At 41.0% G+C, this 107,001-nt stretch overlaps 1 protein-coding gene across 2 annotated transcripts; it reads left to right on the top strand.

Annotated features, from left to right (window-relative positions):
• Nucleotides 1-13,024: 13,024 nt before the first annotated feature.
• CSTF3 (cleavage stimulation factor subunit 3) lies at nt 13,025-102,929 on the top strand. Of its 2 annotated transcripts, none has more exons than XM_089327694.1 (21): nt 13,025-13,255; nt 40,896-40,997; nt 41,120-41,215; nt 76,504-76,536; nt 77,442-77,539; nt 78,680-78,746; nt 78,826-78,860; nt 78,945-79,071; nt 82,114-82,191; nt 82,940-83,102; nt 86,049-86,158; nt 86,899-87,015; nt 88,200-88,274; nt 89,647-89,790; nt 90,381-90,483; nt 96,541-96,610; nt 97,402-97,597; nt 99,873-100,026; nt 100,964-101,058; nt 101,203-101,263; nt 102,216-102,929. In XM_089327694.1, the coding sequence occupies exons 1-21, from the start codon at nt 13,229-13,231 to the stop codon at nt 102,416-102,418; spliced, it is 2,154 nt and encodes a 717-aa protein (XP_089183820.1). In that variant the 5' UTR covers nt 13,025-13,228; the 3' UTR covers nt 102,419-102,929. The 2 variants fall into 2 exon arrangements, 1 of the variants encoding a protein (XP_089183820.1); XR_016230384.1 differs by lacking the exon at nt 99,873-100,026 and adding an exon at nt 99,781-99,828 and having other exon boundaries at nt 13,031-13,255.
• The last annotated feature ends 4,072 nt before the right edge of the window (nt 102,930-107,001 follow it).

Raw genomic sequence — 107,001 nt, forward strand, 5'->3', positions numbered from 1 at the left:
ATGTTTGAACATGTGTAGGACACTACATTCTTAAATTCAGCAGGGCACTAATTACATTAATCCAGTGCCTTTTGTTTTGTCTCATCTTCCACTGTCATATTCCTTATGACTTTCTTCTATTTTTCTCTGGAGGAATACTGAGCACAATGAGATTGTTTTCAATGTTGTAGTTATAAGCGAGAGCCCTCTTATTACAGTTTTAGTTTCGGAAAGCAAATGAACTAATAAATTATCCTTTTCCTGCTGTGAGTATTATAGCTCTTTCTATCCAACTGGATTTCATATATTCACACTGAACCGAGACCACGGGAGTTGCTCAGAGAAGATTTTGTTGCCTTTTATAAGACACGTGAGAATGTAATTGTCACTGATCTATTCAAACATGTTTACAGAGAAAATCAACATACTTGATTATTATTGTTTATTAACATTTATTTATTTATTTGTGAGGCAGGGAGACAAAGAAAGAGAGTGGTTGCATCTGCTGGTTCACTCCCCAAATGCCCATGGCTGAAGCTGAGAGTCAAAAACTCAATCCACATCTCTCACATGGGTGCAGGCACCCAACCACTTGAGCCATCACCTGTTGCCTGTTAGGGTGCACACTAGTACAAAGCTAGAATGTAGAGAAGAGCCAGGACACAGACCCAGCAACTCCAATGTAGGGAGCGAGGATCTTAACTGGCATCTTAATTATTAGGCCAAATGATCTCTGTAGGTAATTTCTTTTATCATCCAAGTGAGATAACTTTAAAAAAAAAGATTTATTTATTTATTATCTGAAAGGCAGAGTTACAGAGGGGCAGAGAGAGAGATAAAGAGAGAGGTCTACCATCCGCTGGTTCACTCCCCAAATGGTCTCAACAGCCAGAGCTGGGCTGATCCGAAGCCAGTAGCCAGGAGCTTCTTCCAGGTCTCCCATGCAGGTGCAGGGCTCCAAGGATTTGGGTCACCTTCTACTGCTTTCCCAGGACATAGCAGAGAGCTGGATCAGAAGTAAGCAGCTGGGACTCACACTGGCACCCATATGGGATGCCAGCACTGCAGGACGGGGCTTTAACCTGCTGCACCACAGTGCCAGCCCGAGATAACTTTTCTTATCAAGTTAAGTTGAGAAACCAAACAATCAAAGACCAGTATCATATACTCAGCAATCAACATATGACTTTGTAATAAGATTTTGCTCTGGGCAGGCATTGTGGTGCGATGAATTAAGTTGCTGCTTGGGATGCCTGCATCCCATATTGCAGCACCATTTCAAGTTCTGGCTGCTCCACTTCCAATCCAGCTTCCTGCTAATGTGTCTGGGAAGCAGTAGATGATGGCTCAAGCATTTTGGTCTCTGACACCCACATGGGAGACCCAAATGGAGCTTCCAGCTTCGACCTGGTCCAGCCCTGGCTGTTATGAACATTAGTGGTGTGAATCAGTGGATAGAAGATATTTCCTCTCTGTCTCTCCCTTCCAAATAAAATACAAATAAATAATCTCTCTCTCAAATAAAATAAAAATTGAATAAAAATAGAGAGAAAGACACAGGAGACACATCACATCACTTTGCTTTATTATGGATGTTAACTTTGTCCTAAGGTTCTCCTAGATTTCTCTAACATACATTTTTTTTCCCTTTGCAATTAAGAAGCATTCTTTGAGGCAATACTTTTTTAAAAAAATATTTATTTTATTTTACTTGAAAGTCACAGTTACACAGAGAGGAGAGGCAGAGAGAGAGAGAAAGAGAAGTTTTTTGTCCGATGGTTCACTCCCCAGATGGCTGCAATGGCTGGAGCTGTGCCAATCCGAAGCCAGGAGCCAGGAGCTTCTTCTGGGACTCCCACGTGGGTGCAGGGTCCCAAGCACTTGGGCCATCTTCCACTGCTTTCCCAGGCCATAACAGAGAGCTGGATCAGAAGTGGAGCAGCAGGGTCTCAAACCGGCGCCAATATGGGATGCCGGCACCACAGGTGACAGCTTTACCTGTTATGCCACAGTGCCGGCCCCGAGGCAGTACTTTTTGAGATTGTGTATCTTGCTTCTAAAAATCTTTCACTTGGGTTTTTTAAATTGACACAAAATTTGTACATGTTTATGGGGTGCAATGTGATATTTTGATACACATAGACATTGTCTAATGTTCAAATCAAGATAAACATATCTATCTCCTTAAAAATTTCTCTTTTCCTTGTAGTGAAAGCACTCAAAATATGTTATTCTAGCTTCTTCTTAAAAGATTTATTTTACTTATTTGAAAGGCAGAGTTAAAAAGAAGGAGAGAGAGAGACAGAGAGAGGTCTTCCATCCGCTGCTTCACTCCCCAAATGGTCACAGTGTCCAGGGCTGGGCTAGGCCAAAGCCAGGAGTGAAGAACCAGGAATTCTTCTGGGTCTCCCACATGGGTGCAGAGGCCCCAGCACTTGGGCCATCCTCTGCTGCTTTCCCAGGTGCATTAGCAGAGAGTTGGATTGAAAGTAGAGCAACTGGGACTCGAACAGATGCCCCTATGGGATGCTGCTGCTACAGGCAGCAGGTTGATGTGCTATGCAGCAGCACTAGCCCCTCTTCTAGCTTTTTTGAAAAACACAGCACACTATCACTATCTGTAGTACAATAGGACACCAGAACTGATTTCTCCTGTGTAACTGTCACTGAGTAGCAGCTGACCAGCCTTTTCCTAAGCCCCCTTCGCTTGGACTCTCCCCAGCCTCTGGTAACCACATTCTACTCTCAACTTCCATAAGCTCAACTCCTTTAGATTCCACATAGAAGTGAAGTTTTAGTATTTACTGATGATTGTTGTATGAATCAAACATGATTCTGAGGGTTATAAAAAGATGATCTTTGGGGGGCAGCACTATGGCATAGTGTGGATAAAGCAGCTGCCTTTGAAGGTAGATGGCGGTTTGAGTCCCCACTGCTCCACTTCTGACCCACCCCCCTGCTAACGTGCCTGGGAAAATATTGGAGGATGGCCCAAGTGCTTGGGCCCCTGCACCCATGTTGGAGACCAGGAAGAAGTTCTTGGCTTCAGATCAGCTCAGCTCCAGTCACTGAGGCCATTTGGGAAGTGAACCAGTGGATGGAAGGTATCTCTCTCTGCCTCTGCCTCTCTGTATCTCTGCCTTTCAAATAAATAAATTAACAAATCTTTTTTTTAAAGGTGATTTTTTTTTTTTTTTGGCAGGCAGAGTGGACAGTGAGAGAGAGAGACAGAGAGAAAGGTCTTCCTTTGCCGTTGGTTCACCCTCCAGTGGCCGCTGCGCTGATCCGAAGGCAGGAGCCAGGTGCTTCCTCCTGGTCTCCCATGGGGTGCCGGGCCCAAGCACTTGGGCCATCCTCCACTGCACTCCCTGGCCACAGCAGAGAGCTGGCCTGGAAGAGGGGCAACCGGGACAGAATCCGGCGCCCCGACTGGGACTAGAACCCGGTGTGCCAGTGCCGCAGGCGGAGGATTAGCCTAGTGAGCCTAGTGAGCCGCGGCGCCGGCCTAAAGGTGATATTTTTATAACAGACTCATAGATTTTTGTGATTGCTGTTCCTGTTATTAATTTTTATAGAGATTTATTTATTTATTTGAAAGGTAGAATGACAGAGAAGGAGAAAGAGAATGGGTCTGGCACTGTGGTGTAACGGGTAAAGCCACAATGGCGAAAGCTAAGCTGATCTGAAGCCAAGTTCCATGAACTTCTTGCAGGTCTCCAGAGTGGGTGCAGGGGCCCAAGAACTTAGGTCATCCTCTGTTGCTTCCCAGGTCATAGCAGAGAGCAGGATCGGAAGAGGAGCAGCCAGGACTCGAACCAGCACCCATATGGGATGCTGGCATCGCAGGCGGAGGGTTAACTTTACTGCGCGATAGCACTGGCCCTTATTTTTTTTTTTTTTTTATTTATTTATTTTTTGACAGGCAGAGTGGACAGAGAGAGAGAGAGAGAGAGAGAGAAAGGTCTTCCTTTTCCGTTGGTTCACTCCCTCCACAATGGCTGCTGCGGCTGGCACACTGCAGCTGGTGCACAGTGCTGATCTGAAGCCAGGAGCCAGGTGCCTCTCCTGGTCTCCCATGCGGGTGCAGGGCCCAAGCACTTGGGCCATCCTCCACTGCACTCCCGGGCCACAGCAGAGAGCTGGACTGGAAGAGGAGCAACTGGGACAGAATCCGGCGCCCCGACTGGGACTAGAATCCAGTGTGCCAGTGCCGCAGGCGGAGGATTAGCCTAGTGAGCGGCGGTGCCAGTCTATTTTTATTTATCTTGAAAAAAATACTTCTGGGGTCAGTGCAGTGGCATAGTAGGTGAAGCCGACACCTGCAGTGCTGTCATCCCACGTGGGCATTGGTTCAAATCTCGGCTGCTCCACTTCTAATACTGCTCTATGCTGTGGCTTGGAAAAGCAGTGTAGGATGGCCCAAGTCCTAGGGCCCAAGCACTTGGGCCATCCTCCACTGCACTCCGGGGCCACAGCGGAGAGCTGGACTGGAAGAGAAGCAACCGGGACAGAACCGGCACCCCAACCGGTACTAGAACTGGGAGTGCCGGCGCCATAGGTGAAGGATTAGCCTAGTGAGCCCCGCAGGCCAATATAAATAATTTTTTAAAAAAAGAAAAAATACTTATAAGTGAGATTTCTGGGTCATATGGTAAGCATACGTTTAATTTTATAAGAGACCACCAAATTGTTTTCCAAAGTGGCTGAACTATTTTGCTTTCTCACCAGCAGTGTTTTAAATAAGAGCTGAGCTGCTCTGTATCCTCACCAGTACTTGGTGTTTCAAAGTGTTTTTGCTATGTTTTTTACAAATTTGTTTTGTTACTTGAGAGACAGGCATCTTCCATCCACTGGGTCACTCCCCAATGCCTGCAAGAGCTGAGGCTGAGCCAGGCTGAAGCCAGGAGCCCAGAACTCCATCCCAGTGTCCCACATACCTGAGCCACTATTTGCTGCTTCCTGGGTGCAAATCAGAAGCAGAGTAGCCTGGACTCAAACTGGCATTCTGACATGAGCTGCAGGAATCCCACGTGCAGATTAACCTACTGTACTATAGCTAGCACCTACCCCAGGTGTTTTGTTTTTGCCAATGTAAAAAGTGTATAGTATCTTACTGTAGTTTTTTTTTTTAGATTTATTTATTTACTTGAAAGTCAGAGTTACACACAGAGAGGAGAGTCAAAGAGAAATCTTCCATCCACTGGTTCACTCCCCAATAGGCCTCATCCGCCGGAGTTTCTTCCAGGTCTCCCACACGGGTGCAGGGGCCTAAGGACTTGGGTCATCTTCTACTGCTTTCCCAGGCCATAGCAGAGAGCTGGAGCAGAAGTAGAGCAGCCGGGACTCAAACCGGCACTCAGACGGGAGGCCGGCACTGCAGATGGCGGCTTTACAAGCTACGCCACAGTACCAGCCCCTTATTGTAGTTTTAATTTGATGTTCTATAAAGATTAATAATACTGAGCATGTTTTCTTGTGCTTACTTGCTTTCTGTTTATGTTCTGTGATGTGTCTGTTCAAAGTGTTTGCCCATTATTAAACTGTGCTGTTTGTTTTCCTATCAATAAGTTTGAGCGTTCTTTATAATGTTCTGTTTATGACTCCTTTGACAGATTTTTCTTTTCATTCTCTTAAGGGATATCTGCTGAAAAATAACAAGGTTTTAGTTTTGACGAAGTGTAATGTGTCAAAATTTTCCTTTATGGATTAAATGTTATTTTTGGCATCACATGTAAGAACTCTTCACCTAATCCGAGGTAGAAAAATATCTGGGGGTTCGGGCATTTGGTGTAGCTGTTAAACTACCTTCTTGCCATACTGGAGTTCCTCAGTACAGGTCCCAGTTGTGCTCCCAATCCACCTTCTCACTAATGCAGACTCAGGGAGGCAGCAGATGATGGCCTAAGAGCTTGGGGCCCTGCCACTCCACTGGAAGACCCAGTTGGAGTTCCTGGGTCCTAGCCTTGGCCTGGGCCAGCCATGGCTGTTGTGGGCATTTGAAGAGTGAATCAGCAGATGGAAGATTTTCTCTCTCTTTCCTCTCTGTATTTCTCTGTTTTACTCTGTCTTTCAAGCAGATGAAAATAAATAATCATTAGGTGCTTGGGGATATGTCATGTACTTTCTGATACAGAGATGGCACCAAATTATTTTACTGATAATTGTATGACCAAGGTAGCCAAGAAAATAAAATCATCATATTTTTCTCCGCTACTATTTGATTTGATGTACTTCAAACAAATGTGTTTTCCTTTAAATGAGTTATTTTGATGTGATACTAGAGTGCTCAGGTTTTTTTTTTTTTTAAATAGTTTAACTTATTAGGTGTCAATTATCTTCCAAATCTAAAGAATACATTGGCCATACCCACATACTTAGAAAAATAATAAAGGAGAATGATAATCACTAAATTCATGATTACTCTGGGGAAGAAATACTAGAACAGCTCTGGGAGTGATGAGAATGCAGGTATTATGGGTTGAATTGTGTCTTCTGCTGAATTCACACGTTGGAGTCCTAGCTCTCAGTACTTCAGAAGTGACCTTTATAAGAAAGAGGCATGATCCTATAATGATATTGTCCCTTTGGCCAGTGGAAACATCTTCAATGGATCTCCAATTAGAATGACAGCTCATTTCTCATCAGGAATTCTAAAAGAGATCCCAGGGAAGTTAGGGGAGCAGATGGGAAGTCTGGTGGCAGCAGGGAGTTCAGGGGAAGGGCCATGGAGCAGGTTTTTAATTTACTTAACCTTTTGGGTCCTTTATTTTAATAAGGCTGCATTTGTATATTGACACATCATGAGATACATTTGAGGAATCCCACCATCATTTAGATGGATTAATTCATTATTCATCTAGAATTATTTAGAATTTTGTCTATTTATATATGTAGGCAGTATATATGTGTGTGTGTGTGTGTATTTGTTGTTGTTGTTGTTGTTGTTGTTCTGGCAGTATCTTTGCTCTGGGACCACTAACTGGAGTTTAGATGGAAATGATAATCCTATAAATTCATTGTTAGTTGGACTAATGTTTTAAAATTATTTTTTAAATTTTTTGCAGATTATTTCATTCTCTTTTTAGGCCTCCTTTTGTTCAAGAAAAAACATTTGTCAAGCACTTGGCTGGGGCGAGGAGTGCATGCTGTGATTAAAGAAGACAGTAGAGATAAATGAGCCACATTGGGATCAAAACTATGACCTCACCGGCATAGAGTTCCAAGTAACCAGCACACAGATAATAAATACATGCTTCCTGGAACTTCCTTTCTCTCTTTTCCACAAGTGTTTCTCTTTAGTCACTGAAGTATGAAGATATTTCATTCTCTCTAGACTTCCAGCAGAACTCTTGGTGCCAGGGATAGCACGCCCCATCCTCTGTGTGCCATTAGTAGTAAACAATGAAATGACCGTCACAGAGAGTATTTCTTGCCTCATGAAAGGAATTTAGAAGACTCTTTGGATGAAAGTCACCACACAGAATATAGTGGTAGTATTGTACTATTGTGCAGAATATTATTACTCCAAAGATTAAAAGGCACACATGCTTTATTGAGGGCCCTGTGTGGGTCAAATTCATATGCCAGAAACAGACATGGCATTTTAAATGATGTAAAATTATGGAGATTGTAGATTTTTCTTCTAGAAATTGAATACATCCTTTATGTAATTCCCAGGATAAGGGATAGTAATGAAACTCGTGGAAGCAAAGTTCTAAAATATGAGTATTCATAATTTTTAAACAACACCAACTTTGTTTTCCGAGTTGGTGAAATTTGTCTTTAAAAAGTACTTCTTTTTCCAATGAAGCATTACATGAATAGGATCACCTAAAAAGTAAGAGAGCACAGAAAAAGAGGAGGGAAGAGGACACGAACTGATTATCAAAATGTGATTGTGTCATACTCTAGGCTGCAAAGAACAAAAGTTCTTTCAGTCTTAAGGAAAAAGGGAGTTTGGTGTAGGGACATGCATGGTTTAAAACTGTTAAGCTATTTCCTAACCAAGGCGATTCTGGGACGGATTACACCAGCATCCACATGGTCTCTGTTTTTTGAATGCAACCTTTCAAGAAGGGAACATGTGAATGAATTATTTACTTCATCAGTGTGAAGTGCATCTATTGGGCATCCTTTCAGCTTCCCTTAGGAGGCAATAGGAGGCAGTAGTAAAGTCTGCTTTGTACTAGATACTATAGGCATCACACATTTTAAAACTAAAAATAAGGTGACAGCATTGTGGCCCAGAAGTTTAAGCCACTGCCTGCGATGCTGGTAGATGCGAATCTGAGCACTGGTTCAAGTCCTGGTTGCTCCACTTCTGATCCAGCTCCTTGCTAATGCACCTGGAAGGCAGTGGAAGATGGCCCAAGTACTTGAACTCCTGCCACTCTCATAGACGTCCCAGATGGAGTTCCTGGATCCTGCTTTCAGCCTGGCTTAGCCCTGGCCATTGTGGCCATTTGGAGAATGATCCAGAGGGTGAAAAAATCTCTCTCTGTCTCTCCCCCATCTCATTCTCTCTCTTTGTAACTGCCTTTCGAATAAATAAAATCTTTAAAAACAAAGGAAAAACCTAAGAAGATTCCTCTACAATAAATCAAAATTGTATATGCCCAACGTCTACAATGGTGAGAGGGAAGTATGCATCTGATTGAATAAAAAAAGGATTATGTGAAATAAAAATAGTTTATCCAAAGTGTTGAGATTTTTGGCTTTTTTTCCTCTGTTTTCTTCAATACTGTCGTTCTAGTGCTTTGACTAATTTAAGAAAGCTTAAAAATATTTTCAACAGTAAATATAATTTAACAGTGCCTAAATACTTTTAAACTGATTACCTCTTGTTATTTTCATTTCTTTTTTTCTAAAAAAAAATTTATTTATTTATTTGAAAGTCAGAGTTACACAGAGAGGAGAGGCAGAGAGGTCTTCCATCTGCTGGTTCACTCCCGAATTGGCCACATGGCTGAAGCTATGCTGATCTGAAGCCAGGAGCAGGAGCTTCCTCCAGGTCTCCCACATGGGTGCAGGGGCCCAAGCACTTGGGCCATCTTCTACTGCTTTCCCAGGCCATAGCTGAGAGCTGGATGGGAAGTGGAGCAGCCGGGTCTCGAACCGGCACCCATATGGGATGCTGGCACTTTAGGCCAGGGCATTAACCCACTGCTCTGGCCCCTGTTATTTTCATTTCAAATCAGTTAAAACTCCAGCAGTAGATTATACTTAGGAATTATGTAAGTGATGTAGTGTTTATTCAACATTTTACTTCAAATATTCAAGAATCATCAAGTTAGTTTCCACAAGTACACAGAGCATTCATTATTTGGAGTGCTATACCAAATAAAATCTCGGGAGCTGACACTGTAGTGTAGCAGGCTAAGCCTCCACCTATGGGTGCTGGTTTGTGTCCTGGCTGCTCCTCTTCTGATCCAGCTCTCTGCTAGTGGCCTGGGAATGCACCCGCATGGGACACCTGGAAGAAGCTCCTGACTCCTGGCTTCGGATTGGTGCAGCTCCAGCCATTGTGGCCATCTGGAGAGTAAACCAGCGGATGGAAGACCTCTCTCTCTGTCTCTACCTCTCTCTGTAACTCTGACTTAAAAATAAATAAAATAAATCTTTAAAAATTCAATCATGTCGTTAACAGCCTTTTGCTTTATGGGGGATGCTGAAATGATTTTGTTCAGATTTCACACATAGGACCAAAACTAGCTTTCATAGCCAGGACACACATAGCTAATTGCCTAGGATGATGGAGCTTATGGAAATTACATTTTTAGAGTGACTAATTATAAGTAATTGGTTATGCGACTTAACAATTGCCATTTACTTTTCTAATAAAATTTTCATATATATTATTAGTTCCTTACCATATGGTAAATATACTTGGACAATACGATTCTGATTACTATTTCCATTTGATTTGTGATGGGGAAGCAATGTTCTTATCAAGTTTGTTTAACCATTAGGCAGAAAGTGTATTTGTCTGCCACCTGGGGGATTCATGGAAACATTGCAAGTGGCAAAATTCATGGTAACAAAAATATTGCAGTAAATGTATTAAGGTATGATATTTGTTTTATAAGTGACATTGGCTCTCTCTTTCTCTCTCTCTCTCTCTCTCTCACACACACACACACACACATAATTGTGGCCAGTGAAGTAATGGCAAAACTGAGGAATAAACGTATCAGGTTATTCATACATTTCTGCTATAATGCAATATATTCTTTGCTAAAATAACATTACCTTGTGCAAAACTGCTTGCTTGAAAATACAAGGTCACTGGGGCTGGCGCTGTGGCATAGTGGGTAAAGCCACCACCTGCAGTGCCGGCATCCCATATAGGCGCCGGTTCGAATCCCGGGTGCTCCATTTCCAATACAGCTCCCTACTAATGGCCTGGGAAAGCAGTGGAAGATGGCCCAAGTGCTTGGGCCCCTGTACTCACATGGGAGACCCAGAAGAAGCTCCTGGTTCCTACTTTTGGATCAGCATAGCTCCAGCCATTGCAGCCAACTGGGGAGTGAATCAACTGATGGAAGTCTTCTCTCTCTCTCTGCCTCTCCTCTCTCTGTGTAACTCTTTCAAATAAATAAATATGTCTTTAAAAAAAAAAGAAAGAAAATACAAGGACATATTTTTAAAAAGTAGGGTCAAGGACAGCTCATGAAAAACTTTGACAGTGGCTCCCAGCTTTGCTCTAGCCCAGTTCAGCTCAAGGTGTTATAGGGATACGGGGAGTGGACCAACAGATGGGATCCTCTTTTTATTTCTCTCTCTCAAATTAACAAAGCAAAATTTTAAAAATTTTTCACCAAAATAAGTTTTTCCTTTAATTCCATTTTCCATGGACTCCTTGAAGTTCCCTTGTTACAGGGATGATGAAGGCCATCACAATTCTTGTCTCACAGAGAATATCCATGCAGACAGGGACAGTGAGCAAAGCAAGATTTATTGAAACAGACAAAACCCTTCAGTGGGTTGGCACTACAATCCTGTCTAGACTGCTCCTTAGAAAACAGAAAACCTATCAGAAGGGTGGGATTGGCAATTTTGTTTTACTATTCTCATGATAAAACTAGAAACTCATCAGATGGGTGGGATCAGTACTTTTGTCTTGCCAAAGGCAAGAGAAGTAAGCATTTTGTCACCTCTAGAGACACTAAGCCCCACCCTCACCTCCAACTCCCCCCCACCTTTTAAGGCAGAGTTAGAGAGGGAAAGACACAGAGGGAGATCTTCTATTCTCTGGTTCACTCTCCACATGGCTGCAACAGCAGGAGCTGGGCCAGTCCAAAGCTAAGAGCAAGGAGTTTCCAGGTGTTCCACATAGGGGCAGAGGCCCAAGCTCTTGGGTCATCCTCTGCTGCTTTCCCAGGCACATTAGCAGGCCAGAACTCGAACTGGTGTCCATGTGGGATGCTGGCACCACATGTGGTAGCTTCACCAGCTATCCCACAGCACAGGCCCCAGTCTGCCTACTAGCCCATCTAATTCCTCACACCCTCACATTTAAACATAAAATTACATCTAAAACAAGCACATATTACCAGAGGGGCCAGGCTGTGGTACGGCAGGTTAAGCGGCTGCCTGCAATGCCAGCATCTCATATCAGAGCACTGGTTCAAATCCTGGCTGGTCCACTTCTGACCCAGCTGCCTGCTAATGCTCTTGGGAAAGCAGCAGCAGGTGACCCAAGTGTTCAGGTTCCTGCACCCACGTGGGAGACCCAAGTGGAGTTCTTGGCTCCTGGCTTCAGCCTGGCCCCGTCCCAACTGTCATAACCATTTGGATAAATGATCTCTTTCTGTCACTCTGCCTTTCAGCAGAGAGGTTGCCAGAATAGCAAAGAGGTTGTCTTCTTAAAGAATAGCAAATAGTGAGCAGATGTCCCACATGGGTGGGGACCTGCTTCATTAGCAAGGAGCTGGATTGTTAGTGGAGTAGCCGGGACAGGAACAGGCACTCCTATGTGATGCCAACTTCACAGGGAACAGCTTACCTGCTGAGCCTCAGCCCTGGCCCTGAATTATATTTAAAGGCAGAAGAATACTCAAGGTTTTTCCGGGAAGGTGGAGATTTCTGGGACTCTAGCTACCGTTCCTTTTTGCTGCTTATATGGTCTGATGTTTCCCCCCAAGGCAGCTGGTAGGTGTGTCATTTAGCATGCCAGTGTATTATATGCACATAAGGAATTGTAGATCAGTCTAGGTTAGCTTTGGCTCCCTAAACTGGTATGAGCCTGGTTCAAATCCTGTAGGTAGATGGTTCAACTGCTTCTTCTCCCTGTCTCTGCAGCAGTCTGGGGTATAGAACACAATAGGCAGCCAAGGGTAGAAAAACACGATGATCCTTAATGGAAAAGGAGGAGTTTAAGAGAACCTAGATTTCATTTGATCGTGAACTATGCCAAGTACTGTTTCAAACTTTTTTTTAATTGTATCAATTTATTTTAATTGCAGGTGCTATTGTTAGTTCCATCTTTAGGCAAGGAAACAGGCACTGAGAAATTAAATTGCCCAAATTCCTCTCATGGAAATGTACCCACGCAATCAGGATCCAGCCTGTAGCCTCACTATGCAGACAACGGCCCACGGTGAGACGGTGAGAGAGAAACTCCGGCCTCAGAAACAGAAAGCTTTCTATACAATAGTAAATAGCGAAAATCATTACTGGCTTGGTCCGTTCCTCCCAGCGCAGGAGGTGAAACCCGAAAAAGACGTCGGCGGAGTCTTTATCCTCGAAACATGGGGGGCATTTATCACTTGGCGTTGTTCCCTAAGATGCTTGGTTTTCCGGAACTGAGTGACTGGCAGAGTTCAATGGAGGAAGCGAGCTTGGCTATTAAATTCCAACAACCGCTCCAGCTTCCAAGAGTTTCCCGCCTCCCAGCCGGTTTCAACCAGTTCAGCAACAGTTTTTCCCACCCCACCGCCCTGACGTCAGCGCAGGCAGTGGGCCCGCCCCTGGGATCTCTCTGCCCCTGCGCGCCCAGAATAACCGGCGCGTTGCCATGTTAGCCCCACCCTCTGCCCCGGAAGTTAATGCGGAAGCCACACCCCCTCCTCGGCCGGCTGGGGTGCAGCCATTTTAATTCATATCTGAGTGGGCGGTGGCGATTCCTGTTGGCGGTCTGGCTCTTCGGGGCAGGGGGTAACTTTACTGGTTTGGGGGTGGTTTTTAGTTTAATTTTTTCTTTGTAGCTTCCAGTCGCCGGCCGGTTCTCACGTTCTAATCAGCTGAGGCCATGTCTGGAGACGCAGCCACGGAGCAGGTGAGGAAGGAGAGTGGTGGGGCCTCGTGGCGACCTCTTCTCTCCACGTCTCTGTTCTTCCGAGTACTCCAGCTCTGCTCGCCTGAGGGAGGAAAGCGGGGTGGGGGGTCTCGTGACCCGGGGTACGGGGTACTGGAGAAAAGTGGGAATGGGGAGCAAGATCTGAGATTTAAAATATTTTTGATTCTGTCTTAAAGCGTTCAATACGAACATTTAATTTAGACAATAGCCGTGACAGTGCTTCGTCCTACTTAGATTTATGGGGACACTCCAGCTGGGGTGCCTTCCTTTGATAGCATTCTTTACTCGGTTGGTTAGGAACTGATTATTCTAACGTGTTCTTGTCGTCGTTTTCGAAAAACTTGGCGTTCCTTCCGCCCCACCCCCACACTGTATTCAGATAGAGAGGTTACTAGTTTGAGAAGTAATTTGAGATGAAATTAATCTGGAGAAATAGACTCTTTCGAGAGCGAATGAAGAAGCTTAGAAATACAGCATGGTTATGCTGAGGTTTGGGGAATTTTGTGGCTTTCGCTTCATTCCTTGTCTCCCTTCTAACCACATTTCATTTTCGTTTTTCCGTATACACGTAGATTGCAGAATAAGTGGAAAATAAGACGTCTGTTTTTGTTAGGGTTAACGAAAGTGTCTTTTAATAGTACATATGAGTGGCATTTAAATATGTTATAATTCAGGCTTTTAGACGAAGCGATGTTTCTTTTGCTCCTACTATTCTGAATTTTGTAGGATAGTATATACCTTTTTGGTGCGAAAAACATTTTATGGAAGAAGTCATTACATTTGATTTTCGATGTAAGTCCTCGTATGTTTAGATAAATACACTTTAAAAAATGGAGGCTAGCTCGCCTGCAGTCTCGATTTCCTGAAATTTCCTATTGCCATAGCAACAATACACTTAGATTTTTGTTTTTCAAGTCATAACGTGGAGGCTGTTACTAGAGGTTAACAGAGATGAGGCAGAATAGGAGCATTCCTAGCAAATAATTTGTGTGTGACTGTAAGTTTCATTATGTAGCAAAATTTGGCTTAGTTTTGTGTTAGCTTGAGGACTGATCTCAGTTATGAAATCTCATACTGTTTGCATTTTACAAGAATGCAAAGACTTATATCAAAACTGTTTTTGTACTCAACCTTTTTTTGGACTAGATTTTGTCATCTCAAAGTGAAGGAGCAATAGTATCCTTGGGTTCATTGAAAGTGTACAAATTCATTAATTCTTAAATTTATCTAAAATTGTAAAGCTAGAGGTGTTGCCATGATCTTGAACATTTTAGAACTGTAGTGTTTTATTATTTTTTAAAGGTTTATTTATTTATTTGAAAGAGTGACGCAGAGAGAGAGAGAGAGAGGTCTTCATCCATCCGATGGTTCATTCCCCAGATGGCCACAAAACCAGGGCCAGGTCAGGTAGAAGCCAGGAGCATCAACCAAGTCTCCTACATGGGTGGCAGGGGCCCAAACACTTGGGCCATCATCCAGTGCTTTCCCAGGCCATTAGCAGGGAGCTGGATCAGAATGGAGCAACCTGGACTTGGACTGGGACCTATATGGGATGCCAACATAGCAGGCTGTGGTTTTATCCACTACACCATAGTGTTGGCCCTGCGTTAATTTTCTCTCTATTCAGATTTATTCAAAATAAGTTGATAGATCATATTTCAGTCACAAGTATTCCTAAATGTAGTCCATATTCAAATTTCTCCAGTTGTCCCAGAATGTGATTATAGAGGTTTGTGTTTTTTTTTTTTTTTTTTTTTTTTCCCTAAAGACGTATTTATTTAAAAGGCAGAGTGACAGAGAGGGAGAGACAGAGAGAGGTCTTCCATCTGCTGGTTCACTCCCTAAATGACCACAATGGCCAGGGCTGGGCCAGGCTGAAACCAGGAGCTAGAAGTTTCTTCTAGGTCTCTCACATGGGTGCAGGGGCCCAAGGACTTGTGCCATCTTTCATTACTTTCCCAGGTGCATTAGCAGGGAGTTGGATGAGAAGTAAAGCGGTAGGGACATGAACTGGCATCCATATGGGATTCCAGTGTTGCAGGTGGAAGTTTAACCTGCTTTGTTTGCCACAGCACTGCCCGCCCCCTTCTGTAATCAAAATAAAATCTAGGTTCACATATTGAATCATTTTGTTGTGACTTCTTTTAAGATTTATTTGAAGGCAGAGCTACAGAGAGAGGTTAACAGAGATGAGGCAGAATAGGAGAAGAGAGAGAGAGATCTTTCATCTGCTAGTTCATTCCCTAGATGGCCCCAACGGCGATAGCTGGGCCAATCTGAAGCCAGGAGCTTCTTCCATGTCTCCTACAAGGGTACAGGGGCCCAAGGACTTGAGCCATCTTGTACTGCTTTCCCAGGCCATAGCAGAGAGCTGGATTGGAAGTGGAGCAGCCAGGACTTGAAACAGCACCCATATGGGATGCCGGCACTGCAGGCAGTGCCTTTACCTGCTACAACACAGTACTGGCCCCATGTTGTTGACTCTTAAGATCTCCTCTTCCCTCTCTTTTTCCTGGGATTTTATCTATTTAGAGATCCTTATAGAATTTAGTACTTGTCTGGATTTCTTTTGTTTTTGTTTGCTTTTGTTTTGTTTTTGTTGGTGGTGTTGTCATTTAACTTTTCATATTCTATATTTCTGAAAATTTCATACTTAGGTGTATCCTCAGAGCCGTGGTAATATTCAGACTATTTAATATTTTTGGATTGAATACTTCGCATCATTACATCAAAAGGGACTTCTTGCTGGGTAGTTCTATTAGTAATGGTTGGTTTTATTCGCTTGATGAGAGTGATGACTGCTGGATCGCTTCATTTTATATATATATCTTTCCCTTTTGTGGTTAGTAATCTGTTAATTGATAGTTTGTTCCTCTACAACCTTTCACCTAGTTACCTTACTATCAATTGATCAACCTTTACTAAGTTGTTGATTACATTAGAGCTGGCAAATGGTGTTTTTAAAAAAATTCTGTTCTGTGTCTTACCTGCTGGCTTATAATTTTCTAGACATAAAGGTCATTTTTTCTTCTTTTTAAAGACTGGGTATCACTGTATTCATTGGGTTTCTCTTTAGTAGTAGCCATTTTTCTTTTAGGTGCTCAGCTTATCTAACCTTTGTGATGGTGCCTATATCTTTTTTTCTCTTCAGTCTAAAGATGTTTAAAAAAAATGATTGACGGTTTTTCTTAAAATTTTTAATGGATAGCTTAAAAAAATTATTTGAATCACAGAATCACAGAGAGAGTGTGATACAGAGAGAGAGGACTTCCAACCCCTGGTTCGCTCCCCAAATGACCACATTGGCTGGGGATGGGCTAGGCCGAAGCCAGGAGCTAGGAGCTTCATCCGGGTCTTCCACATGAGAGGCAGAGGCAAAAGCAGCTGGGCCATCTTTCACTGCCTTTCCAGACACATTAGCAAGGAACTGGATTGGAAGTGAAGCAGCCAGGACTCGAACAAGTGCCTGAATGGCATGCCAGCATTGCAGGTGATGGCTTAAACTACTAAGCCACACTGCTGGCCTCTGTAATTTTAAATTTTATTTTATTTAAGTTACTGTTTTTTTAAAGATTTATTTGAAAGGCAGAGTCACAGAGAAAGGGAGGGGTAGAGTGATCTTCCATCCACTGGTTCACTACCCTTGGCCAGGCTGAAACCAGGAGCCTGGAACTGCATCAGTGTCTTATCACTCAGGTGGCAAGGACCCAAGCACATGGACCATCTACCCCTACCTACCTAGGCACATCAGTGGGAAGGTAGATCAGAACAGATTTGACTTAAACCCTTGCATCCAACATGGGATGTGCCATTGCAGGCTACAGCTTAACTTGCTGTGCTGCTAAACTAGCCCCTAAAAGGTATCTTTTGATATCTTATTACCAACAAGGAGTCATCTTCATAAATTTTTAATGATGCATTTTTTTTATATATAGTTATTTGAAAGGCAGAGGCAGAGAGAGATAAGTCTTACATCCACTGGTTCACTCCCCAAATGGCCGCAATGGCCGGAGGTGGGCCTCTCCAGAGCCAGGAGCCAGGAGCTTCTAAATGATCTCCCATGCAGATACAGTGGCTCAAGGATTTGGGCTTTTTTCTGCTGCCTTCCTAGCCCATAGTAGAGAGCTGGATTGTAAGTGGAGCAGCCGGGACTCCAGCACTAAACACGGCAGCTCTATCCACTATGCCACAGAGCCGGCCCCATGATGTATTGCTAACATACAAGGAAAAGAGAAGAATATTAAGTATAGTGTGATTATCATTGAACTTCAGTTTATGGCCAATCTTGTTTTTCCCAGGACTTCACTTATATCATTACTCTGAAGCAGATTCCGAATGTTGTGTTATTCAACTTTTAACTGAAGTAGTAATTAAATAATACCTTGAAGAGTGATATTTAAAATGTGAATGCTTACCTTGCTTGATGTATAAAACAAGCCTGAAAAAGATGACTTGAAGTGATGGGTAAGAAAAACTGAAAGATAATAAAAAAATGAAAACCACCCTGAATCAGGATTTACTTTGAAATGATGGCCAGAGGCTGGATTAGACAGAATCCTACAGGATACAGAGAGTAGCATTTTAGTAACATTAAAGCTCACATAGGTAGGATAAACTTGATAGTTTATTAAATTTGTTACCAAAAAGTATGGATGGTCATTTCTCTCTTGGTTCTAAGATTTGTGCCCTTTGAAGGAAGGAAATGATTGTAGACAAGAAAAATCACTGCTAAAGCTTATCGTAACTCTTTTCCCCCAAACTTGTAAAGAAGTTCAATTTTGCATTTAGAAATTATTTAAAGTACTTCATAGCCTTCAAGGAGTGCTTCTGAAGCTCCCTGTTTACTGTTTATGTGAGTTTAATGATTGGCAACCACAGCAAACACATTTGGTTTTTGTGTGGAATTATGGCTGTGTTTTTATTTTGTGTATGTATTTTTGCTTCTTGGTTTGGCCTTTGATCTCGTGCTTTATTAGTTAAATGAACGAATAAAAAGTCCGTTTTATTTAGCTTTACATCTTAGAAACCTAGGCAGTAATATTTTGATACTTAACGGTGTTTGGTAAATGAATGGATTAATTTGTTGTGTAGACTGCATGCATGACAAGTTACCACTGGGAAGGCAGGTATGTAATTAGTTAACACAGTCTTAATATTTTGCATGTAAAAGTTGAGGGTTTTTAGCTTGGTAGGATACAGAGTGGAGAGAAATGTGTTGGGTCACATTATTTTATATTATATGCACACACACACACAGAAACACCCACCCACACACCTTTAAGCCCCTGAAATTTTGGTTTATATACCATTTAGGAATGTTTTTTATATAAATATGTGTGTATACACACACACACACACACACTATATATATATATATATATATATATATATATAGCTTAAAAATTGGGAATGCCTAAATTAGCAAGAAAATTATCTTCATTTTAAAAAAAAAAAAAGTAACTAAGAAGAGCAATTAAATGTCAGTAATTCCTAGCAACCTGGGAAATTCAGGGCTGTGGATCTATTTTTCTTTAAGTGAAAAACAAGGTTTTGAAAGATATAGAGGGGCCGGCGCCTGCAGGGCCAGCATTCCATGTGGACACCGGTTTGAGTCCCAGCTGCCCCACTTTTTTTTTTTTTGACAGAGTTAGAGAAAGGTCTTCCTTCCATTGGTTCACCCCCTAAATGGCTGCTACTGTTCTCCCATGCGGGTGCAGGGGCCCAAGCACCTGGGCAATCCTTCACAGCCTTCCCGGGCCACAGCACAGAGCTGGACTGCAAGAGGAGCAACCAGGACTAGAACCCAACGCCCATATGGGATGCTGGTGCCACAGGCAGAGAATTAACCAAGTGAGCCACAGCGCAGGCCCTGCTCCACTTCTGATCCAGCTCCCTGCTATGACCTGGGAAAGCAGTAGAAGATGACCCAAGTCCTTGGGACCCTGTACCTGCGTGGGAGACCTAGAGGAACCTCCTAGCTTCTGGCTTCGGATTGGCGCAGCTTCATCCATTGCAGCCAATTGGGGAGTGAATCAGCAGATGGAAGCTCATGTTCTCGCTCACTCATTCGCACTCTCTCTCTCTCTCTCTGCCTCTCCTTCTCTCTTGGTGTAACTCAAATAAATAAATCTTTTTTTTTTGGGACAGGCAGAGTGGACAGTGAGAGAGACAGAGAGAAAGTTCTTCCTTTTTGCCGTTGGTTCACTCTCCAATGGCCGCCGTGGCCGGCGCACCGCGCTGATCCGAAGCCAGGAGCCAGGTGCTTCTCCTGGTCTCCCATGCGGGTGCAGGGCCCAAGGACTTGGGCCATCCTCCACTGCACTCCCGGGCCATAGCAGAGAGCTGGCCTGGAAGAGGGGCAACCGGGACAGAATCCGGTGCCCCGACCGGGACTAGAACCCGGTGTGCCGGCGCCGCAAGGCGGAGGATTAGCCTAGTGAGCTGCGGCGCCGGCTCAAATAAATAAATCTTGAAGAAAAAAGATTTAGAAAATATGAAAAATATGTGTTCCATACACTGGTTATTGAGGAAATGAAATATATACAGGGCCAGCACCGCGGCTCACTAGGCTTATCCTCCACTTAGCGGCACCGGCACACCGGGTTCTAGTCCCGGTCGGGGCGCCAGATTCTGTCCCGGTTGCCCCTCTTCCAGGCCAGCCCTCTGCTGTGGCCAGGGAGTGCAGTGGAGGATGGCCCCAGTCCTTGGGCCCTGCACCTGCATGGGAGACCAGGAGAAGCACCTGGCTCCTGCCTACGGATGAGCGTGGTGGGCCGGCCGCAGCGTGCCAGCCATGGCGGCCATTGGAGGGTGAACCAATGGCAAAGGAAGACCTTTCTCTCTGTCTCTCTCTCTCACTGTCCACTCTGTCAAAAAAAGAAAAAAAAAAAAGAAATACATACAGTTGTGTTTTTTTTGCCTGGTGTCTCAGGCTGCCCAGGGGCCAAAGCTGGAAGGGACCACCAGTGTTGAAACCTGGTTTATTTTATTGGGTAGCCATTAGTACTTATAAGCTATTCAAAGGTAACAATATTGCCACACAACTTTAAAATCAAGATGGACCTGAATGGGACTTAGGAGAAGGGAGTGAAAGGGCCTCCTATATAGTATGTAGATTAGACAATATATTCTTTGGTCCTGATTACTTTATCTGTTAATTTTTCTTTCTTCTTTTTTTTTTTTAAGATTTACTTATTTGAAAGAGTTACACACAGAGAGAAGGAGAGGCAGAGAGAGAGAGAGAGAGAGTCAGTCTTCCATTCACAGGTTCACTCCCCAATTGGCCGCAACGGTTAGAGCTGCGCCAATCCGAGCCAGGAGCCAGAAGTCTTCCAGGTCTCCCGTGTGGGTGCTGAGGCCCAAGTACTTGGGTCATCTTCTACTGCTTTCCCAGGCCATCCTCTGCTGCCTTCCCAGGCCATAACAGAGAGCTGGATTGGAAGTGGAACAACCAGGACTCATTCTGGTGCCCTTTTGGGAGGCTGGCACTGCAGGCAGTGGTGGCTTTAGCCGCTACACCGCAGCAGTGGCCCCTCCGTCTGTTTTTAAGAAAATATTTGTAATAGCTGTACCTCCCCTCCTCCATTTTACTTATTTATTATTTAAAAAAAGATTTATTTGGAAGAATTACAGAGAGAGGAGAGAGACACAGAGAGGAAGAGAGAAAGATCTTCCATCCCCTAGTTCACTCCCCAAATGGCTGCAATGGCCAGAGCTGGGCCAGGCTGAAGCCAGGAGCCAGGAGCTTCTTCCAGGTCTCCCACATGGGTATAGGGGCCCAAGGAGTTAGACCATCTTCCACTGCTTTCCCAGATATATTTAGCAGGGAGCTGAATTGGCAGTGGAACAGCTGGAGCTCAAACCTGTGCCCATATAGGATGGCTGCACTTCTGACGGCGGCTTAACCCACTACACCACAATGCCGGCCCCTATTTATTCTTAAATATTTATCAATTTTGTTTTATTTGGAAAAGAAAGAGATATTGTGAATCTGTTGGTTCACTTAAGTGCCTGCAATAACTAGGGCTGTGCCAGGTCCAAGCCAGAACTCAATCTGGGGTTCCTGTGTAGGTGGTAAGGGCCCAACTAGTTGAGCCATCATGCCTTGCCTCCAAACATGGTACATTAGTAGGAAGCTGGAGTGGAGATCAAAGCCAAGACTTTAACTGGGGACTTCCAATAAGGAATGTTTTAACTGATGTACCAAATGCCTACTTCCCCTACCTCCATTTTTTAAAAAAGATTCATCTATTTGAGAGGCTGGTGCTGTGGTGTAGTGGGTTAAGCAGTTGCCTGCAAAAGTCGGCGTCCCATTTGAGTTCTGGTTCAAGTCCCAGCTATTCCACTTCTGATCCTGTTCCCTGCTAATGCTCCTGGAAAAGCTGTGGAAGATGGCACAAGTGCTGGGTCTCTGCACCCACGCTGGAGACCTGGAGGGAAACCCGGAAGAAGCTCCTGGCTTTGGCCTGCCCCAGCCTGGCTCTTGTTGCCATTTGGAGAGTGAACCAGCAGGTGGAAGACTTTTCTCCACCTCTGCATCTCTCCCTCTCTGTAACTCCAACTTTCATATAAATCAGTAAATCTTTAAAAAACTTACCTGTTTGAAAGGCAAACTGACAGATCTTCCGTCTGCTGGATTAGTCCCCAAATGGCTGCTAAGACTCAAAACAGTGAGCTACTGGTATTGTTGTTGCAAGTGATGGCCTAACTAGCTACACCACAGCATCGCGCCCCTATCTCCCCGACACTTTAACTTATATTTAGAAAGATGGTTTTGGTAGGCAAATTGGTTTGATCTTTATTGTTAGTATTTTTAGGAAAACTGGACTTTATGGAATACTCTAAGGCAATAATTGTTCCTAAGAGCAACTTGCTATTTAGTATTGCTTTTTTTTTTTTTTTTGGACAGAGTGGACAGTGAGAGAGAGAGAGAAAGGTCTTCTTTTGCCGTTGGTTCACCCTCCAATGGCTACCGCGCTGTAGCCGGCGCACCGCACCTATCCGAAGGCAGGAGCCAGGTGCTTCTCCTGGTCTACCATGGGGTGCAGGGCCCAAGCACTGGGCCATCCTCCACTGCACTCCCTGGCCACAGCAGAGAGCTGGCCTGGAAGAGGGGCAACCGGGACAGAATCCGGCGCCCCGACCGGGACTAGAACCCAGTGTGCTGGCGCCGCAAGGTGGAGGAATAGCCTACTGAGCCGCGGCGCCGGCCTAGTATTGCATTTTCTTAGAACCGAAAGGTACAGTTGTGGGAGAGATTGCATTACTTTGGGTTAGGTGGTTTGAGGGAATAAAAGAATTTATATTCTAGGTGGATCTTCAGAGGGACAGAATCTGCATTCAGTTGTTTGTACCTATTAACTGAACAGTTGTGAAAAATTATTCATAGTTTTAAGCTTTTCTGCCATGTCTTTAAATCTACATTTCTCTTTAAATAAGACCAAGTTGTGAGTTCTAGTTGTGTAGTGTTTTGTTGGACAGTGATAATGCTGTGAGAATGGAAATTAAAAAAGAGATTTGAACCAGCAGTTATTTTTTTTTTTTTAAGATTTTTAAAAATTTGAGGGGCTGGTGCCGTGGCTCACTTGGTTAATCCTCCGCCTGTGGTGCCGGCATCCCATGTGGGCACCGGGTTCTAGTCCCGGTTGCTCCTCTTCCAGTCCAGCTTTCTGCTGTGGCCTGGGAAGGCAGTGGAGGATGGCCCAGGTGCTTGGGCGCCTGCATCCGTGTGGGAGATGGGGGATGGGGAGGCACCAGGCTCCTGGCTTCGGATTGGCACAGGACCCCGGCCATTGGGGCCATTTGGGGGGTGAACCAAAGGAAGGAAGACCTTTCTCTCTCTTTCCCTCATTAACTCTGTCAAATAAATAAATAAATAGTAATAATAAATTTATTTGAAAGTCAGAGCCACAGAGAGGCGGGAGGGGGAGGGGTCTTCCATTTGCTGGTTCATTCCCCATGTGGCTGCAGAGGCCAGAGCTGGGCTGATCCTAGGCAGGAGCCAGGAGCTTCCTTTGGGTCTCCCACGTGGTGCAGGGGCCCAAGGACTTGGGCCATCTTCTACTGCTTTCCAAGGCCATAGCAGAGAACTGAATCAGAAGTGAAGTAGCTAGGACTCGAACCAGCTCCCACATAGGATGCTGGCACTGCAGGCAGGGGCTTTACTCGCTATTGTCACAGCACTGGCCCCCCAGCAGTTATTTTTTAAAAATGATTTACTTCATTTGTTTGAAAGGCAGAATGACAGAGAGGGAGAACAGAGATAGAGATCTTCCATCTGATGTTTCACTCCCCAAATGGCTGTGGAAGTTGGAAGTAGGCCAGGTGGAAGCCAGGAGCCAGGAACTCCAGTGTGGGTGGTGGGGTTGCAAGGACTTGGGCTGTTTTCTGATGTCATTCTGCCTTTCAAACAGTTACTTAAACTAATAATTAATTTACATCTTAATTTACAGAATAAATATTGAGTGAAGTCAGAAGGGCAAACTGTCTCCTAATTGATGCATTTTTGATGTTCAGTTGTGTGTGTGTGGGTTTTTTTTTTTGTTTTTTTTTTTTTGTTTTTTTGACAGGCAGAGTGGACAGAGAGAGAGAGACAGAGAGAAAGGTCTTCCTTTGCTGTTGGTTCCCCCTCCAATGGCCGCCGCGGCCGGCGCACCACGCTGATCCGATGGCAGGAGCCAGGTACTTCTCCTGGTCTCCCATGCAGGTGCAGGGCCCAAGCACTTGGGCCATCCTCCACTGCACTCCAGGGCCACAGCAGAGAGCTGGCCTGGAAGAGGGGCAACCGGGACAGAATCCAGTGCCCCGACCGGGACTAGAACCTGGTGTGCCGGCGCCGCAAGGCGGAGGATTAGCCTAGTGAGCCGCGGCGCTGGCCAATAGACAAGTTTAATAAAAAAAATTTGTACCAATAATTTAAGCCTACATACTTTAGAAAAAAAAAAACTTTTTGCCATTTGTTTAGATTTTTAGAATGCAAAGATTGAGGGGATTAATGCCTTGCATTGCAGGATATGTGTTCAGGTTGGTTGTGTTGTGTTTTGTTTTTTTTTTTTTTTTTTTTTTTTTTTTTTTTTTTTTTTGTCTCTTACATTTATTTTATTTGAAAGGCAGAATGAAAGAGAGAGACAGTAAGAAAGATCTTTTATCTGTTGGTTCACTCCTCAGATGCCTGCAACAGCCAGGGTTGGATCAGAGAAGGAATTATCTACGTAGGTCTCCCATGTTGGGGGGTGGGCAGTGACTGACGTGCTTGAGCCATCGTCTGCTGCTTCCCAGATGCATTAGTAGAAAACGGATTGGAAGCAGCAGTACAGCATGGGCTGGGCCTTCCAAACGGTGGCTTACATACTGTGTACACTCTGGTATGACCAGTTTTGTTTCACAAAACGACATCTAATATAGTTTGCTTGCATCGGTAAAGGAACATTAGAGCTAAACTTGCCATTTGGTCTTAACGTTAAACCTGTCATGTAAAATACCGTATTCCCTAGGCATTTTGGTTTACTCTGTAACTATTGTGAAGTGGGGTAGAGTGCTCTTCTGGTTTTTATTTTTATTTTATTTTTTGGAAGATTTATTTATTTGAAAAGGGGAAAGAAACAGATCTTCCATCCACTGGTTCACTCCCCCATATGGCTGCAAGGGCTGGGGCTGCTGGGTCAGAAGTGGAGCAGTCGGGACTCAAACTGGTGTCCATATAGGATGCTGGCATCACAGGTGCTGACTTTATCTGATGTGCCACAACACCAACCCTTCTAGTCTACTTTTATTTAATCGTGAAAAAAGTTAATTACAGAGAGACTTTAAGAGTTCAAATATAGGGCTGGCGCTGTGGCACAGCAGGTTAACGCCCTGGCCTGAAGCACCGGCATCCCATGTGGGCATTGCTTCGAGACCCAGCTGCTCCTTTTCCGATCCTGCTCTCTACTATGGACTGAGAAAGCAGCAGAAGATGGCCCAAGTGCTTGGGCCCCTGCACCCACGTGGGAGACCTGGAAGAAACTCCTGGTTTCGGATCCGTGCAGCTCCGGCCATTGTGGCCAATTGGGGAGTGAAACATTGGATGGAAGACCTCTCTTTCTTTTTATTTATTTTTTATTTTTATTATTTATTTATTTATTTATTGACAGGCAGAGTGGACAGTGAGAGAGAGAGAGAGAAAGGTCTTCTTTTGCCGTTGGTTCACCCTCCAATGGCCGCCGTGGCTGGTGTGCTGCGGCTGGCGCACCGCGCTGATCCGATGGCAGGAGCCAGGTACTTATCCTGGTCTCCCATGCAGGTGCAGGGCCCAAGGACTTGGGCCATCCTCCACTGCACTCCCTGGCCACAGCAGAGAGCTGGCCTGGAAGAGGGGCAACCGGGACAGAATCCGGCGCCCCGACCGGGACTAGAACCCGGTGTGCCGGCGCCGCAAGGCAGAGGATTAGCCTAGTGAGCCACAGCGCCGGCCAGACCTCTCTTTCTCTGCTTCTCCTCTCTGTGTAACTCTGACTTTCAAATAAATAAATAAATAAATAATAAAATATCTTTTTTTAAAGAGTTCAAATATAGCGACCAGTGTGTGGCTAGTGGGATGCCTGCAGGGCCAGCATCCCTTATGGGTGCTGGTTTGAGTCCTGACTGCTCTACTTCCAATCTGGCTCCCTGCTTTTGGCCTGATAAAGCAGTGGAAATTTTGCCCGGGTACCTGGGTCCCTGTTCTCATGTGGGAGACGGATGAAGCTCCTGGCTCCTAGCTTTGACCTGGCCCAGCCTTAGCTATTGCAATCATTTAGGGAATAAACCAGTAGATGGAAGATTCTCTCTCTCTCTCTCTCTCTCTTACCTTGCCATTTAAATACATGAATCTTTAAAGAAGAAAGTCCAAATACATAGTATATACAGTTAAAAATATTTTAGCAGAAATTCAATGGAATGACTTATGATATTTGGAAAACCTGTATTTGTAGAACAGATCAGGTAATACGGGTTATGAGATCCCCTCACAAATTCATGGAAAATTGAATTGAATATAATGCAGGAGTTGATGTTTGATATAGCAATTTAGATGCCACTTGGGACTCGCACATCTCATAATAGGGATGGCCTGGGCTCATGTTCTGACTCTGCTTCTGATTCCTACGTCTTACATGTAAACCCTTGGAGGCAGTAGGTGATTGCTCAAGTAGTTGGATCCCTGCCACCCACCTGGCAGATCCAGATTGAATTGTGGGCTCCTGGCTTGGGACTGACACACCCCTGGCTGATGATACGTCTCTGGAAAGAGAGCCCAACAAATGATCTTCGTTTCTCTGAGTTTGCAATAAATGAAATTCTCCAGGTTTTCCATAAGCTTTTTGAGGCTCCTTGCTTTGTCACATAAAGATGGTCACTAGCCTTTTTTGTCATTGCATGAACATCATGAAGCATAATTAAAAAACCTGGATAATATGACTTACTACAAACCTAGGTTGTAAAGACACATATACATGTGTACTTCAAAATATTTGTGGCAGGTGAAATTGAAAGATAAGTTTGGGGGACAGCATTGCGATGCAGCTGGATAAGCCTCTGCTTGCAACACCAGCATTCCATATTGGAGTACCTGTTTGAGTACTGGCTGTTCTGCTTCTGAACCAGCTGCTAATGCACCTGGGAAAGCAGAGGAGGATGTCTAAAGTGCCCACATGGGAGAACCTGTTTGAGTTGTCTCCTGGCTTCAGCCTGGCCCAGAATGGCTGTTGAAACTGTATGGAGAGTAAGCCAGTGCGTCAAAGATATTCTCTGTGTGTGTGTCTGTGTCTCCCTCTTCCTGATAGTCTACCTTTCAAATAATCTTTTAAAAAATTTTTAAAGATTATTTATTTGAGAGGCACAGTTATGGGGGGGGGGTGTCTTCCCTCCTCTGGTTCGCTCCCCAAATGGCTGCAACGGATGGAGCTAGGCTGATCCAATCCAAAGCCAGGAGCCAGGTGCTTCTTCTGGGTCTCCCAAGTGGGTGCAAGGGTCCAAGCAATTAGGCCATCTTCCGCTGCTTTCGCAGGCCATTAACAGGGAGCTAGATCGGAAGTGGAGCTGCGCAGACTCAAACAGGTTTCATATGGGATGCCAGTGCTACAGGCAGAGGCTTAACCAGCTACACCACAGCGCTGGCCCCAAAGCGGCATCCCATATGGGTGCTGGTTCGGGTCTCGGCTGTGACCTGGGAAAGCAGTGGAAGATGGCCCAAGTCCTTGGGCCCCTGTACCTGCATGGAAGACCCAGAAGAAGCTGCTGGCCCCTGGCTTTGGATCGGCCCAGCTCTGGCCATTGTGGCCATTTGGGGAGTGAACCAGCAGATGGAAGACTCTCTCTCTCTCTCTCTCTCCCCCCCCCCCCCGCCCCCTCCCCTCCCTCCGGCTCTGGCTCTGGCTCTGGCTCTGCCTTTAGGAAAAAAAAAGGCACAGTAAGCATGAGGTGTATTAAGCTGCTGCCAGCCTAAGAAGGCATACTCTTATATAGAAAAATTCTTTGGTAAGTAGGCATTTACTCTAAGATAACTTATAGTAGTTACATTCCATGATAAAAAGTATAATACATACATGAATCAACAGTTATTATCGAGTATTATGTACTATACATAGTTGTTTGTGCTGTATTTTTATAAGAGCAGGTTTGTTTATACCAGCATCACCATAAACACATGAGTAATGCATTGTGTTATGATATGAACCTTTCCAAAGACATCACTGGGATATAATGGAATTTTTCAAGTCCATTGTTTTATTATGAGACCCTTTTAATATAGGTCTGGTATGTGACTGACCCTGTTTCTCAAAATGAAGTTCATGATTTGTGTCAGACATTTCAATGCATTTACAAAGTGTAGATGCCTAGACTCTAATTTCAGACCTTCTATATCAGATTCTGTAAATGGAGCTGGAAGTCTTCATTTCAAACAAGTACCACAGATGATTTCTATGTAAATGAAAGCATAGAGGCCATCCTTCTGGTGTAGTGGGTAAAACTGCTGCCTGCATCCTATATGGATGCTGTTTCAAGTCCCAGCTGCTTTGCTTCCAATCCAGCTCCCTGCTAATGGCCTGGGAGAGCAGCAGAAGATGGCCCAAGTGTTCAGGCCCCTTTCACCTATGTGGGAGACCTGGATGAAGCTCCTAGTTCTGCCCAGCCCCAGCTGTTGTGGGTGTCTGGAGAGTGAACTAGGGGATTTATTTCGTGTGTGTGTGTGTTTCTCAGTAATGCTGACTTTCAAATAAATAAATCTTTGCAAAAAAAAGGTAAGTGAAAGCGTGCAAACCACTGCGTTAGGGGAAGAGGAGGATGCCTTGAAAGCTGTTTGTGGGCCAGCACCGAGGCTCAATAGGCTAATCCTCCACCTAGCGGCCACGGCACACCGGCCTCTAGTCCTAGTTGCCCCTCTTCCAGGCCAGCTCTCTGCTATGGCCCGGGAGTGCAGTGGAGGATGGCCCAAGTGCTTGGGCCCTGCACCTGCATGGGAGACCAGGCGAATCACCTGGCTCCTGGCTTCGGGTCAGCGCGGTGCGCCGCACAGCGGGCCAGCTGCGGCAGCCTTGGAGGGTGAGCCAATGGCAAAGGAAGACCTTTCTCTGTCTCTCTCTTTCTCACTGTCCACTCTGCCTGTTAAAAAAAAAAAAAAAGCTGTTTATTTTTCTGAAAGTAGTGAAAACAATTGCAGATTGAGAATATTTTACTGATTTCTTTCCCATTCCACCATGATATTTAGACAGTAATTATGTTTAATAGTGGAAAATCTTCATTACAGAACCATCTGAGATTGTTCTGTTGGTCATGGTCAAGAATTTAAATGCTTAAATCCTTTAACCTATCAAGTTTATTCCCCCTCATAATTTGATGTGTATCATTTGGATCAAGCTGATCTTTAATTTGATTATGTCCCCTAGAATAGCACTCTTCCAGTTTACCATGAAAATACCCCTTTGGTGAAGGAGCTACCTTTTATTCCTCCTGTCATTTTTAACTGCCTACTGGGATTGGGAAGAAATTAGACTGTATATGTTTTTAAGATTGATTTATTTCAGATAACTGTAACAACCAGGACAAGGCCAGGTTGGAGCCAGGAATGCATCCTGGTCTCCCAGATGGGTTGCATGGGCCAAAATATGTGGGCGTTTTTTGCTTTCCCAGCCACTGGATCAGAGGCAGTGTATGGGACTCGCTGGGACTGGAACTTGCACTCCTGTGTAGAATGGTGTCCCAGGCAGCGGCATGATCTTCTGCACCACAACACTGGCCTCTAGACTGTTTTATTATTTTAATCATTACACGTGTGGAGCCAGCTTTCTCTCCCTCTACCTTGCAAATAAATAAATCTTAAAAAAAAAAAAGTCTAAGCTCTTCACACCCTGTATTCCTAATTTTTTTTTTTTTTTTTTTTTTTTGACAGAGTGGACAGTGAGAGAGAGAGACAGAGAGAAAGGTCTTCCTTTGCCATTGGTTCACCCTCCAATGGCCGCCACGGCTGGTGCGCTGTGGCCGGCACACTGCGCTGATCCGATGGCAGGAGCCAGGTGCTTCTCCTGGTCTCCCATGGGGTGCAGGGCCCAAGCACTTGGGCCATCCTCCACTGCACTCCCGGGCCATAGCAGAGAGCTGGCCTGGAAGAGGGGCAACCATGACAGAATCCGGCGCCCCTCCCTGTATTCCTATTAAGAGCACCCTAAAAAAAGCCCATATAGAAAGTAGATTGGAGACTACATGATATATCCACAGTTAGGTGAAAGAGCTATGAAAAATGTTTCTTCCCTTTTCCAACTACCTGTGTGAGGCTGAATTTTCTTCATATACTTCAAACAATATATTGTATTAGATTGAGAGCAATAATAAATAATTTCTATCCAGCAGTATATTAAAAAGGTTACGAAAAATGTAAAACTGTGTCATTCAGGCATTGTTTTGTGTAGACATTTAAGGAGTTTATTTTTTCTTTTTTAACATTTTATTTCAGAACAGCTTTAATTTATAAAACAAAAGTGGTTAGGGAGGCTGTTGCTGTGGTATAGCAGGTAAAGCTGTCACTTGCAGTGCTGGCATCCCATATAGGTGCCAGTTCGAGTCCTGGCTGCTCTACTTCCAATCCAGCTCTCTACCTATGGCCTGTGAAACCGGTGGAAGATGCCCCAAATGTTTGGGCCTTTGTACCCACGTGGGAGACCCAGAAGAAACTACTAGCTCCTGACTTCAGATTGGCCCAGCTCTGACTGTTGTGGCCATTTGGGAAGTGAACCAGCAGATGGAAGAACCCTCTCTCTGCCTCTCTGTAACGCTCTGCCTTTCAAATAAATAAATACTTAAATTTTTTGAAAAAGAGAAAGTGGTGAGGTAGTAATACAAAGAACTCCCATCTATCCCTCACTGTACATCCACTGTTATTCATATTTTGTGTTAGTATATTTAGGAGTTTTTTTAAAGTGAGTTATATACCTTAATTTTTTCAGTTTTAATTTCTAGTATATATATAATTATAACCCATATATTTTGAATAAATCCCTTTGATTGCCTCGGTTTTTTTTTTTTTTAACACTTGATCTTAGCCAAAAGGCTGAGAAGCGATCTTATTTTTTTCTTTTTAATATTTGGTTATTTATTTGAAAGGCAGAGTTACAGAGAAGCAGAGAGAAGAGATGTCTTCCATCCACTGGTTCACTCCCCAGATGGCTGCTACAGCTGGAGCTGGGCTGATCTGAAGCCAGGAGCTAAGAGCTTTTTTTGGGTCTTCCACTAGGTTCAGGTGTTCGAGCACTTGGGGGCCATCTTCCACTGCTTTCCCAGGAACATTAACAGGGAGTTGGATTGGAATTGGTGCAGCCAGGACTCGAACCAGTGCTTTGGTATGTGCTTATTCTGCCATACCAAAGTGCTAACCCCTGTTTATTTCTTAAGTGAAATGTGTTAGAACACTAATGTGAGACAGCTGTTCTTTTGCAATATCTAAGCAGAATTATAGTGTCAGGCCATTGCAGGTAGCCACTGTATATTTGCTCAAACTATTTTTAGATAAAATTTTTTGAGGGACCAGTGTCATGGCTTTGTGGTTTAAGCCTGTGATGCTGGCAAACCGTGGGTGCCAGCCAATTCAAGTGCTGGCTGCCCCACTTCCAATCCGGTTTCTTGCTAATGTGCCTCGAAAGCAGTGAAAGATGGGCTAGTGCTTGGGCCACTGCCACTCACTTGGGAGACCCAGATACAGTATCAGGTTCCTGGCTTCTGCCTGGCCCTACCTTCCCTATTGTGGCCATCTGGGGAGTGAACCAGCGGATGGCAGATGTGTCTGTCTGCTTGTCTCTCTTTTTTCTCTCTCCCTCTCTCTGTAACTCTGCCTTTAAAATAAATAAATCATTAAAACATCTCTTAAAAATGTGTTTGGAGAGAGATTTCCTTCTGCCTTCAAAAGCAAGGGTTGGGCCAGGTTGGAACAAGGAACCCAGAACTCCGTCTGGGTGTCCCACATGGGTAGCGGGAACCCAAGTGCTTAGACCATACCTGGTGTTTTCCAGGGTGCACATTAGCAGGAATCTGGATCAGAAACAGAGAAACTTGAAGTTGAACGAGACATCCCAATAAAGGATTTGGGTGTCCTGAGCAGTGGCATCACTGCTGTGCTGAATTACCCACTGTACAAAGTTTCTTTGTTTTTCTTAAAGATGTATTCATTTATTTATTTTAAGATTTATTTTATTTATTTTAAAGGCAGAGCTACAGAGAAAGAGAGAGATGTCTTCCATCCACTAGTTCACTCCCCAAATGGCTGCAATGGCCAGAGCTTGGCCATTCCGAAGCCAGGAGCCAGGAGCTTCTTCAGGGTCTCCCACGTGGTTGCAGGGGGCCGAGGACTTGAGCCATCTTCTACTGCTTTCCCAGGCCATAGCAGAGAGCTGGATCAGAAGTGGAGCATCTGATACTCAACTGGCACCCATATGGGGTTCCGGCACTGCAGGCAGTGGCTTTACCCAATACACCACAGCACCGGCCCCCAAAGATGTATTTATTTAAAGGCAGAGCAACAGAAAGTGAGTGATCTTCCATCTTCTGTTTCACTCCTCAAATGTAACAGCTACAGTTAGGCCAGGCTGAGGCCAGAATCCAAGAACTCCCATTTTGGTCTTCCACACAAGTGGTAGCAGCAGGAGTAGTTGGGGGAGAAAAAAGCCCTCTGCCTTCCCAGGCGCATTATCAGGAAGCTGAAGCAGAAGTGCAGTATAGCCGGAACTTGAGCCAGACACTCCCAATAAGGGGTGCAGGTGGCTGAAGCAACAGTTTAACCCACTGTGCTACAACACCCACCCCTCCAGAGTTTTCTAAAAGTGACATATTTTTACTTTATCAATAAATTTAGGAAATAACAACTCCATGCCTTAAGGACGCCCAGTGTCTCCTGTGAGTATTCGGAAACGTCATTTTGTCCCATGGCAATTTAATAACTAGGTCAGAGACTAAAAAGCTACACTCTGCGTTGGTTACCAAACTGGTTCATAACTAGGCTTTTATTGTTGGTCTTGTGTGGCCTTAACTATGAGGATATTCTCTTTGCCATTTGTATACCTTCCACTGTTAATTATTCAGTTGTTTGAGAGTTACCTATGTAGATTGTTTTATGACATTTGTAAGTATCACCTTTGCCCATAGAAAATATTTATGGATATAGCTGATACTTCTGATAATCCTCCCATATCTGTATGTAGAATTTTGTTATTCTGTAACATAGAGGAAAAGTACGAATATTTTCTTTTATTATTAATATTCAGTAACCACAGTAGTATTATTAGCAGCAGCTGTGGCTTTGATACAAATGTTCAAAATATTGTTAGCACTCATTGCTGAACTAGCCACTAGAACTTGTTATTTGGTAAGTGTGTATCACGGTAAAACTTGGGTTTAGAAACATTTTGATAATTTTGGTTCAGTAAAGTTTCCTTTGGAAATCTCTTAGAATTTATTTTGTGTGATAGAACATTATTTTGAGAAAAGACTCAGACTTCCCTAAACAGCAGAAAGTTTCGGGCACCAGAACCATACTTGGAAGAACCATACTTTCAACCAGTTTGCACATTAGAATCTCCTGAAGAGTTATTAGAAAAATACTGATGGCACATTTATTCCTAGAGATTTTTACTTAATTGGTATAAAGTAGAGTTTGAGCATCTTTTAAAATTGTGCTCCCAGATGATGCTATTGCACTGCCAAGGTTGAGAAGCACTAAAAATATGGGGATGGCTTACTTAATAAGGAGGCATCTATCTGTTTTGCTGTGATTCTGTTTGGTCAAATATTCTTCCTACATTTGTTTTTTAAGATTTATTTTATTTATTTGAAAAGGAGAATTAGAGGGAGAGAGAGAGAAACAAAGAGAGAGATATCTTCCTTCTGCTGGTTCACTCCCCAAATGGTTACATTATTATTGGTCAGGATGGGCCAGGCCAGAGCCAGGAGCTTCTTGCAGGTCTGCCTCATGGGTGCAAGAACCTAAGGAATTAGTCTGTTCTCCACTGCTTTCCCAGGCAAGTTAGATTGGAAGTACAGCAGCTGGCACATGAACTGGTGCCCTTGTGGGGTGCAGGGGCTGCAGGCAGTGGCTTAACATGCTATGTATGCCACAACGCTAGTCAAATATTCTGTCTTCTGAGTTTCCCTATTTTTTTTTATAATTTGGTACATATTACCTAATTTGACAGATTAATTTTTAGCAAGTAGGTCTTGAGCTCCAGAAGATACCCTTTGCATCATAAAGCAAAATTATTTGCTTATTTATTTTTAGTTTGAGAGAGCCCTCCCATCTGCTGGTTCACTCTCCAGATGTTCTTAATTGCTGGGGATGAGTCAGGGAAAGCTGAAGAGCAGTGCTGGGAAATCAGTCTGTGTCTGCCATAAGAGTGGCAGCGACCCAGTTATCTCTGCCTTCTGCAGGTGTTTTAACCACTAGGCTAAATGCCCTTTTTTGTCTTTTAGTTGTTGTATCAGTTTTACTTCTCAATTTAGCATTATAGTTGGTATCTCACAAACTAAAACTCTAGTTTACCTTAAAAATTGTGTGTGTGTTTTTGTGTGTGTGTGTGTGTGTGTGTGTGTGTGTGTTTTTCCAGGTACACCCTTTGATAGTAGGCATTGTAGTGTGGTGGATTAGGCTGCTACTTGTAATATCACATCATAACTTGAAAAGATTGTTCATATCATGGTTTCTCTGCTTCTGATTCAGCTTCCTGTTATTGGGCCTGGGAAACAACAGATGATGGCTCAAGTACTGGGTCCCTGCCACTCACCGGGAAGACCAGGGTGGAGTTCCTAGCTCCTGGTTTTGATATGACCCAGCCCCGGCTGTTGAAGCCATTTGGGGAGTGAATTAGCAGATGAAAGATTTTTCTGTATTTCTCTCTTTTTCGCTCTGCCTTCCAAATGAATACCTAAATCTGTTTTTAAATACATTAAAAAGTAAATGCTTTGAGCAAAGTTCTTATTTTGCTATATCCCAGAAGCCCCCCACCCCCTTTTTTAATAAGATTTATTTTATTTTTTTGAAAGAGTTAACAGAGAGGTAGATGCAGTGAAAGAGGTCTTCCATCCACTGGTTCACTTCCCAGATGGCTGTAATGGCCCGAGCTGCGCTGATCCGAAGCCAGGAGCCATTAGCTTCTTCCGGGTCTTCCACATGGGTGCAGGGACCCGAAGACTTGGGCCATCTTCTGCTTTCTCAAGCCATAGCAGAGAGCAGGATCAAAAGAGGAGCAGCTGGGACTAGAACCAGTGCCCATATGGGATGCTGGCACTTCAGGCCACAGCGCCAGTCCCGCCCCAGGAGCCCTTTCAACAATGTTTAGTACATGGTAGACACTGAACAAATAATAAAAATTCAAACATTAGACTGGTATATGGCATAAAATGAGTTTATATGTGTTGTGTGTGTCTCTTTTTATTTTTATTTATTTATTTATTTATTTTGACAGGCAGAGTGGACAGTGAAAGAGAGAGACAGAGAGAAAGGTCTTCTTTTGCCGTTGGTTCACCCTCCAATGGCCGCCGCGGCCAGCGCACTGCGGCCGGCGCACTGCACTGATCCGATGGCAGGAGCCAGGTGCTTCTCCTGGTCTCCCATGGGGTGCAGGGCCCAAGTACTCGGGCCATCCTCCACTGCACTCCCTGGCCACAGCAGAGAGCTGGCCTGGAAGAGGGGCAACCGGGACAGAATCCGGCGCCGCGACTGGGACTAGAACCCGGTGTGCCGGTGCCATAAGGCAGAGGATTAGCCTAGTGAGCCACGGCGCTGGCCATGTGTCTCCTTTTTTTAAAATAATATGGAGATTGTGCCATGTTGCTACTTGTACTGTCTTGTTATTTTTAGTGACTACAAATTCCATAATTTATTTAACATGATTATTACTTCCAGGGGGCTGGCATTTGTCACAGTGGGGTAAGCTGCCAGGTCAGTTGAATTTGGTTTCTCCACTTGTTAATCTAGCTCCCATCTAATGCCTCTGGGAAAGCAGCAGATGATGGCCCCAGTACTTGGGCACTTGCCACCCTCTTAGGAAATCCAGAAGGAGTTATTGGCTCCTGGCTCTGTCTCCCCTTGAAATAAATAAATCTTTAGAAAAGATTTTTCAGTCTTGAGCAATTACATTATGGCACTTTTAGTTTATATTTTTGTGCTCATGTATTAAGTTTTAATCAGGGGGACTGGCGCTGTGGTGTGGTGAGTAAAGCTGCTGCCTGCAGTGCCGGCATCCCATATGGGTGTCAGTTCAAGTCTTGGTTGCTCCTCTTCCTATCCAGCCCTCTGCTTTGGCCTGGGGAAAGCAGTAGAAGATGGGGGACTGCACCCACGTGGGAGACCTGGAAGAAGCTCCTGGCTCCTGGCTTTGGATTGGCCCAACTCTGGCAGTTGTGGCCATTTAGGGAGTGAACCAGTGGATGGAAGACTTCTCTCTCTTTTTGCCTCTGCCTCTCTGTAATTCTGACTTTCAAATAACATAAATCTAACAAAAAAAAGTTTTAATCAGTATTGCTACTTATGTCTGCCAACAATAGAAGGTCTGTTTCTGCATATTCTTGTTAGTGTAGTGTTATAAAACATTTAATCTCTAGCTAATGGTTTACATTAAGTTTGTCTTTTGACTTTGATTTTGGTACATTTCTCATGTACAAATGTAAAGTTAATTATGTGATTTAAAATTAACTTTTTAAAAGGTTTCTGTAACACTTTAACATGTAAAAACATGTTAGTTTTGTGTTCTTGTGTTTTTGTTTTTAACATTTAAATCTTTATCTTAAATTGATTTTGGTAGAAAGGGTAAAATTCAGCATCTTTTTGATTAAGTTTACAGTTATTCCAACAGATGACTATAGTCATTGTAATATTTATTGAGCAGTCCAATATTCTGATGTGTCATTAATTGCTGGCTTTTTATGTCTTCTTAATTCTGATTCCTCCTGGTCCAGTGATTGGTTTCTTACCATTACCAAACTAGCTTTGCTTTTATATGTAGGTGGGGCCAGTAGTCCTCCTTTATAAACCTCTTTTCCAATTTTAGTCCCTTTGACAAGATGTTTATAAAGCTCTTATTAATATACATCATAGTTTGGATTCAAATTGTAGAGATTTATTTATCTGAAAGAAGGATCTTTCATCTACTGGTTCACTCCTCTGCTGGCCACACAGCCAGGTGTGGGCCATGCCAGAGCCAGGAGCCTGGAGCTTCTTCTGGATCTCCCATGTGGGTGGCAGGGACCAAGCGTTTGAGCCATCTTCCGTTGCTTTTCCAGGCCATTTGCAGGGAACTAGATCAGAGGTGAAGCAGCCAGGACTCAAACTGGTGCCTATATTGGATGCCAGCGTTGCAGACAACAGCTTTATCTGCTACGCTACAGGTTTTTGTTTGTCTTTTAAGTTTATATTTATTTACTTGAAGAATGACGGATTTTCCTGTCTGCTGCACTGTGATGAAGCTAGTTAAGCCATGGCCTGCAGCCCCTGCATCCCTTATTGGCACTGGTTTGAAACCTAGCTGCTCCTATTCTGATCCAGTTCTCCCTGCTAATGAGCCTGGGAAAGCAGTGAAGGATGGCTCAGGTCTTTGGGCTCTGCACCAGTGTGGGAAATCTGGAAGAAGCTTGTGGCTCCTGGCTTCAGCCTGGCCCTGCCCTGCCTATTGTGGCTATTTGGGGAGTGAACCAGTGGTTAGAAGATCTCTGTCTCTCCTCCTTTCTCTGTAACTCTGCCTTTCAAATAAAAATAAAAAGAAAGAATCTTCTATCTTGTGCTTTACTCCACAGATGCCCACAATAGCCAGGGATCAGCCAGGCTGAAGCCAGGAGATGGGAACTGTAGCTGGTCTCCCAAATGGGTGACAAGTGTTTTTTTTTTTTTTTTTTAAATAGTTTTTTATTTGAAAGGCAGAATTACAGAAAAGCAGAGGCAGCGAGAGAGATCTTTCATCCATTGGTTCACTTCCTAAATCACCACAACAACCAAAGCTAGGCTGATCCGAAGCCAGGATCCAGGAGCTTCTTCCAGGGTTTTCACATGTGTGTTGGGCCCCAGGGACCTGGAGCATCTTCCAATTCTTTCTTAGATGCATTAGCAGGGAGCCAGATTGCAAGTGGAGTAGCCAGAACTTGAACCAGCACCTTTATGGAATGCTGGTGCTGTAGGCACCACAGCACCAGCCCCCTTAGCAAGTATTTGAGCCATCTTTCGCTGCCTCTCAGGATGTGCAGTACCAGGAATCTAGATAGTGGAGGAGCCAGGACTGGAATCCTCCACTCTGCACTCCAGCAGAGGATTCGGAAGTCCCTCCTAGCAGCTTAAACCACTGTACCACAGCGCTTGCTCCTACAGTAGTCTTTTTTTTCTTTTTTTTTTTTTTAAGATTTTTATTTTATTATTTATTTGAAAGAGTTATAGAGAGGCAGAGGCGGGTTGGGAAGGTGGGTTTCCATCTACTTGTTCACTCATCAAATGGCTGCAACGGCCAGAGCTGGGCCGATCCAAAGCCAGGAGCTTCTTCCAGGTCTCCCACATGGGTGCAGGGGTCCAAGCACTTGGGCCATCTTCTGCTGCCTTCCCAGACCATAGCAGGAGCTGGATAGGAAGAGAAGCAACTGGGACACCAACTGGTGCCCATATGATGCCACAGCACTGTTCCCTGTACAGTAGTCTTTTAAAGCATGTTTTTCTTTCCAAGAATGTGTATACTTGTCATTGGTCCACACTAATTTATTGTAAAGAAAAGAGTTATTTCTCCTAGGTAATTTTTCTCTTTTAAACAGATAACTTGAATAAAGATTAATTCTACATTAAAAGGGAAGGAATAAAAACAAAGAGGAGTAGTGCTTCCTTCTTTGTCCTTGATTGTGATCAGTATGTATTAGCACATTATGAGTTAAAAGAAGTCTGGATAAAAGGCAAAACAGATTGGATACAAATTAATGTTTATCTGATTGACTTGAGCATCACTTTGTTTTTGTGGTACACAGAAGTATTAACAGCAATTTGAGAAGTAATACCTGCATTCATGCTGAGGTGCTAGCTACCATTTTAGATATTTTTAAATGATGAAATTTGTATAATAAACATAAAACCAACTTTTTAAAGAATATGGGAAACATTAAAAGGGAGATCACTTGTACTTCCACTACCTGTTACTCTGACATGACCATTCTAACCATTTAAATGTTTGTTGCAGATTTCTTTTATAGTTTCATTAGGTTGTATACACAATTTGTATAAAACTCTTGTTGATTTCTTTTATAGTTTTTATTATGCTGTAGATACAGTTTGTGAATTATGACTTCAGATTTTTGCATCAAAATAAAATTTTCATGTCATTTCATGCTTTTTTATGTGTATCTTGGGATAAATGTGCTAGCAGCAGCATTTCTCAAAGTTAGTCCGGGGACTCTAGGGGTTTCTAAACTTTTAGAAGGTCTGTGAGTTCACACTGTTTCATAATTAATGGTGGATATTATTTGCCTTTTTTACTTTGTTTTAAAGAAAATTTTTTTGAAAGGCAGAGTTAGACAAATATCTTCCACTTCAGGTTCACATGGCTGCAATGAAGCCAGGAGCTTCCTCCAGGTCTTCGCATGTGAGTGCAGGGACCCAAACACCTGGACCATCCTCTGCTTCTCTCCCAGGCACATTAGCAGGGAGCTGCATCAGAAGTGGAGCAACTGGGATTTGAATCAGCTCCCATATGGGATGCCAGTGTTGCAGACAATGGTTTTATGTTCTACGCCACAATGCCTGCTGCCCTTTTTCACTTTTTTTTTTTTTTTTAAGATTTATTTATTTATTTGAAAGAGTTACACAGAGAAGAGGCAGAGACAGAAAGAGAGGTCTTCTGTCCGATGGTTCACTCCCCAATTGGCCACAATGGCCAGAGCTGTGCTGATCTGAAGCCAGGAGCCAGGAGCTTCTTCCGGGTCTCCCATGAGGGTGCAGGGGCCCAAGGACTTGGGCCGTCTTCCACTGCTTTCGCAGGCCATAGCAGAGAGCTGGATCAGAAGTGGAGCAGCTGGGTCTCAAACCGGCATCCATATGGGATGCCGGTGCTTTAGGCCAGGGCGTTAACCCACTTCATCATGGCACGGCCCCTTACTCAAATGTACAGTGGAATTTTTCAGCATCTGTGTAAGATGTCATCAAGCAGATTGAATGCAAGAGCACTTACGAAAATCTAGCAGTCTTGAAGTCAACTATTAGAGGGAGAAATCTTCCCTCTGGTTCATTCCCCAGTGGCTGCAATGGCCAGAGCTGGGGCAGGCTGAAGCCATGAGCTAGGAGCTTTTTCCAGGTCTTCCACATGAGTGCAGGAGCCCAAGCACTTGACTGTCCTGCTGCTTTCCCAGGTGTATCAGCAGAGTTGGATCATAAATGGAGCAGCCAGAACACAAACCAATTCCCATGAGGGATGCCAGTGTTGGAGGTGGTGGCTTAAACTGCTGTGTTGATGCCCCCTTTCACCAAATTTTTTTGTTATTTCTTTAAAAAGCCATTATTATTTATGTTAACATGTAGAAAGTATTTATTAAAGAGTGTAAAAGGTTTGGGGCCAGCGCTGTGCAATAGTAGGCTAAATGTCTACCTGTGACACTGACATCCCATATGGGCATTAGTTCATATCCCACTTGCTCCTCTTCTGAACCAGCTCTCTGCTATGGCCTGGTAAAGCAGTAGAAGATGGCCCAAGTGCTTGAGCCCCTGCACCCGCATGGGAGACCCTGAAGGAGTTCTTGGCTTCTGGCTTCTGATTGGCCCAGCTGTGGCCATTTGGGAGAGTGAACCAGAGAATTGAAGACCTCTTTGTCTCTCCCTTTCTGTAATTGCTTCTCAAATAAATCTTAAGAAGAGTGTAAGGACTTCTGAGACCAGATGTTTGAGAACTGCTGATAAATAGTACATAGTGTGAAAATTTTATTTGGATTAAAAGTATGTGGCCATTTGATTTTGTTTTTATGCTAGTATCTTGCTGACAAAGTGTAGAATACATATATTATTTGTGTTATGACATTGCATCCAGGGACTGATATTTCTGTTCTTGAATTAAAATAGGCATTAGATTTTTTTTTTTAAATAGTAACTTCATTTTGTTATTTTTTTTTTCTCCAGGCAGCTGAGTATGTCCCAGAGAAGGTGAAGAAAGCTGAAAAGAAATTAGAAGAGAATCCATATGACCTTGATGCTTGGAGCATTCTCATTCGAGAGGCACAGGTTTAGTGATATAGGATTACATTTCCTTCTCTATGGGTCCAATCACACTACTTGGTTCAACAGTAAATACTATTTTCATAATCCTAACTTTGTAAATGCTGATTATTGGTTTTCAATTTTAGAATCAACCTATAGACAAAGCACGGAAGACTTATGAACGCCTTGTTGCCCAGTTCCCCAGTTCTGGCAGATTCTGGAAACTGTACATTGAAGCAGAGGTTAATATTTTATTTTATTTTTTCTTATATAGCATCTGATGGGGATTACAGCATACACTGTAGTAATAGAAAGCAAATTAGGAACATAGCACAAGTAAGACAAGGAGGATTTAAATGTCTCTTGCCTTTATTTTTGTAAAATAGGTATGAAGGAGTAATTAAAATGCATTTTTGAAATTTGGGTCTTTTGCAAGCTGATGATTGTTGCATTTTGGAGTTGCAACAACATTAAAACAGTTTCAATGGTATTGGAGTGCTTTAGCCTTTTATTTACTTGTCATGTGTCAATTTATTGCCTCCTGTGTCATTTATTTAGAACTAATTTTTTTTTGTTGTTCCTACTTACAAACTAATATGAATGGGATTATGTGAAAATACAGAAATGTTAACTTAGTCTCAGGGTATTTGGAATGTTTGCTGAAATGAAATTTTTTTAAGAGAATTTAATATTTTAATTTTGTGAAAATGTATGGTTTGTCAGTGTAAAGCACTTCAGTATTTAAAGAAAAGATTTTGTAAGGTAAGGTTTACATTATAAAGGAATAATGTGACTCAAACTTACTTAGCAACAGGTTACCCTGTGATAGGTTTTTTTTTTCTTAATATCTGTTGAAATTTGAAGTCAGGCATGCTTATTTTAAAGAGTAAGAACCCCACTCTTGATTATGATTAGAAGAAAGATATTTTTCTAGACTGCAGTTCTCAGGCAAAATAATAATAAATCTTTAATACGTCAATAATAGTATGCACCAAGTGATCATTTTTAGATTATAAATTTATGGGATGGAATGGGTGAGAGAGAAATAATATTCACTTTAAACTGAAAACATCAGCTTTTTGTTATGTATTTATAATACACAGTATATTCCTTTTTAATTTAAATTAATAATATAAATTCTCAACATTATTAAGTACACTGCAGCCTCAACTTAACATTTCTGCATAAAGCTAAAATTTCATATTGTGGGTCTTTTTTGGACCTATTCAAAGGGCTGTAGTCACCAGCAGTACTAAAAAGCCTTCAGCATAACATAGTGTCACCTATATGATATCGCCTTAGAGCCAACAACAGATTTACATAGAGGCTACAGTGTACTCAGTATACTTGTATTATAGTTTAAATTGTTTTATTTTGTGTACTTACAGCAGGACAATAGCAGGAACATTTTGTGTGTGTTGTTTTTGTGTGTGTGGCTGTGCATATGGTCTGTGTGTTTGTGTGTTTGTGTGAGAGAGATTGTACCTTCTGTGGAGTCTGGTAGTTTAGCCCATGACTGTATCCTTGAGGTTTCATTGCCTATCCTGGAATCATGTCTGTGCTTCATATATTTAAGTCACCAGAGTAGACTGGCACGACATTCAACAGGTGAGGCCTGTCTGAAGTATGCTGAAGTCAGTGCTGCTTCCTATTACTCAGTAAAGCAAGGAACCTGGATCACCTGCACCTGATCTGCGTTCTAGTTTCACTTTATAAACATACTAGCTTAAGTTCAAATTCATCAGAAGTGAACATGATACATGGTCGTTTTGGTATAATGAAGTAGTAGTTTCTAAGTTTTTAAAATTTCTATTTCTCCAGAATTTCTCCATGTATTTTATTGTGTTAAACTGAAATTGTCAAGTACTCTAATCTGTAATTATAAACACAATGAGTTGATTTCTTCCATTTCTTAGCTGTAAGATACAGACTGTTCTCAAAAAGAATTTGAAGAAAGAACATATTATTCTAAGGGACTGAAAGCTGTATAAATAACAGACACATTTCTTATAGTATTGTGGACTTGCTAGCAGTTACCTAATTTATTTAATTGGTAATGTTTGCATGTGTTTCTCTCTCTCTCTCTCTCTCTCTCTCACATACACACACATACACACAAACACACAGAAATATCAATGTATGTTCAAAAGACATGCAAATATATGTTTATATAAAACATCTTTGAGAATGATAAGGAATACAATGTGTACATAAAAATTTCATACTTCTGCTTGAGGACTTCAGATATTAAATTGAATGCTGCTTTCAGAAACATCCCTGATCTGTGTTTTTCTCTTTCTTGATTTGCTCTTTATTTTCACATTTTATACTTTCGTAGAATATGAGACGTTAAAGCTTTCTTTGATCATATCACTCAGTGTGGCCTTTAATATTTCTGGAGAAGACACATAACCTACTTAATACATTTTAAGAAACGGAAGTGATAATAAGAATGTCTTTTCATTGAAAGTAATACTAACAGTGTTTCCTTAACATCCTGTATGCACTCTCAAAATAAAGTTTTGTTAATTCATTTGGTGTTAACTCAGTACTTGATGGTGGGAAAATTGAAATCTTTCAATTTTTTTTAATATTCAACTAAAACAGTTTGTATAAGTTAATTTTTTTCCTAATAGAAAACACATACATTGTAAATAACAAAAGGCAATTTACTTCCCCGAGACATTTCTGGTAATTCCTGCTTTAGTACAAAGTAACAAGAATAAAGTGGTTTTTAGAATTTTTTTTTAACTTTGGCCTGAACCATTCATTTAAAATGAGAGCATATTATAAATATGAAGACACTTCAGAAAATTTGTGGAAAAGTGTAACTAAATAATTGGTTTTCATGTAAAAAAATGTTGATCCATGCAGTTTTTAAAATCATGCATATTTTCCATGAACTTTTTGAAGATTCTGCATAACTTTGAAAAAGAAGTTAATGGTACATCAGTCTTTCTCATGCCAAAGAGAGTACCTGTCTACCTATGTGACGTTTTGGATTTTAATGGCATCCTTAATTTGCTTTTTTGTTTTGTTACACTATAGAAATTGTTGAAAGTAAAATTCTCTTGATAACTAATGAACAGGCTTTTAGAACCAATTTCTATATATTTAGAAAATAAGTACATAATTTCTAAATTTAGGTCAAATTACTTGGGTATATTGTAGGAGATCACGTTTTGTCTCAAGTCCCTGAAATGTATTGCTTTACTCTTGGATTCTAAAACCACTGTTTCACATAATTTAATATCATCATAAGAGTAAACTTCTTGAAAGTGATATAATTTTCAAGTACAGAGCTTAAATATGATACAAAGCTATGGTGTAAACTGTGGTATGAAGCTACTTTTGCTGCTTCTTGGTCTTAAGGAAACAGTAATCTTCCACTCTTTAATTCTTTGTAGATTCCTACAATGCAAATAAGTATATTTTTGAAGTTAAGACTTCAACAACTTAAGACTTAAGGGGATTACCCCACCAGTGCCTCAGTGCTTTTTTTTTTTAATGCTTTTTATAGTGATCACATGGTCACTATCACAAAATTGAGAAAACCTATACAACTTTTTCATCTTTTAAATCTCCCTCTTCTGTGGTTTCTGTAGCTTTTCATGTAATTAATCAGTGTAACATCACCAGCTACATTATATTCTGTTAGATGTTACTTATATTGAGTTAATCCACATTCATAGGAAATTTTCCACTGAAGGATGTTCTTTATTGGTAGCTGAAAGAAACGAAGAAAGTAATACTGCTGGTAATAGCAACAATGTATCTTGCTGTTTGTGAAAGTTGTAATCCTTTAATAAAAGTATATAGTGGATTGATTGCTTTTATTTAAAAATTCTTTTTCATATACTTGATTTATCTTTTCCTTGTAAGTACTAGGTTGTGAAATTTACATTTCAATTTTTAAAAATGATCTATCTTCTTGGGAAAAAGAAGTTAAAAAAATAAATTTTCTTCTTGGGAAATGGAAGTGAAATTCCATGATGGAACATGAGTGACTTAAATTGAAATAAACTTATTCACTGTTGATACTGTTTTAATGCCTTTATCTAGCAGTTAAACTTACTGTATTACTATGTTGTGTGTATATTGAACAATGTGATTTTACAATGCAGATAAAATTATTACATAATATATTTTATATAGGTTATGATTTTTATACTTCAACTTGCAGCCTTTAAAAAAATCTGTACTCTTTTCTTATTGATCTGCACTTTTCCTGTTCGTAATAAATGTTGGTCCATGTCTGTGTGATTATTCAGATATTTCTCTAGATCTCAGTGTGCTACAAGTTCTTGAATGCATACCTAAATGTAGAGTAGAGATGTAAAAGAAAACAGGAAGTACTTGTCAACACAACCGTTCAGCTATCTCAGAGTACTTCAGATAACTATAGTACTATTTGATAAGCAAAGAAAATATTTACACGTTCACTGTTAAGTAGGAAACTTTTAGCTTGTATTCAAGTATCTTACTCCAGTTTTTTTTCTCTGTCCCTTTTTATAGCAAAGATGTTTTGGTGTTGTCACTTCTAACATAATCTATATACCTTCTCCCCTTGGGGCCTTTTTTCTTCACTCAAGGCATTTCATACTAAAACTGTTTGCAAGGGGACATAATCACTTAAATAACAAAATTTCCTTAATAAAATCTTTGGTTTTCTAATCTTTATATCTTGGTAATTTATTGTGAAATATAGCCATTTATTTTCAAGCAAAGTACTCTGCTGGACAATCCGATTGCTTTTGTATCCTTCCGTTTTTAGAAAGCAAAACTATAATCACAAATCTGGAAACATTAAAAAATACAATCATTGTATTTCTTCTGCAAATAATTTTGAACTTGACTTTATATTTGTTCTTTTGTGTAATGAAACCTGTGATATATTCTGAAAACACATTCTGGGATGGGTCATCTCTAGATTAGGTTTATGATAAACAGTACATTATGAAATTAAAGACTATGATCATGTAGTTTGAATTTTCCACAGACAGTAATGTTTTAGCCTAAATTCCTTGTATATAATGTAATAGCAATACATAATATATAGTACCTACTTTTCACATTATTTAAAAATATTAGCATGCAATACTTGTATTTTTCATGGGATACAGAGTAGTATTTCACACAGGGTAAATCAAACAAAATAGGCAATTTTTCCATTTTTTTTCTTGGTTCTTGAACCCTGCCAACTCCCCTCTCTTAGTTCTTTATACAGTATATAATACATTATTGTGAACCTTAGTCACCTTATTGTTTTAAGGAACACTAACACTTGTTATTTATTTTTTTGAATATTTATTTATTTATTTAAAAGAGTTACACAGAGAGAGAAGGCGAGACAGAGAGAGAGGTCTAACATCCACTGGTTCAATCCCCAATTGGCCACAACATCCGGAGCGGCGCTGATCCAAAGCCAGGAACCAGGAGGTTCTTCTGGGTCTCCCACATGAGTGCAGGGGCCCAAGGACTTGGGCCATCTTCCACTGCGTTCCCAGGCCATAGCAGAGAACTGGATCGGGTGTGGAACAGCCAGGACTCAAACCGGTGTCCATATGGGATGCTGGCGCTGCAGGCGGCAGCCCCTGCACTTGTTAGTTTTTACTGTTTTGGTACCTGTTATCCCACCTCTCTGGCCTTTCCCCCACACCCTTCCCAGCCTTTGGTAATCACTGTTCTAAGTTCAGGTCAGCTGTGTTTTTTTTTTTTTTAAACTTTACACATTAATACTTAGTTTTGAAAAGATAATGGGCTCTGTAGTCATTAAGATCCACAAGGATTAATTTTATTACCACCCTACCATCACTATCTCAAGATGTTAAAGATAGGTTCCCACATAGCAGCCATGAACAGAATAAGAATTAGTATACTTAAGATCTTTATCATATTACAGAAATAGAAACATACATATTTGGAAATTAATACACAAAACCTTTTGGGATGTCTGAAAGTTTGAGTTCTAATCTGAGTTTAGGGGAATAATGTGGCAATTGATCTGCCCTTAAGAAAAATAAAAGGCAAAAGCTCAAATATTTCCTAATTTGTTCATTTTTATTTTGTTTGGTGTGTCAACTTTGAAATAGTTCTTTTTGAGTCTTGTTCAAGGCAATACTAAGAAATGAAAATGTCTAAAAATACCACCAGTAACAGCTATCAAAAGCAGCACCTTTAAATGTGACTAATACAATTTATTGACTTGTAAATGATTTCTTTGTAAACTTTTACTAGATTTTAAAAAGATTAATTTATTTATTTGAAAGGCAGAAATACAAGGACAGAGACCTTCCATCCACTTGTTCACTCTCCAAATGGCTGCAATGGCTGGGGCTGGGCCAGGCCAAAGCCAAGAGCCAGGAGCTTCTTCCAGGTCTCCTACTTGGGTGCAAGTGCTTTGGCTATCTTCCACTGCTTTCCCATGCACATTAGCTGAGAGCTGGATCGAAGTAAAGCAAGCAGGACTCGAACTGGTACCCATATGGTATGATGATACTGTAGGCGAAGGCTTAACCTTTTAACCTGCGGCTCTTAGCAGCCTTGTAGCAGAAAACAAAAAGTTAGTATAGTGGTGTAATGGGTTGAAGTTTAGATTTTTCCCTTCCAAATATCAGAATTTTCAACAATTTAAACAAATTGTGCATACTTTGAATACATGAGAAACCCAGCTCTGCTTTTCTATGGTTCAGGGACGCATAATGTGGTAAGTTTCACTATTGTGTGCCAGAGAACATTTATTTGGAAATACTAACCCATTAAATCCCATTAAATTCTCAATTCTGCAAATACTTCAACAGCATAGATGTATTTCAAAGCTGTCATTAAGTGGTATGTATACTTGTTGTTCAACTTAAGGCTTTATAGGTATACTTTATAATGGATAATGGGGCATAATAGGTTAAATGATAAAAAGAGATTATATCAAAGACAGGATTGGACTGTAGTTTGGGAATAATACATTAAAATGTAAGGTTACAGATACCAAATAAGATCTAGCCATTTGTAGTATTTCTAAAATGTAAATTTTGTGTGATGGGACATGTTTAATTGCACCAGTTTTTAAATAAATTTCACTTCTGATACCAATGACATTGCTGTAAATAATACCTTAATCTAAAGATTTGTATGTGGAAAATGGTCTTTTTTTGCAGTGATAATTTCTGCAGCTTTTTGTACTGGATTTGAACAAAAATGTTTTGGTCATTTCCTGACTGTTTTTTTTTTCATCCACCAAACTCAGTGTTGTAAACATAACATATTTAAAGTTGAAGTGGACATTGGGGTGGGGGGGGTGTTTGTTGTTAAGATTTATTTATTTGAAAGGTAAAGTTGCAGAGAGAGAGCTTCCATCCACTGTCTCACTCTCCAAGTAGCTGCAACAGCAGGGCTGTGCCAGGCCAAAGCCAGGTGACAGAAGCTGCTTCTGGGTATCCCATGTGGGTGCTGGGCCCAGGCATTAGAGCCATCTTTGGCTGCTTTCCCACAGGTGTATTAGCAGGGAGCTGGATCAGAAGTGGAGCAGTTGGAACTCTAACCAACACCCATATGGGATGCTGGCACTGGGCTTAAGCTGCTGCAACACAGCCTGGCAATGTGTCCGTTTCCTAGCTTGTTCTTTATACTTTATCAAAATAATAAACTTGAAGGTATCTGCTGTGATTGATAATATCGTGGTTACTATTTCTTAGATCCAGGGAGCCGGCGCGTGGCTCACTTAGTTAATCCTCCGCCTACGGCACTGGAACCCCATATGGGTGCCGGGTTCTAGTCCCGGTTGCTCCTCTTCCAGTCCAGCTCTCTGCTGTGGCCGGGGAAGGCAGTGGAGGATGGTCCAAGTGCTTGGGCGCCTGCACCCACATGGGAGACCAGGAGGAAGCACCTGGCTCCTGGCTTCAGATGGGCATAGCTCCTGCTGTAGTGGCTATTTGGGGGGTAAACCAATGGAAAGAAGAACTTTCTGTTTCTCTAACTCTGTCCAAAAAAAAAAAAAATCCATAGTTAGGGTTAGAGTTGTCATATTCTTAGGTTTCAAACCAGATTTCCAGGGGCCAGCACACACAGCAGGTTAAAGCCCAGACCTGTAGCGCCAGCATCCTGTATCGGTGCTAATTCAACTCCAGGCTGTTCCATTTCCCATCCAACCATCTGCTGTGGCCTTGGAAAGCAGTAGAAGATGGCCCAGTGCTTGGGCCCCTGCACCCGCGTGGGAGACCTAGAAGAAGCTCCTGGCTCCTGGCTTCGGATCAGCCCAGCTCTGGCTATTGGCAACCATTTGGGGAGTAAAGCAGCAGATGGAAGACCTCTCTCTCTGCCTCTGTCTCTATCTCTGCCTTTCAAATAAGTAATAAATCTTAAAAAAAAAATTTTTTTTTCTTACTCCATACTCTAAAAATTGGATGAATGTTAAACATTGAGTCAGACGATCTCTTGAGAGGTCCCAAGTATTGTGAAAGTATTAGTGAGCAGGGGACTGTGTTAAAGAATTAACTGCAGCTTATTGTGTTAGTGAACTTGTACCTTCTAGAAAATTTTAAGAAAGTCATGTCTGATGTATTTGCAGTTTTTTATTGAAGTATTACCAGAATCTCAACCTTGGAAGTTCTCATTCTTTGAGGAGTGTGGAATGGAGTGTTAACACAAAGAATTAGGTAGGTCTAAAGTATACTAGGTTTTAATTCATTACTCAAATTTTCACTAAGAAGAAAGGTTTTGTTTCACAATCATTTCACCTATTGAAAAACATTTGAGTATTTCCATAATGGCTTCTGAAAGTTTAAAAATAAGACATGATTACTAATAAATGATATTTTTAGGATGGTTTTTCCAGATACTACATCCTAAGCACTATGGTATTTAGAAAGTTTTCTAAGTTTTATTGTTAATTGCTGCCATAACTATCAAGTGCAGTGTTGTAGAAAGGAACTGAAAGTACTTTGAAGCAAAAAAAAGTCAGTAAGATAACTTCCCCTCTACTTGTATAATTAATTTAGTTCTCTCATTGATGATTTTCTTTATTAGTTTTGTCTATTTTGCAGTTAGAATTTTTGAAGGTTTTGTGGTTCTCAGTTGGGATATATTAGGTGCGAAAAACCTTTGAAAATTTGTTATGTGCATTGTCAGTATTTATATTAAAGTTACAAACTCCAGATACCAGATCACATCTGTTGTGTTATGGGTTGAATAGCAGGTAATAACTTTTGGTGATTGCAAACTGACCTTTTTTAATTCGAGCACTTTTTAATCAAGCATTTTGAACTCTTACGGAATTTTTTAGCTTCTAAAAGTGAAGGAATACTGTAAATAACTTCATTTATACATGATACTAGTTTTTATCATTTTTATAAATATTTACTTTTTGAAAGAGTTACAGATACAGGGAGAGACAGAGAGAACTTCCATCCTCTGGTTCACTCCTCAAGACCTCAAAGTCCAGGGTGGGGCCAAGCCAAAGTCAGGTGGGGCCAAGCCAAAGTCAGGAGCCAAGAGCTTCTTCCAGGTCTGCCATGTGAGTGCAGAACCCAAGCAATTGGGCAATCTTAAGCTGCTTTCCCAGGTCTATATGGGATGCTGGCTTTATCATTTTGACATGCTTCATCAGTCTTTTTCTGAAGGCAATTGATTGGATTGCATACATCATGGACTTTGATGTGTTTCCTAATAAAGATATTCTTAGACATAACCACAGTTAACAAATTCAGAAATACATCGTAAGTAGCATACTTTTTCTGTAGCCTTTTGTTTTACTTTCATTGTAGTAAAGCCCTTTATTGCCAATTACTTCTGAATCAGTATCTAATCCATGATCATTATATATATATATATATATGTATGTATGTATAAAATTGTCATTCTTCAGCTTGCTTTGATGTGGAACAGTTAGTCTTTAAATGTTTGCTGCTTCCTCATTAGGTTATATATTTTAACTGAAAAGCTTCAAAAATGGTTCTGTGTTATTAATTTGCCTTATCCAGAAAGAGAGTGATATTAATTTCCCTCTTAAAGGTGATGGCAGGTTCGATGACTAACTAGTTTAGCAGTTTCTCCACTATATAATTTTTTTGTGATTAGTAGGAAAAGTAGGATATATTTTTAAGACTCGAAATAGCCAATTTCCATCAAACCACTGGCTATCCTATGTTGAACCTAATGATTCTTATCTAAACCAGTGATATTTTCCCGTGAAATTAGTGTTTTCCGGTTGTTTATGGTTAAGAGTAGATTGGTACTCTGGTGCAGTGTTAAATCATGTTACTTACGTTTGAAAACCCTTAGAAAGTACTAGATTCCCCTCCCTAAGTTTTTTTTTTTTCCTTAAGTTACTACTGAGTGTAGTTAAGACAGATGATCTATAGGATTTTATTGGGTTTTGATCACAGTAAATTTATCTATAAAATCATTCAATCTGTGCTATCAATTCTCAAAAATCATGAGGAAGAAAACTTTAAAAATAGGTCCCTTATTAGATTCTATAAAAGCAAATTTTGAAAAGAACTGCTGTGGGTTACAGAAAGGAAATTATCTTTTGACCTACTTAGTTTGTGAAATGGAAATTATTTCCTAGAATTTACATGTCTTTTAGAAATCTGATTGACTTTAGAAACGATGAGAAAGTGGATCATGAATTAGCCACCTAGGTTCAGTATTTTGCTCTTCTGATAACACTGGATTATCTGATTAAATACAATTTACTGTTTTTGTATGTATAACCCTTTTTTAAATGTTCAGTTTTTCTGATATTTGGAGGAGTTAACTAGCTTTCCTAAATTACCAAAATTAAATTTAAACAACTGAGAGGTAAGTGGGAAATTTGAGAGCTTATGCCCACTTAATGCTAATTCTTTGATCTAGGCTGCTCATAACTAGCCACTATGAGATACCTACAATATAGTTGTGGAAGTAGCTATATAGTAGGCGTATTTTTACAAAAAGATTTATTTATTTATTTGATAAAGTTACACTGAGATAGTAGGAGAGGCAGAGAGAGAGAGAGGTCTTCCATCCACTGGTTCACTCCCCAATTGGCCGCAATGGCTGGAGCTGCGCCAATCCGAAGCCAGGAGCCAGGGGCCTAAGGACTTGGGCCATTTTTTACTGCTTTCCTAGGCCATAGCAGAGAGCTGGATCAGAAGTGGAGCAGCCGGATCTCGAACTGGTGTCCATATGGGATGCCAGCACTGCAGGCAGCAGTTTAACCTGCTAAGCCACAGTACTGGCCCCAACAGGTTTATAACTGAAGCCTCTTTTTCATTGCTCAGTAGTTTCTTGCATTCTTAGTTCTCTTAGTTTTGAGTGTATCAGATTTCTGGCATAGCATTTGAAAAAAATTTGTAGCTACTGGACAACTACATAAAGTCACTTTAATTGAATCTTCAACAAACCTTTTAGAAGATGGCAAAGTACAGTAACTTCCTTGCAGTCTAAAGTTTTTAATATTCTAAAATTCTAGTTGCTATTTTGTGTGTACCTCATTCATAAATATATATATATATGTTTGTCTATGTACTTGGGTCTAATTTCAAATAGGTGTTACATATAAAAGAAGCAAGTCTGCACTTTAAGACATTTATAAGAACACATTCTTTACTGTGAGAACAATTTTATTACCATTTTTGCTGTCTTATTTTAAATCAAGGCCAATGTTAAGAATCTGTATGCCTATTTATCAAATGGATGTCTTCATACTTTATACTATCTAAAGTATAGAAGTCTTTAAAATCAATTTTATGATAGGATAGACTATTTACTCTTTGTGATATGACTTAGAAAGAAGGTCATCATTTAGAATTTTTAAAAACTTCATTGGAAATGATGAAGTCAGGGACAGAACATCTAGCTATTTAAAAATATGAACAAGTATCTTGACTGCTAATGGGAAATCATATTTATTGAAACATTTACATTTCCAGTATGTAATTTATTTGTCAGTCTTAGGAGACTCAAGATAAACTTTTTGAGTATATCTTCAGGGTGTGTATGTCAGTGAAAACTGAGTTATCTTCATGCAGCTGCCTGAAACTGCTCAACTGATTTTAAGTAAACCATTATGTTATATCAAAATTTGTATTATATGCCTTTAAAACATAATTTGAAATTCTAAGAGTTCCACAATGAAAGAACTCTTGGATTTTACTTTAATGTATTTAGTGATGCTTATTATAAGAATTTATAGGTAGGAACAAAAGTTTATAAACTGTAGTTTGTAACTTTTAGGAGACTAAAAATATAAGACTAAAACCTGAGAAACTTCAGAAACTCAGCAACGATTTTATATTTGAAGGATTAGTCCTTAACAGCTCCCTAAAGTGATAGAGTTTCAGTGGAATGAAACTTAAAAAGATCTGTTGTATTTGCCTGCATATATTGACATAGAATTGCCCAAAGTGTTACTTTATTTTCCACTAGTAAAATGACTGAATTTTTTATTAAATTCTTTTTTAATTTATTTGACAGAGTTAGACAGTGAGAGAAAGAGACAGAAAGGTCTTCCTTCCATTGGTTCAGCCCTCAAATGGCCGCTATGGCTGGAGCTACGCCGATCCAAAGCCAGGAGCCAGGTGCTTCCTCCTGGTCTCCCATGCGGGTGCAGGGCCCAAGCACTTGGGCCATCCTCCACTGCCTTCCCCGGCCACAGCACAGAGCTGGACTGCTGGCACCGCAGGCAGAGGATTAACCAAGTGTGCCACGGCGCCGGCCCCAAAAGGACTGAATTTCAAAAAGATCATCTGGTACTTTTGTAGGCTCCACTATATTTGTTTATTTTCATAGGTTTTTATGTGGCCAGAGGTGTTCCTTATAAATCAAGGCAAGGAGGGGAAAATTGTCTTCCTGAATCGTTTCTAAAATTTTAACTTCTCAATATCTACTGAATGAATGTGTCAGAAGCTGTTAGATGTTATGAACACTAGTGGACACCTCAGCATAGGGATAATTGGTGCTTCAATAGAGAAAACAAAGGTCTGAAGTAGGTGTAGACAGACTCCCCAACAAAATGTTACGTGTACAGAGGCCTTAAGGTACAGAAAACATGTTTCTTTTTGAGGAGTTACCCTGATTTGTTGCTGTTGGTTCCTAGTATCTTAACAGACGATTTAAGATTTAATGAAATTTTTTTTAAGCTTAGAAAATATTAGTTTAATGGCCAATAGTTAAATCTAGAATTGCACCTAAAATGTTACAGGGAATAAAGTTGGAGTAAACCCATGAACATCTGCATTTAAAATGACTGAAGTCAATGTAATTTTGTTTTAGAAAAACCTTGAGATACCATTCATAGTTTTGTACCATTAATGTTACTCAAATGCATGTGAAAATTTAGAGGTTAGCTGGAATTTATTTTTATTTGAAAAGCAGAGCATGAGGACAAAAGATCTTGCCTGCTGATTCACTCCTAAATGTTCACACCAACCAGAGCTGAACCAGGCCAAAGCCAAAAGCTGGGAACTCAATCCAGACCTTCCCCATGGGTGACAGAGCTCTAAGTATTTCAGCCCAAGTACCTGGTGCCTCCAGGGGCGAACATGATCAGGAAGCTGGAATCAAAAGCAGAGCCAAGACTTTTACCCAGGCACTATTACAGGATGCAGGCATTCCAAGTAGTGATTTATTTAATGGCTGTGCCAAACAACCAGCCAAATTTTCATTCATTTTTTACTTTGGATTTCAGTCTTAAGAAACTAGTAGAGTTAAGAAGCTGTTAAAACCATTGTCTCTTTAATGGTGTTCATGTAGTTTGAGGTAAATGGGACATGAGTTGGTATAAGCTTCATTTTTTGAGAGTAACAACAAGCCTTTTCTAAGGAAAAAAATGGCTATTTTCTATATTACATAAAACTTGAGTAGCTTGCACCAAGCAGTTTGATTCTGAGATATTTTCATCATGAATAAAATCTACTAAATGCCAGTCCTAAGGGAACCACATTGTTATTGTCTTGCTCATCAGATAGCATACAGTTTCCAAATTGGCAATTCTACACAGAGCAATTGCTCATTTGTTATGTGAATTTTGTCAATGAAGCTTATTGAAAATTTCCCCTCTGTTTTGGTTAAATGCATAAGTCAGAATGCAAGTGTGTGCTAAAGGGACCAGATAAACAATATAATCACGAGGTTATAAGATACCAGTTTTTCACTGATTGTAGTATCAAAGGCTGAAATAAAACAAAGTCCTGAAACTAATGTCCTGATGTCTTCTGGTTATCTCTGAAATATGGTTAAAAATTAAAACAGTGGTTTGAAAAAATGTCAAAAAATAAGTTTGTGGATTTTTATCAGTTTCTAAATTTTCATTTCAAATTGTTGAGTTTTAAATCTCAAAAATGTTATATAAGGATTGCCTACATATGGGCAAAGTTCTGTGAGGAAGGAAATGTATCAGTGTTCATGTAGGCTGATTGATATTTCTTGTTAATAAAATGCTAATGTAATGAGTGAATATGAGAATACCTGTTTAAGTATAAAGTTTTGTGTGTAATATGTGCGCTGTAGATAATCCATATAGCAAAATTCCTTGTCCAGTCATACTGGCCATATTGATGTTTCTTCAGCTCATTCCAGACACATTCCCACTTGAGAGCTTTGCTTTAGTTGTTTATCTGGTCTAACATTGTTTCTCTAGATCGCTACTTAGCCTTCTTCAAATCTTTACAAAAGTGATCTTCTCAGTGGCTTCTACTGTGACCACCTATTTAAGATTGCCATCTTTATACCCTGTACTCCAGAGCTACTCATCTTTTACTGTGGTGTCCTTCTCCTGCATATTGCTTACTACCTTGTAATACACTAAACAGTTTACCTGTGATGCTTACAGTGTGTCTCCTTTGGGTATAGATCAGTTCAAGGAACCTAAACCAATACCTGGCATATATAGTAGCACTACAAATATTTGTTGGGAAAAATCTGCCGTGGAAATAATTGTATTTTTCAACTCGAATTTCTCGATATATAACAGTATTATTTTCACAATTAATATTGGAATTGCCTAATATCTTTACAGTTAACATAGGTTTAAAAAGTGTATTTTAAGTGTGTCATTGACATTTAGAATTACCTTAATATATACACAAGAGAAACGTTTTATTTCTTGAATTTTTATCAAATTCATAGCTATTACTAGTTTACTTGGAAGTGAAGTATCATTTTTTTAAAAAATGATTGCTTGTGATTCTGAAATGCTTTCTGATGAGTTAACCAGATAATTGAAGATAAATTACTGGTCGACTATAATAACTTTTAGACATTTACATTGGATTAAAATTTCTGAGATATGTTTAGGTGCATGTATCTGATAAAAAGTTGAATTTTCATGTATTGGCTTGTTAAATGTCACAGATTGCTTTGTCAAATTAGTAAAGTATAAACTAACTCTTGACAGCTTTGACTAGTACTATATGTTTGTATTTTTTTACATCTGATAGGTAGAAATTAAGATTAAAATATAAAATATAAACTTCTGTTTTAATAACCCATAAATTATATATATACTTTTTAAAAATATATTTTTTTCTTTTTTAATATTTTTAATTTATTTGAAAGTTAGAATTACAGAGAGGAGAGAGAGAGATGCTCCATCTACTGGTTCACTCCCCAAATGGCTGCAATGGCCAAAGCTAGCCAGGAGCTTCTTCTGGGTCTCCCACATGGATGGCAGGGGCCTAGGGACTTGGGCCATCTTCCACAGCTTTCCCAGGCACATTAGCAAGGAGCTGGATCAGAAGTGGAGCAGCCACTCACTGGATGCTGGTGCTGCAGGTGGCAGCTTATCTGCTGTGCCACAGCACAAGCCCCTATAGACTTATTTCCAAAAAATATAAAAGATAAATCTGGCTTTCAGTTTTAAATCAAACAGAATTCTGTGTTGAATTATGTTAACTTAGCATTTTGCTTTTTTTTTTTCTTATGGGTTTATTTTACCCAAACCTTTCATTACTAAGAAAAAATAAGCATTAAAAGTAAACTCGAGTTTCAAAGAACCTAATTATGCTTGGGAATCTAAATATATTTGTTTTTTTGATTTTCATGGTCATATTTTACCTTTAGAATTCAGTTTTTCTGTAGATGTTGGGTTTTAGGGTTTTTAGTTGTCTTTCGAGACAGTTTGCATACAAAATGTTTTCCTAATTTTTTTGTGTGTATCGATATGTGTATGTGTGTGTATTTGAAAGGCTTAATGATAATAAAATAGGCTGAGGGAGACTACTGAGTAGTATGAGCTAAGTTACACAGATCAGCACTCACTGGGGGCAACCAAGGCTGCTGGGCAGGATTGAGAACATCTTACAGGTATTGATGAACTGTCAGTATTGTGAGGAATTACCAGCCGAAACCCAATTAGGAGAGCAAGAAAAGAAACACAAGGACACAAGCAGAGCATCAAAACTTGTTTTCACTGAGAGTGTTTGCCTATTGGGAGAACTTGAGGTACAATTTTAAAGGCTTTTTAGGAGTTCAGATAGCAGTGAGGTGTCCAATGGGACATCCTATCTCTTTAAAGTTCTATGCACAAAAGGCTACATTCAGGGTGACAATGAACCAACCAGAAGTGAATCTGTACAATATGCTACCTGAGGGGACTGACAAAGTTGCTTTGGTGTGAGTAAAATGGAACAAGGGAAATTCTGAGTTGTTAAAACTGTTCCTTGCGTGGATTTGTGCAAATAGACATCACTCAGGTGGTTCAGAAAACCTCAACCCATGATTGAATGTAAGGTTGACTCATCCTGAATTATCCCTTAGGTGTCTTATAATAGCCTACTCAAAACTTTTTTTTTTAAAGATTTTGTTTATTCGAAAGAGTTATATAGAGAGAGGTAGAGACAGAGAGAAAGGTCTTCCATCCATTCCCCAGAAGGCCATAATGGCCGGAGCTGTGCAGATCCAAAGCCAGGAGCCAGGAGCCTCTTCCAGGTCTCATGTGGGTGCAGGGGCCCAAGCACTTGGACCATCTTCTGCTTTCCCAGGCCATAGAAGAGAGCTGGATCGGAAAAGGAGCAGCCGGCGCCTCAGGCCAGGGCTTTAGCCCCCCTGTGCCACAGCGCCAGCCCCTCAAAACTTTTCTGTAGGAATGCATTTGTCCTATGCCTCAACAAACGTGCACAAGTAATCTTGCAAGAAAGAATGTTCAGTTGTTATGAAGTAAACATACAGAAACAACATAGAGCAGAAACAGACCTACAAAGACAGACTTCAGAAACAGGATGAGTTCTGTAGCAGATTAGAGGCTAGTGAAAAAATTGGAGAACTGAAACAACTCATTGGAGCTTAAATTGAACATGAAAAAATGTTTAAAAGGTACAAAACTTGGAGTGAAAAGATGTCTGAAATTTTAAAAGTGGAGGAGTGACAATTTGAAAAAACACTGATGTTTCAGAATAAAAATCAACAGATTCAGGATGCTTTTTCAATTCTATTAATGATTTAACAAAATAATTACATTTAGACACATGAGAACGAAGCTAGAGATTAGAATAAAACAAAAAGCCAGATATAAAGAGAAATGACTTTTAGAGAAATGCCAGTTAGGTTGACAGCTTTTTAGCATTATCAAGGAAAGCTGGAAGATTGTGAAGTTGACCTCTTTAATTCACGCCTAAAGTTTTTGAACCTTGCTTTTTTGGTTTTGTTTACCAGTAAATTTTGGGACAAAAATTTTACAAGTACATGATAATTACATATTTTATGTGACCTCGTACATTTAAGTTCTTCCCCAAATTTGTTTATTACAGATTTAGAGCAATGAGTAGTTGTGTGCATGTCATCTCCATTTGTGTGAATATTTCTCTAGGTTAAATTTCCTTATAAAGGCATATGTGAGATTTCTTTCAATTTTCTACATTTAGTATTCAAAAGAGTTTATTTCCCCATGTCTTTTCCACATGATGTATTTGACATTTTTAAATTTTTGAATATTGGCGTAGAAAAGGTCAATATGTTTTTCTCTTTTAAAGATTTATTTATTTGTTTGAAAGGCAGAGTTACAGAGAGGCAGAGGCAGAGAGATCTTCCATCTGCTGGTTCACTCCCTATATAGCTAAAACTGCTGGAGCTGGGCTGATCTGAAGCCAGGAGTTTCTTTGCGGTCTCCCGCACAGGTGCAGGGGCCCAAGCACTTGGCCGCTTTTACTGCTCTCCAGACTAGCTGAAAGCTGGATCAGAAGTGGAGCAGCCAGGTCTCACACTGGTGCCCATAAGGGATGCTGGCACTTCAAGTGACTGCTTTACCCCCTATGCCACAGCATCTGCCCCTCATATGTTTTTGGTTTTTTTTTGTTTGTTTGGTTTTGGTTTTTTTGACAGGCAGAGTGGACAGTGAGAGAGAGAAAGGTCTTCCTTTGCCTTTGGTTCACCCTCCAATGGCCGTCGCCCGCATGCTGCGGCCGGCGCACCGCGCTGATCTGATGGCAGGAGCCAGGTACTTATCCTGGTCTCCCATGGGGTGCAGGGCCCAAGCACTTGGGCCATCCTCCACTGCACTCCCTGGCCACAACAGAGAGCTGGCCTGGAAGAGGGGCAACCGGGACAGAATCCGGCGCCCCGACCGGGACTAGAACCCGGTGTGCCAGCGCCGCAAGGTGGAGGATTAGCCTAGTGAGCCCCGGTGCCGGCCTCATATGTTTTTTGAAATATGGTTTGTATTTCCATTTTTCTTATGAGATTGAGCATTTCCTCTTATGTAAAGAGACTTTTAGATTTCTTTTTCTCAAAACTGATCATAGTCCATTTTCCTCTTTTTATTTTTTCTTACTTGAAAGAACACACTAGGGATGTTAAAGGAATTTCAGCATGATTTGCTATTTAGAAGATGAAGTACTTTTGATATAATGTTTGAATAGTGGGTTATCTTTATGCCTTTGCCTGTTTTCTAATGTCAGTGAAAGGAGTGATAAACATGGTTGACATGAGAGATCAATATTTTCCTTTGTTCATTTTGTGTTATTGGCATACTTTAAAATAGATTTTATATGATGTATGTCTGTTAATTGTGTTATTTTCCCCTGAAATTAATTTGCCTATAGAATATTTGAAAATTCTTGATTCAGATTACAAATTTTGTTAAACTACTCAATAAAATCATTTTATAGACTAATAGACATCAGCATCTTGCAGGCATCTTTCAAGAATCAAAAATACCTTTGAAGTGAGTTTTATGTGTAAGAGTTATATTTATAGCTGTATTAACATAACATTAAGCATTTCTAAGCCAGTTTCCGCATTGGTAATTAAGTAGTATGTGCATATTGCAGGGGACTAATACAGTGTAGGAGTAGTGGTCTGTACCTGCTCCTCTTCCCTTAGATTTAGAAAGTGATTAGGAAAGGATTGCCAGGAGCTCAGCTGCTTTGAGACACTGAGCATTTTCTTTTCCTGTTATTTTTTACATGCCATAGCTTCAAATAATCTATCTCCATTCACTATCAATTTTCTTTACATTTTAGTGACAGCATAATGACAGCCTTTTTTTTAATGTGGCAGGAGTTCCAGTACAATCTTTGTATTTTGTCTGTTAAAATCTTAAAGAATTTGAATTTCATGCTTTACCTTTGAAAAATGTCATCACAAAGATTTGGAGAAGGTAAAATATGAAAATACAAACCAAATATCTCAAATATTTTAAAGCAAGTTTAAATATAAATATAAATATAAAAAAAATATAGGATGCGCTTGTTAAGTCTTAAGTATAGACACATTTGGGGACATGAATCCAGGAATTTATGTAGTAAGGGAAGAATTTTTTAAGTAGCTAGCAGATTGGTTTGTAAATATTCTTGAGATAAATTACTTCAAATTTCAAATTAGGATTTAATGCACTGTAAGGGTCAAATTTTGAATTTTGGAGTGTTTCTATTATAAAGGAGGAGAAAATTCATATCAATCTTTATTCTTCTAGAATTTGATTTTTTTTAAACTGAATTTTTTTGGCTTTCATAAAGATGATTTGTAAGCTATGTCTTCTTTATACCTGTATTTTTTAAATCTCTAATTTCTTTTATGTTGCTGTTTGAATCAGTGTTATTTGGGAAATAAAAACCAAGAAAATTAATGGAAAATGGAATTGATTTAGGTATACACTTGGACAGATCTAAATCATGTGAAAATCTGATTTTCATAATCCATGTTAGGGTTTTCATCAGTTCTCCATTTTGTAAAATTATTTTATTCTTAACTGTATTACACTGATTATGCTTTCTATGCCTTTTTATTGGAGGGTGGTTTTTCAGTTAAGTAACAAGGATTACAAAACTCAAATGAACTTTCTGAAGAATTTCTACATTTATTTTTATATTCCTCTGATATTTAAAATAGTATAATATTATACCAATTACTTTTGAATATTTATGAATATGCAGTATGAGTATTTGCACACGAGTGCAAATAACTGGCACATTTTTATCCACATTAATTTAGCAGCTATTTGTTGACTGTCTTATGTTGGGCTCAGTTCTAGGTGCTATGAAATAAAACCAAAAGTTAATGTCTGTGGAATTTCAAATTTGTTTTCTAATGATTAAGCAGGATAATGCATAGATGGACTACATAAAACCAGTTATCATGGTAGGCTTTAATTAAATGTTTCAGTGAAAGTAAATACCTGAACAAACTATTTGGGATTGAATGGCTCATTTTTAACTTAAAAATTTTTTTGAGTAGCTAATTTTAAAAGGCAAGCATAATAAAGTAATATTGAATGAAACTTAAAGATGGAAGAAAAAGCAGAATATGTAATTGTTAAAACATTATTTTTCTTCAAAGTGATATATATATTTTAGAAAATTATAAGGAAGGACTATATTCCTACTGCTTTTTACCTTTAAACTATAACAATCTCTGCCAACTTTTCTAGTTCTACCTATAAAATCTCAAAACATTTTTGTAACTTGTTTTTTGCATTTTTTTTGTTACACTATTGTAAAAAATCACTTTTAAAAACTATTTATTGGCCGGCACCACGGTTCACTTGGCTAATCCTCCACCTGCAGCGCCGGCACCCCGGGTTCTAGTCCCGATTGAGGTGCTGGATTCTGTCCCAGTTGCTCCTCTTCCAAGTCCAGCTCTCTGCTGTGGCCTGGGAAAGCAGTAGAGGGTGGCCCAAGTGCTTGGGTCCTTCACCCACATGGGAGACTGGGAGGAGGCACCTGACTCCTGGCTTTGGATTGTCGAAGCTCACCAGCTGTAGCGGCCATTAGGGGAGTGAACCAATGGAAAGGAGACCCTTCTCTCTGTCTCTCACTGTCTAATTCTGCCTGTCAAAAAATGAAAAAAGAGAGTTAGAGAGAGAAAGGTCTTCCTTCCATGGGTTCACCCCCCAAATGGCTGCCACGGCCAGAGCTACACCGATCCGAAGCCAGGAGCCAGGTTCTTCCTCCTGGTCTCCCATGTGGGTGCAGGGCGCAAGCACTTGGGCCATCCTCCACTGCCCTCCTGGGCCATAGCAGCAAGTTGGACTGGAAGAGGAGCAACCGGGACTAGAACCCGGTGCCCATATGGGATGCTGGCACCGCAGGCAGAGGATTAACCAAGTGAGCCACGGCGCTGGCCCCTAAAAACTTACTAATATTTCTGTTTACTTATCTATTTGAGAGGCAGAAAGAAAAGCTCCCATCCGTTGGTTTATTCCTCAGCTGACCAGGAGCTAGGAACTCACATGGTGTAAGGGACCCAATTACTTGAACTATCATTGCTGCCTCCCTGGTTTTGCTTTAGCAATGAGTTAGAATCAGGAGCCGGAGTGTTGTGGTTTAACTGGTAAAGCCACTGCCTAGGATGCCACCAGCATCCTGTACTGGTGCTGGTTTGAGTCACAGCTGCTCCACTTCCTATCCAGGTCCCTGCGAATGGCTTGGGAAAGCAGTGGAAGATGACTGAAGTGCTTGGGCCCCTGCCACCCACATGGGAGACTTGGAAGAGGCTCAAGGCTCCTGGCTCCTGGCTCCTGGCTCACTGCTTTGGCCTGGCTCAGCCCAGGCTATTGTGACCCTCTGTGGAGTGAATCAGCAGATGGAAAATGTCTCTGTCTCTCCCTTTCTTTCTGTAACTCTTGACTTTCAAATAAATAAATAAATCTCTTCTATGTGTGTAAAAGAATCAAGATCTGGAGCTAGGAGTCGGAACCCAGGCACTGCACTTTGGACTGTAGACATTCGTGGCTGGCGTCTCAACCACTAGGCCAAATGCTTTCCCTACAAAACCGCTTAAGTGGGGTACAGCACTCTTTTCTAGATACGTGTTTATTCCTTTATTCATGCATATTCCAATTTTTCTCTAGCAGAAACACTCATGTTAAGCCAACCTTTTACAATTTGTATTTCCCTGTCCAAGGTTGTTGGTATAACCTTTCACATTGAGCCAATTGTTGTGTAATTTTAGTAAAGTTGCTAAGGTGTACTTTGTCCAAGAATACAAAGTAGAGGTTTGGCTAAATACATTTTTGGTGAAAAAGACGATTAGAAGAATATTTGGTCCGGTGCCACAGCTCACTAGGCTAGTCCTCCACCTTGCGGCGCCGGCACACCGGGTTCTAGTCCCGGTCGGGGTGCCGGATTCTGTCCTGGTTGCCCCTCTTCCAGGCCAGCTCTCTGCTGTGGCCAGGGAGTGCAGTGGAGGATGGCCCAAATCCTTGGGCCCTGCACCCCATGGGAGACCAGAAGCACCTGGCTCCTGCCATCGGATCAGCGCGATGCGCCGGCCACGACGGCCATTGGAGGGTGAACCAACGGCAAGAGAAGACCTTTCTCTCTGTCTCTCTCTTTCACTGTTCACTCTACCTGTCAAAAATTAAAAAAAAAAAAAAGATTTGATAAGTATATTTTTAAAAGGAACTTAGATTACTTCAGTAACTAAAAGATTGAGAAAAATTAGAAATGGGTTGTAATAGAAATGTTGATAATATTCTCTTGGATACAATCAAAATCAAATTTGCAGAATGAAATTAGAATATTATATTCTGTTCTAAAAAGTATTTGAATACCAGTATTAATAAAAATGTGAAATTGATAATCTAAGGCAAATACTGTAAGTTTTTTGGAATGAAGAAATGAGGTATTTCCACAAGTATGAGTCTATGTTGATAGGTAAAGACTATAGGAGTTCAAGTTGATCACAGAATGGGAAAATATAGTCCATTCAATTTGTATCAAGTTCATTGTAGAAAAGCTTAATCCTGTTTTTGAAACCATTTTAGGAAAGGCTTAATGAAGTATTATGATACTAGATATCTGGTGTAAATATTTGATTCTGCAATATAAAAGTATAGTTAGGATTAAGTTAGTAACAAGGAAATGAAGCAAAAAAATGAGTCCCTTGGATGCCATTGATAAATAAGTGAAATGACATTAGGAGAATATTGAACTTGAGAAGAAATTATTTTATTCTAGTGAAACTAGAGTGATCTAAATTAAAGTTAATGACTAAAGGCTTTTTGTTCAGTGATAGTTCAGTTACTAATATTTATTTAATATTTATTTGGAAGGCAAAGTGACAGGTCCAACATCCACTGGTTCACTCCTCGTATACCTGCAACAGTAGTCAGGTCTGAACCAGGCTGAAGTCAGGAGCACAGAGCTCCATGGTGGTCTCCCACAGGAGCTGACTTAAGCCCATGAGCCATTATCTGCTGCTTCCAGGGTCATTAGCAGGGAACTAGATTGGAAGTGGAGTAGCTTGACTTCCAAGTGATAGCCTAACTTTCTGCATTACAATGTGTGCCCTGCTATTATTTTTTAAGTGGCAATTTTCAATTTGTATGTTGTGAGAAATATAATGAGAAATGAAAGAATTGAAAAGAGTTTAAGTGAATACTTTTCTATTTACTGAAAATTTTCCCCTCCACACATTAAAGGTGTGATTGATGGGAGATCAACTCAACAAATGAAAGAGTGCAGTGATATTGTCTAAGGCAGTATATAACAGAAGAATTCATAAAAGTTTCAAGTTGAGGTAATAGGTAGAAAAGACCAAGTTAATGTGCAGTAAAACTTAAGGGCTTCAAAGAAAGTGAATCAACAGTCTTTAGTACCGTTGCTGTTAAGTATGGAGTTTATGCAGTTTATTAGCTCAGACTAAAATTTGACCTCCTTGATAGTTTGAGGATCTCAAACAGTTGTACACATTTCTCATTCTCAGTTTTAACCTCTTGTATTTTTAAAAGATTATTTTAAAGTCATTTATAGAGAAAGGGAAAGAAAGAGCTTCTATACTCTACATCAGTCCCCAAAATGACCAGGGCTGGGCCAGGCTGAAGCCAGGAGCCAGTAGCTTCTTCCAGGTCTCCTACATGGTTGGCAGCGGCCCAAGCACTTGGGCCATATTGGCTTCTTTACCTGGGACATGAGCTGGGAGCTGGATTGGAAGTGGAAGAGATGAGACTTGAACTGGGGCCCATTTGGAATATCAACATCAACAGCAGCAGCTTAACTTGCCACACTACAACACTGGCCCCAGTTTTAATCTTTTAGAAAGAAGTTATATGCCAGAAAATAATTTCAAGGAGCACCATGAGAGGTGACCTAGTGGGAGGTAGCATGATTTTATATACTTGAGGCCAAATTAATCACTTTTTCTCAAAGTAATATCCTTCTGGGTTTTTCTTACTCAAAAATTGCAGATTAATTATTCTTTGAGAGATTTGGCTTGTGTTGACAAAGATTAGCCAAAGATTTTAGACAATTATTAAGTAAAACATGCTGAGTCTATAAATGTTAGGTGTTGGTTATTGGTAGCTGGCCTATAAATTGGGACAGATTCAGATTCAGGGCAGTTTTACCTTTAATAGTATTGGTTCAAATAAATGATTTATCTAGCAGTTGTTTAAGTTTTTTAGCCTTGTAGGCATGAATGAGAAAGTATTTAAAAACACATTCAAAGTGGGATGTTTGTGTACCAAGGAGAGTAACAATGAATTCCTTCAAAGAGAAATTCAGTGTTCACAATGAACTATGATTGTCTTCCATGTTAAAAAAAAGAAAAAAGCAAAACAACCTCTTTACTGGTGTGAACTTGCATGAAAATAAATATGCAACTGACACAGAATTACCATCTCAACACCCTCTGATAAATTTTGGTCAGCTGAATACCTTCTTCCTGAGTTTGTCTCTTGCACTGCAAGGAGGGAGGAGAGAGAGAGAGAGATACACCTACCAAATGTGTGTAACTCAGTATATACTTTTTAGAATTCAATTTAAAAATGATTTTTGTGGATATATTTCTATTCAGTATGATTCTACATTAAATGTTTAATAAATGCTACCGGAGTTTGTATTATGAATTCCAACTGCTAACAAGCATAGTTTCAACTTAAAATTTGTAATAAGTAATGACGATTGTTGACAGATCAACTGATGTTTTCAATATCCTCCTTTTGATCTGTTACATAGTTCACAGTCTACCAGGTCTCTCTCTTTCTCTCTCTCTCTCTCTCTTTTTTTTAAAGACTTATTTATCTATTTGAAAGTCAGAGTTACACAGAGAGGAGAGGCAGAGAGAAAGAGAGGGGGAGAGAGAGAGGTCTTCCATCCGTTGGTTCACTCCCCAATTGGCCACAATGGCCTGAGCTGCACCGATCAGGAGCCAGGAGCTTCTTCTGGGTCTCCCACATGGGTGCAGGGGCCCAAGGACTTGGGTCATCATCTACTGCTTTTTCAGGCCATGGCAGAGAGCTGGATCGGAAGTGAAGCAGCCAGGACTTGAACCAGCGCCCATATGGGATGCTGGCACTGCAGGCAGTGGCCCTTTAAGTACTCCTTAGTAACCTCTTCTTTTTCTCTACCTAGATATGGCTATTTTTGGAGAAGTCATCTTTGCTTGCCTATATTTTTTTCTTTTAAAGATTTATTTATTTGAAAGGCAGAGAGATCTCCCATTCACTGGTTCACTCCCCTAAATGATTGCAACAGCCAGAGCTAGGCCAATCAGGAGCCAGGAGATTTTTCCGGGTCTCCCACAGGCGTGCAGGGGCTTAAGGTCTTGGGCCATCTTCTGCTTTCCCACACCATAGCAGAGAGCTTTATGGTAGAATGGCTATTTTTGAAGAAATAACCTTTGCTTGTCTATATTTTTTTCTTTTAAAGGTTTGTTTATTTATTTGAAAGGCAGAGTTACAGAGAGGTAGAGGCAACGGCTGGAGCTGGGCTGATCAGGAGCCAGGAGCTTTTTCCAGGTCTGCCATGCAAGTGCAGGGGCCCAAGGACGTGGGCCATCTTCTGTTGCTTTCTCAGGCCATTATTCATTATTTAATTATTCCATGTAACAGTGTCACTGTTGTTTTCCTCCTGTACATTACTGGGTTTCTTTCCCTCTGTTCTCTGTCCCCCAGGGTCAGGCCAATGTTGCTTCATATATGGATAACAGCAACAGCATCTTGCCTGATGCCACAGCACTGAAAGGCTCATCCTCCTCCATCAGCATCCCCTTTCCTACTGATGAGCTGTCCTTTCTGTACCTCATGGTTGACACCTGCCAGAAAGAGCTCAGTGGTGACCAGTTGTTTTGTTTATCAGATTTCACTTTACTAAAGTTTTTATGCCCCATGTGGGAGATCTTTGCGACACTTAGCCAACCTATTTTTTTCCAATGCATATTTTGTTTTTTGCATCTATGTCACTATCCTACAGAAAACTACAGAAGCTCAGATTATTACACTGAATGGAACAAGTTCTATATTTTCATAATGGCCTGGATTCCATCTGCTCAGTGAAGTTTTCCTCAAAAATTCTAGTTGGCCAGGAATTCCCTTTCCTCTCAACTGTATAGGATATGGAGCATATACCAAATACCAAATAATTTAAATTCATTCTTGTATTTTTTCCAACATTAACTATGTGTGTCCAACTAGATTAAACCTTCAATGGGTTTGGGGCCATAGTTCCATATCTATTTGGTACATCCTAAACACACATTTCCAATACTTTGTCGATGGCTTAGCAAAGTGGAAGATGAATTAATACCTAATGGTTATTACAAAGAACCAGAATGAAAATAAATATAAGCTAGACCTAAAGTTAATCATTTTTGTTTAGCATATTTTAATTTTAGTCATAATGAGAAAGTAACTCACAGGGATCTCTAGTATTTGTTCATGTTTAATAAACAGTTAATTCTGTGATTTATTTAAGTGCCTCAAGGACTGAAAATTTGTGGGATATCAACAGATTTTGACCAACTTAAATCTAAATTGGTGTATATGTACATATAACTATTGTATCTATATTTAATAGGAAAATGATAAATTATAAAAGTAATATGGTTCATTTTGGGAAAAAATAGGAAATACAGATAACAGAAACAACACATTATGTATTTAGTTTACCTGTTCTCTTTGCTGAAGTATAACTGAAATATAAGACTTGTTTTTTAAGTTAACATACAATGTGTGGTGATCAAATCATGGTGATTAGTATTTCTGTTTACTTAATATCATTTATGTTGGAGACTTTCAAACCCTCTCTTGTAAATCTTATATATAAAATATAAATTATGAACTATAGTTACCCAAACATACTATAGAACATTAGAACTTATTCCTGCTATGTAGCTGTATTTTAGTACCTGTTATTCAATCTTCCTCTATCCCCATCCCTCTGTCTTTCCCAATATCTTGTGGCCACTACACTAGTGTACTTAAGTGAAACTTATTTTTTAGATTACACCTATGACATGGAACATGCAGTATTTGTGTGCCTGAGTTATGTCACTTAACCATGTCCAGCAGTTCCACCTGTGTTGTTGCAAGAGACAGGATTTTGTTCTTTTATTGGTTGAATAATATTCCATTGTGTATGAATGTATTTTATTTTTATCCATTCATCCATTGATGGACAACAGTAGAAGAAGACTTAGTTTCATTCACCACTGTATCACCAGTGCTGGAAAATGGCCCGCCACATAGGCACCTAATGATTTTTGAACAAAAATGAATTTATTTGCAGACATTCTTCTCCTGATATCTTTACCTTAAAATTGGAATTGACAACAGAAAGGAGAGAGTAGAAACAATGCAGGAACAAAGTAGGGTGTGGGTCTGCGATTCATTTGTGCACTCATCACATTTATTGTTAAGCTGCTGCCATTGGCAGTCAGGTTAGGGGCACCCTGGCCTTGACTCTGCTTGTGCCTAGTACCTTCTAAAAATCAAGCATTTACTTGTTCCATATGGTTACTTGGTGAAACCTAAACAAAGCATGGAGAGACTTTTTCTTTTACATTGTCTTGCTTTTTGATTTTCCTACATAGAGGTAGGTTAGTTGGTTTCATTTAGTAAATGTTTTTGAACCATTGCAAGTTAGTTATACAGCTACTTATTAATGCTTATTAGAATCAATGATTTAAAAAATAGCATGCGAACATACTTTTTATAAGTATTCTGATATTTTGGGATTTTTTTCCCAATGGATTAAAAAAATTGAATTTGAGGATATCAATAAAAATACTGCTGAAATAGAATTTTATTTCTCTAGTACAAAAATGTTATTTCCACCATCATTTAATATAATACTTCATGAAACATGAAAAATGTTTCTCAAAATAATTAGGAAAAATTAATTTATTGTTGAACAGCTAAATATTATTATGGCTTCTTTTGATCTACATATAAAAATATTCAAGGCAAAGAGGATGGCTAATCTAAACTGTTAAAAGTAGATATCCCAGTTAGTCTGCTTATTAAAACTTTCTTTTAAAATTTATTTTATTTACTTTAGAGAATTACAGAGAGAGGCAGAGACAGAGAGAGAAGTCTTCCATCTGCTGATTCACTCCCCAAATGGCCGCAGTGGCCTGAACCAGGAGCTTCCTTTTGGTCTCCCTCATGGGTTCAGGGGCCCAAGTCCACTACTTTCCCAGGCACATTAGCAGGGAGCTGGATCAGTGCCCATGTAGGATGCTGGCTCCACAGGCTGGGACTTTAACCTGCTGTGACACAGTGCCAGCCTCTACAAAGGACTGGAAATATGAAGTATTCAAAGTATCAAGAAGAGATCTGATACTTAGTATCTGCTCACTGTGTTATACTTGTTTTTCTCTCGAAAAAATAGCCATTTATTTAAATTTAATTAGAGTTTAATTATTCTTGGTATTTCAGCTCTCTTACCTTTCTATAAGTAAAAATGATCATTAGGAAGTTAGTAATTTAAAAAAAAATTTTGTTTTCCTTTCATAGCTTTTTTTCATATCTTAGTAAGGGTCAGATGACTCATAAAAATCAATGATGCTATGATAAACAGTAGATATGCTGGAATGGTGTATAGTAAAAAGTGTCCTTAATTTTTATTGTAATGATTGTTTTTAAAGATTTATTTATTTATTTGAAAGGCAAAGTTAGAGAGAGGGAGAGAGAGAGAGAGAGGTCTTCCATCTGCTAGTTCTCTCCCAAAATGGTCACAATGGCTGGAGCTGTGCCAATCTGAAGCCAGGAGCCAGGAGCTTCTTCTGGGTCTCCCACATGGTAGCAAGGGCACAAGAACTTGGACCATCTTCTACTGCATTCACAGGCCATAGCAGAGAGCTGGATCGGAAGTGGAACAGCCGGGACTCCAACCGGCCTATATGGGATGCCAGCACTACAGGCGGCTTTACCTGCTAAGCCACAGTGCCAGCCCCTGTAATGATTTTTTAATTACAGAAAGTCCGCATGATAGAAATTTTGAACAACCATTTCATCATATTACAAGGAATCAAGTTTTACTATATTTCCAACTATTTTTTAAAAATTATTTTTAATAGATGTTAAGTAAGAATTTTTATAGGTCAGAGCTTCCAAAGTGTGGACTCCTTGACGTTTTTACATTAGAATAATTTGGGATTCTTAATAAAGAATAGAGCTACACTTTTCATTATCAACCCAGGTAATTGTTTGCACATTGAAGTTTCAGTACTACTGCTCAGGTGTTTAAATTTATTTTCATTTTATTTGAAATGCACAGAGAAAGAAAGATACATTGTCTGTGCACCTAATCACTCCTCTAAATGCTCACAATAGCCTGCACTGGGCCAGACCAAAGCTGGGAATCTGGAACTCAATCTGGTCTCCTACATGGATGGCAGGGACCCTACTACTTGAGCCATCACCTGCTGCCTCCCAGTTAGCATTAGCAGAAAGCTAGACTGGAAGCAGAGAAGCAAGGACTCAGTCAGGCAGTACTGAGTAGGATACAGGTGTCCCAGGAGGCACATTAGCTGCCATGTCAAACACCCTTCCCCAAAAGTAATTTTATTGAAAATCCTTAATAGATAAGCATATCTTAGTTTTATAAAATTATTTATATGCATATAATGGGCTTTAAATGAAGAAATTTTATATTGGGTACTGACAAAGATCTAAATGTCAAAACAGTTCATAATATCAATAATTTTTCTTTGGTTTTAAAATATAGGGGCTGGTGCTATGGCACAGGTGGGTTAAGCTTCCACTTGCAGCATCAGCATCCTATATGGGCACCAGTTCAGATCCGGACTGCTATGCTCCACTTCTGATCCAGCTCCCTGCTGGTATACGTGGGAAAGCAGCAGAAGATGGCCAAAGTACTTGGGTACTTGGGCCACTGTACCAATGTGTGAGACCAGGATGAAGCTCCTGGTGCCTGGCTTTGGCCTGGCCCAGCCCTGCATTTGGAGCCATTTGGAGAGTGAATCAGCAGATGAAGATATTTTCTCTCTCTCTTTCTCTCCCTCTCGCTAACTCTTTCAAATTAAATTAATTAAAAATAAATAAAGTTAAACCAAGCTTTTATTAACAGGTAGAATGGATTCTGGTAGAAATGCACGTAACTACCCTAAGTATACTTAAGGAAACTTTTAAGATGCTTCATATAAGCATTAGTAAATAATACTTAGGATAATAATTTCTTTTTTTTTTTTTTTAAAGTAGAAAGCAAAATAGCAAAGGTTTAATAGGGTAGGGACATCCGTAAGAATGGAAGGGCACTGCTCCAGACAGAACCTGAGAGAGAGCGCCTGGTTTACATTTAGGCTGGGGTTTTTAAGGGGATGGGTCTTGTCTTTCTACCTCTTCTCCTCCTTCTCCTGGAACAAAGGGCTTTTTTGGATGTAAATACTAAAAATTCTTTTCTGAGTTTTCCCCCTGAAGTTATCAGATAGGAGTTAGCCTGGCTGGCCTTACCAAGGTTAGAGGAAGGAAGGGCAGGAGGATAATAATTTCTTAAGGAAGAAAAGTAATCTGGTGTTAGGATGGCTGATGACAACATGTTGGTGTGCTAGTCTCAATAAAGGAATCTGAATATGATATGCACCGTAACCTTGATTTCCAATCAGATGGGGCCAGTTACAACAATGTTTCCCTTTCTGGCTACTTGGTTTACATAGCTCTTTCTAGGGAAGATGTAATGAAAAGTTTATACTCTTGTGGCTCATAGTTTTAATTTGTGTGATTTATGAGCACTTGGAATGTCTGGGATGCTTTATATTTTCAATCCTTGGAGCAACTTGTTAAAGTAGATTTTATTATCATTCCTGTTTTATAAGTGGGAAAATCGATGCTGGGATAGATAAAGTAGTTGACAATGTGGTCAAATTCTTTTCATTTTATCACTCTGTAAATTTTATCTCCAAAGAAGACTGATAATGATTATTTAATTGAATGATGTTTTAAAAATAATGAGATGACAATTGCTGTGGTAATGTCCAGTATTGGTTCTATAGAGGGGCTGTCAATGCTTATTGGCTGAATTGATTAATGACTATCAGCAACCATGTACTAACTGTCAAATAGGGTTCCTATATTAGTCAAAAATGTCATATTTTACTTATATTTACAGTATTAATGCTAATTGGAGAAATAATTGATGAATCTAGGGTACAAAATTAATTTTTTAGGGGAGAAAATGTAAATTTTTTTTTTTGAGAGGAAGAGTTACAGAGAGAGAGAGATCGTCCATCTGCTAGTTCACTCCCCAAATGGCTGCAATGGCCAGAGCTGGGCTGATCTGAAGTGAGGAGCCAGGAGCTTCTTCTGGGTCTCAAATGTGGATGCAGGGGCCTAAGCACTTGGGCCAGCTTCTGCTTTCCCAGGCACATTAGCAGGGAGCTGGATTAGAAGTAGAACAGCTGAGACTTGAATTGGCACCTATATGGGATGCTGGTGCTGCAGGCAGAGGCTTAACCTACTATACCACAGTGCTGGCCCCTCTTTTTAAAATTTTTTTCTAATATTTATTTTACTTGCTTGAAAGGCAGTCACAGAGGGAGAGGGAGAGGGAGAGGGAGAGAGAGCTCTTCCATCCTCTGATTCACTTCTGAAATGGCTGTAATGGCCAGGGCCACACCAGGCGTAGCCAGGAGCTTCACCTGGGTCTCCCACATGGGTAGCAGGGGCCCAAGTCCTGCTTTCTCAGGCACATTAGCAGGGAGCTGGATTGAAAAAGGAGCAGCCAGGACTTGAACTGGCACCTATATGGGATGCTGGCATTGCAGCTGGCTGCTTAACCCATTGTGCCACAATGGCAGCCCCAAAGGGAAATATATATTTCTTTTTAAATTTCTTTTTAATTTATTTTTATTTTTTGACAGAGTTAGACAGTGAGAGAGAGACAGAGAGAGACAGAGAGAAAGGTCTTCCTTCCGTTGGTTCACTCCCCTAATGGCCGCCACGGCCGGTGCTGCGCCGATCCGAAGCCAGGAGCCAGGTGCTTCCTCCTGGTCTCCCATGCGGGTGCAGGGCCTAAGAACTTGGGCCATCCTCCACTGCCCTCCCTGGCCACAGCAGAGAGCTGGACTGGAAGAGGAGCAACTGGGACAGAATCCGGCGCCCCAACCGGGACTAGAACCTGGGGTACTGGTGCCGCAGGTAGAGGATTAGCCAAATGAGCCATGGTGCCGGCCAAGGAGTATTTATATTTCTTACACATAATTTCTTAGACATAATTTTTAATAAAATGTATAAATGAGATCATATACTTGTAGTATATCTCTATTCTACCTTTATCACACTGCTAACCATAACTGATTATCATCCTTGTGTGTCCATATTTTTCTTCATGCTCATAAACATACATACTTACATAAAATTTATGTTGGTCATTATTCTATAAGGATACATTATATTTTTAATATTTCATTCAATAAGATGAAATTCCTCCCAGTTACCTGATTTAGGTATTTTATATAGATGCATAATCCATGTTGTGTATGTGTCAATTTAATAAACCATTTCCCCCTTCGTGGGCCTTTACCATTTTAACTTTTTTGCAGCTACTAAGTTTGTGGTAATGAATCTTGTATAAGTAGGTTTAAATCCTGGTGTTTTTATTTCTGTGGAATAGATCCTAGGATTGGAATTGCTGCTACCACTAGATTTCCATAAAGGCTTTAATAATGACTATTTCCTCTAGCACTATATAAAAATCTCTCTTCCTTACATAGCATCAGAAGTGTTCACACCCTTTTTAAAGTTTTTTTTTCCTTTCTGATGTATAAAGTGGCATTTATTATTTCAGATTATCTTTCTCACTTTGGAAATTTGTACATATTACTGTATGTTTTTTAACCATTTAGACTTTCTCTTCTGGGAATTGTCTACTCATAATTCTTCGTCAGTTTTCCCAGTGAGTAGTTTTGGTTTCCCTGCCCAGTTGTAAGATGGTCATTTGCACCTGGAAGCTGGTGACTTGAACATACCCTACTTCACTCCTGCTTTCAGCTCAGCCTACTGACCTCAACTGAACCAAGCAGCTGGAAACAAGGCGGCCTCAGGCTCAATGGGAGTCTTACAGAAGACTGCCTTCCTACCCCAGATGAATGTGGACATCAGCCTGGCCTCTACGATATGAAAAAGGAACAAAACAGGCAGACTGAGTCCTCCCTGCTCTTACTCAGAGTTTTCTTTCTGGTTCCTTGGCAAAGGACCAGCAGCAACCTGTTTGCTGGCTACACCTCCTACACAGCTGTCATGATAGACAAAGGGGTTGATTTATGATACTGTAGGACTGCCAACACTGGTTCAATGAATAGACAGAAAAAGGACCCACATCTAAGAATGTAACAACAAGAAAGGAGTATAAAGTTAAACAGGACAAGCACTAAACAAAATAGAGCTGCTAGAGGAGAGAGACAACAACTGGAATAAAATAATAGGAACACAAGGTTCAAATTGTAGTATTAAACATAAAAACCTGGAACTGAACTTAGTATTTGTGAGCAAAATACAGCAATAGGTTAATGGAGAATGGTCACATGCAGGCTTAAATTAATAGCCTGGAGAATCTAGTGGACAAACTATTTTAAAACATTGAGCAAAAACTCAATGAAAGGTAAAGGTAACATTTTGAGAATAGACCTAGGAGACCTAATGTGTATAATATAAGTTCTAGAAGGAGAAAACTGGACAAGGACAATTTTTAAAACAAAATTATCAAGCTAAAATGCACCCGAGTTTTTGCGTTGAAGAGGCATGCCAGATTCCAAGCAGAATTTGTGGTAACTAATAAATGATAATTACTCACTCTGCCAGAAGTTTCTACAGCTTTCACATTTATTAACACATTGAATCCTCGTTTAGCCCTAAAAAATAGGTGCTGTTACCCGCTGATTCAGATGAGAAAGAGGTTAAATGGATAGTCAGGATAGTAGTGCAGGAGGCTCCAGAGTTTGACCAAATTGCCTCAAAGGACAAACACTGTGTTTGGGCATATCATCGATTTATAAACTCAGGGAGGAAGTTATCAGCAAAGGCAGTCTTAAGCAGTCTCATCTGTAGTGCAAAACTCTGTACTGTAAAAGGATCATGGGCCAAAATATTTACCTTTCAGGGTGGAACAAAGACTTGATAAAATTTGCTGACATCACACAATTGATCAGCTACCCTCCCCTAGCATCTAATGAAAATACTCAAGTGGAAATCTAATAATGTTTACCCATGGCCTTTCCACATGCTCTTTGTCTTATCTGGAGCAACTGCATCCTTTCTTTGCTGAACTCCTCATCTAGATGATATTAACATTTTCTAGGAAATAGAAAATTTTTTTCTAATTCCCCAAGTCTGAGACCTTATGCTCCTCCTAAATGCTCCCATGTACTTATTCCATTTTAGCTTTTTATAGTTTCTTTTAATGACCTTCCATTTGGGCAGACACAGACCAGGCCTGTCTGGTTCATTTGTTTATTGTGTAGCCCCAGTGTCTATCATAGTGACAGAGTATGTGTAATGAAAATTTGCAAATCTCCCCCCACCTTTTTTTTCTCCCTGCTCAAATCGTACTAGTAGTGGATATTTAAGAAAAGTAAAATTGGCATTTGGGTAGATCTGGTATATGTTTTTGTATTTTTCTCATCACTATTTTATAAAATTTATAATTTACAAAATTTCAGTGTAAATGAGTATAAATTAATATACAAGGCATATTTATAATGAATAGTATATGTCTGGGGTTTAAACTTCCATTATTTTTGAAGAGTAACATTATTAAGAATGTATAGAGAGAATTGTAAGGTTGGTTAAAAATTAGTCCAATAAATTGATCCAAAATTCGATAGTATTTAACACTATGAAAAGGATTAAGTTAATTGTGTATTTTTCTCTGCTTCTCTTCAGATTAAAGCTAAAAATTATGACAAGGTCGAAAAGGTGAGTCCTCTTGAATTTACTTTGAATTTTATACTGATTTTTTAAAAAAAAGTATTCATTTTTATTTATTTGAAAAGTGGAGACAGAGATAGGCAGACTGACGTGTTCCATCCAGTGCTATACTTACCAAATACCTGTACGAGCCAAAGCCAGGATCTGGGCCAGAGTGCACATTAGTATGAAGCTAGAATCCAAAGGGGATTTGGGTTTCTGATTTAGGCACTCTGATAAGGGATGTGGGCATCTTAACTGCTGTGCCAAATACCCACTTCCTTGCTGAAGTTTTAAGATATATATGACAAATACATGTGAACAGTTACTGAATCTAGGTAGTGATTCATAGGAGTTCGTTGTAATTTCTCAACTTTTTTACATACTAACAATTGTTTGCCATAAAAAGTTTGGATAATTATTTTTTTTTTTTTTTAACTACATTTACTTATTTGAAAGGCCCAGTTACAGAGCCAGAGAGACAGAGGTCTTCCATCTGCTGGTTCACTCCCAAATGGTCACAACGGATGGAGCTGGCCGATCTGAAGCCAGGAGCCAGGAACTTCTTCCGGGTTTCTCACGTGGGTGCAGGGGCCCAAGGACTTGGGCTATTTTCTACTGCTTTCCCAGGCCATACCAGAGATCTGGATCAGAGGTGGAACAGCAGCCAGGACTTGGACTTGTGGCCATATGGGGTACCAGCACTGCAGGCAGTGACTTTACTCACTATGTCACAGCACTGGCCCTGATATTCTTTACTGACCAAAATCATGAGAATAATTTTAATTGTCAAAACTGAAAACTAGAGGAAATTGTTTATAAGAGGACAGTCATTTTTTTTAATGTTCCATTTTATCTATGTACAGGTAAAAGTTAATTAACCAGATTCTGATAATATTTTCTTGTATTTAAAGCTATTTCAGAGATGCCTTATGAAGGTTTTGCACATTGATTTATGGAAGTGTTACCTTTCATATGTCCGAGAAACCAAGGGTAAACTACCGAGTTACAAGTAAGTGAAATCAGGATTTTAAGAATGTGGCACATGGTCTGTTCCACTAACTCACACCTTCTCTTAGCTCCAGGTGGAAAGAGACTTAAGGATTTCCAAAAGTTAGAATTTTCTAAAACATCATCAACCTTAGAAAAAGTGCTTCAAAGAAAGCCACGGCCATTATCCCTACTCAGGAGAATTAAATCACTCAAACTCTCTTATACTGAAACGCTATCTTTGCAACACTAGACCACTTTTTTTTTTTTTTTTTTTTTTTTTTTTTTTTTTTTTTTGGACCAGCAGAGTGGACAGTGAGAGAGAGAGACAGAGAGAAAGGTCTTCCTTCACTGTTGGTTCACCTTCCAATGGCCGCAGTGGCCGGCGCGCTGATCCGAAGGCAGAAACCGGATATTTATCCTGGTCTCCCATGGGGTGCAGGGCCCAAGCAGTTGGGCCATCCTCCACTGTACTCCTGGGCCACAGCAGAGAGCTGGCCTGGAAGAGGGGCAACTGGGACAGAATCCAGCGCCCCGAAGCTTGTAAAACATTTTTAAAAACATCTGCATACTTCGGTCACCACTCTTGGCAGGTTATAATGCAGAGAACTGTTTAAGTGATCCAAGAGAGCATCTTCGACAAGTCTATTGTTGTGTAGTTGAGATAATAGGATTTCTCATGTTATTTTTATATATAACAAATAGGCATGTTATTTCTGTGAGTAGGATTCTATACTCTCTTTTCCTGATTATATTTTGTTGTCTTACATTGAAGAGGAAGTCCTTTCTCCCTAAATTTTACGTCAGAACCTATAAATCTTAAGATGTAACTTACTTCCTTATTAACAGAACCACATATTTACACACTTGAATTTGCTACATATAAATTAAACAACTTAAAGGATGTAAATATAAAGAATGACCTTTATCTTTGATAAGCCCACAAGCAATGGACAAAAGGAACAAAAGTACATAAATGAATGACATTGAAAGCTTAAGTTAAAAGCTATTTTTTTCATACTTACAAAGATATCCTTAAATTTTGTTTATAATAAAAGTTCAAATGCTGTCCTGATCATATAATTAGAAGTTATGTTTTGGCTGGAGATACGTATTAGTACCAATTTTTTTTAAAAAAACACATCTTTCATATTAATTTCAGAGAAAAAATGGCTCAAGCTTATGATTTTGCACTGGATAAAATTGGAATGGAAATTATGTCCTATCAGGTATAGTTAAAATTTTTGATAGATACACTTGAATTTGAAAATATTAAGAAAGATATTAACATTTTATTTTATTTCCTAGATTTGGGTGGATTACATCAATTTCTTAAAAGGCGTGTAAGTATTTCTATGTTTTTTTTTTTTTCTTATATAAACAGGTTAGCTACAATGTAACTGACGGTATTTCTTATCCACTCTAAGGGAAGCTGTTGGATCTTATGCAGAAAACCAGAGAATAACAGCTGTCCGAAGAGTTTATCAACGAGGTTGTGTAAACCCAATGATCAACATTGAACAACTCTGGAGAGACTATAACAAGTATGAAGAGGTAAAGTAGGCCAAACAATTTATTATTATAAAGGAAGGCATTTTAATTTTTATGCATTGTGAATTTGTGAATTCTAACTTTTCTAGTATCAGATACCTGCATATCAGTGTTGTACTTTTTCTATATTAATTGGAATGGAAAACCAAATATTTTTACAATTTTGAGTCTCCATATTTTTTAGAGAATACTTTGCGAAAGCTACAACTTTTATAAACTATTTGATGCTAAATCATAGCTGCACATTCATGTACATAATTGACCTATGAAATTATACCTTTTTTGGGATTATGATGGAAATGGTAATGATCAGTTGCTATGTACCTCTTGCACTTAATTACAGTATTGTGATTATCAGTCTGAATTTATGAGATGGGCTGAAAACAATAATTTTGTGTCATTCCTACATGCTTTAACTAACTAAGCTAATATATGTAAACATTCATGCTAAATAAGCTCAGTCATTATAAATTCCTCATATATGCCTTATTATTTGGAAGCACTATATAGGGTAGTGAAATTGTTCCCTTGCAAACATGAGCAGTGGCTCTCAAAATTGGTATTGGAATTTAAAAAATTATTTATTTATTTGACAGAGAGAGAGGCAGAGGCAGAGAGCTAGATCTTCCATCCCCTGGTTCACTCCCCAGATGGTCACAATGGCCAGCGCTGGGTCAATCTGAAGCCAGGAACCAGGAAATTCTTCTAGGTCTCACATGTGGGTACAGAGGCCCAAGGACTTGGCCCGTCTTCAACTGCTTTCCTAGGCCATAGTAGAGAGCTGGATCAGAAGTAGAGCAACTGGGACTTGAACCAGTCCTGTATGGGATGCTGGCGCTGCAGGCTGGGGCTTTAACCCACTGTATCACAGCACCAGAACTTTTTTTTTTATAGATTTATTTATTTTACTTGATAGAGTTACACACAGAGAGAAGGAAAGACAAAGAGAGAGAGAGGTCTTCCATATACTGGTTCACTCCCCAATTGGCCACAACAGCCGGAGCTGCACTGATCCAAAGCCAGGAGCCAGGAGCTTTTTCCGAGTCTCCTACATGGGTGCAGGGACTGAAGGGCTTGGGCCATCTTCCACTTCTTTCCCAGGCCATAGCAGAGAGCTGGATAGGAAGTGGAGCAGCCAGGACACGAACCAGCGCCCATATCGGGTGCCGGAACTGCAGACAGTGGCCCTACCCGCCACGCCACAGCACTGGACCCAGAACTTTTATTTTCAATGTAGCGTTTATCTATCAGTAGATAGCATGTTAGAAGTTAAAGTTGACAAATTTTAAAGATACTTATTAATTCACTTAATAATAAATCCCTTATTTACACTTAATTGCACATAAAAATTATATTTTCTGAAATGAGAAAAAACTTCACAAGTGACATTGTTTTATACTCTTTGCAAATCTCTTTAATATCTAGCTTAATAGAAGACAGCTAGATATTCATATCTGCTTCTGAATTCAATATATTTTGATCCTGAACTTCATGTAGCCTCTGAAAAACTCCACTATATGTTTAATTGTAAGAGAGGCAAATAATGTCTTAGCATTATATGAAAATTGTTTCTCACAGACACTTTGAAAGTGTATTGGAGACCAGGAATCCTTAGATCTTAGAATCCTTAGATAACTCATTAGAAATACTAGGCACAAGAGCTAATGTTTACTTACCTTTCCTTGTTACTTCTGGTTTTTTGCAAAGCTATAGAGACCTAGTTCACTAAGGGCTCTTAAAGTTGAGTTGTGGGCTGGTACCGCGGCTCACTAGGCTAATCCTCTGCCTGCGGCGCCGGCACCCTGGGTTCTAGTCCCAGTTAGGGTGCCGGATTCTGTCCCAGTTGTCCATATGGGATGCCAGCACCGCAGGCGGAGGATTAACCAAGTGAGCCACAGCACGGGCTTTCTTTTCTAAAGTGTCCTGGGATCTGGGAAGTCTATACACTCTAAAAAGATGCTTCTACTCACCTAAGTGGATGAACATTTATGGAGGGCAAATGGCAACGGTGACCCGTACAGCCTCTATAGAGTGTACAGGAAAGCACGGGCAAAGTCCCCGGGTTCTAGTGCCGGTTGGAGCACCGGTTCTGTCCTGGTTGCTCCTCTTCCAGTCCAGCTCTCTGCTGTGGCCTGGGAGTGCAGTGCAGGATGGCCCAGGTCCTTGGGCCCTGCACCCGCATGGGAGACCAGGAGAAGCACCTGGCTCTTGGCTTTGATCGGTGCAGCATGCCGGCCGCAACGTGCCGGCCGTAGCAGCCACTTGCGGGGTGAACCAACGGAAAAAGGAAGACCTTTCTCTCTGTCTCTCTCTCTCTCTCTCTCTCTCACTAATTCTGCCTGTCAAAAAAAAAAAAAAAAAAAAAAAGTTGTTTGGGGTTGACATTAAAGCAACTAACAGGTTTAAAAAAAAAAGTTTAGTTGTGGCTATTCATCCAGGTGATTCTGTACATCATTCTTCAATTAGTAGAATTTTATATGAAATAATTGAAGTATCCCAAATGAGTCCCTTTTTCTTTTAATGATTTATTTAATTTATTTATTTGAAAGGCAGAGTTACAGAGAGGTAGAGCTAGAGAGAGAGGTCTTCTATCTGCTGGTTCAATCCTCAAATGACCACAATGGCCAGAGCTGAGCTGATCCGAAGCCAGGAGCCAGGAGCTTCTTTTGGGGCTCCCATGTGGGTGCAGGGGCCCAAGGACCTGGGCCACCTTCTACTGCTTCCCCAGGCCATAGCAGAGAGCTGGATTGCAAGTAGAGCAGCTGGGACTTGGACCGGCACCCACATGGGATGCTGGAGTGGTAGGCTAGGGCTTTAACCTGCTGCGCCACAGTGCTGGCCCCAGATTCCCTAGCTTTAGAAGTTCCTGATATAGCGAAACTCAGTACCTGTTCATTATAGCACCTCCTTGGTCCTTGAAGTGTATAATGTGATTGAGCCTCTATTTTATTTGAAAAAAATCTTTTAAAATAAATAAAGTTATTTAGCAAATGAATTGGTTGTATTGTGCTTAATTTGAAAATAATTTGTTTCATTTTTCCTTAGGGTATCAATATTCATTTAGCTAAAAAAATGATTGAAGATCGGAGTAGAGATTACATGAATGCTAGACGTGTAGCGAAGGTAGGAAATTCCAGCAGGCTGTTTATTATATTATCAGTATGTTTTTATTGCAGAACTTTTCCTGTTTTTTATCATTGTTGATATTTTTGTATTTTAACTAAAAATACTTCATTACAGTGTCTGAACAGATGATAATTTGAAATGAAATACCTCCTTGTAGATATGTTAAAGGAAGAAAATAGAATCATTAGGATTTGGAAGAAATTCTTTTTCTAAATACAGAAACAGATGGCATAGAGCCCAGGTTCTACGTAGAATTGATCAAGTAGTTCTTATCTTTCCTTCATATCTCCTCATCTAACTACTGTGCTACTCTGAGGTTTAACCACATAGCTCTCAGGAAGAGACCTTATACTGTATGCCTATTTTCCATCCATTGACACTCATAGAAGTTAGGAAAAATATCCTGTTAGTAAAGCAAATTATGTAAATCTAAAAACACATATAGTTGCTCCAAAGAAGGCGATAGTAGTACTGCCAGATCTTTAGTCATGTGGCCTGTCAACACCCTGGTTCACCTGCAGAGACAGCCCAGGGTGTTCTGTCTGTCCACTCCTGGGAACCTGTTCCTGGGTAGATACTGTGATGTTTTTCTCCCTACTCTTACTTGTTTTTAGATTATATGAATACAATAGTATTTGGGGGAAGAAATAGGCATTTTGAGTAAGTATTTCAAACTTAACAACCCCATCCCATGTATCTGAGCTGTTCCAGGCTCAACAAAGAACTCTCAATGCTTCTTGTCTAGGAATATGAGACTGTAATGAAAGGTTTGGATCGCAATGCTCCCTCAGTGCCTCCTCAGAATACTCCTCAAGAAGCGCAGCAGGTGGATATGTGGAAGAAGTACATACAGTGGGAGAAGAGCAACCCCCTTCGCACAGAGGACCAGACCCTTATAACAAAAAGAGGTAACACGATGCACCGGCCTGTGTTCCCATTACACATTAGGCCACTTGATATTATCCTGTGGGTTACTGAAGCTCCCTTTTTACTCTTAATCTCTTTTTCTCTTATGTTCTTCAGATTCAGTAATTTCTGTAGATCTGTGTCCATGTTCACTGGCCCTGCGTTTTATCAAATGTAATCTGCTATTAAGCCCATCTAGTGAATTCTTCATTTAAGATACCATACTTTCACTTTTATAAATTTCCATCTGAGAAGAATTTTTTACAGTTTCCATTTCTCTGTTGAGATTCCATGTATGTTTGTTATCATCTTTTTATGTATTTTTAAAAATATTTACTTATTTATTTATTTATTTATATGAAAAAGCAATAGAGAGATCTTCTGTTTGCTTGTTCACTCCCCAAACAGCCACATCGGCCTGGAAAAGCTAGGAACCTAGAACTCCATCGGGGTCTCCCGTGTGGGTGGCAGGGACACAAGCACTTGAGCCATTCGCCATTGCCTTCCCAGGCATGTTACCAGGGAACTAGATGAGAAGCAGAGCAGTCAGGACTCAAGCTAGCACTCTGATATGTGATGTCCATATTGTAGGTAGCAGCTTAGCTCACTGGGCCGCAATGCCAGACCATTTTCTTTATATTCTTGAACACGTAACAGCAGTTACCAAGTCATCTGGGCCCCTGGCCATCGTGGGGTAAGTTTCCTTTGTCTGCTTTTCCTCTTGACTCTGGCTCACATTTTCCTGTTTTATCACATTGTCTAGACATTTGACTTCTTTTAGAAACTGTTTGCACAGGCCAGCGCCGTGGCTCACTTGGTTAATCCTCTGCCTGCGGTGCCAGCATCCCATATGGGTGCCGGGTTCTAGTCCCGGTTGCTCCTCTTCCAGTCCAACTTGCTGCTGTGGCCCAGGAGGGCAGTGGAGGATGGCCCAAGTGTTTGGGCCCTGCACCCACATGGGAGACCAGGAGGAAGAACCTGGCTCCTGGCTTTGGATCCGGGCAGCACCAGCCATAGCGGCCATTTGGGGAGTGAACCAATGGAAGACCTTTTTGTCTCTCTCACTGCTCTCTCTCTTGCTCTCTCTCTCGATATCTAACTCTACCTGTCAAATAAAAAAAAGAAAGAAAGAAAGAAAGAAAGAAAGAAAGAAAGAAAGAAAGAAAGAAAGAAAGAAAGAAAGAAAGAAAGAAAGAAACTGTTTGAATGTACAAATAGTAAATTCTTGGGGCTGGCGTGGCTAGCAGGCAAAGCTGTCACCTGCAATGCCAGCATCCCATGTGAGAGCCGGTTGAGTCCTGGCTGTTCCACTTCCTATCCAGCTCCCTGCTATTGTGCCTAGGAAAGCTGTGGAAGATGGCCCAAGTGCTTGGGCCCCTGAATCCCTGTGGGAGACCAGGAAGAAACTCCTGGCTCCTAGCTTTTGGCCCAGCCCCAGCCGTTGCTGCCATTAGGGGAGTGAACCAGCAGATGAAAATCGATCTCTTTCTCTCTTTCTTTCTCTCTCTCTCCCCGGCTCTCTCCATAACTCTGACTTTCAAATAAATAAAATAAATCTTAAAAAAGAAAAAGTAAACTCTCTAAAGATTCTGTCATTCTCCTCTGAAGAATGTTGAGTTTCATTTTAACACTAAATTAAATTACTGGTACATCACTTAGACTGTGTAGAAGATTCATTTTTTACTATTAGGATGGATCTGTTTTAGTTTTATTCTTAATTTCAGGGTTTAAATCCCTTGGTCCTGAGACAGTTTTTATTACTACACGTAATGGAAAGTTGAAGGTGTTTACGCAAACCATCTAATTGGATGGGATTCAAATTCCAAACTCTGCTTTCTGCTGAGTTCTTAATGATTTGGGGACCTTTATGCCCAAGTTTTCAGATTCTCGCCTCTCCTTTTGGGGATCAATTTCCATCTGCTCTTATAGCCCAGAACTCCATGTTGCTTCAAGCCAGTAAGAATACAGCATTTGTTTGAGTTCCAGTTATCCCAGAGCTGCAGATATTGATATTCTTTGGGGGAAAAAAAAGGCAATATTAAGTATGGCTCTAACTCAGTGTGGCCCACTTTTGTTTTTTGGTCATTTTCAAATATACCTTGTGTTAGTTGCCTCACTTTTTTTTTTTAAAAAAGATTTTATTATTTATTTATTTGAGAGATTGTTACAGAGAGAGGGAGAGACAGAGAGGTCTTCCTTCGCTGATTCATTCCCCAAATGGTTGCAACTGCCTGAGCTGAGCCAACCCGAAACCAGGAGCCATGAGCTTGTTCCAGGTCTCCCACGTGGGTGCAGGGGCCCAAGGACTTGAGCCATCTTCTGCTGCTTTCCCAGGCCATAGGAGAGAGCTGGATTGTAAGAGGATATGAACTGGTGCCCATATGGGACGCTGGCACTGCAGGCGGCGGCTTAGCATAGCGCGCCACAGCGCCGGCCCTGAGGAACATTACTCTTACACAAACTATTCTGCCCCTGCTGGGCTAGAGTTTGGAAGTTTCTTGAATTCTTCAGTTTTGATCTCTCACCCATAAGCCTTTGCTAATACTGTCTTTTGCCTACATGATTTTTGTAGCTATCCATGTCCTTCTTCCACTCCACTTTTCCCATCTGACCAGTTTCTATCCCTTCTTTTTTTTTTTAAGATTTATTTGTTTGAAAAGCAGAGTTACAGAGAGGCAGAGGCAGAGAGAGTCATAGTGTCTTTCATATTCCCTAACATCGAGTTGGAGCTGAATAAATATAATCTAATAGATGATGGAGAGATGGGGCTTGTTTGAATGATGGTTCCAGAAATCACTAAAGAATCTGTAAATTTAGAACACTAAAGCTTTTTTTTTTCTAATTATTTATTATTTCAGACCCTATCCTAGCCTGATAACTTAATTGTGATGTATTGGTAGTTACGAATAATGTTTAATTGGATCTTATTTGTGAATGTCTTCCCTTAGTTATGTTTGCTTATGAACAGTGCCTACTTGTGCTGGGCCATCATCCTGATATTTGGTATGAAGCTGCCCAGTATCTTGAGCAATCAAGTAAACTGCTCGCAGAGAAGGGGGTGAGTATTCCTTTTTTTCCCCTACATTAGTATTTTTGTGGTTTTGATAGAGCAATGATTTGCTGAAAAACACAACACTGAATTTGGGTAATAAATTGTAAGTGTTGAAAATTTTAAATATATTTCAGTATGAATCTTAGTGAGACTCACTTGATTAGACAGACTGCCTTAGTCAGAATATAGTGACTATTTTTAAATGTATTAAAGGGATGAAGCATTTAGAGCACTTACATGGTTCTTCTGTAAGTTAAAATATGGAGGAAGTTTTTGGAATTTTTTTTTAAAGATTTATTTATTTATTTGAAAGTCAGAGTTACACAGAGAGAGGAGAGGCAGAGAGAGAGAGAGGTTTTCCGTCCGATGGTTCACTCCCCCGATGGGTACAATGGCCGGAGCTGTGTCGATCCAAAGCCAGGAGCCAGGAGCTTCTTCTGGGACTCCCACATGGGTACAGGGGCCCAAGGACTTGGGCCATCTTCTACTGCTTTCCCAGGCCATAGCAGAGAGCTGGATTGGAAGTGGAGCAGCCTGAACTAGAACCGGTGCCCATATGGGATGCCGGAGCTTCAGGCCAGGGCGTTAACCCGCTGCACCACAGCGCTGGCCCCTGGAATTTTTTTAGAATCTAGAAATGCATAATTGTGTATGTGTGGGTATGTTTTCATATATGTATATAATGGCAGATTCATCTTATTCTCTTTCAACTATGTTAAAATTATTGAACTTTCTTTTTCTCCTAGGATATGAATAATGCCAAATTATTTAGTGATGAAGCTGCTAATATATATGAAAGAGCCATAAGCACTTTATTGAAGAAGAATATGCTTCTATATTTTGCATATGCAGATTATGAAGAGGTGAGTAAAAATGTTTAAACTTTTTTTTAAAAGATTTATATATTTGAAAGGCAGTTACTGAAAGAGGAGGGAGACAGAGGAAGAGAAAACTTCTGTTATCTGCTGGCTCACTCCCCAAATGGCCACTCCCCATAATGGCCACACTTTGGCCAGGCCAAAGCTTCTTCTGGGTCTCCCCCATGGGTGCAGGAGCCCAAGCACTAGGATCACCCTCTGCTGCTTTCCCAGGTGCATTGTGGGGAGCTGGATGGGAAGGGGAGCAGCCAGGAATTGAACTAGCACCCATATGGGATGCCAGCATCGCAGATGATCGCTTAACCTATTAGGCCACAGTGCCAGCCCCTCGAACTTTCTTATAATTCAACTTATTTTTAAATAAATGTGTTCCATGCAATATTTGGGACACACTGTTTTTTAAAATAATAATTTTTTAATAATTAATTTGAAAAGCAGAGAGGAAAAGAGAGAAATATTTTCCATTCCTTGATTCACTCCCCAAAGGCCTACAAACAGGTTAGGCTGGGTCAAATCAAAGCTAGGAGCCAGAAATGTCATCCAGGTTTTCCACATGTGTGGGAGGCACCCATGTACCTGGGTCATCATCAGCTGCCTCTCAGGCGCATTAGCAGGAAGCTGGATTGGAAGTGAAGTAGCCAATACTCTTACAGGCACTCCGCTATAGGATGTGGGTGTTCCACGCAGCAACTTAATCTGCTGCATCACAGCACTCAACCCTATAGTTCAGTTTTTACTGTGGGACTGAACTTTTTTTCTGGCTGCTTCCTTGCCAGGTATACTGCTTTTGGTAGACAGAGATGATATAAAATGATTTTTTTTTAAGAAGAGATTTATTTGCTTGATAGGAGTTACTGAGAGAGAGAGGGAGAAACAGAGAGATCGTCCATCCATCAGTTTACTCCCCAGATGGCCACAACCTTGGGGGCTAGGCCAGGCCAAAGCCAAGAGCCAGGAACTTCCTCCAGGTCTCCCACATGAGTAGCATGGGCCCAAGCACCTGGGCCATCTTCTGCTGCTTTTTCCAGGCCATGATCAGTTTTTAGTACTCAGCTTGTATTGCACAGCATGGATCATCGTGAATGAGTTGGTACAGCATCTGGATTTATGAGAACTCAGTGCTGCTTGTTTATGAGTATATACTTATGTTCACTTCTCTACTACCTTAGAGTCGCATGAAGTATGAGAAGGTCCACAGTATATATAACAGACTTCTGGCAATTGAGGATATTGACCCAACCTTGGTGAGCAACTTTACAGATCCTTTTTTCCAAACTTTATAATCTTTTGTAACAAAATAATTGAATTTACATATATAAAATTCATTGTTGTTGTTATATAGGTCTATGAACCTTTACAAATAACAGCACGTCACAAGATTATCATCACAATCAAGATATGAAACGCTCCCCAACCCCAGTTTCCTTCATTTTAGGCGACCCAGCCATCTGCCATAACCACTGACAATTACTGCTCTGTTCTCTGTTGAACTTTTTTTTCAGTGCCACAATACACAACACTTAGAGAGATGCTTTCTCTAACACTCTTCTTGTGATCATGGTTTGAAGTCAGTTTATGCCAAATCATTGTTGCTTAATATTTCTTTTTCAATAAGTAGAAGCAGGAGAAAGAGACTGGAGAGAGCAGACTTCATCCTCAATGCTGCTCTGTAGTACTGGTTTTCACAGCCTGAGTTTCTCTGAAAGCGCAATGGAGCCCTCTGATTGGGAGGAAAGGAAAGCAGCCTCGGCCGGGGGCTCTAGACCCACGCCTCAGATGAACTGGCTACATTACATTTTTTGTGTATTCGTTTGTAGTGAGATGCCACTGCTGCAACTGCTCACATTTATTCAGATTTTTTTAATTCATTCAGCAAATGTGTTCAGTCAGAACACTGCTGGAGTCTGTGCCTTGTGCTAGATGGCAGCAATGTGACGAACTACGTAACACTGCTTTCCTTGAAGAACTCAGTGCATTCAGCCCTCCACTGAAACTGTGCAACATAGTTTGACATCAAAACTGAGCAAACCAGGACTTATACTGATAGTCATTTTTCTATAAGCAAATACTGCACATTCATCTCATGTTTGATATTCTGAAGGTACTAAGTAAAAAAAAAGGCTCATAAATTGTAGTGAGCTAAAATTTTTAAATAAACCATGAAAATGTGAAATTGAACATTTATTTTAAAATGTTTCCATTAAATTGAACTGAGTTTTCTAAATATTAATATTCATTAATGGAGTGTTTTCTGGTAGTTTTTACATTTTCCCCCTTAAAATTAGCATATTCTAGAATTAAATAGTGATGATTGTCCAGCCTTGTGATTCTATTAAAATCCACTGAATTGTGCACTTCAAAGGGTAAATGTTGTGATATGTGAATTACATCTCAATAAAAAAAATCAGTTTGCATGCATCTGTAGTACGCAGTAAATGTAGCTTGTGGATTTAACTAGTGTGTTATCTATAATCCTACTTACCTTCTAACTTCTTAGATATTCAGGATTGCTTTTGTATACAGGACACATAGTAGTATAATAATTAAGTGAAACAGTATTAGTTGCTACAAGGGTCACAGTTCTGATTTGTAGAGTATGAACACTTTTTTGCATAGGTATATATCCAATATATGAAATTCGCGAGGAGAGCAGAAGGTATCAAATCTGGAAGAATGATATTTAAAAAAGCAAGAGAAGACACCAGAACTCGCCACCATGTCTATGTTACTGCAGCACTCATGGAATATTACTGTAGTAAGGTAAATACTGAAATCCAGATATAAAGATGAAGTCGTTTCTTTCATCTGAGATACATTAATTAAAAGAAAAGTAGTCTGGGGCTAGGGTTGTAAATAAATAAAATAAATTTAAAAAAAAGAGTTATTGTTTTATTTTAAAGTCAGAGTTATACAGAGAGAGGTCCTCCATCCGCTGGTTCTCTCCCCATTTGGCCCCAATGGCCAGAGCTGCGCCGATCTGAAGCCAGGAGCTTCTTTCAGGTCTCCCACACGGGTGCAGGAGCCCAAGGACTTGGGCCATCTTCTATGGCTTTCCCAGGCCATAAGAGAGAGCTGGATCAGAAGTGGAGCAGCTGGGACTTGAACCGGTGCCCATATGCAGGTGGCGGCTTTACCCGCTATGCCACTGCGCCGGCCCCCAGCAAATTTTTAACTGCTTGCTAATTTATATCTTATTAATAACTATATTCTGAACCTAAAACTTGAATAGTTTTTAGCTCAGCAGTTTTTTTTAATATTTTAATTTTATCTTGTCATATTTAGGTGTTGTAGTTTTGAGTGTCTTGTCTGATACTTGAAGGGTATCAGTACTTTACTCTCTTTACTTTTAGGACAAATCAGTTGCCTTTAAGATTTTTGAGCTGGGGCTAAAGAAATATGGAGATATTCCAGAATATGTCCTGGCCTATATTGACTATCTCTCTCACCTCAATGGTAAGTTGATTCAGGAATTTCCAATGGTTACTTAATATTAAGGCATCTGAAATTATGTTGCTGTGTGTTTTCCTTCTTAAATGTATTATAATTCTGATATTACACCAGAACCAGGCACTTGGGAAGCACTCAAGAAATATCTGTGTTCAATGAAACATGAGTTTGGTACTTATTGAATAGTGGTAGCTGCCTTTTGAGGTTGCAGAATTTTGTCTCTACACAGTCAAGTCCCATCAGTCACAGGGTAAGACCGTAAAGTCAGAGTTAGGAGACACAGAACTATTCATATCTCATCTCTGGTGCCTCCAGGCAAATTCTCCCGTTTCCCAACACTCAAAGTAGTAAAGTGTTTTGAGGCTACTGCGGAAGAGATTTTTTAAAATATTATGATTATTGGCACCTTTATTTTTAGTTCCCTATTCTGTTGAAATAATAGTCATCCCATATTGAATTTCTACTTTGTACTAGGCACTGTACTAGATAATTCATACACACACACACACACACACACACACACACACATACCTACCTCATTTAGTCGTTACCCACAACCTAAGATGCACAATTTCTTAACAGAAAACAATCTGGAGAAAATGTTTATTTAAAAAAGAAATACATAAGTGTATGCCATGTAAATGATTATGAAGTATATATTGATAATTTTAATGATATTTCTGTAACATAGCTTTCTGTATACCCAAATAGCATAAAAGGATAAAACTTAAATATGATTTTGTATTTCAGTTTAGTGACTCTACACAATGGAAAAAGACAATTTCAAAAAGTGAGACAGTGGGGCATTTAATTGGTAAATTTTCTTGTATGAAATCAGTGTTCCTCACCACATTATTTTGCCTTTTTTTATTAGTTATTAGTTTGTCTAATATTTGTTATTTTTCAAGTGAGGATTATTTGATGTCAATATTGCTATCTTCCAAAATCAGTGTCTTAGTTCATTTGTCTGTCCATGTATCTATCCATGCATCAAATATTTATTCATTACCTTCTGATTACTAAAATCTGGGGGTACAAAGGTGAAAGGACCCTGGGGATACAGAAGTGAATGGACGCATCAGAGTGTTCTCATAGGGAATCCGATGTGTAATAGAATCGCATCATCATTTGAAGCTTCATTGTAGTATAGTTTCGAGGTTAAGTACCTAATATTAGATGTCAGTTTTCTCCTCTGCAGAATGGTCGTAATAATGTTTCCAGAGGATTAAATGATTTCTGCATATGTTAGGGTTATATGTAGAATGTGGTAAGAATTCTGTAGGTGTTAACTGTGATGACTGTGCTGATCGTGATCAGATAAACTGACTACTATGATAGAACACTGGACGAAGCACTTCCAAAGCACAGAGAGGGGCTGTGCTGTACATTTGTGGTAGCCCCTACACTGCTAGGTAACTGAGTACCTGAAATGCGGGTAGGCTGAAATGATATATGGTGTAAGTATAGAATACATGCCAGATTTATAGTTAGTACCAAAAATTGAGTGTAAAATATGTTAATTTTTCCTATTATCTATTGAAATGATAATTTGGATATTTAGGTTAAATAAACTACATTAAAATTTACCTGTTTTCACCTGCAATGTGCCTACCAGAAAACTTCAGTCACATGTATAGCTTGCATTATATTTCTGTTGGACAGTACTGTTCTAGAGGATGTCATTGAGAAAGCATGGAGTTGGGTCTTGAAAGATGAATAGTAGCTAGCCAGGTAAAGAAAGAGAAGGCATTATTCCAAAACACAGCATATTATAAAGTTCTACGGAATGGTAAAAAGTGTGACTACAGCAAAGCTTGGGATAAACAAAAAAGATAAAACACAAGATGTACTCAATACTTGTTAAAGTACAGGATGTTACACTGTAGGTGGGGGTCACTGATGCGGTGCTTTGGTCTAATACATGTACTCTTTCTGGGTTTTCTTTTGCATATGGACACATAATAAGTTAGCTACCCTGAGGGAAAGCCAACCACTCTGCTGGATTTTTTGTTAAAGATTTATTTATTTATTTAAAAGCAGAGTTATAGAGAGGCAGAGGCAGAGGCAGTGGGGGGTGGGAGGGAGGTCTTCCATCTACAAGTTCACTCCCCAAATCGGAGCAATGGTCAGAGCTGGGCTGATCCAAAGCCAGGAGCTTCTTCTGGGTCTCCAACAAGGGTGCAGGGACCCAGGGACTTGGGCCATTTTCTACTGCATCCCCAGGCCATAGTAGAGAGCTGGATAGGAAGTGGAGCATCTGGGACTCAAATCAGCACCCATATGGGAATGCTGGCACAGCAGGTTGTGGCTTTACCTGCTAGCCACAACCTTATTGGGGTATAATTTATATACCATAAATACACTCATTTTATTTTTTTTTAAAGATTTTTTTTGTTTGAAAGGCAGAGTTACAGAGAGGCAGAAAGAGAGGTCTTCCATCCACTGTTCACTCCCCAGATGGCTGCAACGGCCGGAGCTGGGCCAATCCGAAGCCAGGAGCCAGGAGCTTCTTCCAGGTCTCCCATGTGGGTGCAGGGGCCCAAGGACTTAGGTCATCTTCTACTGCTTTCCCAGGCCACACAAGAGAGCTGGACCAGAAGTGGAGCAGCTGGGACTCAAAGTGGCGCGCATATGGGATGCTGGCATTGCAGGCGGCAGCTTTACCTGTTACATCACAGCACTGGCCCCACTCATTTTAAGAGTGCAGCTTATTGGGGAATGAACTAGCAATGGAAGATCTCCCACTCTATGTCATACTGTCTTTCAAATAAACAAAATAAATCTTAAAAAAAAGTCATTATTAGGGCCAGCTCTGTGGCGTAGCAGGTAAAGCCACCAACTGTAATGCCAGCATCCCATATGGGTGCCAGTTTGAGTCCTGGCTGCTTCACTTCCAATCTAGCTCTTTGCCATGGCCTGGGAAAGCAGTAGAAGATGGCTCAAGTCCTCAGGTCCCTGTACCCGTGTGGGAGACCTGGAAGAGGCTCCTGGCTCCTGGCTTCAGATCGGCCAGCTCCAGCCATTGTGGCCATCTGGGGAGTAAACCAGTGGATGGAAGACCTCTCTCTCTCTCTCTCTGCTTCTCTGTAACTCTGCCTTTCAAATAAATAAATAAATATTTTTTAAATCAAGTGGTTATTATATTTACTGCTAGATTCTTACATTTTATTTTTTAAAAATTATCTATTTATTTTAAAAGTCAAAGTTACAGAGAGAACAAGAGAGCAACAGAGAGATCTTTCATCCGCTGATTCACTCCCCAGATGGCCACAATGGCTGTGGCTGGGCCAAGCTGAAGCCAGGAGCCAGGAGCTTCATCTGGGTCTCACACATGGGTGGAAGGACCCAGGTACTTGGGGCCATTTTCTGCTGCTTTCCCAGGCCATTAGCAAGGAGCTGAATTAGAAGTGGAGCAGCTGAAAAAAACTGAAATAAACAAAAAGTGTGAATAAAAAGAGGATATAAGTGTAGATCCTGCAGTGATTAATATTAATTAAAGAATATTTAAAAAAAATAAAAAAGGAAGAAAGAAAAGAAATGGAACAGCTGGGACACAACCAGTGCCCATATTGGGATGCTGGTGTTGTAGGCGGTGGCTTTACCTACAGTGCCACAGCACGGTCCTGAATTCTTAGATTTTAAGACGCCTTAGAGCTTAGCAAGATGTGTCATTTCCCACTTTCAGCTACAGAGGATCTCCTAAGATTCTTTTTTTTTTTTTTTTTTTTTTTTTTGACAGGCAGAGTAGACAGAGAGAGAGAGAGAAAGGTCTTCCTTTTGCCGTTGGTTCACCCTCCAATGGCCACCGCGGCCGGTGCGCTGTGGCCAGTGCACCGCGCTGATCCGATGGCAGGAGCCAGGTACTTATCCTGGTCTCCCATGGGGTGCAGGGCACAAGCACTTGGGCCATCCTCCACTGCACTCCCTGGCCACAGCAGAGAGCTGGCCTGGAAGAGGGGCACCCGGGACAGAATCCGGCACCCCGACCAGGACTAGAACCCGGAATGCCGGCGCCGCAAGGCGGAGGATTGGCCTAGTGAGCCACGGCGCCGGCCTAAGATTCTTTTTTTTTTTTTTATTTATTTTTTTTTTTTTATTTTTGACAGGCAGAGTGGACAGTGAGAGAGAGACAGAGAGAGAAAGGTCTTCCTTTTGCCGTTGGTTCACCCTCCAATGGCCGCCGCTGCAGCCGGCGCACCGCGCTGATCCGTTGGCAGGAGCCAGGATCCAGGTGCTTTTCCTGGTCTCCCATGGGGTGCAGGGCCCAAGCACCTGGGCCATCCTCCACTGCACTCCCTGGCCACAGCAGAGAGCTGGCCTGGAAGAGGGGCAACCGGGACAGAATCCGGCGCCCCGACCGGGACTAGAACCCGGTGTGCCGGCGCCGCAAGGTGGAGGATTAGCCTATTGAGCCACGGCGCCGGCCAAAGATTCTTAAAATTTAATATATTTATAGCAATCATTCTTACTTCATTTACCACTTGCATATTTATCTACTAACCTAGCTTTTATATCTTTCCAAGAAGGTAAAAATAACTAAATACAGAGTAGTTCTGGTATCTCGAAGTAAAAAACTCAATTATGTCTAAAATTGAACTGGACAGCCTTCATAGTCCATGTATTTTTAAAATATCAGTAGCCTGACCATTATAATGTCAGCAGATAAGGAATTTTCATTTTTTAAAAAAGGCAAATAAGATATTTGGTTCAAACATCCAGTGGGATGTTTCCATTATAACTGCAGCATAACACAGAGGAGAGTGAAGTAGATGGAATAAGATGTGGCTTCCACATACAGCTCTGTTCATCACTAGCCAGCTAAGAGTCACTCACTGTCGCTGACCCATGTGTTTGGGCCCCTGCCACCCGTGCGGGAGACCTTGGTGAGGCTCAGCCATCTGAGGACAGAACCAGCATTTAGAAGATTTTCTCTGTCTCCTCTTCTCTCTCTTTCCCTGTAACTCTCTGAAACAAATTTTTTAAAAGTCAATCTTTTTGAACCTCAAATTTTCTCATCTATAAAAATCAGATAATAGTTGTCTCTCTGTATAAGCTTTTTTTTTTTTTTTTTTTTTTTTGACAGGCAGAGTGGACAGTGAGAGAGAGAGACAGAGAGAAAGGTCTTCCTTTTGCCGTTGGTTCACCCTCCAATGGCCGCCGCGGCCAGCACGCTGCGGCCGGCGCACCGCGCTGATCCGATGGCAGGAGCCAGGAGCCAGGTGCTTTTCCTGGTCTCCCATGGGGTGCAGGGCCCAAGCACCTGGGCCATCCTCCACTGCACTCCCTGGCCACAGCAGAGGGCTGGCCTGGAAGAGGGGCAACCGGGACAGAATCCGGCGCCCCGACCGGGACTAGAACCCGGTGTGCCGGCGCCGCTAGGCGGAGGATTAGCCTAGTGAGCCGCGGCGCCGGCCCAACTCTCTGTATAAGCTTTTGTGAGGATTAAGATAATGCTTGTGAAAACAGGAGGGTACTTCAAAAAGTTTATGGAAATGGAATTAGAAAAGTTCATTTTCAAAGTACTACAGAAAAAGTGTTTATTTTGGGGCTGGCATTTGATCGTGCAGCTAAAATGCCACTTGGGACAACCGCTCCCCATGTCCGAGTTCCTGGGTTTGAGTCCGATTCCACTTGTGATTCCAGTTTCCTGCTGACATAGACCCTGGGGAGCAACAAGCAGATGATGGCCCAGGTAGTTGGGTCCCTGCCATCTACACAGGAGCTCAAGATTGAGATCCAGGCTCCTGGTTTCAGCCTGGTCCAGCCCCAGCTGTTGCAGACATGTGGAGAGTGAACCAGTCGATGGAAGACTGACCTTTTTCTCTCTGCCTTTCAAATAAGTTAAAAAATTATTTTGTTGCTAAAATTTTTGAAATTCACAGTTTTTCATAATACATATTCTTGATGAACTTTTTGAAGACCCCCCTCATGCATGGGTTTCTAAAATTTTTTGCAGCAAAATAGACTTTAAATTCCATTTTCCCACAAACTTTTGAAGTATTCTTGCACATTGTTGAATTGTAAAACAAATTTTGATATATAAAATCTTTTAAAATATTCTAGAGGACAATAACACCCGAGTTCTGTTTGAACGAGTTTTAACATCTGGAAGCCTTCCTCCAGAGAAGTCTGGGTAAGTCATTGTCCAAACTTGGTTATTAGGTTCTAGTGGAAGTTTTAACCATGATGTGACCCATGGGATGAATGTTTGCTTGAATATGAATATCAGGAAAATTCTCTCTTCTCTCAAGCTTTTGCAGTATTTCCATACCTGTTTATTTATTTATTTATTGGCATAGTGACTAGAATGTTTTGAGAGATCTCTACCAATTTATTACTGGATATTTTCGTGTCTTTCTAGTTGAATATATCACAGAAATTGGTATGATCATTTAGTTCTGAAATCTTCCCCTCCTTTAGTCAAAAGCAGACTTTTGACATAATCAAAGTTTGCTTTAGGCAGTAGGCTAAGTGCAGCTTAGCCGATAAGATGCCCGATCCCCACACTGGAGTCCCTGGGTTAGATTCCTGGCGCTCGTACCTGACTGCAGCTGCCTACCAATGTAGACTCTGGGCTGCAGTCACAGGTGTGGGACGTGGATGGAATTCCTGGCTCCTGGCTTTCGCCAGGTAGAGCCCCAACTGTAGGAGGCATTTGGGATGAACCAGTGGTGGAAGCTCTTGTCTAACCTCTCAAAAAAGAAGAAATAATGCAAACACAGCCAAATGTTGTTAGTAAATCTGAATAATGGTATAGGTATTCATTATCTACCATCTACTTCCCTATAGTTTAGGAGTCTTTGTAATAAAAAAGGCTTTTTATAATTTAGAAAAAGGGGAAGAGAACTTAAGGCTTCTTTGCAAATGGACTTCTTGCCCTAAATCCAGAATAATTAAGTATTGATTATATTTATTTTCTTGTAGAGAAATCTGGGCCCGGTTTCTAGCTTTTGAAAGTAATATTGGTGACCTAGCCAGTATACTCAAAGTGGAGAAAAGAAGATTTACAGCCTTCAAAGAAGAGTATGAGGGCAAAGAAACGGCTTTGCTGGTAGACAGATACAAGTTCATGGATTTATATCCTTGCTCTGCCAGTGAGCTGAAAGCGCTGGGTTACAAGGTACGTCCACAGCATCAGGATCGTGGAGTGTGCTCACTTTTCCAGGGCTATAGGAGAATTCACGGGAACCTTTGTTCTTAAATTCTGAAATGTAAATTAATCTAGCTTTAACAAGATTTGTAGAAAACAAGTTCAGTTATTTCCCTTGGCTTTATGAGTATCAAATATCGCTGAAGAAAGTAAGAATTAAAGTTAGATTTAACAAACACTTTGATTCCTTCCCTGATAAGGTTAGTGTGGAAGAAAGAAAAAAGAATATTATGATTTTAGGGCTTTGATTTTTTTGTTGATGTTGTTCCAATTGCTCTTACCAAAACGATGAACATGTTTTGACAGATGTTAAGCCAAATGTAGTTCCTGTTGTGTATTTTGTAACATACAATGAAGACACATTACAGCTTATTAAATCCATAGTTCCTGAGGGGTTGTATCCTTACAGTAGTGCTCCTTCTGGGAATTTGTCTTCTAGTATTGGAACTCTCCTACACACACTAATGAATCCCCAGAAGACAAATCTAGTACTTGAACCTGTTTGGCTAAGGAGAACAAATGTTTACGCAGCCCCAGGAACACTCTTGCTGGGTAAACCATTTTTCTGTCATCTCTGGATCTTTCTGTGCTATGAGAATGAAGACCAAGGTGGAAATTCAGAGGGAAGTTGTATATCCAAGTCCTTGTTGCTTTTCGAGTGTTCCTGACCTTCATTCTCCTTGTCCTTGCTGCCCTCTTTTGGCCTGGCTCTGGTTCTGAACCTTGAGAAGAACTAACCAGCATGGAGCTTCATTTCTGTTAATGGAAGCTCCAGTCCTGTGCCAGTTCCAAATTCCTATTTTTTTTTCAATCCTTAATGCACAACTCACTCTAGGCCTAATGTCTTTATTGAATTACTACTATATTTTATCGAATTTTTTACTATTTTGTATTGAATCTCTACTATAAAAGAACAGTGCTGTACAAAAAGTAAACAAGAGAAGAATCAAAACTTGTAAAACAGGATTACTGCAGTTTCTTTGGAATATATTAAAAATGTAGATTTATTTTAAAAAAGATGGTTTTTATAATTTCTTTTTCTAATATAAGTGAGAAAATTCTCAGATTCCTATTTTGAACCAAGGGATTATAGCTCAGGAATGATCCGGTTTTGCTCGTAGTTTCTCAATGAAAAGTCAGATATTTTAAAATTACTTTGTGGACTTATTACAAAAGGTTATTCAGCTTTTCCAAGATGAAAATGGAAATTAAAGAAAAAAATAATTTTCTAGTTCCAAGTAGATTGAGTTATTGAAAATGAATTTTCCACTTTACTGCTACTTTTACACTTTTATTGGGGAAGAATGAACGTGCTGCTTCTACATGTGGTGAATGGTGTGGTACACACAAGAGAGAAAAGCACTTCCCAGTGTGTCGGCTAATCTCAGTTTGCCCATGTAAGAGCAGATGTCATCAGTTAAGCACGATTTGGTGAAATGAAATGCTCTTGTACCCTTGTTAGTGGAAGGGGTTCCTTTCTGTTTCGAGAGGCTGTTGATCCGCGGTCGCCTGTAACAGAGGAGCTCCTCTTAAACAGGGCTTCTGTTAACAGGTGACGCTCCTGCTCCTCTCATGTGCTTCGTAGACTCTGCAGCCTTCGCATGGGTTTGAGGTCTCCCCAGCCTCTCTTTCGTATTAACTGTGTGAACTTCTTTGACCCCAGTCCCTTTTATAACAGGGAGGGGTTACTATGTCTCATCAAAGAGGAAGTATAGCAAGTGGCTAAAGCTGCCTGACAAATAGCAGTTGCTCAGTCAGTCTTTCTTCTCCCCTGTTAACAACATTGGGAATGATTTTTCATTTCATTAGCAAAATCTAGTAACCAGTGTTAAATAATAATAAACTTTATTTTATTCTTCATGAAGCAGGACCTCACTTGAGCTAGCTTCTGTACTTAATGTATAGAAAGTTATAGTGGAAGGGGCAGATCAAAAATATTGGATTTTCCTCCAAATGACCCTTCCTCTTCTTGGCGCCAGGTTTACAGCTTTATCCACAGTTGTTTTCTACAACTGCCCTACTGGCCCGCGTCCAGGGGTTCTTACCAAGGGGTGGGCGAGGCTATAAAGCACCAAGCCTTCAGAGCCAGATTGTTTTCTTGTTATTAAGTTTCTTGTTTAACCCTCCTGCATTTTCTTTCATTTTTAACTCAGTTATTCACACCGAGTCCTCAAGACTGTAGAAGTGCACAATTACATTCTGTAAGTCCTTTTCAGGTTTAGGATTCTCTGTTCTGCATTTTCAGGATGTTTCCCGTGCTAAGCTAGCAGCTATAATTCCAGACCCAGTTGTAGCTCCTTCTATAGTGCCTGTCCTGAAAGATGAAGTGGATAGAAAACCAGAATACCCTAAGCCAGACACTCAGCAGATGATTCCATTTCAGCCACGGCATTTAGCACGTAAGCCATGATTTAGATCCAATACCAAGACCTCTGTTTGTTGACTTAAATCCAAGGTGTGTGGGGGGGAAGTAACAAGGCCTTTCCATGGTCGGTTAACCGCTAGACTTAGGGTCTCTGTAACAAATGACTTGGCAGTAATCTTTGAACCAGCTGAACCAAGAATATGCTTTAAAAAACAAACAAACAAAAAAAAATGCTCAGTGATCCAGATTCCAGCAACCCATTTGGCAGTGATACTGAGTTTTCAGAAATGCTGCTACCTGCAGAATACCTGACCAGCTGGAAACTTACTCAGCGGTGTCACTTGGGCATACTTATACTCAATGGTTAGTAGCCCTTCCAGATACTTTTTGAACAGGGCCCTTATGATTAAACATGTTGAGTAATGGGTTTAAAAAAAAAATTGAGACATAGCTCCCACCTGCTTGTTCATTCCCTAAATGCCTATAACAGTTGGGGCTAGACCTGGGCCAGGCTGAAGCAGGGAGCCAGGAACTCAATCCAGGCCTCCCACATAGGTGGCAGGGACGACTTGAGCATCACCTGCTGCCTCCCAGGGTGCACATGTGCAGAAGCTGGAATCAGTAGAGCCAGGATTAGAACCCTGGCACTCCAATAGGGACTATGGGTGTCCCAACCAGTGGCTTAATCACTATGCCAAATGCCTGCCCCTGAATAACTGGCTTTAACAGGACTGTTCAGCCAATGACTTGGGTGGCTCAGAAAGAAAGTTGTCTACTTTGCTGCCTCCCAGTAGATTGAGGCTGCTTTTCCTGTTTTACCTACTTGAATGTGGTCAAGCAGGTACAAGCACTAAAAGCATTTTAAAATGTCCAGAACAAAGAAAGAGACATAGAAAACTTTACCTACAAATGACTTTAGTTTCTCTGTTAGACACTTTCATCGCACTGATTCACTTTTCTTTCTCTCACAGCTCCAGGCTTGCACCCTGTCCCTGGTGGAGTGTTCCCTGTCCCCCCTGCAGCCGTCGTTTTAATGAAACTTCTCCCTCCTCCTATCTGTTTCCAGGTTTGTTCCTATTTTCGCAGTAGGTACACTCCATGGGTTACAGTAACTGTGTGCTTTTTTGTGTGTAATGGGAAATATATAAAGTGCTGCCATTTTAACCTGTCATATTACTAAGGATTAAAATTAAAATTTGTGTCAATATAGGGTCCTTTTGTACAAGTGGATGAACTGATGGAAATTTTCCGAAGATGCAAGATACCAAACAGTGAGTGACGAAAGGTCCATTTCAAAGTATGATTCACTTGTGGTCTCCTGTCCAGAACAGGTAGCGTGCACTGCTGTGGAAGCTTCCACAGCAACTAGGCAACGGGCAGCCGTACAGACGCAGGAGTGATTGGAGTCCTATTCTATGTAAAATGTCATCCATTGCTGTTCATGTGAATGCACGCCACCAGACTTAGCTTATGAAAGGGACTTTATTTACTTGAAAGGCAGAAGGACAGAGAGGGAGACACACAGAGATCTTCTGTTGGTTCACTCCCCAAATGGCTGCAACAGCCAAGTCTGAACCAAACTGAAGCCAGGAACCAGGAAGCCTATGCTGGTCTTCCAGGTACTTGGGCCATCTTGTGCTGCTTCCTAGGTGCATTGGCAAGGAGCTGAATTGGAAGTGGAATGGCTGGGACTGGAATAGGCACTGATGGGATGCCAGCTCCTCACAGTGGCATAACCTACTGTGCCCCAATGCCAGCCTCTGTTTTTAACAGCAACTTTTGTCTTTTCCCTTTAATTATGTATCACATGGTACTGTCCCATGCTTTGCCAACAGTAGGCTATGAAATGAACTACAAAGTCTCTAAAGTAGAACATACTGGGCCAGCGTTGTGGCACAGAGGGTTAAGCCACTGCCTTCAATGCTGACATAACATATGCGCACCAGTTCCGGTCCCAGCTGCTGTATTTCTCATCCAGCTTCCTGCTAATGTGCCTGGGAAAGCAGAATATGGCCCAGCTTGGGCCCTTGCACCCACATCAAGAGACCAGGATGAACCCCCTGGCTTCAGGCCTGGCCCAGCCCCAACTCTTGCAGCCATTTGCAAAGTGAACCTTTCAAATAAATCATATTTAAAAACAAGATAAAGAGGAACATACATAGTCTTTCATGGTAGCTTAATTTTAAATCTTGTCCAACAGCCCTTTTTGTTTTGTTGCAACAGCTGTCGAGGAGGCTGTGAGGATCATTACTGGAGGGGCCCCAGAGCTGGCTGTAGAAGGCAACGGCCCAGTGGAAAGTAACGCAGTGCTCACCAAGGCCATCAAGAGGCCCAACGAGGACTCGGATGACGATGAAGAAAAGGGAGCTGTCGTCCCCCCCGTTCACGACATTTACAGAGCGCGGCAGCAGAAGCGGATCCGATGAGGCAGGCTCCAAACCTGCCGCTGGGAGAACTCACCCAGGATTTCCTCTCTGCCTCTTAAGTCATATGTTTAAAAGAGACAACACTTTGTTCCAAGGTTCTTAGAAACAAAGTATTGTCATTGGTGCCTCTATCGTATGGTTCTTGAGAAACCAACCAACCAACCTGTGTGAAGTTTAGAATATGGAACAGACCTATGCTCTAAACAAATAAGGTTTCAAAAATGTGAGAACAGTACAAAATGGCAGAACCACATTTTGTTCCCTCTTCAAGGGTGTCTTGTATGTGCCGTTTGAAGATCTGTGAGTTTTCAACAGTTTTATTTTAAAAACTGGATGGCTTATGATTGTAAAGCATTTTATCACATTTTCTGAGAAACTGTTGTTCTTGGTTTGCTTCTGTAGAGTCCTGCCTTATTGTTTTGTTTTTATTTATGGCAGAATGTATGGAGTCTGTTTTGTAGTTGAAAATTTTAAAACAGTCCTTTAAAAAAATAAAAGGGTCTCAACAACACCATGCCGCCTCCCGCTTCTTCATTCAGATTTGCAATAGGTACTAACGACATTATTCAGCCACTGTCATTTAAAAATAAATGGCAGAAATCCAAGGAAAAGTCATTCTGTAATAATTATAGTCATGTGTCACTAAGTGATAGAACACATTCTGAAAAATATGCTGTTAGGTGATTTTGTCCACTGTGCAAGCAACACAGAATGTACTTAGACAAACCGTGATGGGATGGCCTACGACACACCTAAGTTACGTGGCTTGTAGTTTGTTGTTGAAACGTTGTATGGCACATCACTGTACGTACACTTAATCACACTTCCAGCCCACTCCCTGCTAATGTGCACAGGAAAGCAGCGGCACACGGCCCAAGTGCTTGGGCCCCTGCGCCCACCTGGGAGACCCAGATGGAGTCCCAGGATCCTGGATTCAGCCTGGCTCAGCCCTGGCCATTGCGGCCATTTCGGGAGTGAATCAGCAGATGGAAGATCTCGCTCTGTGACTCTGCTTTCAAATAAAAATAAAATTTTTTTAATCACATCTTGTTTCCTGATCTTTTATGGTACTGGCTGAGTGCATTTCTCACAGGCAAGTTAAATATTTTACAAACCCCCAATATGAATGTATTTCCCCCCAATTAAATGTGAGGCAGATCATTCATCTCCGAAAAGCAACACAAGTGTGGGGATCCTTTAACCACCTACCATATTCTCAAATATATTATTAATAGTGCTCAGTGCTCAAGAACATTTTTTTAGGCGCTATAAGCCACCACCTGCAGTGCCGGCATCCCATATGGTTGCCATTTGGAGTCCTGGGTGAGAATTCCTGTCCTGGCTGCTCTACTTCCAATCCAGCTCCCTAGTAATGTGCCTGAGAAAGCAGCAGAGGATGGCCCAAGTGCTGGGGCCCCTGCACCCACCTGGGAGACCCAGAAGAAGCTCCTGGCTCCTGATCAGCCCAGCTCTGGCCACTGGAACCATTTGGAGAGTGAACTAGCAGATGGAAAATCCCTCCATCTCTCTCTCTCTGTAGCTCTGCCTTTCAGATAAATAAATCTTTAAAAAGGTAAAGTGATAGCCAACTGAATTCTAGTTAGCATAAACAAAAATTCATCATGCAATTTTAGGCCAGAGAATTAGGCTTTGCTGTATGACAGCCACATTACCTCCTTTAAACTGATTCTTTAGAAAAATTACTAGACAGAGGGGCCAGCCCCATGACTCACTTGGTTAATCCTCCGCCTGCAGCGCCGGCATCCCATATGGGCGCCGGGTTCTAGTACCGGTTGCTTGCTCCTCCTCCAGTCCAGCTCTCTGCTCTGGCCCGGCAGGGCAGTGGAGGATGGCCCAAGTGCTTGGGCCCTGCACCCGCATGGGAGACCAGGAGGAAGCACCTGGCTCCTGGCTTTGGATTGGCGCGTGCCGGCTGTAGCGGCCATTTGGAGAGTGAACTAATGGAAGGAAGATCTTTGTCTCTCTGTCTATAACTCTACCTGTCAAATTTAAAAATCTAGAAAAAAGAAAAAAGAAAAATTAATACAGAAAACTGGGTAAGCCTAAATAACTGAATCAGAATGAAAGCTAAATACCAGGAAGGGAACAAATAAAACATGGTTATAAATAAACTATCTTATCTATTGGGAACATAATTTAGAATCTGAATTTAGATGGGATTAAATAATCTTAAAAAGCTTCAAATTTTCCATAAAACTCTCACAGAGGCTGGTGTTATGGCACAGTGGATTAAGCTGCTATGATGCCAGCATCCCATGAGGGCCAGTGCCAGTCCCAGCTGCTCTGCTTCCAATCCAGCTTCCTGCTTGTGTGCCGGGGCTTGGGCTCTGAACACCCATGTGGGAGACCTAGAACTCCTGGCTTTGGCCTGGTCCAGCCCTTGCTGTTTTGGCCACTTCAGCAGTAAACCAACAAACGGAAGATCTCTAATTCTGCCTTTCAAATAAATAACTCTTAAAAACAAAAGAACCTCTTGTAATACAAAAAGATTATCTTGAATCATTTTCTCATTTACGCATATCAAGGTTCTACAAGTTGTCATAAGCATGTTTAGTCTCCCGCATTTTCTCTTAAAGCTGAAATTGCCTTAAAACACAGTTGCCTCTCAGATTTTCTGATCCTCTATAGTATCACTTTAAGTTGTGTGGGTTTTTAAAATATATTAAACAAAACCATCTTAGAAAATTATGTACTTATTTTTCATTTATTTGTGAAACAGATAGACTGACAGGTCTCCCATCCACTAGTTTGTTCCCCAAATGCTCCCAACAGCGGAGGCCAGACCAGGATGAAGCCAGGAGCCCAAGAAATTCAATCTGATTTCTTTTTTTCTTTTTTTTTTTTTTTTTTTTTTTGACAGGTAGAGTTAGAGACAGAGACAAAGGTCTTCCTTCTGTTGGTTCACCCCCCAAATGGCCACTATGGCCGGCACCTGCGCCGATCCGGAACCAGGAGCCAGGTGCTTCCTTCTGGCCTCCATGTGGGTGCAGGGCCCAAGGACTTGAGCCATCCTCCCGGGCCACAGCAGAGAGCTGGACTGGAAGAGGAGCAACCGGGACAGAATCCGGCGCCCCGACCGGGACTAGAACCCGGGGTGCTGGCACCGCAGGCAGAGGATCAGCCTAGTGAGCCGCGGCGCCGGCCATCAATCTGATTTCAACATGGTTGTAGGGACCCATTACTTGAGCCATCACTAACTACTGCCTTATAGGGTACACATGGGGAGCAGAGTTGGAACTTGAATCCAGGCACTGATAGGAGATGTGGGTAGCCCAAAGGAGCATCTTAACCACTGGGCCAAATGGCTGTCCCAACAAAACAATCTTTTTTTTTTTTTTGACAGGCAGAGTGGACAGTGAGAGAGAGAGACAGAGAGAAAGGTCTTCCTTTTGCCGTTGGTTCACCCTCCAATGGCCGCCGCGGCCGGCGCGCTGCGGTCGGCGCACTGCGCTGATCCGATGGCAGGAGCCAGGAGCCAGGTGCTTTTCCTGGTCTCCCATGGGGTGCAGGGCCCAAGCACCTGGGCCATCCTCCACTGCACTCCCTGGCCACAGCAGAGGGCTGGCCTGGAAGAGGGGCAACCGGGACAGAATCCGGTGCCCCGACCGGGACTAGAACCCGGTGTGCCGGTGCCGCTAGGCGGAGGATTAGCCTAGTGAGCCGCGGCGCCGGCCCCAACAGAACAATCTTAAAGGCACAAGTAGGAGCATGTGGCATAGATTTTAAAATAGAGAGGTACAGGGGCTGCCACTGTGGTGCAGCGGTTAAAGCCCCAGCTTGCAGCACCAGCTTCCCACATGGGCACCTGTTCTAGTCTTGGATGCTCCACTTCTGCTCCAGCTCTCTGCTATGGTCTGGAAAAGCAGCAGAAGATGGCCCAAGTCCTTGGGCCCTGCACCTGCATGGGAGACCTGGAGGAAGATCCTGGCTCCAGATCAGCTCAGCTCTGGCCACTGCAGTCATTAGAGGCGTGAACCAGTGGATAGAAGACTTCTCTCTGGCTCTAGCTCTCTAACTCTTTCAAATAAATAAAATAATTATTAAAAAAATAAAACATAGAGCCGGCGCCGTGGCTCAATAGGCTAATCCTCCACCTTGCGGCGCCGGCACACCGGGTTCTAGTCCCGGTTGGGGCGCCGGATTCTGTCCCGGTTGCCCCTCTTCCAGGCCAGCTCTCTGCTATGGCCAGGGAGTGCAGTGGAGGATGGCCCAGGTGCTTGGGCCCTGCACCCCATGGGAGACCAGGAAAAGCACCTGGCTCCTGGCTCCTGCCAGGATCAGCGCGGTGCGCCGGCTGCAGCGGCGGCCATTGGAGGGTGAACCAGCGGCAAAGGAAGACCTTTCTCTCTCTCTGTCTCTCTCTCTCACTGTCCACTCTGCCTGTCAAAAAAAATAAAAAAAAAATAAAAAAAAAAAAAAAAAAAAAAAAAAAAAAAAATAAAACATAGAGGTACAGACTCCCCTGAAGTGCCATCTTTGGTGGTTAGTGCTTTGAAGATGATATAGTTCCAAACACCTGTAAGTGATCTGTAGTAGTGTTCCTCTAGGTAATAAGAGCTACA

This window comes from Oryctolagus cuniculus, chromosome 1 (assembly GCF_051225735.1).
Source record: "Oryctolagus cuniculus isolate XC-2025 breed Fujian yellow rabbit chromosome 1, ASM5122573v1, whole genome shotgun sequence".
Lineage (NCBI taxonomy): Eukaryota > Metazoa > Chordata > Mammalia > Lagomorpha > Leporidae > Oryctolagus > Oryctolagus cuniculus.

Excerpts from the sequence above, each read along its gene's own strand:
- CSTF3 (XM_089327694.1), top strand. The coding sequence starts at position 13,229 with ATGTCTGGAGACGCAGCCACGGAGCAG. Across the intron at positions 87,016-88,199 it reads CATATGCAGATTATGAAGAG|AGTCGCATGAAGTATGAGAA; the intron begins GTGAGTAAAAAT and ends CTACTACCTTAG. Across the intron at positions 89,791-90,380 it reads TGGAATATTACTGTAGTAAG|GACAAATCAGTTGCCTTTAA; the intron begins GTAAATACTGAA and ends CTTTACTTTTAG.